We start from the raw sequence: 117,394 nt of genomic DNA on the forward strand, positions 1-117,394 counted from the left end.
ACTCGCATTTTTACATAGGAATTGCAGGCACGATCAAATTCGCACCACTAAAAGCCAACGTATATTTATATTCAATGGAGGTCTCTCCACTGCGCTAATAATATGGTAGAAACTATTCCAGAAAAATTCTTAACAGTGGTAGTGAAATTTAATTATAAATAAAACAGATGTACGTAGCATATAAAATTGCGCAGCTGCCTTGAAATCCACATTTCGAAAGAGTGAAATGGCTATATGATCGTTGAACGCTTGCTTATTCACGTATACATCGTGTAGAAAAGTTTTACGAAAGTCTGACTAATTATATTTATATATAAGTATGTATGCATACATTAAAAATGTAATTGGAAAAAAAAATAGTGGAAAATTACAAGTTCGCAATATTGCGTTGAAGCAAGAAGAAACAAGTTCAATATACATAATATATATGTACTAAATATATTAGATATCATATGTAAATGACGAAGAGTTATACGAACACAGAGACATCAATTGCTATTGAACAAATAAAAACACTTTTCACAGACTTATTATACGTAATATGCGCACGTTAAATAGAGAAATAAAGTTAAAACGTTTCAACTACGTAAAATATGCGTTGTAGGATACATGTATATACTATAACTTCGTATATCTAATATATGTATGTATATGTGAAAACATTACGATGTTAAATATATTTACTTAGGTATATGTATAATGTAAAAAAAAATCGAATCAACTTGATTTCTTTTTTGTACCTTACTCATTTTCCCAAATCCATTGGATTACTCATGTTCTAGACTTTACACAGACATTTTTCAACGCAGCTTTCTGCCCGATATTGTGTCTTATGCCTGCCTCTCAATTGTTCCCAACACATAAGTAAGTAGGTGCCCATGTTATAAGCCTGCCTGCCTGTCTGTTGAGCATAGATTCCTCACCGAATCAGCCTGCCTAATTGGTAACTAGGGTACGCGGTAACAGCTAATAGACAGCCAAGTGTGTTTGAAAAAAACATCCAAAAATCGGCTCTGTGCCTAGATTTCATTTGTTCTCATTGATTTCTTTCAAAGCTCATCTTTATGTACGTCGCCTCTGCTAGCCTCCCGGTTCTTCGCCTAACCGTATTTGCAATTTCCTCACTAAAGCCCAATTTCCGGCAGCCATTTCCACAGAACTATTTTCTTCTTCGTTCACACTATTAAAACACTTTTTCAGCTACCAATACACTTTTTCACAATTTGACTCTTTAATATTTTCAAACACTATGCTGTACGACTGAAACACAAATGATAGAATGCCGACTGGCATTGCTGTATTTATACACGTCGGCTGTGCAGCTCGGAAAAGTCGGGAAAATTCCACAGTCAAATCGCTTTTATTGATTTTCGTTTTAAGTCTTTTTGTCTCACTTCAACACATAGGAAGTTAATGTGTTACCTTTTCGGTGGAAGGTATCATTAAGCGAGAAGGTATACTGACTTTTTGGATCGTATTCAGCTGACATACATACATATGTACATATTAATGTATAAGTATCACCTGGATCAATACAAAAACAGTGAAGTCACCAAGTCGTTGTGAAATTTTAATGTTCATGCCAATTTTTACTGCAAATTTTATTTATTATAATTATTCATGTTCATTTATGATATTTTATAAATTTTAATTACTTAAAACATGTTGAAAATCGCTACAAAAGCAATAACAAATCATAAAAATCTCGCATGCAAGCTTGTGCTCTCAGGCTGCTTTGTTTTCATAACTATGTTTATATGTAAATATATATCATCATAAATAAAAAATAAATATATACTACATATAGTCATAAATATGTATTATATGTATGTATAATTTTTTATAAGTGCGTATCTACAATTTATTACAGCGGTACAGTCACCTCTTTCTTTCTAATGAAAAATACACACATTTATTTTTATGTATGTATATATTTTAAATCGCTTATTCTGACAAAGTGGAAGCCGTTTTTTCAGCTACGGGGTGCCAGCGAGTTCTAGAAACTTGTATAATGCTCTATATTCTTTCATGTACATATGTATGTAGTATGTACCTATGTATACGAAATATAACAATTTTATGTCCATTTATTTTAATAACTTTACTGATTCTTTATGTTTTGGAAATTATATGTACATATGTATGTATATTTGCGTTTTTTGTGCCTACGGTTTATACGTGCTTAAATGCATAACGCTATGACGTTTGAATAACTAGTTTGTATACACATACATACATATTTACATAGAGATAAACATGCTATGTGTGCATTTACGAAAGTCCGGATTATTCTCGTACAAGCATCCCAGCAAACATCAGCGAAAAGTTTCTCGAATCTTTCAAAAATTATAGGCTTTGGCTTAGTTATTATTTAAATATTACTTTCAAGAAAAGTAATGGTATTCAATCACTGCACTGCAATTTGCGCTTAAACCCCGTAGCTAATAAGTTCAATTCCAAATTCCAACTAATGAAAATGTGTTTCCACAACTCAACGAGGGCAATCCTCATACTCATAACTCACAAGCATCCTCTAAGGAAGCTTTAAAACACATACATACTTACATATGTAGCTTGACTCAAAATTTAACAAGATCAATTATTCTAAAAAATAAATCTCAAATGATATATTAATACACAGATATACATATCGTCACCTGAAATGCAAAATAACGTAACAACATTTTCGGAAATTTACAGTGTCGTGAATGAAACACGAAATAAAATGGAACATGAGTGAAAAAAAAATTAGGTGACGATATGTACATATGTAGTTCAAAATAAGGATTATTTGAGATATGATATTTTAAAGAACTAGCTTGTAGAAAACTCGAACTTGCCAAAATATAATCTATAATTCAATAGCAAATAAATACGTGTTTTTGCTCTGTTTTACTCAAAAGTGGAGTAACGTTACATTATAAGATTATATAATTACTAGTTTTGCAATCAAATATTCCAATTCTTCGAAAATTTTTAGAAATTATTTATATGCACTTCTTAACGTAGCAAACTTTGCATAGTAATATACATGCATATGTACATGCATAGAAAAAGTATAGTCCAGTGGTATATATGTGGGTATGTCCTAACAACAGCTAAATTTTTACAGCGAGTGTGAAATTAATATTGGATTGTTTGTTTGAAATTTTTTATCTCAACAGAGAGCAAAGGTTATAGTTGGCGAGTTCAGCGCTGGGTAATGCGCCCAAAGCAATATAATAAATACTGAACGATATACATATGTATGTACTAATATATTTATGTATATTTATGCACATATAACTTAAGTCTTAAGTGATTAGTAATTACTACACATTTATTAGATAACTCTATTATCATACTCTAAAGCACTTTGAAGCTATCATGATTAGTATTAATAAAAATAAATAAAAATTTGCAAAAATTGTTCAATAAATTTGGATTTCGAAATTACTCCCTAAAATCATGCTAAATGTACAGATACATCATATACACACATATGTATGTGTGTTCGGTATCGGAAACGGGATATACATATGCACGTCCTTGCACTCTTGTGCAATCTGCGAAAACAACCCCTAAAAGCAGTTTATGCACACCTTTATTTAGGGTGGGTTTAGACGTTCAATTTTTTATGTTCTCATGTTATCAAGAAATATACTATCCCTATGTTATCGTGCTTATTTAATCATACCATTAACAATAATAAAAATTAGTTCAAGAATGTTTGCTAAATCTGGAAAAGGGCTATAAGCATAGTCCCGCTTAGGAGGAAGCCGTAAATAATTTCTGTAAATTGCTCAAACATTCTGGAAATATGTTATATATTTATTATTATACGCATATACATGTATGTATGTATGTAAGTATGTATATGGAAATATCTGGTTTGAAGACTAAAAACGATCAATTAAAATCAAAGCGAAAACGAGTAAATACACTCAATAAATATATTTCATTTCTGTACTTAAAAAGGACACTCCGTTAGTAAGATGTATAGATTTTTTTGAAAAAATTGTTTTACGTTAACAATTGCTTGATGAATTGAGGAGCACTGACTCTGGCTTACTTTCAATGTTGTTATTGTTATTTTAAAATATGCTTTCATAACAATCATAAAGGACAGTTTCGAATTCAATGTAAAGCGTGATGAACTCTAAAAAAATTAAGAGCTTTCGGGACAATAAATTATGTTCGATACTATTTTTCTTTTAAGTTTCTACGACTTTCTAGCAACTTCTCTTAGCGCCGTTAAAGGTTTAACAATTATTGGATTTTAACTAATGCGAACTCGTGGCTGTTGATTATGTACCATATCAACAGATTTTATCGCTTCCTCTTGGTATTACAAATACTCTCGCTGTTGGTTTTAAATTAAATTAAGTACATTTTAAGTTCATTTAACAATTAGAAGTTTTCATAAATGGGAGCAAACTGTATATATTGGAAACAGAGTGTCTGTATGGGGTCGGGTATCAGAGAAATTTGTGCTGGCTGAATAAGTATTCGGAGACATATTAGAAAAAAAACTGCATTATCCCAAATGGAATGGCAAATTTTATTAGAAGTGGTTTAACTTCTTAGATATCATTCACAAGAAAATAGTTAATGCAGGATATTTGATCAAACGCTACATTTATTTTTTATGTTTTGAATCGGGTGATTTTATAGTAAATGGAAACCGTTTAGAAGGTATTCTATATTATACTCGTATACCTTATATAGAATCAACACAAATATGGTTTGAATATAGGCATGAGTCCTTTCAAGCAACGAGTATATTATATTACATCTCGGAATCGGGATAAATGCTGATAAATACTGGGTATGCTCTCGAAATTCAGTTGCGTTGTAACAACAACAACAAGGAAAAACCTTAACTTCAGTTGCGTCGAAGCTAAAATACCTTTGACAAATAAGAAAATGGAACTGGATTTTGAACGATCCAAATAACAGCTAAATGTAGTGATCCGATCTGAACTATTTGTTCCGCCATGGACAATAATTTATGTCAAATTTCATGAAGATATTAAAATGTTTCATACGAAATTTTAACCGTTCAGTTCAATAATCCAAGCCGAAATGGCAGATATCATTTCAAATAAAAAAGTTTTCTATATAAGAACTTAATTTGGATTATTCATATGCTATAGTCGACGGTTCCGGCAAATGTGCAGACTATACATGCTATACAGACGAACATTTATATTTGTTTTTACTGGATCTCTACAACAACATCTGCCGAGGAATAGCAGGGAGCAAGGAAACAATTTTCCACTTTCTCTGTGAATGCCCAGCCCTAGCACAGATCCGACAGAAAACACTTGGAATCCATCAAGCACCAAACCTTGTATGGATTTCTACTAAAAGCATATCAGACATAAGTAGTTTCATCGAAACCTCAAAATGGTTTGAGAGGGAAGGTGAAACGTGATAGCAGATACAGAAGGTGCTACGAATAGTGCATCAAAATCGCACATCAAGTGCTAATTGAGCCTGATAGACAACAGGGCTGCACTCCTACCTACCTACCTACGGGATCTCTAACGGTTTCTTATAGGTGTTACAAACTTCGTGGCAAAATTAATATATCCTGTTCAGAGTACAAAAATCATTATAGTACCAGATACACACATAAAAATATCTCAATTGAAAACGAACAGATCTAATCAGAAGTCACATTTCTGTAAAATTAATTTATTTTTACTTTTTAAGTGTTTGAGTTGCTTACAAAATGTTACGGATTTCAAAAAATCGAATCGAACACCTCTAGAATATTGTATTAAATTTTTGAAGTTTATTCGAGTAATAGTTTCGGAGATACAGCCTTGAGAACTTGTGCGCTCGAGGCTAGCTAGGGTAAGTGCATCGTCTTTAAACGCGTTTTTCTCGAAACTGTGTTTTTGAAGTCGTTTATCAAGATTTCTCAAGAACTACTCAACCGATCTTTATAAAATTTTGCACAGGTCTTTAAGATACAATTCTTAAAGATTTGGACGAAGGATTTTTTTCGATAAACACTATTTGAAATTTTTATTTTTTTATTAAAAATGTTTGCTAAAATCCAATTTTCAGTTTTTTTCCTTCGTCCAAGTTCTAAGTAAAGATTTTAACAGAAAACACGTATTTTTGTTCACTTTGATCCTGTCAGGAATTATCCAGCCAAAGCGGGCGCATCTTTTTTCCGAGGAGTCACCGAAAATGTCGTCGCAATGGCTGAATATTTTTTTCCAAACATTTCAGAATTTTATTGTTATTAGTGTATGTTTGTAACAATAAAAAATTCAAATAAAATATTTCATTTTTTATATGAGAAAAAAAGTTTTTGAAAAAGGCCGTTTTTTACCCGAGGAAACCAATGTAACTCCATAAGTCAGGATATTATACACACGCACACGCAATTGATATCGGAATTTATCTTCATCATGACTCATGATTGTTTACATTTAAAGAATTAACTTAGTGAGTTGACAACAGGTAATGCTGAATCGCTTTTATATCGATAAATCACTATTCCAAAAAGTTTTCTGATACGAGTGATAAAAAGGTAACTGAACTAAGGTGCGTTTAATGCACCGAACATTATTTCTCGAATTTACATCACAACGTACCCAATAATTCTAAAATCGGTGCGCATAATGGGAAGATAATTAAATATATTTAAGAAAAATTATAAAATTTTATTGGAGTCTTAAAAATATAATGGTAATAAAAAATAAGCATATTTAAAACAAATATGTACTTCTCAAATCTTTTCTCTCAGTGCAGTTCCGAACTATATATACATATATAAGTATGCTTGTATACATTTTGACTACCTCCAAGGTGTTTGAACTTTTGGCCGCATTTTTGTTATTGTTCTACAGCAAAAGTTAACTGTGTGTTTGCTTGTGAGAACCGAATGCAATAAGTGCAGAGAAGTGGGATACTCTCCGACAGCTGTGAGAGACAATTTATTAGAGTGTCGAGCTAAACAAGGACACAAACGCACGACATAAGGACATATTGGACTGATGTGATTTTGTGAGAGTAAAAACATACATGCAAACGTTTCATAGATTACATATATATGTACATGTTCAAATGTAGTTATGTACATACATACATATGTTCATGTATATATGCGTATAAGTATGTAGGTGACCACGTATTGATGTGTGGTGGGCATAACGAAATTGTTTGTTACACTATATTGTAAGCTTCACTGGCACTGGCTCTTTATAAGTGACGTCCGGATGAAAAGGACTGAGATAAACAACTTGTCAGCCAAAGTAATTTTCTACTATTTGACAAATTGCAAGAAAATATACTGCGAAATGACTTTATTTGTTGGCGTTTGTGACAAATGACCTACACGTTTATGTTGCTATGAGAGAGTCAAAGATTTGCTGCGGTTATTTTAATTTTTATTAGGTAATAAAGCTGTATGTTTTGGAAATATTGACGTGGTTGTGTATATAATCGCTTGCTGTGAATAACAAAATTGGTCCAGTAGGCAGAGAACAGGGCACAAAGTTGTTAACTGGCTAAAATTATGTGCGTAAAAGCTTACATTGATGTTAAGCACACGGATATGTGTGACTTATTATCTTAAAGGCACGATATGAATTTCATTGTAACGAGCGGAAATAGTTGCTTGTTTGAAAACAGTTTCCTTTTATTGCTATAAAGTAGGAAAAGATAAAAATACCAGCACGCATAATGGGAGAACATTATACCCAGTGGGAAAAACTGGATTGAGTGAGTTCAATTTTTAAAATGCATGATGTAGAAGTGGAATGCATTTATTTAAATTAATTTGATAAAAGTAAAATATAACATTAAATTATTATGCGATAATGATATTAAAAGTCAGTTAAACAATTTGTTAATTTCTTCAAACAATTTTCTTTTTATATGCTGAAAAATATAGAGTTTATATGGGTATAAATGATCAGCTTGGCGAGCTTGGTTGAACTAGTTTTTGAGATATCGATGTAGCTGCTCAGTCAACATCGTCGATATTGGGACAAATATAACATATAACTGCCATACAAACAGACCTATCTATATCAAGATCTTATATTGAAAACTTTTTATTTGACAATATATCTCTACAAAATTTGACATATGTCCAAGGCAAGGTTGCAATCTCCGAACATATTACTCAGAACCACTTCAGGACCACTCTTGCATATAGTTGCCGTCAAAACTGACCGATTAAAATCAAGATAAAAATACTCATACATTTTTATGTTATAAGAAGCGCACATATAAGGATGTCATAGCTTCGGATCAGCCGAAACCAACGAGTTATCTTGTTTTGTTTCTAAAATCCTTGATGCTGGTTAAATTCACTGAAATTATCATTTCTTCAAGGACCATGCATTTTTATATTTCCGATTTCAAGTTCATCGTGTGTGTATGTGTCGAAATGAAAAGTGTAAATCACAAATTTTAGTTTGAGATCAAACTACTTGAAATGTTCGAACTTGACTTAAAACATTAGGTTGATAAAGAATTTGCCTTCTGAAATGCAAACACTTAGTTGATTGATGTTTTCGCGAAAAATTTCTCAGGGAATTTCTTAATTAAATTGAAAATTATTAATGTTTGAGAAACGTATTCCGAATTGACTCAAATTATTGTACGAAGTATAAAGAAAGTAATGTAAATTGTAGTATATTATAATCATTGCATTAAACAGAAAACCCTTAGTTGTCAACCCATACCTACGGGGTAGATGAACTTGGGTCTACATGTGCGTTTGTGTGTATGAATGTGTATCTGTTTGAATTTTCGAACTCAATCCTCTACAGATTGTAAACATCTATATTCTTTTTAATGTAAAATTTATACTATTGAATAATAAATTAACTGTACCTATTTTAAATTTTTGGTTTGGATAGATAAATTATACATACATACACACACTGCTCAAACATGCATGTATGGACTAAACTAAAAATACTACTAGAAAAGTGGGGCAAGCAATTGGAAAACTAAATTTGAAAACAAATGTCCTTGAAGACACTTAATCAATGCATTGATTATTGACTGTGACAAATAAGTAATTTATATTTTGACGTGGATAAAAAATGTATTTATGGTAGATGACTCTTTGTAAAATAAAATAAAGTTGAATTTAAAAAAAAATTAGAGCCAAATTTTCTGAAAATAATAAAGAAAATGATTTATCAAAAAACAAGAAAAAATATCTATCATACTCGAGCCAATCTCTCAGTTGAGATATCGATTTGATATTTTGCTGATATCGGACCACAATAACATACATAGTATATGTAGCTGCCATACAAACTGAACAATCAAATCAAAATGCTTGCATTGAAAACTTTTCCATTTGACATGATATCCTCACCAAATTCTGCATGAGTCATTGTCTAAAATGCGAAGAAAGTATTCAGATCGAATAGCATATAGCTGTCATACAAACTGACCTATTAAAATCCAGTTTTTATAAGGAACATTTTGTATTCGTTGTAAATGCAACCGAAATTAGTGTTTTTGCTTGTTTTTATTTATTTCATACTTCTTTCTGTACCTCTTAAAAATTAAATTGTTGGAATTTTAATGAATTTCGGTCTACTATAAATACCTCGGTAATATAAGTAAACACATCTGCCATATATTTATGCAATGAAGAATTGGTCAAAATATTTTCATTTAACAATACATCCCTAATGTTTGTGTGTGAGCTCATCAATGCTCCTGCTAGGATATATACATACATATGTAAGTGTGTACTTATGTGTATTAGTATTAACATAAATCCCTATCAGTCAACACTGGAGCATCTTTTATAACTGGCGCATAACAAACTCCAAACAACAATAATAATAAAAACAAATTATTAATATCAGTTGGCAAAGAGATACATACGTCTGCAGTCGTCCAAAAGTTTGCGGACGTGTTGTCATGTGCATTAGTCAAGTTTAGGCTGCTCTGATTTGCTAAATAAATCCAATATAATTCTGGTATATATCTGTGTCAATTCACATGAAAGCATAAAGTATACATAGGCGCGAAAATTTCTATGTCGATGTGAGGGTAATTTGTTATTTTGCACCAAAAATAGGCTCTGCAAGTTTAAATTTAGATTGTAGGCTTAAGAGAAGAGTTAAGAAGAAAACAAATAAAAATTAAGCATTGAGCTATACAAAAACAAATTTCACAACAGTGAAGAAATACATTCATTTGCTTTCGTTGGTATTTGTCATTTTTATTTATATCGTAGTTAATTTAAATTCGTACTTTACTTCAAAAAACTCAACGCTTTTTTATGTTATTTTATGTAAAGTAACTTGTGTGTTTGTATGCATTTTATAAGCGCTTTCAACAGTGATGATGTGATTTCAAATATGTATATACAATGCTTAGAAAACCATAAAAATTGTTGACAGTCCCAAATTCATGTTTTTCCTCGAGCGGATAAGACATTACCCCACCTTACAGCTCATATAAAACAATAAAATTCTGAGCCCACCATTTTTTACTTCACAACTTTGAGGCAAATTTGTTATGTCTCTCCTTTGTATTTACATATAGTATGTACATACATGTATTTTTTAACTTGTGGTAGAATAGGTGACCAAACCCTTAGGGAGTAGGGCAAGACCTTGGTATGTGTAAGTACAAATATGCGAATCCATTACACACACATACGACTACTTTCACTTTTACTGACTTGCTTGGGACTACGAGTAAACGCATTAAAAGACGTTAGCCAATTGAAAGTGTGGGATCTTATGTTTGTGAATGGTTAACTGTCGATAATGGTTTATAAATTGAAAATACTTTTATGGCATTTTGGCAGAGCAAGTTTTGAGTTCAATGAATTGCTCTCTTCCTCGTCAAAGTCTGTACGCCCTTAGGTACACTTGCATTTACAAGCACATACGAGTTAAGGAGGAGTTAGGGATTTGTTTCGAAGAAACTTTGCTACTGAACTCAATTTTAAGGTGTCAGAAGTTCTTGGAAGTAAAGTACTTTCAGAAAGTTTATCATTACTGAAATTTCTGAAATTACTTTGCTGCTAAGAAATTTACTGCAAGTAAATGATTTCAGTACTATAAAGAACAATAATTTTAGTATAAAACTATGTAAATCAATATTGTATATCAGCAAAGTGCTTTCAGGAAGTCGATCAACACTTACTAGTACTTATAGAACTTTAGTTTACAAAGTATCAATATTAAAACCAATTGTTGAATGTAAAATGTTTCCAAGAAGTCACCAGTTAAATACTTCGAAAAATTGCCTTAAAATATTTCAAGTAAAGCGCTTTTAGAAAGTCATCATTTGTATGCAAAAGTGCATAAAAAGCAATTAATCAAATATACAAGGTGCCTTCCAAAGTAAACAGGACTTTAAAAAAAAATTAGAACAAATGGTGTTTTCGGCAAAATCAATTTATTTTATTCAAAATAGTCTCCTTCTGCTTCAATACAGCTTTTTGCACGGTTCAAAAGCATGTCGAACGAGTGTTTTAGCTCGTTGGCCGGTATGGCCGCCAGTATGCCGGTGCAAGCCTTTTGAGTGGCCTCTACGTCGGCATAACGCTTTCCTTTCGTGGGCAAATGCATTTTTCCGAAAAGGAAGAAGTCGCACGGTGTCATATCAGGTGAATACGTGGAGTGTTGGGTTAATGGTTAAAATGTGATTTTTGGTCAAATAATCGTCCTTCGAATGTTGGATTCTAACCAATTTTTGGCCGTCAGTCAATTTGTGCGAAACAAACCTTGCACACACCTTTCGTAAGCCCAAATGTTCGGCCAAAATGCGATAAATCGATGTTTGGGAGATGTTTAATTCCATTTCCATGAATTTCAATGATGATTTCGGTTGATTTCTGATGAAGTCACGCACAGTTTCGATGGAATTTTCGGTGATCACGGATTTTGATTGGCTCACATGTGGATCGTCATTTATCTCTTCACGACCACTTTGAAAACGTTGAAACCACTCGTGCACTCTGCTACGGGATAAGCAATCATCGCCATAAACTTGTTTCATCAATTGAAACGTTTCGGTAAAAGTTTTACAAATTTAAAAACAAAATTTAATGTTGGCTCTTTGATCGAATCTCATTTTCGCACCGAAAACATAAATATACTGACACTTAAAACGCAGTAACTTCACTTCCAATCAATGAAATGTCATGAAATTCTCACTGGACAATCGATAAAGATAGAAGACTCTAACGCACCAGTATAATACCAGGCGGCACCAGGGGCGCTAGATTCAAAAAGTCCTGTTTACTTTGGAATGCACCTTGTATATATCCTTTTTATTTTTATTAAAGTACTTATTTTAGTTTTAATATTAATATTTCAAGTTTGTTTTGCATTAGAAATTCTTTTAAAATTCATTTTTTATTTTTTCATTATACTTTCAGAAAGCACTTTACTTGGTGTACATATTTACAACTTTAACTACAAATACACCTTAGCAAAATACCATAAACAAGTAAGCGCCTAAAAGAGTGTGAAATATTATTTTGACATCTATTTATTCCACAAAAGTTTCACAACTCGGTTTGTAGCGATGGGGTGACTAAGAAGATATGTTTGGAATATTTTCCATTTATGTGAGATTCTTACAAAAAAATCATAACAATTTTCAAAATTAATTATTTCCAAATTATGCAGACAGTGTCGAAAAAGTATTAAAAATAGCTCTAAATATTCTTGCCTACGGGGCCTGATATCCTCCAACTGTCTAAATAGTATATTAGTCAGAAAGAAGGCATTTCCACCTCATACTTACACACCAAAAAACACAACTTTATATTCAATTTAGCACAAATATACAAACGTACATGCATTACGCAGTGTACTACTGTTTAGATTTGACAGACATCAACTTTGCTGTCGTTGAGGGTTTGGCTAATTTATGCTGAAAGGTTGCAGAGGAGAGTAATGAAGAAAATTATAGTGGATACTGTGTTGAGCGCAATGGTTGGTGTCTAAAGTCATTGTTGTTGAGGGCCATCAATGGTAGCGTATGTACTATTGTATGAGTGGAAATGAAATTACACTCAATTCAAGCGTTGCCAGGGTGGTAAGTTATGCAAGAACAGCAAAGCGATTGACTTTAATGATGCCTAGATATTTCTTTAAAGATTTAATACCAACATCTGTAAGCCGTTTAATTGCTCTTCGATGAATTTGTTATAAACAATTTCGAGAGCTTGAAAAAGCTTATTAATTTCAATATATTTTATTTAAATTAGCAAAAACTTCGTTAAGATGTTCCTACGGTACTTATGGAGTACTCCAATCTTAAAAGACGGTATCTCCACAAACTGTATTAGATATTTAGAAATCAGCCATCACAAAAAATGCTCTATTAAGCTTATTATGAGAACGATTAAATCTGATTGTCGTAAACTGAGTCCATATCTGACAAGATATTTGTCATACATTAAAAAATGTATAAGAAAGTCTCCAAAGACACAAATCGATATCAACCATGCTTATATTTTATAATAAGTAAGATAAGCTTATTATAAAATATAAGCATAATTCTCGAAATCAATGTAATTTTCGAAATCCAACAACAACTTGTATCACTAAGTACTTATTTAAACTAATTCGACAGTTAAAGTTCTTCTCGATGAACAAAACAACCCATCCTAACATACTTATACATTGTGACAAAAATCACCCGGAAATTGGAACTAAATTCCCCGATCTGTCCACTAGTTTGTTTACAGAAGCTCTTAAGCAGATTTTTACGATTTTTACAAAGAATAAAAATATCGAAAAACACAAGCCTATGAGTGGCACAAAGCCTTCGAAGATCAACAGAGGCATGTCTTCAACGTGCCTCATTTTGGACGACCTTCGACTTCTTCAAATGATCTAAATATTAAAAAGTAAAGGATATGGTGCTTTAAAATCGTCCAGCAAGTATTAGAGAGATAGCACGAGAGCTTGACATCCCTCGCGAGTCCGTTCGAATAATTTTTGATGGATATTTTGGGTATGAAACGCGTTCTTGCTTGATGTTTCCGATAAAGCTGAATTTTTACAAAAAGGGTATCGTAACAGGTATCTTTGGACATGCTTGATCATGCGAATTCCGATCCAACATTCATGGAGAGCAATAAAACTGCCGATGAGATATGGGTTTATGAATTTGATATGCAAACAAGTCAACAATCATCGGAATGGAACCCGTTTTCAGTCGATCGAAGAGATAAAACAACATTCGCTGAATGTGCTGAAGGCCATCACGAAACGAGCTAATGAAAGGTGGTGATTACTTTGAGGCGACAAAATAAATTTTGATAAATAATTAAATATTTTTCTTTTTATTTATACAATATTTTTTTTGCAGCTTAGCTTAGATACTATAATGCTTATACCAAATCAAGCATTAATATTGAACAAAAAAATATGCCACAGATCTGGCAAACCTACTAAATACTCAAATGCAATTGCATAAAATGTGCTAGCCATACTAACAAATATAACCATAACAGACACATACCAACAAAACGGAATACCAAACATGCAAGGACGAAAGTTGGGCGCTAACGTCTAGTCCAACACTCATAATTGCACTCAAACGAGTTGAGTGAACGCCGAGAGAGCGCGCAGCAAGGTAACAAGGACCTACATTCACAACTCAGCGCCAAGCAACAAACATCAACAAATGTCTGACAGCCAGAGAGTGTGGAGAGCCGCACAAAGTCGAAGTCTTGGGAGCAGTAACAGCAGCAACAACGTCGAGCAAACAGAGTATGCCAAGAGTAGTGGTAAATGGGGAGTAATAGCGCTAAAAGAGTAACCAAGCCATGGTGCTGCTGTTGTTGGCGGTGTTGTTGTGCGGGCTGTGGGCGGCTCGTAAAGTTTCGTATAGGCAACAACGAAGTGGATCGCTAAAAGCGAAACTGTGCCATACATTTTATCAAGTACACACACATACACACATGCCGATGTATACCGATGTTTGTGCGAATATATCCTGGTAAACGATGTATGTATGTACATATATACATATATGTGGATTTAGACAACGAAATGTGCTGGCATACAAAGTTTGACAACAGTATGGCTTTGAACACGAAACCGTTAACAACGACAGTGCGCCTAAGGAATTAAAAAAGACAAAAGACCAAAGCCACATCGACACATGACACACATATGAAAACAGGAAACACACACACACATGCAAATATCAAGCAGGCGAATGAACTAACTCGCGTTTAACAATAGTAAACAAAACAAAATCGCAGAGTTCGAGTGAAGGAAATACAACATTTTCGCACATATGCAAAGTGGCAAGCATAACACAAAATAGTAACATTTACCATTGCTGTGTGGGTGGGTGCCTGTATGTGTACATGTGGCTGAAGGCAACGCGTACGACGAGTACATTGTGCTGAACTCAACGCTACTCCAGTTTTGTGCTGTGCAGTTCACGGTAATACGAGATAAACCAGATAAACCAGTTGATTTTGAATTTGAATTGAGCTGCGTGCGTTTTGTGGGTGTTGGATTTAAGCGCTTACATAGCCAATTAAGCTTAGATGCTGTGTGGCTTAAGAAGTAATCAGCAGCGCACAATGTCGCATTCAAAGTTGCTGTGTTACTTAGTTAGCGTAATTTTTGTAATTTTGTCAAAATAGTGGGATCAAAGCTGTAGAGGCAAAAAAAGCAAACTGAAAAGTAATTTTGTAAAGCAAGAAAAAGTGTATTTGAGCCGAAAAGGTCGCTGGGCGAGGGTAATGAATATTTATTTGTGGCGCTATTGTGTTATTTTAGGCGCTCAGGCCTGTGTGTTTGAACTTTAGAATATGCTTTTGGCATATCAATTGGTATTAAGTGATATTTTGTTATTTTTCTTTCTTTCGTGCACTTAATTACGGTATAACCACATTTAGCAGCGCTTTTTAGCACTCGACTGTGACCCATTGCCCGAGAAAAAGTGTTTATTACACATACAAGAGTAACTGTGTGTATATTTTTGTGCATGTGTGTGTGTGAATGTGTGCGTGTATATACGCTAGTGTGTTATTAAATATTTTCAAAGTTATGCGACAATGGTCCCATGACCCTTTTTAGTTTAATGCCTCGTTTTCGTTTTTCTTAAATACCTATTCATATACATATACGTACATAACTGTGTATATGTGCACACATACATATGTTTATTTATAATTCACTAAGGCATCACAATTGTAGTCCTGTAATTCGGAACATTTGTGCCATTACATTTTATTGCTTGTACGCTGAACACATATGTATGTACGTGTGTGTGTGTTTGTTGCTGTTGTCATTCCTTCATTGAGTTTGTCTGGAGACAAAACTTGCGACGCCGTCATCCTTGTCGTTAAGAGAATAGAAAGAAATTAAAGTGTAATGGAAAAAAAGGCTCAACAAAACAAAAAAAAAAAACACACATGTGCACACATACAAACACACTTGCATAGCCAAAGGCATAAATTGAATGTTATAAATTTAGTCAGAAAGTTAGTAGCAGCAGCGACAGTATTTAGTGAGTGCCTACAACGCTTTTACATATCGGTGCGCAGCGGCACGCAGCGCGCATTCAAACGTAACGGTTGTCCGTACGCACTCTTTGTGTCAGATAAATATCCAAGTCATATATTGTCGCCTTGTTGTCTGCTACTGAACTTTTTATCGCTCCATCGGCTATCGTAAACGTTGCTGTTGTTATTGTTGCTGAACTCGGTGTGTCTCTGTGGGTGTGTGTGTGTGTGTGTTTGCGGCTGTTGTTGTATGTTTGTTAGCCTTTTTATAGTGTGGCAAGGTTGAGTTTGTCAAGCTGCTACTTAACGGTAACAATTACAACTGCGCTATTTGGGCATCGTAAATATTTGTTGTAAGTCTTGTGCATACAAAAACACATACAAACACCCACACAAATACGCAATATGTAGCTGTGTATTTGGCAACGTTGATAGCTTTGTGGCAAAGATAGCACTTAAGTAAGCGGATAATTTCGACACTGATTGCGGATTGTGTTTAATTGCAGTAATTGATTCTAATGTCGTGTATATAATAAAATGCATACTCGTACATACATATATACCAGTATGCTTGTATAAAGCGCTGTAGTGAAACTCTCACAAATACATACACAAACACATCACAAACAGCTGCAGCTGCAGTTGCATTAGTGCCTAGAAGTGTTTCATATACATACTTATGTATGTATGGTATAATTTCATAAACACACCTCCACAGACACCTACACGGCCAGCGGCGCCCGCAACCTTGCGAAATGTGAAATTTTCGAGTTGCAACCTTCAAAACAAAACCGAAATTGGTTTTCAAGCCCTTTGCCTCTTACATTTTTTTATGCGCATAGCCGCTTACATACACATACATATAGTATATCTCTATTTATATGGCATTTGTTGGTGGAATTGCAAAATTAGGCGATGCCATTTTACTTGGTTATACCAATACCGTATGTTGCACTACAATAAATACGCTTACATACATACATGTGTACATAGATATGTTATATGACTGTTGTACATATGTACTCATCTCGGCGGTGGCCTTAACGTGAATATCTGCACAAGGTCCTCAGGCAGAAAGTATAGCAGTGGACCTTGAGTTGTTTTACAGGCGCGAAAGGTTGTGCAATCTGCTCCGCTAGGCGGTAAATGCATTTCAATAACAACAATAATAATGAATTTCACAGATATCAAATCTTGGTAGCTCGCGTTATTTTAATAAATAAATAGCAGTTTATAAAATAAGATAAAAATTTGTTATAAAGAAATTTAAAATGTTTTCAAGCAAATCAAAAATAAATATCTATATAAATATTTTTTAAAAATATGTTGAAGTTTTTAAGCTGCAAATATTATCAATTATTCTATATTAAAGAATATATTATGAGTAAATTCATTTAAATTGAATTTATTATAGGAAATCTCATAGCTTCGCTCTAATTTATATTGCTACAAAATTTCGGCTGCGGTTTGAAAAAATATATAAACAACCAAAAACGTGTTCTTCAGTTGCGCCGAAGATATAAAACCCTTCACAAAAAAGAAAAACATGCGAAGCTTAAACGGAATTCAATAAGAAGGAAATAGTAATATGTAGTTCGAGAATTGAAGTGAGATACAGAGGCGTTTGATTAGATAAACAATTAAAAACACAAGTAAGAAAGTGCAAAGTTCGAGTGCAACTGAATATTATATCATAAGTATACCTCAGAGGAATCATGCAAGCATACAGCTGAACTTCCCTAACTCAAAATAACCTTAATTCTTATGGGAGTTGGGGTAGTATCGCCCTATTTTTGCTACTATTGATATACCACATAATAATAAAATGTGCCTGGATATTCATTAAGGTACCTCACATACCATACTCATATGGAGTAAAGGATGTTTTAAGTTTGTTATATGCAGCCTAGGTCAAGTTCTCTCCCAATTTTATTCATCTTAGGCATAACGGCACACTGTATCAGTAAAACACGCTCCCTCATTTTCATTGAGGTAACTCACATGTTGATCGATATATGCGGTATAAAATCACCTGGAAGTTCGAAAATCGTTGTATTAGGTATAGGGAAGCTAAGAAAAGTATTGACCCAATTAAACCAATTTTTGACACAGAGTCATACCATTGTCAGGAAAAGATTTTTTCTGAATTTCAATTACTGACTGACCGATATTTTCGGTTAAAAGTCAACTATACGTAGTGGGGTCCAAATGTTCGATACATAGAAGAGGCTGGCACAGTTTTTGTTGGATTCTGACAATTTTTGATTATAAGGTGGCATACGCTAAAGGCATTATGCGTGCAAAGTTTTTTTGTTATAATAATTGCTTCTTGATTTGTACACTGGAAAGAAAACAGTCTAAAGGAATTTAAAATTGTATTGTATGCGAAGTAGGCGTGGTTGGAGACCAATTTCGCTCATTTTCACACTGTAACATAAAAATGTTAGAAGATGTTATGTACCAAATTTGGTTGAAAGCAGTAAAGCAGGTTTTGAGATATGCGTTTTAACCTAAAATTGCGCTGAGCCAAGCCCATCGTCAAATTTTTACACCGGATGTATCTATCTGGATTAATTTTCATACATATCCAAATAACAAGGCGAAAGATTCAAATCATTTGAGAAAAAAATCAAAAGGGTTTACCGTTAATAGTGGAAAAAAACTCTGTAAGATCCGTTTTTCTGACTGAAATTTATTTCATTTAGATTTTTTAAAAATATATGGTATATATGTATGTGCATCGTAATCAATTATCTCCTTACCAGTTCATTATCTTTCTAATACATAGTTATATTTTTACTTTCCTCTCGCAGATCAGCCCAACTATGGTAGCATCGGCCGATCCACAAAATATTCTGAAGAAACTACAAAAGTACAAACATTTAAATGGTACGAATTTGTTGAAACCTTTCCGCAATAGAACGCCAGTTCCCACATCGAAATATGACAGCAGCAATCAGAAAGCAACAATCGGTGCGAGTCTACAACTCGTACGAGAGAACAATGCTATCGAGCCCACTGCAATACCGAATGCGACCGACTTAGTCGAGCAGCGCGTTAATATCACAAATAATTTTTTAGATTTACTACTAAATCCCGAATATGTTGAGCAATTTACCGAAATGAATAACGATCTATTGCACGCCTCCAATGAGACGGCGACCAATGACGTGAACATGTCGGTATCGCCACTCAATGCAAACATCATCATGTCACCTGCCGCGCTCACAACTCTTTACACAAAAAACGAAACAGTCTTACAACAAAATGCACCGCCCAGCAGTTTGGTGATGGATACATTGTTGGGTTCGGTTATGACGACCGCCACAGCCACGGTGACCGGTTCGCCGAATGCGTTTAGGACTGAAGACCTGCTGCTCGATCGTTTGCCAGCAGATGTGCAGAGTGGTGCAACTTTAACGAGCTTTTATGCCAATTTGTTGGCAGATATATCACCATCCTCCACTTTCACCGCCGCCGTCGAAACAATGTCGACGCCAACAGTATTGCTGCCGACTGCTGATAATGATACGGTCTATTGGGAGCATGGCGCGACCGACTTCGATGTGCTCTACCGACACTCGCTGACAATGACAATTGTCTATTGCTTTGCCTATATTATTGTCTTTCTGGTTGGCTTGGTTGGCAATAGCTTTGTAATTGCCGTTGTATTGCGGGCGCCACGAATGCGTACGGTCACCAATTATTTTATTGTCAACTTGGCGATTGCTGATATATTGGTAATTGTGTTTTGTTTGCCCGCCACGTTGATGAGCAACATTTTTGTGCGTGAGTATATTTCATATTTTTCTCATCTCATTATAAATTCAATTACTTCTTCCTATAATAAAAGCTAGTTTTCTTAAGAAGTTTCAAATAGTCGTAAATCAGAAATTTTGATTATGACTTGGAGCCAGTTATTCAATTGCAATAGTTTTATTACAACCTAGTAATTTTATAACAACCAGAGAAGCAATTAAATTCTTTTCTCACGGAAAACATAACTTTTATTGTATAGTAGCTTTTCCCGGGGCTTCGCTCGCATTAAATCCCTGAAACGAGTATGAAAGATCATTAACCAAAACAAATAATTTAATAAATATTATGTTAATTTTCGTGTTAGTGGTAAACAGGAAAACTCAATATGGTTTGATTTCTGCTCTCGATGCTTTTTAAACATCATATACATATATCACCTGATCAAGTGTGACCCGGACTAGTTTAGTACAGTCTTTTTTTTATGAAGTTTGATCTTCATATGTCAATCAGAATGCATTTGGACAGCTCTTTGTTTACAATGCGAAGAATAAAAAATTAACAATGAGTTTGCTTGATATGTTTCCAATTGAATTACGTTTACGGAAGGCAAATGGAAAGTCTACTTTATCAGAAATAAAATTATTTGAGTCGCACAAAGCGTTCAGTGAAGCTCGCGAAGTTATTGAAAATGTATTTCATGCCTAATGATAATTAGACGTGAATTTTTATATCACGTGGAAACTATCCAACAATATAGCGAATGGCGCTCCAATCGAAAAAACAAAATTCGCAGCGTAGGTTATTATACTCGTATGTATGTATAGAAAATTTAATAACATGTAATCATTGACGTGCTTGTACTAGCTCCAGAGGCTAGTGAAAATGTAGTTTTCTATTATCAGTTCGGCTGAAATATGATCAGATGGTATACACGGTCTATACGTACTCTAACCAAAAGTTACTCATACGCCATGTTGAGCACGAATTAATTATTTGTCAGGAGGGACTAATTTACAAACAATACAAAAGTCCACAAAATGATTTAAAACTGGTCTTCTATATATTAAGTGAGTCAAAATAGAGTTGAGTATGCGTGCGTCTACCTTTTCGTCTACCAAACTCGTCAAATATTTTTCAAACAGACGAGCTAGGCATTGGAGCACCCATAGTACTACACATTAAAATGATAACCAACTATTATCTTATAGAATTCATATACTGATATTCACACTTGTGTCAATGACTTTAAAGCTCTCCTCTACTAGATCAAAGAACTTTTACTTAACAATATTTGCTTACCCTTAAACGGTTTCAAGCAACAAAACTAAATTTTCGCAAGTAATGCTAGAGGTTGTGGCGTCTAAACTTCTTATAGGATGTTAAATATAAATAAAAACATGTTTATTTGTCCCCTCATAAAAAATAACAGAATGAAAGACAATTTGCTGTTTCACAATATAAAAAATGATTGATTCGCTTTATTTCGGTTAATGTATAAAAAGTTAACTACCTAAACATTAATGAGCTATAATGATTTTTGCAGATTATTTTCGACAACGTTATTTAATGGAAAGCTTTTTTTCTGATGTATAAAAATAGACATTAGCCATATATATACATATATGTATTTATAAATATATATAGCAGACATATAAAAAATTTAAGTTTAGATAATCGCCACGTAACACTTAATGCCAGTGATTTGCTTTATAATTGGAATTGCGGCAGGAAAAGTATCGCATTAAAATATACACACATAAATGATAAGTATATATGTACATATGTACGTACTTATGTATATGTATTTATACATATTTTCAGCAGTATTTACAAACACTTGATATCAATCCCATGTCCTTCAACAATAATGACAGGCAAAGTTATAAATAAGACTTACATAGCATTGCTTCTGTTCTAAAAGAAATAAGACAAAGTTGGTTGGCAAATACATACCCACACACATCCACAAACAACCGCTCATATATTCTAAGTATTACGTAGTCTTAATAAGATTATCGTCATGCAAACAGTTGAATTGCACACATCTGTGCTTAGTTAAGCATTAAAATTAAGTACTTATGTCTTTGCATATTTTTCAATTTTACGTTTCATTACACATTTTCGGGGCACTTCAAAGCCGCTTCATTTATATTTTGCTGCTTTCGTGATGCGAATTCCTTTTTTGAAACCAAAAATTTGAGTAATCTTTAACCACACATGCACATGGGCGTATAATCACACAATGCCACAGTTTTTGCTTTTAGATATAAGTTTGGTATATATACTTCGGCATAACCCGTTAGGAGATGCTCTAGCATTGAACTGGTCCATTTACATAGGATTAGGAACCATAATAAGACTATAGAAATTTCTATAAGCTGACATTAAGCTTCGAACATATTATTCAGATTGAAACGCTATGACATATATGTAGGTGTCATTTAAGGTAAAGGTCTTCACAAAATATCTCATTTCCTTATCAAATAAATTTAAGTCGTCTTGAAGGTTGTACACATCAAACCTTTTGGTTAGATGGTTAGAAAGGAGCTACAAAACTTTTCCGTTATACTTGTATGCAAACAGTTGGCCGGCTATAGCTTCGTAATAAAAAAAATAGTAAATTATTATACACTTTTTAATTGCGAGCAGCATTGCGAGTTCTTTGATGAAAAATTTTTGGTTTCAAAAAAAAAAAAATTTTTTTTTTTTAAATTTTGGTGTGAAAAAAAATTTCAATTTTGATCACGGTTTTTCTTATGAAATTCCAATGTTGAAATCAGAAATTGAAATTTTAATTTTTAATCTCAAAATCGAAGTAAAAATTTAAATTTGAATTTTTTATCCAAGATGTTTCGAATTAAAAATTAAGAAAATAATTTAAAAATTGGAGTAATAAATAATAAAAAAAAATTTTCAAGATAATAGTTGGTATGAAAAGGGATAAAAATTAAAGTTTTACATATAGACAAAAGTTCCTTGGTCCTATACAAAACATAACATTCACGTCCATCGAATGACTGAAGTAAAACTTTAATTTAATAAGATTTTTGAAATGATTTTTTTGTCATAACTATTTTCGCCCAAAAACTCTCCTAATTTTTCTGTATGTACTGACGATGTACTTTCTTTAATTGCTGCGATTACTGTATTATTTAATACTTCTACGTATAAAAATTCTTGGAATATAATAGTTTAATAAACCATTGTTTTAAAAACAGATTTGAACTTAAATTGAACCATTTGCCCATTTACTCACATAGTCTTTTCATTTTCGTGCGTTATGATAACTGTTCGGAGATTCTCTGCCGGGTGGGAGTGAGTGTGTGTATATGAGTGTACTTTCATATACATATTTTTATATATAACTATGTACATACATATATGCATGTGTAGGTACGCATAGTGAATAAGCTGTCGCCACAAACGGCGGGTTAATCAATGTTGGTGTGGCATTTGCCTAGACCGACTTTAAAATAAAGACGCTAATACACACTTGCAAATACATTAGTATAAAGAATATTTTGTGTCACTGATTGAGCTGTAATGTGCGTTGAATGGAGTTTTGCATGTACTGATTTCGTAATTTCACCGTTTGCCTACACAATTTGCTTGTTATTGAATTTCAAAGGCTCAGCACTAAAAGTCTTTGTCTTGCAGCATTTCAATAGTGATTGTAATGGCAGTAATATAATAATATACAATGTTTTATGTGTATGTGGCGCCTACATGTTTGTGAATATGTGTGTGTACAGCGCACATAACGCTCAAGTTTATTATTCATATCATAAATGCCAGCGTACCTTGGTTTTGTCTTTTATGCCGCACACACACATACACCTTTGTTTATTGTGGACAGTATTGGTCTACATGTCTGTATATTTTGGTGTTTGTTGTGGTAAGCTAAAGCTGGTAAAAACAAAAACAAAACAGCAAAAGCCGAGCGCCATTCAAAGGATCATCGACACAGTACTGACCTAATTTCACATGTTCCACCATGTACCACACACATACATATGTACATGTGTAAGTATGTATATGAGGCGAAAGTTTATTTGTTCTACACTACGCTTTATTTGCTTGGAAAAAGTTGTCGGGGTCTGTACTCACACAAACATATACACACACGTATCTGCAAAAGTGCCGTGGCACATTGTATACCCACTCATTCATGTACCGTTTCACAGCGCCTAGCAGGGGGCAGAAATTTGTGGCAATCTGTGAGTCTGAGTCTAATTTTTGTGGGTCAATTGGGTGAGCAGAATATATTCAACACTTTACCGAGTTCAAGTGTCGGCGCTATGTACATTCTTGCCACGTACATATGTTTCTTGTATGTATTTGAGGAATGGTGGGTATTTAGACGCCTGCAGCGCAAGAAGGTGTGGTGAGTAGTATAGAGGCAACGCAGAGCCATTGCTGGACAGTGTTGGGTCGATAGTTTTCAGGTGATGAGAAATAAGATTCCACTTATATGTGTATGTGTCTGCTCGTGTGTGTGTGTTGATATGAAAGTGCTCATTCACTAGCATATTGCCCATGATCCGTATACATACATACATATGTACGGAATGTTGACAGGGCAGCAGGCAGTCGAAGGCTAAGTCGCAGACGACGGTTGATTTGCATGAACCATGGGTGGTGGGTTAAATGAGGCAATCAGGCTCGGTCAAGAGTGTATCATATGCAGACTTATTTGTGCGCTTAATAGATTTCAACAACGATTCCAACAAATGTTTATTACCCTCTTTACAATTTTAACTAAATCATTTGCTTTCGAATTGATGTGCAATGTATGTATATATTATCTAATATGCTCGTAAATATGTTTATTCTAATCTAAGTATGTATAAAAGCTTATAAATTTTAAACAAAATTTTAAGCGCGCCAATCAGAGAAAAAAGATTCTTAAATAATTGAATTTCCTTCATACAAATTTGTTTCGTTTTAACTTTACTTTTTGCTAACGCCAATTTCGTTGTTGTTTAGGGAAAATACAGTTATAGTATATTTTTATTTCAAGCGATACAATTTCATTTAGTGCAAATTATTGTTATTTATTTTTTTAATAATTGCAGAATTTTTATATGCTAAAACTGTAATTGTTTTAAAATAAATCAGTTTGTAAAAAAATTGTTTACATCTTAAATGAAACTCAATCACTACAGTTTTCGGAATTTAATTCGAAGTCTGACTATATTTTTCAAATTTAAGAAATTAGATTTGATTATTGGGTCTCCTCGGGCAAAAAACAGCTTTTTTTCAACTTTTTTTTCTTAAAATATAAAAATGAAATATTTTATTAGAATTTTTTATTGTTACGAATATACACTATTAGCAAAGAAATTCTGAATTTTGTAAAAATTATTTTAAATTGGGCCATTGCGACGCCATTTCCAGTGACACCTCGGAAAAAAAGATGCGCTCGCGTTGGCAGAATAACTCCGTACAGGATCATCTAGATTAAAAAATAAAGAAATACGTTTTTTAATTAAAAACTTAGCCTATAACTTGGACGAAGGAAAAACTGAAAATTTGATTTTGTGCAGACATATTTACAAAAAAATTAAATTTTTGCGACATTTTATTTTTCAAATAGTTGCAATCGAAAAAAATCCTGTGTCCAAGTCTTTAAGAATTGTATCTCAAAGACCTGTGCAAAATTTCATGAGGATCGGTTGAGTAGTTCTCGAGAAATCTTGCCAACCGACTTCAAAAAGACATTTTCGAGAAAAACGCGTTTAAAGACGGCGCACTTAGCCTAGCTAGCCTCGAGTGCACAAGTTTCCAAGACTGTATCTCCGAAACTATTACTCGGATCAATTTGAATTCGATTTTTTTAAACCCGTAAACCCATGCAACCCCTTAAGAAATATTAGAACAACAGCAGCCAACTGAATTTCAGATAAAACATTAACTTATTTAAAACTTTATAATTACGTTACAATAATTATTTACTAATTATTGATGTGAACTCTTATTTTGACTGCAAACACCAACACATACATTAATGTAAGCTCTAACTTCGTTATAGAACTTGAAAAAATTATCTAGAAACTGTCTATTATTTTTAAACATTTTTCCAAAATTTCCTAACATACAAAATAAAATTCTCAACAAATAAAAAGTATCCTGGGGATCATAGTAACATCAACGCCTATTTTCTACAGTAAAATATTGGGTTGTTCCACCTTGATTTCCTTAAAAACGAATTTTAGCTTAAAACAAAATATCTTTCATCTTACGTAGCATAATCATATATGTATGTTTGTGCGCACACATATAAAAATATGTACAAATGGGTAATAGGGAGTCCTCAATAAATAAAAACCTAATTTTCTCAGATTGCTTCTACAAGATGTAACACCCGCCCCAATGTTACCAAAGATATACAAATTTTAATCGCAACCTATAAATTAAAATACTATAGTCTAAATCAAAACTGTAAATATTGGCTCGTATAGATTACTCAAACACAACTAAACCATCTCCAATCGAAATAAAATGTGTATGCTAGTACCTTAGGAAAGGCGCTTAAACTTTTTACGATGTTAAAAATGTTTAAAATAAAGTAAAATATTTTTTCTGGTTTGCAGCTTTTGTTTTAAACTCGAAAATAAGAATAAAAATATTAAATAAATTTAATTTACAACTTTCATGATTTCTCTTTTTTTCAAAAATCAATGCTATTTGAAATATTCTTCACATTTCTTCTTGTTCAAGAGTTTATAAAAAAATATTGTAAAAAAGTATATAATTGAAATACAAAATATTTTAGTTAAAAAAAATATTTCATTTTAATAATATATTTAAAAATAACAATATATTTACATTAAAAAAAAAACAAATGTTGTTCATATTTCAAGCACTAAAAACAGTCATGCCCCACATTTGGACTTCTAAAAATATACAAAGAAATTATAAATAAGAAATCAATGCTCTAGTTTTCTTTAGTAATACATTTGCACATACACACATCATTATTTGAATAATTTTACACACAAACAACTGGCGTTATGTGATTGAGGCTCGAAAACGTTTTAAAAATCATATAAGCAAGGGAGTTTGACAACCCATATTACTAGTTAACAACTAAGCGATTATGTTCTCCTCTCTCCGCTCACTTGCTTGTTAATGCACTGAGTTTGACAGCCCGCAAATGTAAAATAACTGTTAAACCGTCACAAACATGCATCCATACATACATACATATGTACATAGGCATTTAGGAATGTACTAGATGGTAAATGTTCGGAGGTCAAATGCACTGCAGGCAGGCAGTTGTTGATAGGAGCCGGTTTGACACCGAAGGTCTTATGGTAACGGCAAAAGTGATACGAACTTACTTTGCTGTTGCGCGGCGGCGTTGGTAAACCTCGTCTACCAGTATATAAGGGGTGTATACATACTTATATGTATATAGATATATCAGAGTATGTATGTACATATGCGTGAAAGTGGGTTGGCATTTACGAGCATTGAAAGCAATGAAAATCTACGCGAATGATAGCGTGCTCAATGAGAAATGAAATTAAGAAAGTGGGGGATCCTCCCTAAAAACACTTACTTCCCTGCAGTTATGCACACACGTTTCAACCGAGGGCGGTGTGAAAACAATGTTGCACCTCCATCAACTACCGCCCACCGAACGGAATCAGGTATATTTTTTTACCCACACTCGGCACATACAAGTGAAGAGCGTCCAACTTGCTGCTTCTGAGCGGCAGCTGTCTGCAAAGAGCCTCTTGGAATGCGCCACTCAAACCACAAAATCACTATCAGCACGTACACTAGTGTACCCAAGTGTGTCTGTGGTAAGCAACAAGAAGGCGTGTGCTGCAGCAATGTAGGTGGTACCGATATTTATGGTAGTTATATGCTACGGCATGACAGACGGTATGGCGGGCAGGTGAAAGGTTATATTGGTGAATCCAAGGCTATTTGCGGCTGGTTAAATTGACCTAAATATTTTGCTCAATGACCTAATCGTCAGGGTTATTCGCGTTGCAACTGCTATTGTCGATGCAACCCGGCAGTGCAATAGCAATCACTTTCATGTTTATGTCAACATTGACAGCAACGTCGGCGATTTTATGGACGCATTGCACACATAGACAGCCGCACAAACATACATATGTGCAAACAGATGTAGTCATATTGAAATGTCTGTTCTTAAGACAGAAGTTTACGTTTAAATCTATGCATAACTGCAGTACATAAAATAAACTTAACGGTATGTGTTTCACTTAAAATAACTCTTTTTGTTATATAGCAAGTAAACAAAAAGTGTATGTCTTTGCTTGTTTATCTGTCAAATTCATCAAACTCACAAACCGGCATTCACAATGGCCGCAGCTCTAATATTTTTTTTGCAAGTCTAAAATCATTCTTTAAGCTTGTTTTGAAATATGGTTTACTAGCGGTATGAGACGATTGTTATTAAAATTGTCTTGCGCCACAGCAATTCAATTTGCTGTGCTGCAGATAAGCTAAGTTCAATGAGGCCTATGACTTAAAAGAATATTAATGAAATACAGTACTGAGCATTATCTTCAAAAAATTCTTAACCTATTCTCTTTGTTTCAATTTGAGAGCGCAAAAAAAATTTAAACTCGCAGAATGTCTCTAAAATGTAATATTCATATATGGAGTGATTGTATCAAAATCTGTGAGGTGGCAATTTTCTACTGGGATTAACTTAAGCTCAAGGGAAAATTAAGGTGCGGAAGGTTTTTAAGGTAAAAAAACGACTTGTTTTTTGCGAATTTATTTCGAAAATACGGATTGATTAATTTTATTCGGACCTTTTGTACATTACTGACCACACCTTTGACAACCTAGAGTAATTTTTTCATGCAGTAATATTGAAGCATAAGCTGGTAACAGAGCTTCTCCCAGAACGTCTTGAGAAAAAAACACTTTGCGGTGTTCACCATAACTCGGCTGGAAATTATCCGAAAATAAAAAACCAAAAAAAAAATAGTTAAATTATAATTTCATCTTCCCCCCATCGTTATCTGGAAGAAGAACAGGAATTAAAGGCGCTTATATAGTAATGACATTCCCAACATATGTTGACTTTATATTCGCCCTAAATTGAGCTCATTTTTTCGCGCGGATATACGGATACTACACGTAATACGTTATCGATAAATTACATAAAAAATTATTGCTAATAAATTTATATTTGTAGTATATTGAAAGCTATGATCAAATTTGCTGTTATAACAATAATTGTAACACCGCTACAGGTATATAGACACAGTTACTTACCTATCCACAGATACAAATGTAGAAATGAAAGCAGATCCGTGTGCGTGGAGCACGTGTGCGAAAATGTTTAGGGGGGCGAATTTTCGGTTTCCGTTATAAAAATGCGAATTCGGAAGCTTTGCTCATGTGGGCAATGAGGAAAGTCAATTAGAGTGTTTACTGTATTGCTCGTAAAAGTAAAAGCAAAAATCTTCCTCATAACAGGGGAAACGGCAAAACGTCGAGTTAAATGTTCGTAAGCATTTTTATGCTTAATAACTTTTGTCAACGGCAATTATCACGTAGTCCCTGGTGCTGAAAGTCAAAGTGGCTTTTATGAATATGACTTTTTGGTTTTACTGTATTTAATAAAAATTAATTGCCAACGGAAATTGTAGTCTTTGGCTGCGGAATGTTTTCAGTTGGTAATCGGTTAATTTACACCGAAATTGCTTATCTCATTTGTGTAATCCACGTGTGAGATAATCAATTGCAGCAGAGCTGTATAATTTTTCTATGGTTTGAATTTTTTAAGCAAATAATTTTATCTCAAATTCTAACTAAAACTCTAACGCGTGAAGGGTAAAAATTATTTTAAATCTTGACATTTGCGAATTTTGCGCTAAAAAGTATATAAGGGTGGAAAATGTTGTCTACACTTCGGTGCTGTTTACTATTTTTATAAGTTGATTTGCTGTAAATAGATTGCTATTAGTTCTCCAGTTAAATATTCACGAAATTGTGATAAAACGCGAAAATGGACAGTAAAATTTTTTTCAAATATCTTATGCCTCACATTCGATACGTTGCTTTTTTTGTTAATTTTTATGTTAGTAATAATCTCTTTAGCACACGTGCCTTTTATTGCCCTTACAAGCATTAATTTAGATGCTGGTCAAATTATATAGCCGCACATATATCACAACGATTTAATAGGTATTACTTTGTTACCGTCCTGCGTCCTTAAGGACACATATTAACCTCAGGTGTAATTAAGTGTTAAGAATGTGATTTCATCTTTTTTTCTTTGCGCTCTTAACTCACTTTGGAGGTAATGACATTTTGTTCACCTGCACATATTTAAAATATATACCCCAACATATTCACACATACATGCGCAAATAATTTTATACTTATATTTATGTATGCATGGCTCATCAATGCCAATGCAATAGCATCTCTCGTCCTTCACGGCGTATACGCAACATTTGTTGAATGACATTTTAAAGCAGGCTTGAGAAAGCACCGTGCTGTACAAGTACATAATAAACATACGCACATACCGATATACAGGCAGATAAATGTACTCGACGCATCTACATAAGTAGGTGCAAAGTCAAGAGCACTTCATCTACTTTTCTGCTGATAAGGCATTTACGTGTACGAGATTCTTGCTTGATTTATATGCATCTGCAATTTATACAGTATGTGTATAATGAGATTGTGTGTGTAGGTATAGTAGACTGCTATGCAAGCAAGACACATGACTTTGAAACTGAGCTTTTCCCTTGGGATTCTCACACGTAGCTAGCGAAAAGTGGAACCAGCAATGATTTTTATAATCTATTCCATAAAATTTTTTTTGGTACTGTTTTCTGCGGCTACAACAACATCAAAAGTCAATAAATATTAGAATGTGGACGCTGTTTGCAAAAATAGAATTCATGAGCTGAAATTTGCATAGATTTGTCTATTAATTATTGGAAAATTTGTAAAAAATTTTCTGGTGGGTGTTACATGGTATAAAAGTTAATCGAAAGGTCTTAAACATGCTAAGAGGGTTAACAATATGCACAAAATTGCTTGAAAAGTTTTTAATGTAATTTTGAAAAACTAAATCCAAAATTTTGAAGAACTAAATCCAAAGATGCATCCAATATTTGTCAGATACAGATTCTATTATGTCACTTCTGGGTATGAAGGGTTTGAGGGAACGAAATATAAGACGGACTCATGGAGAGATTGAAAATTTTACCAAAATCATTGACTTGAAACGGAAAAAGAAAAGGCAGTTGCTTCTTTATATAACCGTTACAAAATTGAATACTTTAATAGTATTTTTTCATTAATTCAAAAAAACAAAACCAGACGAATCTGACATCTTGAGGATAAGTATCAAAATCAAATTCGTAACATTAAAGCCATAAATATGAAACCAAAAAATATATCGCTCTATATATATCGATATACACATAGTCATAGAATATATATACAGTTGTATGTGTTAATGTTCCCATTATGTTAATTGTCTGTCTCATTGCCAGTTACTCTAATTAATTGCCTTTGTTTTAATGCTCTTCTTTTAGCCTGGATGCTGGGCTGGCTGATGTGCAAGACAGTGCCATACATACAGGGCGTATCTGTGGCAGCATCCGTCTACAGTCTAATTGCCGTATCACTGGATAGGTAAGTAAAGCATTTACCCACACTACCCACTTGTCATAATAGTCCTTAATTTAACCGGCTCTTGTAACATGTAAATTAACATTGCCGCCTATCATGTCGACCAAGCGAAATACAAATCAGTTACAAAAACCAGAAAAAGAGATTTTGTATATTTAAACGCACAGAAAATGCTTCTAAACCATGGATAAATAAAATATATATATATTTGCTTAATGTATACTGATTACAAGGGGCGGTACTTAGCATCCCTGTGGGGAGTTTTGCTAATTAATTTCATTTGCATTGCGAAAAACATTAAAAGAAAGCATTATAGTCTTCGTCAAAACAAATTACAAAAATATATATCAAATTACAAAAATATATATGAACACAAAAATATAAATTTTCACTTAAATTTAATACATTTCATTATTTGAACTAATTCACGAATGTTAAAAAAACTCAAACAAAATTGTGGTCAAGTTATCTGCCGGTGCCATGGCACATGATAATATATGGAAGAAGACGAAGTTCCGTCTTTTGGGGCTCCAACATTTCGACCAGCGGGTTACAAAACTTCGTAGCATATTTAGTACTCGTATACCCTGTTTAGCGTGTAAAAATTATAAAGCGTGATCCATTTCGAGGTTCCCTACTTTTTTTAAAGAAAAAACACACTTATTGAGGAATGTTTTTATCATTCGAAAGAGCATTCTTTGGCATTTTTTTTTTTAAATTAACTCTTTCAAATGATGGCCGCTACGTCTCAGATGGTCTATCTGTTGAGTCCAATTTTGAAAGACTCGTTCGAGCATTTCTGCTGGTCACTGGCAAATGAAGCGCAAGATGTTTTGCTCAAAGGCCTGAATCGAAACAGGATTGTCCGCATAAACATTAGACTTTACATATCCCGTAAAAAGCCTAACAGTGTGATATCTCATGATCTTGGTGGCCAATTTACCGACCCTAAATCTTAAATTATCTGCTCACCGAAGTGTTCTCTCAATAAATCCATTGAATGATGCGATGTGTTGGAAGCGGCGCCGCCTTGTTGAAACCAAGTGTCGCCGAGATCACGAGCTTCTATTGCAGTCATCTTATATCGATAATGGTCACCATTGACGTTTACGTTCTCAGCGGCATAATTTTTGAGGAATTATGGACTGATGATTTTTTCTGTATAAAATACGGCAATTTTCTTCTTTACATACCCATTGAGCCAGAAATGGGTCTCACCGTTGAACAAAATTTATCTCGAAAACGTCGGATCTTCTGGGAACTTTTTAAGAGCCCATAGAGCGAAATGATGTCGCTTGGGAAGGTTGAGCGGCTTCAATTCTTGAACGAGCTGTATTTTGTATGCTTTTAATTTAAGATCTCGACGGAAAATGCGCCAAGTTGCTCCACACGTCAGTCCGAGTTGATGAGAACGGCGTCGAATCGACTCTTCACGGTCATCGTGTGCACTCACAGCTACGGCGTCTATATTTTCTCCACTGCGGGCTGGATGTGGTCTATTCGGTCGCATATTATCCAATAATGAATGTTGGGTCTTAAGATGAGTTATGGTGGTGCGAATATTACTCTCAGTAGGTCAATTATATTAACCACGAGCGAAGATCGCGAAACACATTCTTTCGAAAAAAAAATGCTATTGAAAAATGTATCTCTATGGATCACATGTTACAATTTTTTTTGGCTCTCTGTCAACGAAGTTGCGCTAATTGATATTGACGCCGAGTGGATTACTAACAAATTTTACCTACTGAAACACAAACTACTTTCATCTTTAGATAATCAAATTATCCGAAAGCTTTCGAAAGTTTGTTGGTGAATGACCTGGCACAAGCGCTCTGAAATACAAATGTATGTAAAAATATAATTAAATACTATATTTTTTTTCAAAACAAAGTACAAGTCACCGTCAGTAACAACGAAAACCAAATTTTCAAAAGTTAATGGAAAACTAAAGAGGTGAAACGCAACAAAATGTTTCAACCAACTTTTTGCACTTTCATGATTTTTTGCGAATATTTGCGCATATGTAATAATGTTCATAGTGTTCAAGAACTAACAACCTTCCGTTGCGCTGCCACGTTTCCAAAACACACATACAAACATACATACCTACATACAGACATACATCATGCATGCCATGATTGCCTTACACATAGCGTGCTAAGTGATTTTTACAAAATTTTATTGTTGTTTTGCTTGTTGTATTTAACTAATTTCAGGGATTTCATAGTACAGAATTAAAGTAAGAATGAAGGGGAAGTGGGATAGGAGTAGGGAGCTTGTAATCTACATATATTAACGCACTAAGCCATTGTTGCATTCGATTAACTTCGAGTCGTTCTTTCGTTGATCCTCATCAACGTTCCTGGTTGATTGCGGGTGCTGCGGAGAGAGTTGGCGTTGGTGTTGGGGCGCCTGCAGCTGCCATGCTGCCGGCGCTCAGTGATGCACAACAACGGCCGGATGGGCATGATGGACTGGAACTACAGGCACAACTGGCTTTACGACCGGCACAAGTGGCACCACTGGCTTGGCAATGACTGGTGTCACGACAGTCTTCACTGGCACGGGATGATGAATTACGTGACTGCAATAAAAAAGCGAAAATGCTTAATACTCGTAGTAAATGCGCCGAGTGCGTAAAACAAAAAAAAAGCAAATGACAAAAAAAGAGAAAAATCCGAAAAATGCAAAAAATATTCAAGATACAATGAATATTTTAGTATGGCTACAAAGAAGAATCCAATTTTCCAACTCAGTGCAAATGCTGACAGGCAGACTGCACATTGGCAACACTTGGAATGAATACTATTATTTATTTCGAAGACTTTCATCTACTTAAGTACATATAATTCTATATGCATATCAATATTCGATATTTTATCGATAATTCCAAAATTTCGCACTTTTCTTTAAATATGAATTGCGCCACCTTAACGGTAACTACTTACGAGTGCACAGCGTGTGCGCCGTGATGCACGATCGGCGCAACGGGTACGGCAGGAGCAACCACAACACCAGGCTCGGCGCAAGCGAAGGCGATGACGGAGAGTACAAGCACCTGGTTGAAAGAGCACCGGAGTGCAAAAAGAAATTGATAAATAAGCATTTCCCCAGATTTCCAAAAATACTTACGATTTTGAACATTTTTGGTTGTGTGTGGGGTTTTGAAAAGTGGAAACTATTTTAAACTACTGGAAGGTGTGTTGTTATTGCAACGGAGGGATTAATGTGACTGTTGTATTTCAGTGCGTTTCCAAATGCTTTTATACAATTTTGACGATTTTAGATTTTAGCCACTAGACTGAGTTAAATTGAAGTAAAACTGGACGACCGCGGTCAATGTTAACGCTGGAAAGTAAGTTACCGGCATACCAATGCGTATGTTATAGCGGTAGTGGAGGTGACAGCGCCGCGCTAAGCTTTAATCTAGTCTACTGTGGGCTCCAAGGAGATTGGCATTGCGGCTCTATTCAATGTAACTTTTCAAAAGTTGCATTTGACAACTGCGGCAAAATGCTTGTACATATGTACATGTGAAATATATTTGCAAGTATATACAGATGTACACATATAAATACATGTGGCAACAGCTGGCGCCAATTGCATGGGCAACCAGATCGCTCTGTCGCCAGTCGTATATACTTTCATATGTGTCTAACGTACGAATGGCCGCCCTGGCACTCACCCCGCGAATCAGCTGTTCCACTGGACGATGATCGATGCCGTAGCTGCTTTATGCGCTGATTTTTTGTTCAGTCACTGTTATTGATAGCTAATAAGATCAAGTTCAGTATTTTTCATAAATTTTGTTGCTTTCCATGGACAGTGAGTTTATTAGCTGTCAGAGCGCTTAGAATTTTGCCACTAACTTAATTAGTCACATGGTAGGAATTAGGTTATAGAATAAAATAAAATAAAAAAATAATTAATAAAATAAATAATATATGCATTTAGGTCATAAAGTGGAGTTATTGACTTGTGAATTCGTAAATACCTATTTCTAGTTCTAGTTTCCCGGGAACTAAGTTTCAATAAATGTGTTCAGAATATTTCAGATTGTGACCTATTAGATTTCAGACAAGGCTCCCTGTCGTGCAACTTTTTCAATCTGCTGCTAGAGAAAATAATTCGAGTTGCAGAACTTAATCGAGTTGGTAAAAGCTGGCGTTTATCGATGATATTGTAAAGTGCCGTTAGTTCTGCTTTCTGCAGACTAAATAAGAAAGCAAAACAAATTGGTCTGGCAGTCGCCGCACTCGTGACTTGGATCACACGTCACTGTTGACATTCATAACTTTGAAGTGGTAGATAACTTCGTCTATCTTGGAACCAGCATCAACGTCAACAACAATGTCAGCTTCGAAATTCAGCGCAGAATAACTCGAGCCAACAGGTGCTACTTCGGAACGCACTAAAATCAAACTTTATAAGTCACTCATTTTTCCCGTCTTGCTATATGGTGCAGAGACATGGTCGATGACAAAATCGGATGAGTCGACGTTACGAGTTTTCGAGAGAAAGATTCTACGAAAGTTTTGTGGTCCTTTCGCGTTGGCCACGGAGAATCGCAATCGATGGAATGATGAGCTGTATGAGATATAAGATAACATTGACATAGTTCAGCGAATTAAGAGACACCGGCTACGCTTGCTAGGTCATGTCGTGCGTATAAACGAAAACACACCAGCTTTGAAAGTATTCGACGCAGTACTTGCCGGGGAAAGCAGAGGAAGAGGAAGACCTCCACTCCGTTAGTAAGACCAGGTGGAGAAGGACCTGGCTTCGCGTTGCGAAAAGAAGAAATGACTGGAATGGAGTCTTCACTTTTTGTAGGCGTAATATCTTCTCAGTTATCCGCGAAGCTAATGTAAAACTAGCTCGCATTTAAGTAGACGAAGAATAATTATTAAAGGTTCTTCCCTAAAATGAACTAAATTCGTAGTTGCCTTCCTTCATATTTAATCCCCCTGTATATAGCTACATATATAATATTTCAGTGCAAACCAGTAAACCGTTGACATCAATGTGAAATGGAGTCATAAACGACAATAATTTCCCCTCCACTTTAATGATGCCCTCCCAATAGCAATATGCTAACTTTTCAGTGCTTTTTAATTGCATTTTTATGGCTACTAAATTGCATGCATAAATATTTTTGACATTTTCAGATTCATTGCAATCTGGTGGCCACTTAAGCAGATGACAAAGAGTCGCGCACGCTTCATGATACTATGCATCTGGCTGATTGCCTTGAGTTCGACAATACCCTGGCTTTTATATTTTGATCTCGTGCCGGCCGCTGACTCGTTTCCGGCAGCGCCGAACCTCTACCTCTGTCAGGAGGTGTGGCCACCCGGCTCAAATGGCAATCTATATTTCCTCCTAGCCCATTTAGTGGCCTGCTATCTACTGCCAATGTCTTTGATAACACTGTGCTATGTGTTGATTTGGATAAAGGTGTCGACGCGTTCGATTCCCGGTGACTCAAAGGATGCACAAATGGATCGCATGCAACAGAAGTCGAAGGTGAAGGTGATCAAAATGCTTGTAGCAGTTGTTATACTGTTCGTATTGTCTTGGCTGCCACTCTATGTGATCTTCGCACGTATTAAATTTGGTTAGTTCATATGGAAAAACTTTTTCTGGATTATTGAAATCTAATTGTTAATTTTTTCTACTTTTTTTCAGGTGGAGAACTTTCAAACGAAGAAAGCGAGGTGCTCTACAAGGTGACACCCTTCGCGCAGTGGCTGGGTTCTTCCAATTCCTGCATTAACCCCATTTTATATGCGTTTTTCAACAAAAAGTATCGACGTGGCTTTGCAGCTATTATACAATCCCGTTCATGCTGTGCCCGCATAAGGTCCTTTTTTTCTACGATTTATGCTTAAATAGATATGATACTTATAGCCTAACGAATTTTTACAGATATTATGATAACGTCGCCATTGCTTCGTCCACCACGAGCACTCGCAAGTCCTCGCATTATCACCAAAATAGCTCACGGAAGAGTCCCAGCAGCCCTGGCTTGCGTAAGACGAACGCTGTCTCCTATATTTATGAGCATCAATCGTTGCGTCGTCATCATCACAACGCCATGTTGAAGCAGGACAGCAATCTGTCACAGCAAATGTTACTGAAGCAAGACTCACATGGCTCACGACAGTTTTTGATCAAGCAAGAGAGCGCCTCTAGCGATGGATCACGTCGCATGCTCTGCCAGCAGGATAGTAATGGTTCGAAAGTGTCACTAACCAAACAGGATTCGATTGTTTCATATATGGATGCTAGACGCAATGGTTTGGATAAATGCCAGGACTCCTGCTCTACGCAAGACAACATGTCAATTGATTCACGACGTGGAACGAGCTTTAAATTGGATACACCACACAATTATGGTTCGCCCAGCACCAGCGCCGCCATGTTGGAATATAAAAGACAAAAGTTTGTCAAACAAGACTCAGTGATCTCATTTGTGGATCAAAGGCCTGGTGAGTGATCTAACATATTGTTCCACTATGTTTAGTATCTTAAATCTTACCACAGAGAAGTGTGTTTTTTCATGCCACATAAGTAAATCCTTCAATACTTATATGGTATTTATTTTCTTATAACGTAAAGATCTAGAATTACCTTCTCTAAGGCATCGTTCACGTGTTCGAGTGCCCCTTTCACAATTTTTTAGTTGAAAGCTTGAGGAAATAAAAATTTATGTTATTGATAGTGACTCGGAATTTTGATATTTTAGGCTACATGTCTCTTTAAATTTCATTTTTATTAGATTAAGTCATAGGAAGTTTTTTAAAAAAACGAGAACTAATTTTTGTTCCATTATCTCAGTAAGTTTCTGGAATGAATGTTTTAACTATCATGAATATTATGTGCTATAATTCGAGATTTCCCGAATTGTTCCAGTCGAACCATTTTTGTTTCGAAAACTATCAATAAACATTGCACTGGACCTATGTGAGTCTATCTGCTGAGAAGAGAGCACAAAAGACTTTAGATCGCAGTGAAAGCATCAATTTATTTCTATGAATCTATCTAGCCCTCAAACAATGAAACAATTACTACGTGAGAAGGAATCGCTTGTGATCTTATCCAAAGATAAAGATACGCTGAAAGCATTTGTAGTGTTTTTATAAACCTCATCTTTAAAGGTGTCTATAAAACATATAGACACACTTATATATATTTTCTGTTATTTTCCTGCTATTTATAGAGCCCAGACGCCATCAGCTGGTAAAGCAGGATTCTGTTATTTCTTTCGCCGATCAACGCCGCGGTGCTCTCAACAAACAGGACTCCATAATTGCGTGTCACACTCGCACGGGTGACGGCACTGGACATCATGTCTCGATCTTAAAGAAAACCGAGGCATCACTCGGCGGTGCGCTCGCATCGCCTCGACGGAATATAGAAATTTTTGAGTAATTCTTTTAAAGAAATTACAACAAAAATCTAAATAAATAAATACTATAAATTGCATTGCAAAGGAAAATTAGTCAACAACAATAACAACAAATCTAGTATAATAGCAGATAATTGAAAGATTAACAACGTAGCCATTTCATAAATGATTATTCGTATTAACATTGCTATATATTATATTATATGGAAATTAATAATAACAACAACACCAACAAAACACTACGATTTATACTAAAAATTTCATACAGCCACACATACTTACAAACAGAAAAACAAAAAAAAAAAAAAACAAAGCGCGCCACACACACACACACATAAAAGTGTACTATTGAGCGTTGTAACTTACATACATATCCTAAACGTAGTGTGTTAGTGTAACGGGAAGCAAATGCATACAAAGTGAAAAGCAAATTGTAATCAGAACGCACATTTCTTATATGTATGTATATGTATATGTTACGATTGTATGTATGCTAGGTGTTTAAGTCAGTGTTAAGAGCAGGTGCATACAAAAATACACACATACATGTTTACAGGTGTATTGGTGTATTGAATGTTTGTATGTCAGTGCGCAAGTGCTATAGTTAAGTCTAGCTTAGTTAGAGGTGCGTATAATCTTAAGTACAGTTTTTAATTGTGGGCGGGCAACAATGATGTTTATGATAATGATGATGATGATAATGATGATGATGATCATGATGATGATTATAATAATGATGACATTGAAGAAAACGGTGATGATTATGATTAATGTAATGATAATGATGGTAAAGGTTATGAACTTAATGATCATCATAATGATGATGATGATTGTGACAAATAAAATGTTGAAGATCGATGATGATTGTGACGAATATAATGATGAAGATTGATGATGATAATGATGACGAGAATAATGATGATTATGATAATGATGATTTTGGTGATTATAATGACGATTATAATATTGGTGATGCTGATTTTGATGATAATGATTATAAGTAATGTTGGGTGATATGCATTTTGTACGAGTTTCATATGATAGTTTCGGATATACAAACACACACACACAGTTTTAATGATTGTTATACTGTATACATACATAAATACATGCATATTTACGGCAATGAAATGTTTGATATTGAAGTATGCGATTTGAAATTTGTATTTTTATGAGTATTGAACGAATTTCAGAATACAACAACAGAAATAAAAACAAATACATATGTCAGAAAGAAAAAAGAATGCATACATACACACGCAGCCATACATATGTATATGATATATACTTATATATACGTACATACAAACATACTAAGTACTTGCAAAGCAGAGCAGAAGTATCTCAACTGTCCAATATGTGTATGTACTATATATAAAATTTAAATCACACCGAGTTCTAAATGCAATGTACCTACTAACAGCAACATTTATGATTAAGAACAACATTCTTACGATTTATATATTTATATTGAAAATGTTGATTTCGGTAAAGAGCAATAATTTTTGCTAACAATTTCATATACACTTACTTACAAACAAGCATAAAATATTTATATAAATGCAAGCATACATACATACACACATATATATGTGTGTAAGTGTGTAAATAAGTTGTTCTGCTTATTATTTTTTAACATTTTCGCATTTTAGAAAAATTATTGATTGAAAAAATTATTATTGAAAAAAAAATTATTGATCACATAAAATAAAAAAAAATATATATATACAATATTGTTAAATTAACATAAAATATGTATTTATTATTATATGTATATTAACTATCAATATAGTTACATGCGTATAATGTTGAAAATTAGACACACTTGACCGTCTCGCTGGCAGCGTGACTTATATAGACTCCAGCAAACACAAGTAAGGCGCCTAGAATTGTTTTGTTAACAACTTTTAGTACATAAATATTATATAGTTACATATATGTATACACTTATGTGTACATACTTATATATTATATGAGTGGATTAAATTCACAGCATCATGCACAGTTATGGATAAATAATTTTAGGAAATTGTTTGGATTCGCTTTAAGGGGTATATCCACTTGTAAGTTTTTTAATTTTTGTTTTGAAGAGGCATTTTATTTAAAAAATAAATAAAAGTGTACATTTACAGAATTTATAATTTTGGATTACCTTGATCACGTAGCCGGGCCTCCAGTTCATTTAAAAAAATTTCTTACAAATACGCTCATACATCTCCGAAACTATTTACAGAATCGGCTTCAAATTTTCGGAGAATATTCTCAAATATACATATGTACATACATATGTACTTTCATTAAACGTGGTTATATGCAAAATACATATTTATTTTTTTAGTTCACAAGTGGATATAACCTCTTTAATCTCACTTAACACTCAACGAACAATACAACAAAAAGTTCAAAGCAAAAACCAAATAGGCAGCAAAAGAAATTGAGGTTATGTATATAAATATTTTGTTATTCAATCACGTTATTAATGCGCTAATCAAATTAGTTCACATGCTTGTAAAATTTATAGATTATATTATTTATATTTAATATAAATAATAATGTATTGTAATAATAGTTATCAGCCAAAATTTTCTATTTTCGATTTGAATCGCATTTAGGGAAAGCCAGGATAGCGCGCTATGTCGCATAAATAAATTATATAATTGAATACACCACTTACATATATGTATATGCATGTTAATGTACCCTGGAGGAAAAATGGCTTTAAGTGTATTTTAAAAGTTTACAGATTCATCATATTATAAAAGATTGATTGAGTAAAACCAATGATACATTAAAGTGTAACATTCGTAGAATGTTCTACGATGTTTTCATTTCGAAAAAATATTATACGGCAACGGAGTAAAATATTTTATGAAATTATATATTCTCCATGAGCCAAGAGATTGATTCCGCGCACATAAAATGTTTGATCTTTTCAGGCAAAAAAACTGGTTCAAATGGTTTTTGAGATCCTGATTTGAGGTGAAGGTTTTCCTGACCAAACAATTTTTCGGAGAACGAAATAATTAAAGGATCGAAGATAGTAAAGCTAAGAGAATATGGTGGGCACATTCTATTCCAGCTGCAAGGCAAGTCATCAAACTTGTACATTGTTTCGTGTTATCTTTGTGGAACACCACACCTTTTCTATTGATCAATTCTGGTCTACTCTGTCAGAGTGTATCACTCAATTTTTCCAGCATATCGCATTGTACTTCAGAATTATTCGTAGTATTATCGGTATAAACCATCTTCTTGAAGTAGCACCAAATAGACAAGATAACCTTTTCTTGGTGACTAACAGCCTTCGAAGTGGTTTAGTGGTTTGAGTGGTTAGACCATGATCTTTTGCGCTTTACATTCTTATAAATAAACCACTTTTCGTCGCCAGTAAGCAAATCTCAGTCGTTAAACTGTCGAAATAAATCTCGCTCTATAAGAACATGAGGAACCATATGTCAAGCTTCGTAATTAATCCTAGTCGTTTTTCTAAAGTTGTTATTCGACGATTTGCATCTATCAACGACTATATATTATTCACATCGGCTTCAAGCGTCTTTCCAAGATATGGTGCATCGTCAAGATTGAAATTGCCGGAATTCGTCGTGATTGAACTGGATTTTTTACGCTTTTGATAGTAAAACAGTAAAATTTGCAAATGCTGTTTTTAAGCTTCCTTTAACCGATAAAGTATCAAAAATTAATTTTTTTTACAAACATAACATACTAGTATATCAGCTGTTCTAATATATAAGGGTAAAGCGGTTAAGTACGATGTTGGCTGCGAAAAATTCAAAGAATCAGCTGTTGTCATCAAACGAAATTACTTAATGATCAAATCTTGAAAATGATCGGCCTTGTAGTTTTGAAGTTATGAGGAAAACCAATTTTGAAAAAGTGAATCGTGCAGAAGAAAAACGCTCTAAAGTGAAAATCTGGTGGAAACCATTCATAAGAACAGTAAAAAAATATTTTTAACTTCGTCAGTTTTGTCCCAACGACTTGAAATTTTGACACAATATTATTGAAATTATTCCTTCAATTAAGGTGAGGTGGTTAGATAGTTAGATAAAGCATCAGTATCAGATAGAAGAAACAGAATCACAAATATGATCTTAAGTGCAGAAGAATAATGGAACAAAGAGCAAAACCAAATGAAGCATGGCATGGATATATTGAAAAAAAGTGATTAACTCGCAATATTCCATTTTAGAAAATTAAAAATGGGAAGATCTTTGCAACAATAGCAACAACGATTTGTGAGACTATTGGCATAAACTTGCTATGGAGAAACTAAGCAGTGAAGGTCAATAATATTTAAGAGTTCATTTACTATTTAATGCAATCCAACCTGGTTTACGATATTCTAATTTTGCCTGCAGGGTGCAAAAGCATCTATACAATAACCTATATGTAAAAATAACGCTTGAAAAAAGAAAATTAACTATTATATATGCTTAATAAATAAATAGTGAAGCTTGGATAAATTTGGTCACACATTTAGATAAAATATCATGGAAAAAACTATATTTTTGAAATTTTTAGCTTTATCCTACTTTTCCAACATGTTTGCCATATAAAACGGTAAACTTTGATACCATTGCGTAATGGATCGAAAGGTTTGAACTACACATTCAATTTATTACTACTACAGAATGAGCGCATCCGTTACTTTACTATGTTGATTATGTGGTATGTACAATATATATTAAAATGAAAACATTCCCCAAATGTGTGATCTAATTTACTCAAGCACACTCTTTTATTAATATAAGCTATTTAGATACATATTTATGTATGTAGTATATCAAATGCAGCAAACGCAATCGTCGTTGTCATTTGGCACAAAATAAAATAGAATAATCGACAAAATGGTTCAAAGTTTTATAAAAGTTACTTAACTACATTTTTATAAACACTTACAGATACGGAATATATGTAACTGCATTCATGGAACAAAGAGCGAAGTACATACTAAAACAAAATACAAGTACTTGAAATAAATACCAAAGATTTATTAGAGCATAAATAGTAAGTACATAGAGACACTAACTAATAGAGGTAATCGAAAAAACACACACACACAAACAAAGTCAAAAATTAAAATCAGAAGAAATACTCCAAATATACTAAAGACAACAAACACTTCATATACACATTTATATAGATAAATAGCAAAGCACATTAATACAAACGTATGAATGTGAAAAGAATTTGTACTTAGCCGCTTTTGTATGTTCATATTCAATATTAACTATTAGCTGTCAAAAAGTATACTAAATACATAGATTATATATACAAACAAATGAAATGAAATTAATTGAACTAAGAACAGTCGCAGAATTAAATAAAAATATATTCATTAGGGTGTGCGTTATTTTACAAGTTGAATTTTTTCAAGTGCCCACTGAAGTTTCAGTTTTTGAGATTATGTCACAAACAGGGTCCAACCGAAAAAACTGTTTTTTTTTTATTTAAACCGCGCTTAAATCATATTTATTTTCTTATAAGATTTTTTATCTTTTGATTTTTTGCATTAAATTACTGCAAATCCCTACCATAAAGATTTTGGTGATTTTTTCTATAAAACCAACTTTTTAAAGTTATACGCAATTAAAATTCTTTATCAAATGCAAACTGAAACAGGGAGCGCTTGTAAAACACGAACCTACTTGTGAAATAACGGACATCCTTATATTCATATCTGCGTGAGCTATGTGGGATAGCTAGCTAAAAAAAAACATACATACAGTTATATATATTGCATACTAGAAATATGAAATTGTTTTTAAATCACAAGTTTGATATAAAAGAAAAATGAAACCGTCACACATACCACGTATTCAAAAACAAAAGTATTACATTTTAAAAATGTACCTAACAAACTAACTCATACTTACATACTTATATACTAAAACAAAAAAAAAACATAGAAGAAATGAATTTCTCATTAATATTTACAGCATACTAAATTTAAGAAATATTTTATAAAATATTTTCCAAATGCACGCATGAGTCAATAGTACGCATATGATTTGAAAACAATAATTAAACATGAATACATAAATACTAAATTGTATTTACATATTATAATCAAGTAAGAATACAAAAAAATAACCAATTTCTTCACTGTTATGATTTACTTTGCCAACAACAATTTTAAGTTTATGATAATCAGCTGATTACAGTCAATGTAATTGAAGCAAATACAAATAATAAATGCATATATATACTTATGGCATATATCGTATATATGTTCTACAGAAGATTATGTCATAAACATTGTGTAAATGTTAAAGCAAATCCCAAAACAACCAAAAAAACAGATACACAATACATAAAATATAAGAAATATACGTACAATACTCAAAAAACCGATTTTATTGCCATGCTGTATTCAAGAAGTTATCATCGTTAGATATTCCAAAATACATATTGCATTAAATTAAATAGACAAATACTCAAATAAATTGAAAAGAAAAACTATTTGAAATGTTGAGAACTTGTGTTTTCCTTAATAGAATTGTGGAATATATACATATCGTCACCTGAAATGCAAAATAACGTATCATCAAAAAATTCGAAATTGAATGTCTTATTGATTACGCTTCACCACTTCAAATTACTTACATAATATTACATATGTTCAACTTCTCTGGTTCTCAACTCATTGAACCAAAAACTAGTAGAACACGAAATACCTAAATTTAAATTCGGGTCAAAATGTTTTTTTTACTTTGAAATTATTTCATTTTTGAAACCACTCTAAATTTCAAAATGTTGTTAACAAAATTAAAATATAAGTATATACATGTATAATTAATAATGAGTAAACAGTCATAGCTGGTTAACTGGATCCACTTCTCTGCCAACTCTATAACCAAAATAGTAGAACACGAAATACCTAAATTTAAATTCCAAAACAATTTTTTTACTTTTAAATTAATTTTTTTGTTTGCAATTCGGTATTTGGCATAACAAAATTAAAAATAAAATAAATTTTAAAATGAAATTTAAATATGATTAATTAACGATAAATACACATGAAAATATTCACACTTCAAATTAAATAAAATACATGTATACTCTATATTTTAACGGCTTATCTAAAAGTTTTCGCAAAGCGAATTCTACACTCAATAGCATTTCATCGTTATCCACTTTTTATTTGACTTCATTACATATTCACGCGTTTGAAATTATTTTCAGTTAATTATTATGTACATATATTATATTAGTCGTTTAGGCACACTGTGCTTTTAGGATTGCCCAACAATTGTAAAAACATACAAAGCGAAGTTGGCAATACTGTTCACTCTAGTATTTTACTAAATTTCTTGGCCGCCAGCTGCCAGCAGTCGTGATCAATTTCTATAACATTTTTAATTTAATTTTCCTACAAAACTAACGTTTTTAAGGTGCTTAATTTGCGTGTGATACTTTAAGTTTTACTGTAACTATTGTGTTATCGCGACAATAGCTTCCGTAAACGACATACGCCATTATTCTTCAAAGATATTCATCATAATTAATGTGCATATAAAACAATTTTCACTGTGTGCTGTTGTATTGTTATTTCGTCATATCTATTTTCGTCAATAGTCAACGTGCAAGCACCACTCGATTTACAGATAACACGATTAATCATTGAAGTTACTAGAAGTAATAAACAAAAACAAAAATAACAAAACCTCAACGATAATGGCACAATCTATAGCTGGCACAGCCTCCGCTGCTAATACTAGCACTGGTGCTGGTTTAAGCTTGGCAGGTAGCTTGGGTGTTGGTGTGGATTTAGATTTAGTGGATATGAAGCACTGCTTCGAAAATCTCATAGTGATTGATGCAGGCGCGAATTTAACAAACAAAAAATATAGCCGTGATCTGGAATCAGTTATACAGCGAGCAAAAGATGCAGGTATGTGGCATGCAGATATATACATACATAATTCTGGATGACGTATTTAACATATTATATTTCTTACTTATATACATATATATGTATGTATGTATGTATGTTTGTTCATACATATTTTGTCAATTAGCGCAGTCTGTTTTCTTGAAGATTTCGTTGCGATCTTCTTCGATAAGAACAAGGCGTTGCGTATTCGTATTCTCTTATGTACTTATATATGTATACGCACATAAATATTTACACACCCATTAATATGCGCATACAAATTAGAAATATTTATTTTTATATGAATGTGTATTCATTTTGACCTCAAAGGTCTTACGGGAAGTCTCCGTTTACGTCGTTTGCATATAATTAACGAAACTGCAAGTTTTCAGATAAAAAAAACTCACAAATTTTCTTACTCATTATATGGTATACTGAGTTTTTATTAAAATTGTTTTCTATATTTTTGTAGGTGTTCAAAAAATTATGGTTCCAGGTACATCGGTAAAATCTAGCAAAGAAGCGCTGCGTCTATCACGGATTTATCCCGATATAATCTATTCGACTGCTGGCATACATCCACACGACTCCAAGTCAATTATCGAAGAACCAAATACCTGGTTCGAGTTCGAACATATTGCGGCTTCGCAGGAATGCGTTGCGATTGGACCTTGCGGCTTAGACTATCAGCGCGATTTCTCCGAGCCCGAGGCACAAAAAGAGATATTTGAGAAGCAGATTCATTTGGCTTGCCAATTGAACAAATCATTGCTGATACACGAGCGTTCCGCACAACATGATGTACTCGATATACTGGATAAGTAAGTGATTATTATGCTTATATACTATATACTCTGAAGTTTGTAACTGCCATACGAACAGATCGATCAAAATAAAGTTCTTTACTTGAAAACTTTTGTTGTGAAGAGTATTCTAGTTTCGGTTCAACCGAAGTTAATTTTTTTATTATACTTTATTTACTATTTAATTTGCATTTGCAGATTTGAGAAATTACCGCCTGTGATCATAAGAGGATTCATGGGCACAGCGGACGAAGCAGTCGAATATCTGAATAGGAGATTCTATATTAGTTTAACTGGTTATTTATGCAAGGTAATAAATAGTATTTGTTAAATTTTAAACATGTATATATTGTAACGCAATGTATCACTAAAAATCTGCAGGACAAATCAGATAGTGGAGTGCGCAAACTCTTAGAAAATGGAACTTTGCCTATAGATAGACTACTTGTCGAAACGGACTCGCCGTTCATGTATCCAAATACAAGAGCTTCCAAGCTGCCGCAACATGTTAAGACTGGTATAACAGAACGTTCGCTATTATATTTACATAGGTTGGTTATAAAAGTTATATCTGCATATTTATTTTAATTTAACATTTTAATTTTTTTATTCAGGTACTGTACTTTTCAACGTAATGAACCTTGTAGTTTGCCCGCCATAGTTGAGATGATAGCTGCATTCATGAAGAAAACGCCAGATGAAGTAGCTTTAGCAACTGCATTTAATGCATTAAAGCTTTTTGGACTATCCTAAATGCCAATGGCTGTGATTTTACCTATGTAGACTGTCATAAAATTGCTTAGTGCGCAAAAAAGCAATTGAAGCATGCGCCGTTTTTCAACAATTACAAAACGAGTGAATGCATTAAAAGGAATTCAAAACGAAAGTGCCAAAATTTTATAAGTGGTAATATAGTTTTTTGCTTAAATTCCTACATAAACTAAGAACTACAAGACTTCGAAAGTGCCTTAAATGAAGTGCGAAGAAAGCCATTTGGCTGATAAAAAAAATAAAGAAACGACAAAATATGCTAAAAATATATATTAACGAAATCGATACCTATTTATTATACACATATACATACTTACTAACTACGACGTGTTTTAAAGCGCATGCAAACCCACAATATACTCATAAAACCAACTGAATGATTCGAATAAGATTATTTGAATCACTTTAGAGTTAGTTATCATTACAGAAAACATGAAATTCTAAAATATTTACATATGTATTTAAATGAAAAGCGAATAATACAACTTAAAGGAATTGACTGAAATTTGAATGTAGATTGTCGTCTTGGTTTTGGATAAACGCAGGGATAATGGGTGATAATCCAAATAATTTAGCTGCATACATTTGTACTTCACCGTCCCGTGATATGTATTCTTAGAAAAAAGCTTAAATACTATGTATATAAAACATATATTTATTAAAAAAGTTATACAAAACGTTTAGGACACGTTTAAATGTATCCATATATAAAAAAATATTGTATTCTACAATATGACAAATTCGCGTTCGCATCACACACATAAAATTATTTTAAGCTGTTGCAGCAACAAAAGTCGCGAAAAGAAAGTGCTTTGAGCCCTTCCTATATGTGTCAACAGAAAATTCAAAAACCAAGTCAAGCTGCAGCTTATTGACTACATTTTCATACATACATACATTTGTTTTACTATTATATAAGATTTTTTACGCCAAAACTTGTAAATATTTATTATTCATTTTGTTTGATATTTGTTGTTGTGCTACGGAATGTTTATTGTGCTACGCCAACTCAATAATATACATACATATGTACGTTGTGGCATACATACATATATATAAATAGTTGTAAGTCAAAAGCAATGCGCATGGTAACACAGTGGATAGATGAAAGTAACACGGTAAATGTGATCGTTTTACTAAACAATTGTACTTTATTGTTATTTACATAAATATACATAAACAAATACAAATTGTATATATACAAACATAAAATATAAAATAAAAACTGAAATGTGACTTATCGCTCTTTTTTATTCATTTTTCATAAAATCAAAAAAACCACACCCAACTAAACTCTTTTTATAAAAGCTCTTTGGTGTTACACCATTTGGGCGTTTGTCCTCTTTGGTATAACCATATGCATCTTAATCAATGACTATAACATCTTTTAATCAACCGTTAGTTGCCAGAAAAATTACGCACACATTGAAATATACAATGGTTGGGAACGATAGAGTTGAGTAAAATTATAACTCGCATAATATATACAATACACCCTTTAATTAACGGTGGAAAATTTCACAACAAAATTCGTTTAGAAGTACAAGCCAGTCTTCATAAATTCGAGCACACTTTTATGTGTTTTATATTACAGTATATATAACGTAAAGTATTTAAATGGCTCCCGTGACTAATGCTTTTACTTTAATTTTTTTTAAGTACTAAGATAACAAAACTAATTACCATAAACAAAAATATTTCATGTGAAATTTTTCCAATATGTAAATGCACAGTATAATTATTATTTATCTCGAAAAGCGGTGTATGGCATTTGTGTCCACATACTGATTCAAGTTATGCAAATTATCCCACCACTCTTTGAGTTTACTCCTTAAAATAAGTCTAAACCAAGGTGTGAGTGGAGCGTTGAATTTTGACACAGTTTCATCAATTTCAGTGCGTTTAATATAACGCACTTCACTGACTTCATTCTCATTTGGATTTAGGTCAACGTCTTTTTGCAAAAATAGTATATAATCGATTTCGTGTTCACCCCACACGCCATCTCCGCAATCCTTGTAATGTATTCTCGTTAAGTAACGAAAATATTCTGGTTGTATTTGTTCTTGTGGTATACCTAGTTCATAATTGAGACGTCGTTGGGCAGCTCTTCGTATGCCTATTGCATTCGATTCTTCCCGTTCTAAATCAATGTCATGCAGCGGATGACTACAGCAGGCGTTTGTATATGTATCGGGAAATGTGATCTAAAAAAAAATTATTGCTTGATAGAGATTTCCTAGAACACATCAAATGTATACAAATCAATTGTAAACGCGAAATGTACCTTATGTGTCGAACGCCGCTGAACCAACATCTCTCCCTTTGAATTAAATAAGAACACACTAAATGCACGATGCAATTTTATATCGCCAGTTTGCTTATTCACACGATGGCAGTCTTCTTTGCTACTGTAACCAATTGCCTTATCCTTATCGTCCACTAATATACAATTTTCCTTTAATGCTAATTCCTGTTGTGCGTCCACTGCTGCTGTATAACTTCTGGCCCACAACTTCTTACTCTGGCCACGAAGTATACACCGATTTAACATTAATAACATTATTGCTTATTTTAAAATTAATCGACTGTTTCCTTGAGCGTATCAAAGTTCTCTAAAATAAATAGCTAGTTGTATAAATACTTAAAAAAGATTAATGGTTATATTTTACATTGGTTAAGTATCAGTCAATTGTGCAGGCTGTAACCAATCATATGTTATTAGAGATGCTAAAGTATCGATAGAACTATTGATAACAATACAAATTGAGAAGTCACTCATTTATCACTAGTTATCAAATGTAACTAGAATAACCTTAAAAGTTTTAAAAGTTGTGACAAAATTATATACAATTAAAGACCGGTTTTTCTGAAAACATGGACTATTGATGTTTTTTTAGCAATAACGCCGTCACAGTTGATTTTTATTTATTCAAATTTTTTGTGTTTTGATAAAAATAACATGAAAAACCTCACAACAAAACAATTACGTAGAAATGTGTAAATGAATGATTGAAAGTCTCTTTTCAACATTAAAAAAAATTAAATGAATGACGGAAAGTATACGTTGAACACCGCGAAACATGGAATTTTTTCATTAAAAACAAAAAAAAATCCTTGTTTTAAAAGGATGCGCCATATATATTCGTAAAGCAGAATTAAAAACAAACATTTTAAGACATTTCCCGTGAAAATTGGTTCAGTTTTCAGAAAAGCCACAATTTATCTTAACACTGAATTCGATTGTCCATATTATTTGACTTTTTCGGAATGTAAAGAATTTCATATAAATAATAAAAATAATAGCATCACTGAAGTATTGCTCAGTTAGCAACCCTGAATTGGTGTAATGATACAAAAAAAATCAGTGAAATTCATTATCACAATTTTGTCCAATTTACTGACTTGCTGGAATAATAGATTAAAAAGCTAGAATCTTTGAAAAAGATGGTGAGCAATTAAGGGGCGTTGCAATAACTTTGTGGTTTTATTATTTAATATATATTTATTTGACAGATTCGATTTATTCTGATACAAAACCGTGCTGGCAAGACGCGTTTAGCTAAGTGGTATATGAATTTTGATGATGACGAAAAGCAAAAACTAATTGAAGAGGTTCATGCAGTGGTGACTGTGAGAGATGCAAAGCATACAAATTTTGTGGAGGTGTGTATTAATATTAATAAATTTTTTTGCAACGAAAGGGAGCATTATTTCTTTGTGGTAGTTAAAATATTCTCATATCAAGTAGCATAAATAAATACTTATTTTTTTCTACACTTGCAGTTCCGGAACTTTAAAATTGTGTACCGTCGTTACGCCGGTCTTTATTTCTGCATATGCGTTGATGTCAACGACAATAATTTATGCTATCTTGAAGCGATACACAATTTCGTAGAAGTTCTAAATGAATATTTCCACAACGTATGTGAATTGGACCTAGTCTTCAACTTCTATAAAGTATACACGGTAGTAGACGAAATGTTTTTGGCTGGAGAGATACGTGAAACATCCCAAACAAAGGTGCTCAAGCAGTTATTGACGCTAAATTCGTTGGAATAAAAACTTGCTGCCATCAATGCATTCCATTTATGTGTATATGTGTATTTCAAACCATTAATACGTTGCAAGAGCCATACCAATCTCATGGATGGTCTAGTAATGGATTTTGCGATGGTCGATCCATCAGTTTTCGAATCTTTCATTTTAATCCAATCCATTGTGTTAATATATTTCTCAGCTTAATACATATGACTATATAAGAGAAGTAATTAGTATTTGTTAAAGTGCTTGTAAAGTTATTGTAGAAATAAGTGAATGTGTATTACCTATTGTAATTACACTCAAAATCACAATGATATTCAAATAAATAATTATGTATATTTGCGCAAAAGGCGTATATTTCAAACTACGTTAATCTAATGACGTTTTTTATTTCGTTATCAAAAATAAATAAAATGAATAATTCAAGTTTAGGTAAGTCGTAAGTATATAATCCGAATGGACCTGCATTTATGACCCATTAAGACCAGCTCGACAGCAATCTTCCGAACTTTATGATAACGTTTTAAATTCCTATGATAACCCCATTTCATGCCCAGAGTAAATGTCGTATCAATAACGAAATTATATCAATTATTTTCATGTAATAAATTCGAACCTACATACATACGTGCTATAATACAAGGATATGAAAATATTCAATGATGGTAATGCAGTTCTTTAATTAATGCAGACAACGTATATATCATGCAGAGAACGTCTATCCAGAGAACATAAAACAGTATTAAAAAGAGAACATAAAACATTATTAAAAAGATTTATGTTCTCTGTATCAACGTTCTCTGTAGACGAAATACGATCTTTGTAATTACTGCAACAAAATTTTTTCTAAAAATATAATTATTTTATTTGAATTAAATGCATTCATTAATACATTATATGTATATGTTTGCTGTATCGCATTTTTATCGATTTTATTTCTTTCAGAAAATACAGAATTATTTTTGAAAATTGAATTTCAAGAACAATGGCAATCACCTATTAATCTCTTATCGATATACAACTGATGTGTCAGAAACTTGCACTACTTTTTATGTGCGAGAAAGACAAGACTATGCAAATGACTGCGTGGAAGTGAGATATACAAGTGAATTTTCATCATCGTCATTTGTTCGTCGCCATTGTTCTTTCGTCGTCGTTACCGTCGTTGAAAATTGTCGAGCGAAAAATAAAAGTTGTAGCATTCATTTGCAATATATCTCATAGAAAACAAGTTGTTTTTAAAGTAAATACAAAAGTCTAAATATCAAGATTTTAGGTTAAATATTTGCTGGGGTGTGAATCTTTGAAAAAGTATATATAACACCGTCCACTGAAGTAAAAAACAGCAGTGGAAAGTGTGGCTCAGCTGAAGAAAGAAAAAATCATTTGATTAGCAATAGAAGACAAAAAACAATAGTTCAAATTCGTGTACGGGAGCAGAAAATTTGAAAACGTTTTAAGTTTTCCGAAAGCGAAGTCTTAAGTGTTCAATACAAAAATGTCAGCAATGAATCCAGAATAGTAAGTGCAAAGAATGTATATGAATTTATCTAATATTTCTATATTATTCCATGAAGGTTACAAATTTGCGACGTCATTTTTATTACAATTAAAATAATGATGTCTATCCACGCCGTCATATTCACCGTCAACGTCGCAGTTATGCATAGAAATACTCTTCGTGGCAAACAGTGCTCATACATATGTAGGGAGTGTTTACACTCGTAGAAAAAGTTACATTGGAGGTTGATTCCATGTTATCATTTTTTTATATTCAGTTTATTAAAAATATATATAATTAATTGTTATTAACAATACGAAATGGGAGTTATATAGTGTGGAATTATGGGGCGGATGAGTCACTTGTAAAGAGAGATACATTGCCGCTCTCATGCTCATTGTGAGCCATTCCCTCAATCATAGACTCTACCCCAGCAACATTGCGAGTATTACCTTATTACTGACTGCCACCTTGCTTCATTTTCTCTGTTTTGTGTATTGCATTTTTCGTTTTGATCTCCACAACTTCATACCCTGATGTATTGTTTTGTGTATATAAGAGTTAGAAATGTTACAGGCAAATTTTCGTATACTATGTCCGGCTACATGCATTTAGGTAGGCATATGATGTGATTAGCAGTAAATTTCATTTAGGTAAAACAATATCCTCAATCAAGCATTCCATAAGTCATATATGGCAGGTAGACAATAGTGTCCTTGTGGTAGCACTAGGATATTTTGCCACGTTGAGAATTACGATAATTTTTTGCTTTTGTTATTTACTTTAGCTCAGTTTGGTAGTGTTATTTGATTTCATAGGGCATTTTAAAAAATATTATTTTTTAATGGTATTTTAGTATGCATTTTCTTACTTAATTGTAATATTTTATTTTTTTAGTATTTGTACACATTTATGTATGTAGGCAATTTGCTATGCATATTTACCCTGGCAAATAGTGTTCTTTAACAGGTAGAAAACTGGTTGAATTTTTCCAAACATTACAAAAGTCAAATATGTCATGCGTAAATGGCCAAGGTTTCGCGATAGTATTGAAAGTAACAGATACATTATGAAGAATAATTAAAAGAACAAGTAGGGAAAAGCTAATTCTGGGTATAACCAGACATTTCATACTCTTACAACTTGCTGGGATTAAAACCAGGAAGTACCCTCAGGGACATAAGGCTTTTTAGTTATATGGGGGAGTTTTCACACCATTTTATTGATTCTAAGCACAAATGTGCAGCGTTATAAAAAAACGCTTTCTCAATTTTATTAACTTTTATTAACTCACATCGCTAAAGGAAATATTGATCCCATTCAACTAATTTGAAGCACAAAGACATGCTATTATCAGGAAAGGATTCTCTTTGAATTGCAATTATAAATGTGACACCTTGCTATGGCGATCGCCTGTGACAAATTAAAGTTCTATATCTTAATTTAGTGATTAGTTATGGTACTTTATAGGTTTTCGGTTAATGGCGCAGTTTCATATAGTATATCAACTTTTACGGACAGTCGAACGGACGTACGGACAGACACACGGTCACCGGGATTTCAACTTGTCTCGACATCCTGATCATTTATATACATATGTGTATACATATGTATATAATCGTATATCTATCTCGCTTAATTTTAGGTGATAAGTACAAAAGTTAGCTGAAGAAAACTATTATGCTCTGTAGCAAAGTATACCAAGAGCATAAAAATAGTGTCTACTACATATATGTACGTAACCAGTAATTTTATCAGATTAGGCATACGTAAAACTTATAGTTTGAATATACATATGTATGTATGTAGATGCATTTTTCAGAACCTTTATTGAAATATATACATATATATTTTATATTTATTGGTTTATAAATATTTATATTTTTTATTTATAGTGATTACTTGTTCAAATTACTGCTTATCGGTGACTCGGGCGTAGGTAAATCGTGCCTTTTGTTGCGATTCGCTGATGATACATACACAGAAAGCTATATTAGCACAATTGGTGTAGATTTCGTAAGTATATAATGAATTCAATTAAAACTCCATAAGCAAAAATATTAATTATTTTTTCAAAAATTGTTTTACAGAAAATTAGAACCATTGAGTTGGACGGCAAGACTATAAAGTTGCAAATTGTAAGTTTAAGTTTATATTTGTTCAATAAAACCAAAATTATATGTAGGAATATTTTTTGTCCTCATAACAGTGGGATACCGCTGGACAAGAGCGCTTCCGTACAATTACATCTTCGTATTATCGTGGCGCACACGGTATTATTGTTGTTTATGATTGCACAGACCAGGAGTCGTTTAACAATGTAAAGCAATGGTTAGAGGAAATCGAGCGATATGCTTGCGAAAATGTAAACAAGTTGCTCGTGGGCAACAAATGTGATTTGACTACCAAGAAAGTTGTTGACACAAATACAGCAGCGGTGAGTATCATCTTTCATTTACTTGTACATATATTTCAAGTGCATAAATAAAACTGTTTGCTTTTCTTTGAATGAATCAGGAATACGCAAGTCAGTTGGGTATTCCATTTCTGGAGACTTCAGCTAAAAACGCAACGAATGTTGAACAGGCTTTCCTGACGATGGCTGCCGAGATAAAGAATCGTGTTGGGCCGCCTTCAAGTGCCACTGAGAACGCCAGTAAAGTTAAAATTGATCAGGGACGTCCGGTGGAGAACACCAAATCAGGTTGCTGCTGAATAACTCCGATTGTGAACTCATATACACACTTTATTTTATTATACTAAAAAAAAAACAATTAAAATAAAAAAGAAATCACAACAAAGATGGTGATGATAAAGAAACAAATGATTATGCTGCTTAAGCTATAATACATTTGCAATGAAATGGAAGATAATGATAAACGATGGTAACGAAATGGATCGGATGATAATGGGGACACAACTTAAAATGTTTACAACAACAAAGAAACGTAAGAAGTAAACAAAACACACGTTTTTTAAGTACATAGCAACAAAAATTAATGTTATGACAGCGAAAATATAAAATTAAAACCACAAAAAAATGCGCGAAAAAAACTTTAAGTAAGATACTTATAACTAATGTTTAAATAAAACCTAAATGTAAACAAATGCGTAAATAACGATGGTATGAGAAGTAATGTGGGGAATTAGCTAAAGTGTGAGCGTATCGTAGTAATGGAGGATGATGTAGTGTCTTTTTCGGGCGTCTGAAAATTCCCCTATCATTTTATAATTATTAAAAATCCATAGTATATAAAAATTTTGTGTTTATTAGGTAATTTAGATGTCCAGTCAACCTCTATTGGTTCACTGGCCAACTGAATTGCTGCAAATATTAGTTTATTACCTTAATAAATAAAAAGTACATACGACATACGCAATTTAAATGAAATTAGTAAAACAAAATTGTGTTTTCATATATTAATATATCTTGTAGGGACAGCTTTTTCAACTACACAAGCAAATAGTTGCTTACCAGTTTGTTAAATTATAGCCAATGGGCTTGTGATCTTCCACTATTGAGATGAATATGGATAACGACCACTTAAATAACACTATATTTTATTATTTTCGTTTACTCTGAAGTTATACTTTTATTATATACTTAAGAATGTACATATGTACGTTATTCCTAAAAATATCTTATAATCGTATCTTTGCGGAAGATTGAAAAATTCAACATTGGATGTGCTTAAGTACTTAATTGGACCACAGATAACTCCCTTCTTACCAAAAGCATTTTAATTGAAAGCATTCATTATTGACTTCGAGGTTTATCAGTCTTACTTATAGAGTAAATTTTGCAATGGGCATATAGGGAAATACAGTCAACTGCAATTTTTCCACATTCAAGTGATAAGATCTCCCTCTTTGTCGTTTTCATCACTTTCCAAAGGGCATGCACTTGATACAGTACTTCTGGTTATATCTACTATTGCCGCACCCACCACCGATCGTGGTGCCATAACTGATCGACTTGCTACTATTGTAACGCTAGTGCTCCGTTCCGTGCCTGAAGATGTAGAAATGGACGAGCTCACTGCAAATGTTGATTCGCGTTTGAATCTTAAACGACGTTGTTCGTAAGTTCGTGGTGGCTTTGCCTCTGTTTGCTGTCGGCTGGTTGTTGTTGTCGTTGCAGTCGTGCGCCTATTGCCACGTCCGATCTGATGTTTTCTATGTTTGTTGCAACAGGAAATAATCAAACGCCAAAATCCAGTGCGGAATTTCGATGACATAAGATTATAGAGTATCGGATTTAGAGCCGAATTCAAATAGAGCATTATGCGACAAAAGTACAAAACCCCATAATAACCGTCAATACCAAGTGCGGCGATATCCTCTGTCGATGCAGCGATAACCCACAAGGTGAAAGCACGGAATGGTAAAAGACAAAGAAAGAAACTGGCGACAACCGCAACTAACATGAAAATCACCTGCTTGCGATGCTTCCGCATACCTGTACGTAGCTGTTGAGCGCTTGCGCCAATATTTAAAGCGCTGCTGCGGTTATTATCAGTGTCACTGCGTGTCATCTGTAGCGGTAGTTTGTTTAATGATTGTTGGCGCAAGATAACCGAGCTCAGGCTAGTGGTGGAGCGTACATGCGCAGCGGCTGTGGTAGGTCGATGAAAGTCAATGTTGCGACGTAAAAGTTTGTAAGCAATGGCTACATAGAGCAACACCAACACGATGAAGGGCAACAAAAAGAATATGGCAATGCAAGCGACGAAAAAGAATGCCGACCAGAATGTTTCCGCTGATGTGAAGCACACAGCCACCACTGTGTCGTCGTAGTAACGTTCCATGCGGAAGGTAGCAATTAGTACGATGGGACTAACGAAAAGTAAGAAAATTAAGATCAAAGTAAATAGTTGATGTGTGACACCACATTGTCGTATATATGTATATATGTATGTACATATATATGTACAGGGGAATAAATACTTTCTATTAAGGATCTGTTAAGTTTTCAAGACCTGTCAGGTTATGCATGCAAACGCGTAAAACTTACATTGATTACACTAGAATGCAAAGCCATTTTTAAAGCAGAATGAAGAAACAACGAGATAGTTTGAAGTTATAACAAATGTAATAAACATTTTTTTTTCAAATTAGATATCAAAAGACATCGAATAATATGTTATGAATTTAAAATTAGATCTACAGAAATTACATACCATACATATTTATTTAGAGCTCCACTAACCTGTCTATATGTTTTCTGTCAGAATTGGTTTTATGTATAAATCCTGTTCGTTTAATGCTTTTTATGTAAATGATTTTTTTTTTACTATAGCACAATCACTTTCACACTTACAAGGTACATAAAATACATAAATTTTATACTTTTGTTATCACGCTTTCAAGCAACTGCCACGTACAAAATTATTTAACTTTATTTGGAATGATTATTTAACTTTAGCACTGCTTTCGCCTACCAAAGCTATTGAAGAATTTAAATTAGAATTTCTTCACTCGAATTAACACAATTTCTTTTCTTTATATAATCAGATTTTTTAAGAGCTTCATAAATGAACACGTACATTATGGCATTTGGTAAACTTAATCCCAATATTTTTATTACAAAACTTTTAAATTCATTTTTATGCTATAAACTTTAATATTCGCGCTAAAAGGATACTGACGCATAACGGTAGTTGTGTCTGTAGTGGTGCTAAACGTCAATTATAAATATAAAGGGTTGCAAAAGCCATTAATAAAAAGTTTGCATTCTTTTTCGCAAACATATATTCGGTATATTACATAATTATATTAAATGTTATTAAATAAATTCGACGAATGAATACAAAAAACCGATGTATGCGTGAAATAAATAATTTTAAACGCTCCATATTATATTTTATACATAACTGCATTGACGTTAAGAAATGATATCATTAAATAATCCTGTTTTTGCAACCCTGTGTGTAATTGAAGTTTTCGCTTCGAAAGGCTTGGTATCGGATTTCCGCTTGATTTTGTGTCAAGTTATTAAAAATTTCTCTAGAAGCGAGTAATAAAACTAAATTTCCGTGATACTGTTAAAATTGTGTAAGTGTGTAATTCATTAGAAACTAATGAATATTACTGGCAATAATTTCTAAGTATTAAAATGTTAATTAATGGATTCTGTGAAATGTTGGTCAGTAGTTGCTGCTTTTACTTCACACCACCAATGATTACAAATGGATTGGGAGATTTAGTTTTACAAAAATACGATTAAGGTAAGCTTTATTTGAAAAACTGTGATTATGATATGACAATTTGGAGCGATTCCCCAACTACACTTAAGAATTTATTGAAAATACCTTGTTATTATTAAAGCAATACATTGAATGTGTTCCCGTACATCAGAAGAACGTCTTTTCCTTGCAGAAATGGTTTTCGTTTGTTTCCTAAGTACCCATCCGGTCCGGATTTTATAGAAAATGACATTGCGATTATTGAAAGTATTATTATTGAGGTTATGATTTATAAATGCTTAATGGTCATATAGGAGGGAATTTTTTTGTGGCGCCAGAAAATTTACAGAATTTAATGCACTTTAATAATTCCGTAATTCCGTAGCCAATCTTCAAGAGGATCTCGAATAAAAGGGATCTTACAGTGAAACAGATTTTTCTGCTTAAATATGTAACTATCTGAAGTGATAATCCCAAACATACTTATTTCTATACGTGAATACTGCAATCATTTTTTGTGAAAGAGCTTACACTTCAGAGTGGTTTCAAAAATGTTAAATTATTATAAAATAATCGTATTCTTTCGATTATTACCTGACAAATATACATGTCTAAGAAGGTCGTGCGATTATTTCATGTGGACCCGACCAGTCATTTCGAAAAACTTTTTTGACCGATACTGAAAACAGCGTTTCGAGAAATATGTATCAGCTTAAAGTTTTGAGCTTCGTTTATCTTGAGTTAAAAAAATTAACAAACGCGCCTTATCTCCAAAACTATTTGCCGCATAAACTTAACGGAGAATATTTTCAAATAACTGTATGTGCAAAACTTGATTTTTTTGAAATTCACAAGTAGATATAACCCTTTAAAGTAAATATAATATTTCTTTATTTAAAATCGTTTTCTTGCCAAAGTCTTTAAAAACCAATTTCCAATTTCAGTTATAAAATGCTATGTATGTATGTCTATAAAACTTTTTCGGTTCAATCAACTCCCTTGTCTTTTCGCCACTAACTTTACATAAGTGTTGCAAGTAGTAAACATACTCATTACTCATTATTGAATTTTTTTCGCTTTTTGTGCCTTGTAAAAATATTTCGCATACATACATATGCATGTGTGTATTGCTTTAGTATAAGTATGGGTTACTATGTCGGTATGCTATTGACGTCACATGACCGAAAGTAAACGGCGATTATAGCTACGCTAGAGTATGAGAAAAACTAATCAAATTCAAGTCATCCATATTATGTGGATTTCGACAAAATTCCCAACAATAAGAATAAAGCTGTGGTTATCTGGATTTCACGTTAGATTTTGAGCGGTGCTTGGCTGGTTGTAAGTGGTGGCATAATAACAAATAAACTACTATATGTACATATGTATATATTGGTATGCATACATATATAGTATATGGATGTCAATATGTGGGTAAGCATGTAAACTGCGAACGGAAGTCCTGCGGTAAAAACTGATTGACACATTTAAAAATTGGTTGTCAGTAATCAATAAGAACGTGTCTACATACATACATATATATGTATATATTTTAACGACTAAAATAAAAAATAAAAATATAATTTGTGAAATTCAGAGTTCTATCGCCATGCTAGCTACCCAATAAACAGTCGTTTACATTAATCAATTATTAAGGCTTTCAATCATTGTAACGGAAATTGCATCAATATCTAGTAGAAGCGGTCGTGAACTGTTAGACGAAATAATAGGTGTTCTAAACGACGAGGTGGCACTTTTAAATACTTACTGCGCCACATAAAACGTACAAACGCATACTATTGTATGTAAGTATGGTATGTTTGTTGTATGGATTGTATGTACATTTGTTTGCGCGCATTTATATTTTTATACATATACATAAGACCATGTACGTATGTCGCAAATAAAACCCCATTGGTCATTCATACAACCGCAAGCTTACGACTCTGCTTGCGAAAGTGGGTTTCTATGCGTATTTAAGCTGTCCGAATGGCATAATAAATAATGCAATTTAATGGGATAATAAAGTGAACGTAACAGACATACATAGCTACGAAAAAATAGCCAAATATCCTCTAATATACTCAAAATGTGTATGAAATGTTTAAATGAATATACCCAATTACAGCTAATGCTACAAGCTTGTCCAAATGGTATTTATAAATATATTTGAGAGGGGATTGCAAATATGGGGTTTTGAAACCCTAATGGGTCGGCGAAAATAACCAAAATGTTGCAACTCTGGTTTCTAGATATACTATGACGAGAGAATTTTCGATTGAAAATTATAGTCCTCTTCCGATATTAAGGGGTTACATGGGTTTCCACGGCCTTTTTCAACAATTTTTTTTTTATATAAAAATGAAGTATTTCATTAGAATTTTTTACTGTTACAAACATACTCTCTTAACAAAGAAATTCTGATTCGACCATTGCGATGCTATTTCCGGTGAGTCCTCGGAAAAAAGATGTGCCCGCGTTGGCAGAATAACTCCTTACAAGATCCTCTTGAGTGAAAAAATACGTGCTTTAGTTAAAACCTTAACTTAGAACTTTGACGAAGGGAAAAAAATTGAAAATTGGATATTTGGCAGACGTTTTTACAAAATAAAGAAAATGAGGTACGGATACCCTTATATTAGGTATGTATATATGTATGTATGAATCTGTAGAAGACATGAACCGATTTCGTCTATTCTTATTAGAATAACTTCCATTTTTTTTAAATCTTACCATGTTATGCAAATACATAAAATAGACATAAATATACCAAATTACATACCAAGTATAAAGTCAATCAGGGGAAGCAAATCTTAAGAAAGTATCAGTATAAGAAGAAAGGGTACCTCATCACCAAAATCGCGTTCCCCCAATGTACTGACTAAGATAAGTATATACATATGTAAGAATATAACTTTGCAAGTTCATAAGTCTGTACATACACACATACATATGAACATATATTAAATAAAACGCTTTCCTTTTCAACGCTAAAGTCAAGTTTCATGCTCCGTCGCGATTTCTTCTTACCACCCAAGGAGTAATGGAGCAACTGCGTCTCTGATATGGTCAACATACTGGTAGTTAAATGAAAGTGCCAACAACAAAGACAACAGCCAAATCTCAACAAGAATGCAAACAGCGAATCCCCATAAATAAAGGAGGAAAATCTGTGCGAGGGTGTGTAGGTGTGCACACACATAGTATGTTCATATGTATATACAACATACTTACAGGCATAAATTGGTACAATGTATAAATTTCGGTTTATTTTGTAAATGCCACATTATAATAGCAACAAACACGTTGTTAAATGGCGAAATCATTTTGGCGACAACAACAATCACTGCGGATCGGAGTGGCGAAATTAACAGCAACAATATCATAAAATTCCATTTCGAATGTTTGATGACTACAGCAGCAGCAATAGCAGCAATAACAACGATAAAAACAATCAACATGTAGCACTATTAACAGCAAGTGTCGAAACATATGTACATATACATATGTATTTATACATATACATACATACGTGTGTGTGTATGCCCATGATTACTCTCGATCAGCCACCTAAATCATGTTTGGGGAAATGCCGTCAAATACCCACACACGCAACAATGCCAAGCAAAGTGTGCGGTCTCCGGCTGGTGTCCGCTATGCGAACAGCATTCTATTTGGGTTCTATGAATTGCACTGGCTTACAATTTTTGCATGGAAATTTTCGATTTCTTAACTGTGATATTTCGGTTTCAATTTCTTTTGGCATTTTGGGATGTTCATAGATTCCTTTGTTGTTGGGATCCGTTTCTGGCTCTTATTTAAATACATTTGTATGCGAGAGCGTGTGGGTGTAAACCTTCAGATTTTTGTGCGCTATTGAGGTATAAATGTAGATATGTAGAGATGTCTTGTTGTGGTTGCTGTTGTTGTTGTACTTGTATCTTATGGAGCAACATTCATGCACTCATTTCAGTTTAATAGCCTGAAAAATTGATTGTTTTCCTAAGGAAATTGTGAAAGGGTGTTTATTTAGATATTTGTTTGACGTTGTTGTTATTGTTGTTTTGTTCATGTGTAAACGGATTTATAGCTGCTACCAAAGATTGCATGTCGATTGGCGTATAAGCAGAGATACGTAGGACTTTGTGGGCAAATACGCTTTTTAACTTGACTAGATTTTCTCCTGTCAAACTCCTTATGTGTGGATTTAAATACATACTTATGTACATAAATATGTATGTATGTGCATATGTAAATATTAATAGTATTGGTAAAAAATTGGCATAGAGCCTTGCGATTTTTACAATGGATAAAAAGATCAAACAAAGAAATTGTCTAAAATTTTTTATTTCTATCCAAATTTCGTGTGTGGAATCATTGCGAATGTTTGAAAAGGCTTACGGTGATTCAGTACGAGTATTATCAAAAACACAAGCCTACGAGTGGCACAAAGTTTTCTAAGACTGGCGAGAGATCGTTGAAAACATGCCTCGTTCTGGACGACCTTCGACTCCATCAACTGATGAAAGTATTAAAAAAAAAATTATGTTGGTATGAACCGCGTTCTTGCTCGACTCGTCACGATAAAGCCGAGTTTTTCCAAAAATAGTACCGTAAATAGATCTCTATGGACATGCTTGATCGTGCGAACTCCGATTTCACATTAAGGAAGAGCATTATAACTGCCGATGAAGCATGAGTTTATGAGTTTGACATGCAGCCAAGTCAACAGTCATCGGAATAAAGGGCAAAAACCTACTCGAAATCAAAAAAATCACACCAAAACCACTCAAGATTCAAGGTGATGCTGATTGTTTGTTTTTTCAGTATTCGCGATTTGGTGCATAACGAATTTGTTCTGGTGGGTCAGACGATCAATAAGGAGTTCTATTTGGCCGTATTGAGGCGTTTGTGTGAGAACATCCGTGGAAAACGGTTGGAATTGGAAGGACAATTCATAGATTTTACACGATGATAATGCACCATCGTATCGATCCAACCGAATTTATAGTCAAAAACGTATGGAATAGCATCGTATTCACCAGATTTTCGAGTAAAATCGGTCAACATAATCAATCTTCTAACGCCCTTATACCTAACGGGATTTTCAATAGGGACTTTACAAAAGTAGACCGATATTTTTTCCCGTTCTTGTTTGATCACCAGAATCGTCGTTTGTTCGTAAATTGGGCTGAGCAACAACTTAAAAATTACCCGGATTTTCATCGAAAAATAATATTCAGCGATGAGACTCATATCTGGTTGAATGGCTTCGTCAATAAGCAAAATATGCGTTATTGGTCAGACAGCAACCCACACGTACTTCATGAGTCACCATTGCATCTAGAAAAAATGACGGCTTGGTGTCGTTTATGGGCCGGCGGCGTAATTGGGCCGTGCTTCTTCCTTGATGATCAAAGCCGACACGTTACTGTGAATGGGAATCGCTACCGCTCAGTGATAACCGAATATTTTTGGCCCGAATGGATGATACGAACTGGGCAATATGTGGTTCCAACAGGACGGCGCCACAAGCCACACAACGAATCTGAGTATCAACTTTTTGAAAACCAAGTTTGGTGAACGTGTTATCTCACGAAATGGTCAATTGGCCGTCTCGGTCTTGCGATTTGATACATTTAGACTATTTCCTATGGAGCTACGTCAAGTTTATGGTCTATGCTAACAAGTCAACGGAGATTGATAAACTTCGTACGAATATCGAACGTGAAATTGAAAATTGGGTTCAACGTCTGGACTTATGCAAAATTTCATTGATATCCCAAACCATTTTTGTTTTATTTAAAAAAACTTTTTGAAAACCCCGTTAATATAAGAATAAAAAATTTCGGTTGGCTTTTTACCGTATATTTCGATGAATACGAAAGTTATCGCAGCAAAATTAATTGAACGAATAATATTGAATATAAAATAGAAAATGGTCGAAAATGGGTACAATCGGTCCATATATTACCGCAGCTAAAATTTCCCATATATACATAAATAGTATACGTTAATAATAAAATTACGAGAAACTGAAAAATTTGTAAAAAAAAAACTTGCGATTATTTCACCCCAGAAATCGCAAGATTATCAAATATTCGGTTGCACATGAAATTAGCTGTATGAAAAATAGCACAATTACTATATGAGACAATTAGCTTTTCATGGTGTTAAATAATATCTATACATAGCTATTTTAAGAGTTTTTCCTTCGCAAAAAATTATATATCTCAAAAATATGATTTTGAGAGCTGGTGGCGACTACCTGCTGGACGTTTCTGTACAATTTCTGATGTTATTCGAATTGATGTTGATGTTTCTTCCTTTAATGACTCGGAATGGCATATATGTATGTGCGCGGCCAAATAAAACTACTTAAATTATTTGATTGAAATTGTATTGATATTTATTTTCTATTAACATTTTGCTCAGCGACATAACAGTTTAGTATAAATTACTGTTCTATATGTATGGCAAAGAAGCAAGCAAATGCGTACTTACTATTTCGAAAGATGACCGTTATCCTGTGTCCAGTTGGTGAAGGCATTTCCTAATATCTCCATGTCAATTGGCTATTTGCCATTTCCTCAATTTCGTTTTGGTTAGTCTCTTTATTTCTTTGTTGTAACATGGCCGGTGAAGGCGCAAATTCTTGTTTAGCCAAGCAAAAGTGTAAACGGGTTAGGAAACATGCAAAATGCGCAACTTTGTCGGCTTTCCTCTACATCGACGCGTCTAATGCGTTCATAATGCGAACATAATGATATTTTATATGAAAGCAGGCGGTGTTGGGAAAAAGTAGCTAAGCGTGCAGGAAGTAAAAAAGTAAAAGTTACAAGGCATGCACAAAATAGTATATACAAAGATACCTGAGCTTTATGAGATGGATGGCGTGGTAATGGATTAGACGTAAATGGAAACAAATGAAATGAGGAAATTGGCGCATAGAATTTTTGGGAACACAAATCGATTAACCCTAAAGACCAAATTGAGAAATATAGATAAATATGGTAGAGAGTAGTCATAATTATTTAATAATATATGTATGTAGGTTTGTTCATTTGAGGAGGAAACATAGAAAAAGGGGCCGAAAAGAGAGAGAGCATAGAACAACAATAGAACATTAACTGACTTAATGTAGCGAAAGGCTACAATTTTTTCCACATACTCATCTACCAGTTGAGGAATATGCACGTTCTGCTCAGGCTGACTTTCACATCTTTATTTTTTTAATAAATAATTTTCGTATAAATATTAATCACATGTATGTATATATTTATGTATTTCAGAATATGCACACTAACATAAATTATTTTATTTTTATATTTTTGTTTCAATATTTATTTGACTAATTGTTTTAAGTATCTAGACATAGCTGTACAACTATAATATTTCTAACTTGCAACGGAATACTACTTAATGTACTGTTACACGGAAATGATGGTTATGTTTTGATTACCTTTTAATTGATTTTTGATTATCGACACACATAGATATTGTAAATATGTATTTCTTAATTAGTTAATATTTTTAGCGAAGAGGCATTTTCGTTTATACGATTTGTGTGAACAAGTGGATCATATTTGATATATGTACATATATATTTAATAGAAATATTTAATTGAACATTTTAAAGTACTTATCGAAAAATATTTCAGACTATTGATGAGTTCGCGGTTTGAGCAATCTGTTAAGAGACTATCTCTTCGATATTTTTGATGGATAAATGGAATATAAAATCGGTTTATTTTGTAAAAAGTTTTTTTCATAAGCATTCAAGAATTCCAAATCTCTAATAAACAACTTCAATACCAACAAATTTTTCGAAAGGAAGCATTTCTTCATTAAAAATTTAAGACGCCTGTGTTATTGTGCTTGAGCGATATTAATTACCAATAGTATACTGGGAGCAAGTAACATCAGAACATCAAATTTCTGAACGGTTACATGTTGTGCTATCTTCATTTATGTTGTTTTGAAATATTTTTACATATGTTATATAATGTTCTTAAATACAAAATGTATGGACTGAAATAATTTTAAGGTTATACAAATATTAATATGTCAGTACATTAGGGTGTGTTAAGAAACGGAAAATTTTTTTTCGCTTGGTACTCTGAAAACTAGCTACTTATACATCTCTAAGAAAGTGTCTCCTACTATGAACTCTTTATTTATTATTATGAGATAGTTAATATTTTTTAAAGGGTTGGATTTACAAAAACAACTTTCGAGACCTTTTTGAAGAGCATTAAATTTTCTAATAAATCTAGGAAAGAAGATATTTTTTCATGTAGTTGGTATCTCGCTTCCAACTTTTTTTATCTGGTAATAAAAAAACTGTAAGGTGTAAGACTTTCCCGTTACAATTAAGAGTTCATACTTGGAGGCACTTTCTTAGAGATGTCTAAGTGCTTATTTTTCAGAGTACCAAGTGAAACAAATACTCGTACGTTAAACACTCAGCTTAATATTATATACGATAGTTTATGTACTCATGATTTATATGAGTTTACACTAAGTTTTGTTCACGCATATAACACAAACAAGATTATTTTTTATTTAAATATATTTTAAATTATACTAACACATGTATACATATTATTAGATTCGTTAAATTATATTTTTTTTTCCTTTTTTTTCATTAACATATATCACGGTATTTTATATTTATTTGGTACATACATAAATATATATTATTTGTATACTATTTGTAGCATTTTGTGATTTATTAAAGCTTTTTTTTGGAGATAGTGCATAAACTATCAGTTATTATATCACTAATATTTTTTTGTTTGTGGTTCATTTTATATACCAATGTACGTTTGTATATATTATTTCTTTTCGGATTTAACTGTTTGAGCTTGTATTTAGAATTTTTTATTTGTATATTTAAAATTAATTATTTTATAAAATAAAAATTACAGATATACATATAACCAAAAATATTAAAAATTCTTTTTTCTTAGTTTCAAATTTATTTAATTTTTTATTTCATTACGAAATGGTTAATCGTACAAACATCAACCAAAAGCTAAAAAATAAAATGTTTTATATTGAATAAATCAAAATAATGTAATATTAAATAAAAGTAGTTAATTTATTTCATATAAAACCTCAAAATCACATTTTTCATTAAAAAAAAGCAACATCTATTTCTCTAATCGCTTTTATTAGCTGCTCTAACTTTGTATTATTACCCTTCAAGTTTATAAAAAAATGTATAAATCACTCAAGTCGTATTAAAGTTACTTAATTAGCAAAAATATATTTTATGAGGATCTTCATCTTGATTTTGATCGACAGGTTTGTATAACAGCTATATCCTATAGTGGTCCGATGTAGACATATTCTTTGGGAGAAAAGGACGTGTGCAAATTTCAGATCGATACTAGTTAAATCATTGCATTGGTTAAATCGACTCAGCTTGTCATGCAGATCATTTATACTTGTATATGTATATTGGGTAGTCGAAAAAGTCATTTCGTATTTTATCAATAGATGAATGTTGCAGTCGTATATCTCCAGTGATACCAATCACATTGCGTCACACCATATAGTGTTGAAAAGGTGAGATCTTAAGCTTTATTTAACCAAAAATTCGGGGAAGTTGAAAAAAGTTACAGCTGTTCAAAATTAGTGAAAAAAATAATAATGAAATTCAATATATTTTGAAGTTTTGTATAAAAAAGTGAAAAATGCCACGGAAGCCACCAATGATACTCGTATTTGTGAAGCTTGCCGTATCAGTTCGTGTAGCACCACAATGGTTCGCTCGCTTTCGTTCTGGAATTTCGAAATTTCGATTCACACTGATTTAATAGTGTCTCTAGCGGAAAAACGACAAAAAGTGGCCGACCAAAATGATATTTGTTTATTTATTTATTATTATAAATATGAAAAAAATAAGTTGAAGTTTGATTTGACATACGAAAAGATTTTTTCGACTATATACCCTTGTTCAGTTTCCCGATTCAAATGCATAACAAATTTGGTCATTCGTTTTGAATTTTGTATAAAAAAGAGCCTATTTTTTTAAAGTTATTTTTTTATAAAAACTCTAACCATTACAATTTAATTATATTTTGCATCCCTCACTTTAACAAGAAAATAATACAGTCAGCAAAAGTTGCATTCAACTGTGCTTAAACTAACTGCTTATGCTAGAAATTGGCTAATACAAAATTTCTACCATATAAAATAACTTTATTACTCTTATTATTGGTCACTTTTCAATTTCCTTAAGAAGATGCAGAAATATGTTATTTAAATACACAATACCACAGCCAACTACACACCACTTGCAACCATTCGGATGCCTACAAATAACTGCTAATAATATATTACTGTAATAAGTACTTGCTCGCAACTGTGCGTTCTGAATTAGCCTCTTCTTTTGTTTTCAACCGCATTACGTTAGAGTAGCAGCCTCTTCCGGAGCTTGAGCCTCTTCGTCATCGAAACTGACATGCACCGAACGTCTACTAGCGCCGGTCGGCGCCGACTCGCCCCGAGCACGCATTGCGGACTGCATTTTCTGACACTTCGTTGTGGACTTTCGTCGTCCGCTCGCACACACATTACTATCATTGCGTTGCACTTCGTTCCCTAGCTTGGCTCTTACACTGCTCTGCAACATCGCCAACATCTCATTGTCCGGGCCGCACGGTATGTGCATTTGTATTTGTATTTGTGTCTTTGTAACGGTGCGCGTACTAGAATTAGTGTTGACCATATCGTCACTATAACGGCGATTAGATTGACGTGAGAGTATACTGGACGTGGTCGCATGGCTGCTGGCGGTATTCGAGGTGTTCGTGTTGGTGTTGGTCGCCAAACCAGTTATGGTGCCGGTACGTGCACGTATGCGTTTATAGCGGCCGCAGGTTATTGATGAGACGGCGCTTTGCCACGTGCTTAAAATGAGTCGCAAAAATCCTTTACGAAACTTGGTCGACATCAGATTGTAGAGAATTGGATTGATGCCCGAGTTCAAGTAGAACATGATGCGACAGAAATACAATAGACTGTAGTAACGTTCGACGCCAATCTCGAAGAAGGTCTGCTCCGAACTAAGTATGATCCACATGGTGAGCAGGCGAAAGGGCAGCAGGCAAAGGAAAAATGATAAAACGACAGCGCCCAGCATGAGTACGACTTGTTTGCGCGCCTTTAAGCTCAATTCTGGTTTCGACGGTCTCACACGCAACATTGGACCATTGCTAGATATTAGATTCTTTGCTATAATGGCGTACAGTACCATAAGGATCAGTAGGGGTAGTATAAAGAATACGATTATTGTCATCAAAAAGTATCCGACAGTCCAATTGGTGGTCGCTTGCGTCAAACAGACCGCCACCGATGATCCATCAATGTACTCGACGAATTTGTACTCGGCAACCCAAATAATTGGACTAAAAAATATAGCATATTTGCATGTAGTTTCATTGTAGGGTTCAAGGCTAGGCATAAAGTTACGTATGATTAAGTGCCAATACGAAGCGTATTTCTTTACGGTTTTTTATTACTTACTATAACCTATGACACTAACATATCGGAATTTTCTTCTAAGGATTTAGTATACCGACAATGGCTTAACCGCATTCTCTCTCTGATAATGATTACTCGTCGTCGAATAACTATGAGGAGCTACACGCTCCAAGCTAGCTTTATTCTGATTCAACATCTACCTGTCGGGAAATTTTGCTTCTGATATCGTTTCTGATAGATCAAAATGAGTTTAAATTTATGGCCAACGAGATTGATTGTCTTGATAGTCATTATCGACGAAGTATAAAGTTCGACCTTCAGAAAATTTTCTTAGATTTATGTTTTTGAAGGAAACGATGAAATCTATAAAATTTAAAAAAAAATTAAAAATCTCTTTTCATTACAGAAGATAAGAGAGAGATTCGATATATTTAAACACTTCTCGAAGATTTACTATCAAAACTTATTATTGAATCTAGAAGGTTTTCTGAACCATCAGTAAAGAAAGCGGGAGGAAAACTAATCCACCAAAAAGTTATGTAAAGATACTTTGCCTATGTAACTCATTTCTTCTCAATAATTGATTTAGGAAACAGCTAAAGAGAACCAAATATTTGTACAAGTTCTTTTTCTGACAGTCACAGAGCCGGTAAACCGGACGCGGAAGTGTGCAATTATAGGCCACGTGATAACAACGCCTATTAGAATGGTGATGTGAAGTCAATGGCGACAACAACAGTGGGTGGCAGGAAAGGTCACTGCTCGTAAGCCCTTAATAGCATGCGATTACCTCATTTCCATTGTTTGGGTATGTTTAAGAGCGCGGTCTAACGGCGACAAGCGGCCGCATAAATAATACAAATATAATTTAACTACAAATAAAAAGGGTCGCGGTGATAAAAGTGAAGCAAAAAAACAAAAAATAGAAAACAAAAAACTAAAACATAACCTCAACGCCGGCAAAATGATAAAGGACTAAATTGTCTCTTTACTCTTTTTTTGTTCTTGTACAAAGTTGTCTCTACATTTTTTCAATTTTTGTTCCTCGGTGACTGTAATGGGCACGCGTTGACAGCCGACGGTGATTATGAAAATGGTGACGACTAAAATAATGACAATAGTAAGGGCGATCGGCCGACTTTGACGTGCAAACACAATTTCCATTCAAATATTTTTAAATAGCTACACACATACAAACTTTATTTAGGCACCTTATTTACGCGCTGCTTTGGCTTTGTTGCTTTTTACAAATACATATATACATGTCGGTGTGCGTCTTTAAGACTACGCTTTGATGGCTTTTGCTGGGCATGCTAAATGTATGGACGCATAATAATAAAATCTATATAACCAACAATGGCTGCAAAAATCTTGACAAAGGCATGAAATTAATATTCAAATTACGAGCAATATCAACAAGAATGAATGTAAAATAATTTACAATAAAATCTGCATAAAATTTTACAAGCGCGAAACTAGCAAATACATGTAAATTAATATATATACTTGTATGTAAATATATACATACATATATAGAAGCTAAATTGTTCAGTAAGAATTGCATAAAATTGCAAATTTAAACTATTTATGTATAAATGTAAGATATTTAGTATTTGGCAACTACAAAAAGGAGGCTACAGCTGTTACTACGTTCTTATATATAATTGTACATATGTACAAACTTATATTACTAGTTTATTAATACTAGACTTAGCTATACCACAATAATTGAACTTAATTTGGGGGTAATTCATTTAAGAAATCCGTTGTAATTGAGAACTCGAGGGCACGGAGTGCTATCCAAGTCCGCAATTAATAAGGGAAATAATATGTCAGGTTGGGGTGAAACAGTTACCTTGCCGTAGTATTCATTAATAATATTATAATTAATATAATTAGTGCTTACACGGTTACTAAATGTTTTACTGAACTTTACTCCTTATTTCTGACGAGCGTTCTTAAAGGGTTATATATACTTGGGATATTCAAAAAATATAATTACTTTCTGCATATAATAGGTAGTCGAAAAAGTCTTATCGCATTATCTCATTAGATGTCGTTGCAGTCGTATCTCTCCAGTGCAACCAATCAGATTCTGTCATACCATATTGTGTTGGAAAGATGAGATTTTAAGCTTCATTTAACCAAAAAAAAATTAAAAATTCGGGGAATTTGAAAAAAATTTAAAACTGTTCAAAAATGAGTGAAAATAATGAAGAAATCCGCTATATTTTGAAATTTTCTGTATACAAAAGGAAAGAATGCTACACAAGCCAACAATGAAATTTGTGAACTTTACGGAGACGATGCCGTATCAGTTCGTATATCACAACAATGGTTCGCTCGCTTCCATTCTGGAAATTTCGATGTGAAAGATGCACATCGCTCTGGTCATCCTATCGTTGAATAAGTCGATGAAATTATAGAAAAGATTGACCAGGACCGTCACATAAGCAGCGAAGACATCGCTAAGCAACTTAACATTCATTATCAAACGGTTTTGAACTATTTAAAATAGGCTGGCTACAAAAAAGAGCTCAATGTTTGGGTACCACATAAATTGTCTGTGAAATATTTAATGAACCGAATTAACATCTGCGATTCTTTGCTGAAACGAAATGAAATCGAATCATTTCTGAAGCGAATGGTAACAGAAGACGAAAAGTGGATCAAATACGACAATAATATGCGAAAAAGATCATGGTCCAAGCGTGGTGAAGCTCAACAAATGGTCGCAAAGCCAGGATTGACGCCTCGAAAGGCTATGCTGAGTATTTGGTGGGATTGGAAAGGAATCATCCACTATGAGCTGCTCCAGCCTGTCGAACGCTTGATTCACCATTTTACTGTCAACAACTGATGAGATTGAAGCAAGCAATCGAAAAACAACGGCCAGAACTGATCAACAGAAAGGAAATTTTTTCCATCAGGGCAACGTTAGACCACACAAATCTTTGATGACTCGGCAAAAACTGGGAGAGCTTGGCTGGTAAGTTTTAATGCACCCACCATACAGCCCTGATCTTGCACCATCGGAGTACCATTTGTTTCGGTCAATGCAAAACTCCCTTAATGGAGTAAAGTTCTCTTCAAGAGAACCCTGTGAAAATTACTTGTTGCAGTTTTTCGCCGAGAAACTAGAAAATTTTTACACTGATTGAATAATGTCTCTAGCGGAAAAATGGCAAAAAGTGGGCGACCAAAATGGTACATATTTGGTTCAATAAAGTTCAAAAAAAAAAAAGTTGAAGTTTGGTTAAACCTACGAAAAGACTTTTTCGACTACCAATACATATCGAATATATGTACAATTAAAGAAAATTCTCCGGAAACTTAAATTTGATTCGGAAAATAGTTTCGGAGTTATGACCGTAGATTTTATTTTTTTTTCCTTTTTTTCTCGAATTTTTCGCAGTCGGTGAAGTAACTTTCACTGAAATTTTTGAGCTTTGAATTGAATTGAAAATTTCACACGACATTCTTAGATACGTTTTTCTGTAATTATGGAAGGAATATGATGTTTGGGTTAATTTCTATTATTTAAACAAACGATATTTAAAAAAAAAACAATATTTTTAGAAGCCGCCATTTTGTCTAGAACCAAAATGTTGACTAGTTCTTCGATTGGTATCGTTACTTATCTATAGAAAACAATTTTTCCAATTTCTAGATTTGAGATAATTTTAAGCAATGATACACATTGAATTTTCACGTCAGTTCAATTATTGTGGAAAGGCTTACATGATTTTTCATATTAAAAAAACTCTTACCTGGTAAATACGGCCGCAATTCCCCACGCCAATATGCAAATAAGTATGGCACGCGCCTTGGTGCACACATAACCGGCTTTCAGCGGCTCACATATGGCATAGTAGCGTTCGAATGAAATGGCCAAAATTGTCAGCACGCTGGCGTGTGCGACTGTTAGCTCAACAAATGGCACTGCTTTGCCTGGCGAAGCGGAGGAAGGAGTGTAAATAAACATTTAATTGTAGTAAAACGGTGCATATATACACAAATTATATATCCTCTACATATGTACAAGTGAAATTTAAATTAATTTACATACACATTTCATGGCCCAGCACCCAGGTCTCCGGTGGCGTATTTACCTCGACCAATACGGTTGGCGTGCACACCAGCAGCACCAATAGATCGGCAATGCTGAGATTTGTAAGGAATATATTGGTGGAGTTGCGCATATCTTTGGTTTTCACAATAACAATTGGCACCTAAACGACGTGTGAAGTGACAAGCAAAACGAAAAAGAGCGTGAGTCAAGTCAACTTAACGATTCCGCACTAGATTACTCATACGCAGCGTACAACCCATGTGGGTGCTCGATATTTGAGTAATATTAATGCATACATTTAATTATACATTAGTTTGGGCCACGAAAATAATTTAAAAATTTGACTTAGCTTGAAAGTTTGTATTGGTAAAGTATTTTTGGTTAAAATTTTATAGTTGGTGAGTCCTGAAAGCTGTCAAAATCGGATTTCTTCATAAATTTCTTGCTTCAAGCTAGATTGAATAGTGTTATAAATCATTGAAATGGTAATTTTCATTACTGTAAGCATCTATATTCTAAAGAAGGTATACTAAGTTTGCCAAGAAATTTGTACCACCCAGAAGGAAACATTGATGACTCTATAAAGTATACCATATATAAATGATCGGTGTGACGAGCTGAGTCAATTTAGCTATGTTAGATTAGTCATATTTATCTGAAATTTTGCACAAATCCTTTCCTCTCCAAGATATTGCTCATTTGTCGGAACCGCCGAAAACGGACCACTATAAGATGTAGCTGCTATCTAAAGGAATTGATTAAGGGCGTAGTAAGGTTTTTTTTTGCATTTTTATTTTTTTTTATTTCATACTAATGTACAATATCTTAAGATTATTCTGTGAAAATTTGAGAGCAATTAAAGCAAAATTGACGGAGATATACACTTGTAAGTCTCCGCCCTCCGGTTTGATTGTGAGCGGCTGTGAAACTTTAAACGTGTTTTTCTCACACTTCACTTTTTCTGAGCCGGTGAACTCTGTAGCTCAAAATCTACTGAACCGATCCTTTTGAAATTTTGCACAGTCTTTCTTTACATAAATTGTGAGGTAACGCTGTTGATGTTTTTTTTTTAATTTTAACTTATTTTTAAACAACAAAATTTCTGATTTTTTTGGTGAAAAATCAGTATTTTGAGTTCCGAGCGTTGTAAAAGATTGAAAAATAATTAATTAAAAAAAACTCGGCAGCGTTACCTGAGGAAACTTATCAACTAATCAAATCAACTTGGTTTTTTAATTTCAAATGGTCCAGTCATGAGTTATGCGGTTCACCGCGAATCAATTTTTTTTTGGAAGGTCTGCGAAGATGCTCTGTCAACGGCTCATTTTTTAATATTTTTCTATAAAACTTTCACAGAATATTCTTTAAATATCATATAATTATGCTATAATTATACAAATAAATAAATATTGACTGTATCTTTAAAAAAAATTATTGAAAATATGCTTTTTTCGCTCGAATTAACCTTACTACCCCCTTAAAAACAAATCCTTGTAAGCAAACTTTTTTATTTGACGAGATAATTTTACGAAATTTGGCACAGATTATTATAAAAGAGAATCCTACAATCTGCGAACGAATTGTTCAGGTCGGAGCAATGTGGCAGATCGCTGTTATATAAACAAAATGAAGTACTCATGTGGAAACCTATTTATTTGACAAAATTTATTCACGAAATTCGGTATAAATTATTGTACAAGAGAATACTACAATCTACGAACGAATTGTTCAGTTCGGACGAATATCAACTTTAAAAGGCATTAAGAAAATCTGATTCACCATTTAATATGCAGTACAAATTAAAGAGTTAGGAAGATAATCCGATTCTGACTTAAAATCATATCAAAAAACCATCTCAAACTACTTGAAGTGGGTTGGGGGATTATTACTGAGTATTTGTCATCACATGAAAACCGACCAACACTAATACTCAAACATGCATATACTTTTGGTGCGGTAAATGCTCACCATAATGTTGCCAATAACACCCAGCGTCATGATTGCTATGCAAAAGCACATGGCTGTGTTGCGTATGTAAGCGGGAATCTGTGGCACTTCGACAATCTCCTGCACGGCGGACACATTGGCAGTGGTGCTGGCGCCATCGAAGAGCAGTGGAGCGGTGGTGTCGCTCGCCACGGTTTCACTGTTTTCACTGGCGGTGGCAACAGATTTAACGGTAGTTGTGGTGTCGAAAAGCGTTGCAGTTGGTATGAGCTGAAGCGCGACTGTAGTTTCGATAATGGGTTGTTGTACATGATAAGCATTGCCATTGATATTGTAGTCATCGCTGTGGGGAAGCGTTGCGTGGCAGTCAACATTTCGTTGTGTCTTAAGAGCGCAGGGGTCCACGCTGTTGTTGGTGTTCGCACCCGCTTTCCGGTTAGCTAAACCATTAACGACACCGATACCACCGACGGCAACAGCGACTCGCACGTCATTGCCACTTGCAGTGGAAACCTTCGGCAATGCCGCTGCTGCTACGAAACTATTTGACGCAAAACAGCAGAGGAGCAGCACAGCACTGACAAACGCGTGGGTGAAATTAAAAGTTTCACGATTACAGTTTTGGGATTGATTTCGTTTCGCTTTACAACCGCCCAAATGAAATGTATTGACGTAATGGCAGGTTGTTGTTGTTGTTATTGTTTTCGTTGTTGTTGCCGCTGCAGTTGCTGCTTCCACCACCGCTCCTGCTACTGGACCGCGAAACGGTTTCTTTGCTTGAACCGAAATGCTCGTGTCACGTGTCTTCACCCGAATTGATCTCGTCTTTGTTGTTTGCTTAAATGTTGTTGTCACCTCTGCAGCCACCGCTGCGTGTGTTGCCAGCGATGCGTGTCCCGTAAAATTCCAATGTGCTGATATGTAAGCCCGTTTGCTCTTGCTGTGTAACCTCGTTGTTGCTGCCGTTGTTGTTATTGTTTTTTGTTGTTGCTGTTAAAAGAGCGCATTGGTAATTAAATACAACGCAACATTATCACATTCACACGACGCAACGTGTGTCTAATGCATTCGCACTTGCGGCCGGAAGCACTTGACTACACACACACACGCATGGTGCTGTAGATCGGCGTTTGTGTGTGTGTGTGTGAACTCCCGCTGTTTGTCCGAATACTATGCAAGTTTTCTGTGGAAAAAATTATGTGCTGTCATTCGCTTCGAATTATCGGGAAAGCGTGCAATAATTTCCTCTCATTTCTAATTCATTTGTATTTATTTATGATGAGGTAGAAATGGTGACATTAATGCTCTCCGGCGGTAGGTCTGTTGTGCAGCTAATCAGATTACGCTTACGCATATGTTTTCTGTGGCAATGAATGAATTAATTTATGTCATTCTCTTTGTAGAACTTAATTAGTAGTTCAACCTTCCAAAGAACTCAGCGGCCTGCAAGGAGTCAGCAGTTTCCTCGTTAGCTGGAAAGTTGAGTAAACGGAAAGTAATTTTTATTAGAGTACATACTAAATTACACATATGTATAGCAAAAAATAATTTTTATTTTCACATAAAATGAAATATGAGTACATATGTATACACCAGGCAATGGTAGGTATACTATATATGTATGGTATTGATATTGTTAAGTGACTTTTTATCGTTTTGGAGTATTTGTTATTAACCAATTTATAATGGAATTTCGCGTCGATTGCATCCAAGAGAAACACGCTTACTATTTTGTTTTAGGATATATCACTTTAGCGAGCAATAAAAGAACAGAAAAGTCGTATGTTCTTTCTTTATATAAATAGCTGGGTTTCACTGAACTATCAATGGTTCATGCGCTGTCGATAGTTTCTTCTGGATGAATATCGATCGTAAGAGATTCAGTGAGCTCTTTGCTCTCAGTAAGGCCAGCCTCTCCTTGATTGTGGGGGTTTTAACACTGCTCTATGGGCGGTAAGTTGTAGAATCTTACCAGATGCCAACTGCAAAAGCGGTCTATAAGAAGAGGAGGTGGAATCATCTCAGAACTTCCTTTTTGATTGTCCAGCGTCTGTGAGATCAAGCTTAAGGCATGTGGGAGCTCACACTTTCAGATGGTCCACCGAACTGTTGACTTACATATATGTTCGAATTGCAGAGTCCTATTTTCATGGCACAACAAAGGATAGCATATAGTAGACAAAGTGCAATCTTTAGATCACCCATTAAACCTAACATAACCTAATTTCTGTATATTAATATTCGGCGCGTAGAAACTTAGGTTCATATTACATTCCGACTTTATCTTTAATTTCTTAATACCTAAATCATCTATTATAAGGTTAATAGAAAGAAGGCATAATTTTGGTCTGATTCTACGCATTATCAAAGTGTATTGAGGAGAAATTTTATATTCAAAGTTTTGTAAAAGGTCTCCGAAACTTTATAAAATTTTTAAATTTGTGAATTTAAGCAAAAATTGTCATATATTTTAGTGAACTTGATCCGGCAAACAGTTTCGCCGATTTGAGTGATTTGTTAAAATTTAATTCTTTAAACTATTTTTTCTCAAAACGCTGTGTTTCGCATGACCTGCTTAGAATATTTGTCATATAATTACCGAAGGAATAAAATTTTTAATAATAATTTGTCAGAGGGCCTTAACAAATTATTTTAAGAGAAATAGAGTTTTTTGCAAAGCCGCCATTTTGTCTAAAATAGAAATTTAAACTAGCCCCTCGAACATTACTTCTATTCATCTAAAGTAATAATCATATTTTTGTGCTTTGGATTTGGGATACTTTAAATATAAAAATATTTCTTACACTATTTCTCGAAAGTCCAACTGAATATCGGCATGGTATCACTAAAAATGAATCGTCATTTTTGAAGTTTATAAAATTTTTAAAAATTAAAAAAACGCGTTTTCCTCACATGCAACTGCTTATAATCCCTTAAAGTGACCGTTGCCACATTTATTGCCCAACTTTTCTATTTTATTCAAATTCCAATAATTTTTATTGTGTTTTAACTTGTGCCATATCTGGCTTAAATATTTAAAATAGTTTGCTTCACTTTTCGTGTTAATTTAGTCTCGCCAGCCAATAAGATATCCTCTTACGCTGCATCTAAGTAGATGTGTTTATATATATTTATATATTCTTAAACAACATACATTTATACATAAGTCTAGCAAAGCTTAATTACTATTATTTCGCATTCATGTCCCATGAGTTATATACCAATTATCCTGATTTTTGGATAGTTTATCTCGGCCAGTAATCGTTAATTACCACTGGTTTTGTAATAAACAAAGTCACAACCGCAACAGAATTACTGAATTAAAGTTGCGGTGAAATCAAACGTATTAGGGTGTGATGAATATATTAACGATGAACTTTTCGGAATCCAATTTCTATTTAGAGTTAAGGTATTTTTTGCTTATAAATATAAAACTCTTAATAATAAAATATAAAATAAATTAAAATAAAAATAGAGGTAACCAAAAATATACAGAGAGATAATAATAATTTTATGAAAACTTATCTTACTAAATTTTATTTTAAATAAAAGCTAGAGATAATTTTTTCGAAAAGTTCTAGAAGTATATTTTTTAACGTATATGGTACCACCTTAATTATTTGTGTCTCTCTTATGTGCCCATAAAGAAATCGCCGTACTATAATACTTACGTTTCACATACATATCCAAATACCCTTATCATTACACATATGTACATACACATGCACACATAACAATATGTATGCATTACATACTTGCTCGGGTGAACAAACAACTCGTACACGCTTATATGGACTTAAATACTTATTTTATATATGACAAACACTTGAGCATATCTGCTGCTTCTTCTGCCCGGCACTTGAAGAAATGTATTACAGTTTTTGGAGGAAAAAAGATTTTTATGGCACGATAGTGACAGCGGTAAAGATTGGAGGGAATTTATAGACGACACCCTATAATAAAATTAACATTGCAATTGCTGGAAGTAGACATATGGGCAAATGTATCCACACGCCACTTTACTCCAAGCACTCGCATGTACACTTGCATCTACAAATATATTTTCACATCCAATCAAACATATCTAATCAATTTATCGCTCCATAATAGTCCCATCAGGATTTTATTTTCACGCATTCACACGTTCATTGACAATTGGGATCTCTGAAATTTCACACTAGTAAACAAAGACAGAGTTTTTTGGTTATTTTTTGTTCTTTTTTTGCATTTAAAGCAATTTAGCATATTAAAGTTATTCATAGAATTTTTTTTAGTAATAATATCAGCCTAAAAACATTGATTAATGATAGCTGCAGCGAAGCTAGATAGCCGAGTATATTTCAAACATCAATTTTAATAGTTGATTTTTCAAAAAAATTGTTTGCACATATAATTTTTTAATATGTAAAATATTGTAGCCTTGACATTTATAATAAAATTACATACCATAAATCAATTTGCAGTGTGTTTTCATGCTATAAATGTCTGTGCAAGATTTCATCACCTCTTAATGGCGTATAGATTTATAAATAAAAAAGTCATTAATGTCAAATAAAAATCTCTATAAATTTTACCAAAATTTAGAACTCAACTATTAGGTGGTGAACAAAGCACCTAACACTGCATTTTGTTTTATATAAACATGTATAAATATTCATATACATATAGTAATGTAGTAGAATGAGCGACGAGCGCTGCGTATGAGTAACTTTTTACTCAAATTATCATTTAGTTATTTGTGTATTTGTGTTAGTATTCTTAGTAAAGTATTCCGCCAGTTGTCTCGTATTGAGATTTATATAATTTTATCCGAGAATTTTTTCTAATTAAAAATAAAATGGTGCGCTCAAATTGGAAAGCAGATAAAATTAAGACATATTGGTAGTCGAAAAAGTCTTTTCGCATTTCTAATCAAACTTCAACTTAAATATTTTTTTATTTATAATAATAAATAAATAAATAAATTTGCACAATTTTGGTCGACCACTTTTAGCCATTTTTCCGTTAGAGACATTATTTCATCAGTGTAAATCGAAATTTCAAAATTTCCAGAACGGAAGCGGTGAACCAATGTTGTGCTACACGAACTGAAACATCATCGTCTTCGTAAACTTCACAAATTTGGCTTGCGTGGCATTCTTCCCATTTTTACACAAAATTTCAAAATATAACGAATTTCTTCATTTTTTTCACTAATTTTTGAACAGCTGTAACTATTTTCGACTTCCCCGAATTTAATTTCTGGTTAAATGAAGCTAAGAATCCCACTTTTCCGACACTATATGGTATGACACAATGTGATTGGTAGCAATGGAGATATACGACTGCAACGACATCTATTAACAAAATACGAAAAGACTTTTTCGACTACCCAATATTATGGATATATTTACTACCTTAGCAATCTCTAATTAAAATAAACGGTAATAAATGATAACATTATTTGACAAATATTAAAATTTATTCTACGATCGCTAAATTTTAAACTTTTTATAATCGAGTTCTTGGAAATTTTCGAATGATTGCATGTCTTGCAAGTAGTCAGCATTTTTTGGCGACTTTTTATTGAAATCCAGTTACCAAACTAATTTTAGGTTAAATTTACTACATTACAAAATAATAATAAAAAATTGGTTGTTAGACAGTTCAAAAAATTTCTCCCCAAGTATGAGTATCTAATATCAAGAGGTGAGACCTTCGCTTTCCAATTTCCTCTTTTTTCCTAATTATTGCAAAACAATTCATATCTCGTTATGAGCTATTTGAAAAAATATCTAGTATTTTTATATTAAAAAAAAAATGAATTATCTACAAAAATGGTCTCCCTCAACTTTTTCGTAAACATCACTGTTAGAAAATTATTGAAACAACCAAACCATCTAAGTTAATTGTCGCTTCATTTGTGGTAACCGCAGCTTTAACTGTCACTCAAGCATAATCCACTGGTCCAACGAATAATACACATCCTCGCAGCTGCTCTCGGACAGCTGAGGTTTGTGTACCTCAATTAAAGTGAAAGCAATTGAGCGCATAAGGTTTTTGGTGTAAGAACACCCATTTGAATGCAAAAACTCGATTGCAGACACTTAAGGAGAAGAAATAAATGCAAAGAGAACGCAGAACTCCTGCATTGATCATTGTCACATTTGCTGCTTAATTAAATCAATTGGAAACTATTATTCTTTGCCACTTTGTGCTCCTCAAGGCGACAACCACAAACACACACACATACAGACACACTTTAGCAAATAAATATATGCATGCGAAGCAATAAAAAATGAAATTCGTTTATGCTCACCGCCCCTCCAGTTCACCTTAAAACGAATATAAAACGCAGAGGCACAACTGAGGGTGCTGAGGTCATTTAAGGCGCTGGGTTCGCCGTCATTGTTCAATGATGGATGAAATTGTAGCCGCATTGCTAATGTATGTATGTATGCGTGTAGGAAACGCAGTGCTTTAGAAAGCAAGAAAGCAAACCGCAAAGGCGGCAACTAATATATCTATTGAGGCACAAATGAGCGCTGGGTGTGCTTCTCAAGGACGCTGGCAGACGCATAGCCTTGAGTGCGTTGGTAGGCCTTTGGAGTGTGCGGCGTTTTCCCGCACAAGCGCCGAAATTTATGTACATATATATATTTTTAACTAAATACAAATATAAGCGGAAAGATGTCGGTGTGCTCTCACATTAGCTCTGTTCTGTTGTGATGCGATAAGTGTTTCAGCGTTCATTGAAATGATAACATTTACGCAACTTTGCCACACTTTCTTCTTAGCTTACATACTTTCGTATTTATATATTTGTAGGCGTGTACGAATTTCGCTCAGCTTGCTTTATCAAGACAAGCTTTTGGGATAAGAGATTTACCGTTCATGTGCTTGCGGTTAGCTGGAGCGTTAAACTAAGCGCGTTCTCTTTACTTGCTTGGATGATAGTTCTCGTATGAAAAGTTTGCCTATCTGGGTCTTTACGAATAATACCACATGGTTACTAACATTATCAGTGAGCTTATTTTGGCAACTGTTATTGAAGAATTTTTATTGCCTCTTTGAAATGGTCTAAAAAATATGCGCGAATATAAAAACTATTGACACTTGGGTGTTATAGTGAAGTCGGAAGGCAGCTGTTTTCGTTGGTATTTGGTGTTGGTGAATTTCATTTTGAGACATAGAAACAAGAGTCACTGCGGTTTTCTATGAATTGAATGCTTTTTCACTCCTTTTCATTTTCTCAACTAAACGCTTTTCCTGAATAAACACTACTATATTTCTTTACTTTCTTGATTAAAATCAACAATCTTGAAAATTTCACAACGTTCAATTAGAGCAGTAAAAAGTCTAATATTTCTAGGAAGTCAAATAAATCGAAGTCTAAGTCCAGATCCCGTCCACGTTATTAAGCTGAATCGATCTTTTTAAGGTTTGTTCAGATTCTAAATCGAATCGAAGAAAATGGCACAATAACTATGACCATAGCAAGTTATCATTGAGGTCCGACCAATACATACACAAGTGAAGTGTGATACAATGCTTAAGACCAGACAGCTCGTGATTTTATAAATATATTTTTTCCCCGTAGTTCCTAGGTGGAACATAAAGCCTCAATAAACAAGTTATAATTAATTTTATTTAAAGCTATGCATTTAATTTCTCTCCAAGAATAACCACTTCTCTTGCTTCTGCTTCGACTTCCCGTCTCCAGGTGCTGGCTAGTCTCCCGCGTCTTCGGCTTCCTTGCGGATTCCAATCTTTTCGCTGTATGAACTTTCGCATAATGAACTTTGGCAAAATTGGCAATACAACCGAGAAAGGGAGACCCATGAGGAAGTAAACACAACGGTTTTATTCACCTATATAGAAAAGTGCACCAATAGTTCTGTGATCGACTTGACGCGCCTACCCAGTTTCAACCATACCAACCATTACCACAGCATAACTCATAACAATAATTCTTGAATCGCTTCCGTCATGATGATGAATCTCACCTTATTTGGCGACGAAAAAGTACTCTTCCACCATGACAGCGAACGTACTATGATGAGAAATAAGTCGTCATTATTGCAAAATTTTGTATTTCATAAAAAAATCTTCGTAGTTAATTATCTGCAATCTGTAGCGCCCACCGAGATGTAAATGTAAATTTGTTTGAAGATTGGTCAATCATAATACAAACTCGGATGTTTAATATTGGCTGCCCCAGGCGATCACGTAAAACTGCTTCTATTATTTTAGAGCTTTTCCGCGGTCGCAATTTGAATTGACTATAAATAGCGTGACATTAAACACCCTCACCATTGGGTGGTTGTCCACTTCCAGCGACGAATTCGCGCCCTGAGTTTAAATATGGATTATGAATGAAGCATAGTTCCCATACTCTGCATTTCCGATTTCCGCAAAATATTAGCGCGTTGACCATTCGGGTTGACTTTTCCAGAACGCCAAGGGGTGGTTAATATGATGAATATGATAACAAGTAGATTTGTTTGCTAGCGTGTATTTGAACTTCACTGCGTAATAATCATCGATTGCACATGAACTACATACATACATATATTTGTATTCCCAGCGCGTGGGTGTGTTTGATAACAGAGCTCTCGAGTGAAACACAGAATACATATTCTGCAGCAGGATATGTTCGTTCGTTGCAATGACCGCAATTGGTTGCAACTATAAAATTAGAAATAACCGTTGTAGCTTCTGGCTGACAAGTTAAGCTGTTGGATGTGTTACGAAGTTCAGCGGGAAACGGGGGTGCAAAAATGGCGAACAATTTAAAATTATTGAACGACAAATTTATAACCAATTGGAAACGTGTGCAGGGGATAAAAACGAACGAAGTCAAGTGTAGAGCAAACAAGCTTAGCAGCGAAACAAAAAGTAAAGAAAAAACTCAATAAAAGTCAAAACAAAAGCAAAAGTCACAAATTGCAGCAGCAATTGTTTGCACTCAGTGCTTAAGCACTTCAAATGCACATACACACATATATGTATTATAGTACAGCAGATGTACTTGTATATAGTTGCAGTAGTTAGTGACATGTGGCATGTGGCAGTGTGCAATACAAGTCGTGCAGTGTTTAAATAATTGCGGTTTTGTCTCGCCCACAATGGTGTTTTAATGTTGCCACCCTTCCTCGTTGGTCAACTGCAATCGAATCGTTGTCGTTCCAATGTTTTACTGGCTTGGAGGTTCTGCATTGAACTTTGTGTGTTGTGGCACGGCGTGTGGAGCTGATGACAATGTACACAGATGTGGTGAATTGAATTTTATATTGAATTTTTAACTTTGAAGAGCTTAAAGAACAGAAAACTGCATTGAGCTTAAAATAGAATAACAATAAGAGTAATAATGAAAGCAATAAGGCTTTGAATAAGTACAAGTCACACTTGCAAATAAGCAAGTAACATGACATAATGATGTGACATTTTTAATTATCTTAGGAGCTATTTTATGTAATGTCATTTTCACAGTATTCACAATTGGATATTATTTGTATGCTGTGGTGTAATAGGTACATATGTATATCCCAATAGTAATCCCTTTATAAGCACATACGATATCCTGGATGGGCTAAAGAAAAAGTTCAGCCGAGTGGAAGTCTACTTCAGTTGAGCTACTTTAGCTGAAAATAATTATATATGCTGTTCCAAAATAAAATTATGAATTAAGTTAAAACTGCTGAACTTCTGAATTTAATGACAGTTTGAATGGCAGCTACATGCTTTAGTCATCCAATTTTAACAATTTGTTCGAATATTATAGCATTGTCTTGAAAAATAATTTGTATCGAGTTTCGTGAAGAAATCCTGTCAAATGAAAAAGTTTTCCGTACAAGGATTCGATTTTGATCGGTTAGTTTATATGATAGTAATGCGCTATAGTGGTTCGATCTAAATAATATGCTTAGGGATTATATTATTTCCTTGGACAATAATCGATGCCAAATTTTGATATAAGATATCTTGTCAAAGAAAAACGTTTTGCTTATAAGAACTTGCTAAAGATTAGTCAGTTTGTAAGGCAGCTAAATACTACAGTGATCCGTTATAGGCGATTCTAATAAATGAGCAATAATGTGATGTAGAGAAAAGGTTATGTGCAAAATTTCAGATCGATATCTCCAAAATTAAGGGACTCTTTCGCGTAAATGAAGTGTCAGACAAGGTGACTCCCTTTCGTGTGACTTCTTCAACGTACTTTTGAAGAAAATAATTCGAGCTGCAGAACTAAACAGAGAAGATACCATCTTCTACAAGAGTTTACAACTGTTGGTGTATGTCGATGATATTTGATATCAACTTTTAGACTTCACCCTTTAAAATTATAATTGCGTTTTCAACCAAACCTTACCTAATTTAATCGAACCCAACATAATCTCGGCACTCCTTATAATTTTAGCTAAATTAACTAAAGTCAGTTTACAAAATTCTTGTTAAAATAAAAATTAACTATTATCTAGACTGGTAATATAATGGTATGATCTATTTCAAAATCTAAGGTTCCCTAACCAAAATATTTTATTGACTCTCGATGTAAACATGATATAATTTAAGGCAGTTTCATTATCTTCAGCATAAAAAGCTGACTATTTGTAAATAAAGATAAATTAAATTAAATAAATCCTTGAAAATTTATAGAATACTGTAAAATTGTTGCTGCTTTTTATACTTTTATGATAAAATGCAGAATATCATCACATTTCTGATTAGATTTTTTCTCTCTCCCTCTCAAATTTTACCATCAATAACCAAAAGAAATTGCTGATGTCCTATACAACCCTGCCTGAATGACGGTTATCCGCCTCAGCATATCACAATTTGCATTTTCCTTTCAACTAGGATAAGAAAAATTGCAAGAACTTTATCTTTAAATATTGTTCATGTTGATTATTAAGTAAATCAAGCATAATAAACAACTCGCAATTACTTAAAAAGTCTAAGCTACACAGTACAAGTGTTTTATGTTTTAGATATCAAGACTCTCCCCTTGTTTCTTTGCTGCAAACACACTATGTGAGCATTGCGTTTAAGTACGTTGGCATATAAATATACTTAGGCACTCACTCAAACTCAATAACTCAGCTGCATTTGCGCCGGTAATTGCCCTCGTAAATTTTATTATTACATCATTAACACACGCCCGATCGTGGACTGGAGGCCGGTGCAGTGTTGATAGCAGCTGTTGAAATGAAATTTTTTAAACACGCCACGGTCCGGCAATTGTCATTGGAATGTGCTTTAGCCGCTTGAGCACTTACAGCCGGACAAGTGAGCGCTCAATGCACCACCGCACCACCCCCCTCGTAAACACTCTCTAAAAGATACGCGTTTTTATGTACGAGTACTTCCGTTGTTTTCATTTACCACATCGTCATCTCTGACTTCGTCACTACTTCAAAGTCAGGCAGACGCTGCACACACTCACACACCGGTATGCATACGTATTTGTATATAGGCGAGTTTGTTTTGACTTTAGAGCAAGTGTGCGAGCAGAAAAAAAACTTGCGAAAAACAAAAACTCGTAATTACGCCTTGGCAATGGTCCAAATGCATTGTGAGCATATAAAAATAAAAAAAATAAATCCAATAAAATTGCCATTAAAAGCTTTCTGCGAATTTTTTGTATATTTTTTTGATTTCCTTTCAGGTTTGGTTGCAATACAGGTTTTCGAATTGCAGTTACGCACAGATCTTATTGATAAAGTTGAGTATTTTTTTTATGACTCGATGGAATTTCAGTAAAATGTTTATGCTAATAATTGCATAGTTAAGACTGATAGGTGTGTGTTTGCATGCTAGTGAACGATCAGCACTTAAGACAGACGCAAATCAGTTTTGTATTTACGTTATAGAGGAGAAAGAGGATGAAAAGGGAGAATGTCGTCCAATGTTGTCCATTTCAACTCCCACTGTTGCTAAGTGAAGAAAACGCGTTGCCACAGTGTTCGAAAGAAAACAACAAATCTTCCCGATTTTTTTCGATTATTTTCTGCAAAGAGCCCAACTCTCTCCACTACTAAATCTAAAAAATGCTTCCTATTCATGAACTGGACGAAAGAAATAGGACAAAATATTAATATTATGGTCGATGCCATTCAAATGTGTACTGTTAGCAACAACAGAGCAACAAAAAACTACATTCGGTACAATAACAGGATACCTCTTGATGTCTGCCATCGAACACTTACACAGTTAGGGCAGTATGCTTCCGGTTACGAAACACAACGAACTCTTTTCAAGCAGTTCTTCAAGGTAACTGTCCTTTATTACGTCGACGACATTAGCACACATTACCGACTAGACTACAGGGTTTGTTCGGAAGGTAATTGGACTGATTTTCTTTCGCTACGGAGTTCCTAGCTAACGAACGAGCGACTGGTCAGTTGTCTCCGAACAGCTTGAGAGTTAGGACAAACATTTTTGCACGTCGTGTTTTTGTGAGTGGTGCAAGCCGAAAATGCAGCGTTCGTTAGAGGAGAGGTACGCGATTAAATTCTATGTGAAACTCGGTAAATCTGCGACAGAGACGTTTGATATGATCAAGCAGGTTTAACCAAATCTTGCTCTAGCAAGATGTGGTGTGTTTCGGTGGCACCAGGTATTTTTGGAGGACCGGGAAGGGGTCGCTGATGAATGAGCAAATCCAAAGTGAAAACGACGCTTATTGTATTTTTTGACATCAAAGGCATCGTCCACCATGAATTTGTTCCTCTTGGACAAACCGTCATCGCCAAGGTTTACGTGGAAGTCCTCAAGAGACGAAAACGAATGGTCAATCGGGTCCGACAAAACATCGCAGCCAATTGGAAGTTGCGCCACGGCAACGCCCCGGCTCACACCGCCTTCCTTTTGAACAGCTACCTAACAAAGGACGACATCCCAACGCTTCCGCAGCCGTCCTACAGCTCAGATGAGGCACCCTCGGAATTTTTATACTCTCGCAAAAAAGTTGCTAAGGAGAGTAATATAGTTTTGTTCACATAACGGTTGTTTGTAAGTCCTAAAACTAAAAGAGTCAGATATAGGGTTATATACACAAGTGATCAGGGTGACGAGTAGAGTTGAAATCCGGATGTCTGTCTGTCCGTCCGTCCGTGCAAGCTGTAACTTGAGTAAAAATTGAGATATCATGATGAAGCTTGGTACACGTATTTATTGGCTCCATATGAAGGTTAAGTTCGAAGATGGGCAAAATCGGCGCACTGCCACGCCCACAAAATGGCGGAAACCGAAAACCTATAAAGTGTCATAACTAAGCCATAAATAAAGATATTAGGGAAGGGTATATTTGGACGTAATTTTTTTGGAAAAGTGGGCGTGGCCCCGCCCCTACTAAGTTTTTTGTACATATCTCGGAAACTACTATAGCTATGTTAACCAAACCCTATTGAGTCGTCTCCTTCAGGCATTTCCATACACAGTTCAAAAATGGAAGAAATCGGATAATAACCACGCCCACCTCCCATACAAAGGTTATGTTGAAAATGACTAAAAAGTGCGTTAACCGACTAACAAAAAACGTTAGAAACACACCCAGGCTTTTTTTAAAAATTGAAAATGGGCGTGGCGTCGCCCACTTATGGACCAAAAACCATATCTCAGGAACTACTATACCGATTTCAATCAAATTCGGTATATAACATTTTCTTAACACCCTGATGACGTGTACGAAATATGGGTGAAATCGGTTAACAACCACGCCTTCTTCCAATATAACGCTATTTTTATTTTTAATTATTAAGGTATCATACTTATCTATTTTGTTTTACTCTGTATGTAGGCTAATTCTTTCGAAATTTGACAATAGAATTTCATGGCATATAATTCTACGAAAATATTCTGGAACAAAGGCGAGAAATTGTACATAATAATACTGCTATATAATACATCAGAGGGAAGCGCCAAAAAAGCATTTTGTTTGTTTTTTCACTTAAATATGCCCGCCAGTTTGTATAATAATAAAAGTATTGATTTAAGAAGCATAATTCTGAACTGTCTGCGGTTTCAGTATTTGGTTTTCAATAAAATAAATGGGCATAGTTCGTCTCTTATGTGTAAACAAGCTCGGCAGGTGGTATTGGCTGGCGCCCACTTTGGCGTTTCTATGTTTGTGTGTATGTATGCGTACAAAGAGTATATATAGTATGTATAGTATGGTGTTTTATGTATAGTTAATGCTAATTTGTACTTTACATTAAGCAAATTACTTTATTTATTTCTCTTATGACGTACATATGTATGTATGTATATGTGCGTTTACATATATTTTGAGTCAATTACTTTGTTGGTTTCAGTAATTATCCTCCGTTTAAATACTCATAAGCCTAATTAAGAAATTAATTTGTGGCAAACTTTGATCATTAAGCAGAAAGCCGTGGAAATTATAAAATGTTAAACAATTTAATTTAAGTCATTTTGTTTGTTTATATTTTACAAGTCAGTTTGTTGTGCTTTTACGGCCACCTCGTTAACGCCCACGAAACATTTGGCGCATGTACGCGATTGCATAGTGGCATACACATAGAAATATACATACGTACTTATGTACATGCATGTGTGCATATGTGTATGTACTTTGATTGGGGTGTGCAAGTAATGTTGTTTGTACAGGATAGATGATGATAATTATCTTAATGACCTAAAATAATCTACTAACGCATATTTAAATACATTTAAGGCATAAAAATAGACGGAAATCAAAGGAAGATACTTGCACACACATATATGTACATATATTTGTGAGTATACTTATGTACATATATGTAAACTAATTAATGTCAACAACAGCTTGAGCATAGTGTTCCAATGGAAATACCACTGGGAATGGCTTTAATCATTAAGACTTTACCCTAATTACTGCGAAGAGTTAGAAAATAGATTTAAATCGTTAATCAAGACTTCGTTCGTTTATTTGGTTGTGTCGTTGCCGAAAATTTTTAATTCGGTAGGAGTGAAATTTAGCAGTTTAACCAAATTTAATCTATGTAATCCCTAAAGCGTCCCGAAAATATTATTATTTTAAAAATTGCTTCAGAGATATAGAATATTTTCCAAAAAATGAAATTAGAATCTAAGAGTATTTAGAAAAAGTTTAACACAAACTGGGCTCAATGTTCGGTTCGCGAATGGTTTGGAACAGTACTTCTGCTGAGAAGTTTATAGTACATAACTGAGCGAATATAGCTTTGTTGTAAAAGAGGTTTTCCTGAAGCGATGTTATTGTCAAGTGGCATTAACTATGTTTGAAAGCGATACCTGAAAATAAAAGAAATAATTTAACTCTACAAATACTAATTTGGGGACTTTGTTTCATTTATCGTTTTGAATAAACCAAATTGGCCATTGCATCGAAGAAATTACTCCGACCAGGGCAACATGTAGATTTCGACTTAAATCGCTAAGGATTGCAAAGCATACTTCTTCTGCCATATATTTAAGAGTTTTTTTTAATATCCTGTATTATATCTAAATATTTTTTTGTATAAAAAATATACTTGGATTATACATGATCATAATATCCTTCATAATATTAGAAAGCTTGTTGATTACATCAGAGAAGGTATATGTTCAACGAACATATTGCGCAACTGCCAAAAAAGTTTTCTCTTAATGTTTTCAATTCCTGTTTTCTTATTTTTTTAATTATTTTTTTCCTGTGAGACTGCAAGATCCTTCTGGTCTTTTGCAAAACGCAGAAAATCCTTTGAACTAATTGCTCTCAGTAAGGTTCATCTTACCGCAATCGTAGGAATCCAATAAGTGTACATGCTGAAAATATTGTTGAATGCTAGCTGTCTAAGTTTTATGGTAGACGAAGGAAGAAAACTTTCTCTCACCAACTTTCGCAAGACGGTAATATCAGCCGCTTCTTCGAATTTGGCAGTTTTCAGTTGAAAGTAGAAATCGTTTTTGGATCTAAAAGTTCTAACCCAACCTTGCATCTAAAAGCCATTAGAAATTGACAACTTTGAATTCAACATAAGAGAAATTGTGGATGTCTCATAAGAGAGATAAATCGGATTGTCAACCTATCTACAGCTCTCATCTACGACATTTCACCACTCGCTCTTTTAGCGCTGCTCTTTTGACAAAACGTGACATGCAAAAGGAACAATAAATTTATGAAGTACACTTGCTACAAGAAAGGGTGCGGATACCTTACAGATTTGAGATGAGTTTTACCATTGCGAGACTTTGGACTAAAAGGTTAGTGAAATGTCTTTTGTTCATCAAAGAAAAAAGCGCATTACACTGCGCAGTCATGAGATAACTTGGATTGCTAAGCAAGTTCTGTCAGCTTATTTCAACAAGTGGTATGAAATTTTCGGTTCCCCACTCTCTAATGCTAGGCGAATCGAAGACAACTTATACGAATATGTGCTTTGCCAGCTTAGAATTGCAGATTTAATTCTTCAAGGGGTGAAACAATCTGATACATTGATAATATTAATTAATTTCATAAGGCTAGTAAATTGCTTTTTAACAGTTTAATAAAAGAATCATAATAAAGAAGCCAGAAACAATTCTCTTATATAAGGATCAATCAGCCCACGACTTAGACTAAGTATCCTCTGGGTAGTCAAAAACATCCGTTTAAAGGCGATCTAAGGTGAAGAGGCGAATCATCCGTCCACAGGATTGTGCGCTGGGTTTGGGACCCGCAACGTAAAAAAATACCCTCGTAAAAAATTCCCCTAATAAAGAGGACACGATTGACTTCGCTGTTTTAAACTCGGCTATAACGAAGTTGATTTGTTATATTTTGTATGTCGATATTATTCGAAAATAAATTTCTTGAACTTAGACATAGAGTTCGGACACGAAAATTAAGCGAAGAATACCTAAATATTAAAAAAAAATTGAAAATACATATTTAATCCAAGTAAGTGTCTTATGAGTACTTTTCAAAAGAGAAATAAAATTACATGCCGACAGAAAGACCAGCAGACATAGACAACAAAGGAAAACCTATTGGTTTCGGTCGGAAAATAGAGTACATTGATGATACATCAAACAAGCATTCTCTTCGTGCCTCTGCTCTTCACGTTAAACAATAAAAATATAAGGAACGAACTCCTAACCAAAGAGGCGGTCTGATTTTTCATTAATTAAAAAGCGAAATATGCCTATCTAGTACACACACAAGGAAAGTCTGTTTGTAAAATTTTCCACTAATAATTATTTCTGGTTCTTTCAAATTGCTGACATGCTGAATTTCGCACAATCGACATTTCTCACTTTTCACTTCTTTACAAACTCACACACGCACGCACACACTTAGAGGCAACCGCGTAGTTCTCGCCTGCAATTAAAGCTATTAGGTATAATTTTATTGACAATTAACCCCAACACAATTCCGCACAATGATTTTACTTCATCAGCATTTTGCAATTAATTGTGCCAACAATGTTGAAGACAACAAGAAAAATTAAGTGCGCAAAAAGCCTGCAGCAAACCGAAGCGAATTGGCCATGGCCAACTGTGTGCTGATGATGACTCCTGTGACGGCAGCAAAGAGATTTGATTTTGTTTTGGCTGGCGAAATTGCGAAAACAGAAATTTCTGGCCAGCTGGTCCTTCCAGCAGTGGACTTGTTATAATAATAGCAATACAATTGTCTCTGTACATATGTACATAGTATGTACTACATACATATGTATGCTTGTTTGTGATGCACGGCATTCGACAAAAGCATGTTGGCAGTCCATAATCGTAAAAGTCTAGCAGCTTCTCCAGGCGCTCAATGGAGATTAAACTGACAGAGTGAAACCATAAGACACTTTTAACGCGCAATTGTTTAGATTCGTCTATGTTTTTGTGCTTTCACTTTGCTGTTTTTGTTGATGCGGCGGTTTAAGAAAATATTTGCGATTTTTAACATTTCCACTAAAACTCGTAAAAAGTAGAAAACATAAATTAACGACTAGCATTCGCTTTGATATATATTTTTTTAGGTCAATTGTGTGTGTAAATAAAACATAAATGCGCCACCCATTGCAATTAACCACCTTTCCTCCAACTTTCCACAATGCCAGTGCGTCAGCGCTTCACCCGGCCTCCCCGCAGTCTGGCATGCCTTATTATCAATAGCAAAATTTAATGTCTTTTTAACATTGAAAGTGGCACATTTTTTCAGTGAGTCACATAATTGCTGTAAGTACGAAATATTTATACCAAGCTTTGTGTGTGTGTGCGTGTGTATTGAATATGTGTATATTCTTTTTAAAAAGGCGTAACACGTATCAATCGGCCAATTTGAGGCCCCACGCGCTACTCCCATAAAATACAACGAATTGGAACAACAAACAAAGGCATGCAAAAATACATACATAGATATGTAGGCCGAAGTACAAGCATTGTACCTACGTACATATTTACGTTCACCAAATTTAAGCTAAACCAAATTTTAATTGCGTCTTACTAAAAATTTTGCAAAACCCCATTGAAATCCATAAAGAGCACACCATACCAAATTAGCCAACCACATACACTCATACATATGTATGGAGATAGAAAAGTATGACAAAGGATGCCTCTTATGTATCAAGGACTTGTTTCGCAGACATAAATCTTTGTCAACGTTTGAACACAATAGTTTAAGGATTGAATGTACAAAGGCATACAGAACTTTTGTCAATTAAAGGACAACTTTATACTCTCATACACAAACATATGTATATACGATTGTACCCATATATATTATATACTATGTGGCTAACTATGTTGCTCATTCTTAATCGGATGCTTCCCAATTAAATAATGGCTACATTTAATATACAAAATGACCGGTTCTATGATTCAGCCGCCGCTGCTAATGCCATCTCCGCCATCGCACGGTGTATTGCGGTGTATTGGCGAGAAAATCTGAAGTTTTTAGATATTCCCAACTTCAAAAATGAAAATATGAAAAATGAAATGTGGACGCGATTATTTCAATGCCAGCCGGAGTTATCTAAGAGACTTGACTTCAAAACTACTGAAACAATTTCTGTTCATTAAGCGATTAAATAAGTCGTCATTTAGTGGAGTTTTTTTTGGAGAATTTGACTTAATTGTTTCAAATTTTTATAACTCTTCGTGTTGAGCAGGACTCCGAGCACATGGTCACTGCGACTAGGTCGTATGAGGCACGTTATCTATATCCAATTTTTGACAAAAACTGTTTTAAACACAATCTTGCCAATATTGCATCTAATATTGTTTTCCATCCGGTCTGTCAGAGCTGGTTTATCAGCAAATGCCGTTGAAAAAATGCAGTGAAAAAATTCTAAATGTTAGGAGAAAAATTTCCAATTTGTTAGAGTAAAATAATTACCAAAAATTACCCTCTAGCCATTAGCAAAACTATTTTGTAACTTTGAAATTTGGCATTTTTGACGATACTCTTGACACTGTGCGCCGCCGAAGTAGCCGACATTGTCTCCCAAGTAAACATAAAAAGGCTGCTGACCCGCTCGATTTTCGTTTCCTCTCGCCAACTACTCGGACAAATAAAAGTGAAATGGACGCACTAAAAGACAAGCAAAATACTCGAACAACTCAAATTTATTACATCGTTGTAGAGACTTTTATGACACTTGTTTGCACAACGCATCACTGCCGGAATGAAAATCTCCAAAATACCCACCCATCTGCAAGGTTCAGCTTAGGATATGCGAGTACGAGTATATGGGTATACGTTCAAATGAAGACATCATCGGCCAATTGACTTTTGGCTAGTCACAACAGTTTTTATGCTTTAACTCGATTATACGCGAACTCGTAATTGCCAGTGGAGACGAAGTAAACAAAAATCTTTCAAAATAAATATATACAAAATATGCATAACAAAATTTTTCGCTTCCAAGCCATAATACTACACGAGTGCTATGCATAATTAAGTAGCAGCTCCCTCATTTCAAACGCCGCTACAATTACCGTTTTGAGTTCGGTATCGTGTGTGTAACAAATATTCAAATAAGCGGTCACTTGAGTCAGAAGATGGCTATTGAAAAGTTTCAAGTGTGTGAGGTTTTTTTATTAGTTTTAGTTTTTGGTAACTGTTATAATGAGAAAATCTCGAGAAACTATAAAGACGTTAAATACGAAATTTCACTGTAATAAGTGGGTCCGGTTAATAAAATTCTTTAAAGAATTAATCTTAGCTCATGTTGCTGATTGCCTCCAGATATTTTATATATTTTTAAAATCTATGAGCCAACTATTAAAGAAAAACAAATTAGGAAGGGCTAAGTTCTGGTGCAACCGAACATTTTATGCTCTTGCAACTTTCAAGAATTAAATATACCTTAAGTTGCAAAACGTCCACCAGAGGACCGGACTGACATATACATAATTATGACAAAAGGTTTGTTAGTAAAACGAAAATCGTTATACATACATACATGTGTAGTATATGGGAGTTGGGGATAGAACTGACCCGATTTTATCTATTTTTGTCAATACCATATACAACTAATATGCCACATATTAATAAAATATTCTCTGAGATTCGTTAAGGAACTTCACATACCATCACCAATCATATGGAGTAAAGTCACCCGGATGCTATATGTTTGTTATATGGGGGCTAGATCAAGTTTTCGCCAAATTTTATCCATTCTAGGTACAAAGAAGCACTGTTATCAATAAAACACGCTTTTTCATTTTCATTTTGAGATAACTCACATGTTGGCCGATAAAGTCACCTGGAAGTTCTAAAATCTTTATATTAGGTATTCCCGTATTGACCCGATTCAATGCATTTTTGACACACAGATATACCATTATCAGAAAAAGACCGATATTAACTATACGTAGTGGGGTCCAAATGTTCGGTACAAATAGGCTTGAAGAGTTTATGTTCGATTTGAACAGTTTTTGGCCAAAGGTGGATTTTAAAGGATTTAATCGTGCAAAGCTTTATCTCGTTATATTAACTGCGTCTTTATTTATATACTAGATAGTGGAGGAATCAAAAGTAATTTAAAATTGTGTTGTATGGTAAGTAGGCGTGGTTGTACGAGCCAAGTCCTGAGATAAGAGATTATACCTAAAAGTGGGCGGTGCCACACCAATCGTCCAATTTTTACAAATGGTGGCATAAAGGCCTCTCATACCATCTTGGGAGTAAATTTTAATTTCTCTGGAGTGTTTCTTTATCTTGCCGTTATATGGGGAGTAAGCGGGATTATAATTTGATTTCATCCATTTTCACAATTTCGGTAGAAGTTTTTATAATATTTGTGCTCTGTGAATTTGGTTGTTGTAACTTTGGTGGGTTAGGATATACATACTATGTACTTAAGTTTATTAAAATATTTTCGTCCACAGTGGCTTCTTGCTACTGCAATCGAACCGAACTTCTTGAAATTCAACTTGAATCATTTCTAATAGAGTAGAAAGTGCTGAAGTAAATTCTTTTCCTGGCGAAGAATGCTAACACTTAAAAAAACATTTCATCAAGTAGGATGGGAGAAGAACTTTCAATTGGTATTTCGGATTAGGGTAATTTTTCCTAAAATTAATTGACTGGCGATTATGTATTCGTCAAATTTCACGGCGTTTAAATAACCATTTAATAAAAAGAAAAATATTTACATTTGTCTATTGTGGCTCTTTTATCTTAATTAATGCACAGCAAAATTTTCATATCAGCCCCATGGACAACAAACAAGCGTAGCAAATTAGTAGTTTTATTAACACAAATTATACAAGCATTATAGTGAGGTGTCACTTAAAAGCATACCCAGCTCATAATTAAGCATCCTTAATGCCGCAAGACTGTTTAAAGTCACGCCTCATTTAGCCAGCCAAAGTACGGGTTAAACACAAGGAGAAGTGGTGAGTGAGACAGAAAGTGTATGAGAACCATAAGTGCCTTAATGAAGCACACTTGAAATGCTGCATGCAATGTGATTGTTGCTATTGGTTGATACATCCTCACCAAAAATGTACGCACATATGCAAATATTCACTCATACTAACGCACAAATTTAGAATTGCAATGATGGCAGTCAAAACAAAAGCTTGTTTACAAAATATGACTGTTAATAAATCGGATATACCGCAGTCAAAAAGACAAACAAAGAGATAGGCGCTCCTACATTTGACCTATTTCGGCAGTCGACATTTATTATCATGTTCTTTATTTATATCGTCTTTGCATAGATAGATACGTACAAACAAATGCGGAACGTAAGTTAGTCCACATTTTATGATATTTTTTTACTAAACAAATATGGATTACGCGCAAATAGAATTTTTGAGCTAATCATTTTTGACGCACGTACTCATTTAGTACAACTTGTAAATTTATAGGTACACGCGTATGTCTGCGCATAAAACGCGTAGGCGTGAGATACTACATATCTTTGTGGTATGGTACTTTTATTTTCTTCATCCTTTTGGATTATTCGAACATTCCATTGACATCACTAAAGCCCATAAAATAGCGCCTGTCATATTGTTGAATCACTTTGTGCAAAATATATAGCCATTCATAGAAGTAGAAATTTCTCATCTACATACATATGTACATTAGGGTGTGCCAAATAAATATTTTAAATATTTTTTCAACGCTTATTAACTCAAATGGCAATGGCTCAGGCAATTACCCTGTCTAATTAAATTAAATGAATTATATACATTTTTAATATTTTTTCAACGCTTACTCATTCAAATATTTTTATTTGATGTAAAAAAATTGTCACCGAACATGATCCCAATTGCTTAACTCTAAGCAGTCGCTATTTTTATTTAAGCTCGCATTTAAATAACATGAAAAAAATATTTTTTATTGAATTACCCACAATTAACACAATTTTTTACAAATAAAAAAACATTTTATATTCTAAAAGTTAAGTATTTTCGCTTTACTAAGCCCCCAGTCAAAGTAATTATGTATGTATAGTACATTTATTTTCACAAGAAGAGTATTTACACCCATTTTAAAATTACGAAATTTTGAATTTTGTATGGAAAGTTGAAAAAACTTTAAACTTTGTTTTGAAGCACCCTTATGTATACACCACTACATATGTATGTATGTATGTATGTATGTATATTGCTTTCTAGCGATATTGCTTTACTGGGGATGTTTTAGCGTTTTATGGCATCCTGAATAGAGAACTCGATAAAAATGTTGTCTAAATAATTTATGTGAATAAAAAATTTGCCTGCCATATACAAATTATAAATATGTAAACAAAACGTTTTTGTTTATAATTAACAGGTAAAGCGTTGGCGAAAGGTGTTCAGCACATTTTGATAGTAATTAAATAATGAAAATTATGCTATGCGCATAGAATAAAGAAAATATTGATAATATAATTATCAAAGAGGTTAAAAAAATGGCTATAAACTAAAATTTCAAGCCTTTGTAGAAAATTATTAATAATATTTTTTATTACAGAATACAATATTTTTATTCGAGTTCTTACAGAGATGTGTTTTTTTCATTCAAGGTTATTTGCCACTTTATATTAAAATATCTCGCGCTTAGCTAAATCCCAATTAATTGATTAACAATACACTATGTTAAGAGTCTTCGACAATTTACTGCCTGACTCTTGCAAAGAAAAGAAGAATATTTTAAGTAAAAAGCAATGTTGATAATGAAATCCATCTGTTGAGTTGTAGCGTCAAAAAATTAGAAGTATTATCATCGAAATATAAAACATTCTCACAAATATTCCTTTAAAGCTAACTTCAGAAATAAAACATCGACGTCAAAGAACTTTTAAAAATACCTAAACACCTCTTCGAAAATATTTTGAAATGAAAACTTCACTTTTCAAAATGATACCTCATTCGGCAGTTTGGAATAAAAAACAGCATATTGCTTTAAGCAGATCCTGAGCATATGCAAAGTATTATAAATATCAACTGACACAATATAAGTGCTGATTATCGTCTTCAATACAGGCCCTTTTGAGACAATACAAGCTGTCACAGCGTTTAATCCAATTTTCAATATACTTGTAATAACCTCGGCTGGGATTCAGAGATCTATAGCGAATTTTGATATAATGAATGTACGTTGTCAAATATCGCTTTTGCGATCTCTACTCGATGCCGTTTTTATAAGATTCGAGTTTATCATTGACACACTTCATACCCAAAACTTTAATTAAAATGTGTTGAGTCAATCCATAAGGGATGTTGAGATCCTCTGATTAGCAGGCAAAACCATGATTTTCAAACACTGTTTCCTGAACTCTTTCGATGTTATATTCAATAACACAGATAGCCTTGCATGAAGCAAGTTTTTTATGATTTCACATCCTTCACTGAATACCTTGTGCCATTCTAATACTTGTGTTTGTAACAGAGTAGACTCTCCAAAACACCTCTGCAATATTTTCAACGATTCTGTAGCCGTGATTGCACTGAAAAAAACTAAATATCAATCAAATTCGTTGTTAAATTTTTTTCATGGTAAAACTCACCAGACACTTTTCGCGCTATAATAAAACAAAGGCTAAACACTCGAATAATTGATAAATGGAAATCAAAATTCCCACGAACATAAAAACGGTTTTACCAATATAGGAATACAAATTTTGTATCGATTGGGCTTGCACCCGCAGTATATGGATTAGCCTGAGTACAATTTGATATCATCCACAGAACTCTTTCTTCTTTAGTCGGATTGGTTCATGTGTTCGATGTGTACCCAAGTAGAAAAAATAAAGTCGAAGTTCTCTATAGAATGGTGCGGTCGAAACAACTCAGTGGTTTTTTACTGATATTTAGCCTTTCAGGGAAACTTTTGGTAAAAAATTAGTCGCTTTTTAATAGACTCTGAATGCTTCGCTGATATACAAAGATTTATTTTATCTTGAAGAATATTGGCTCCACGAAAAACGTGATTGAAATTGTGCGAATGTGGTCTTCCTGGATTAAGCCAAAAAACTTTACCTAACCTAAAAATCGTATGAAAATTAGAAAAGCTAAGAGTTGAAAAAGGGAAGTTGCTTAAAACATAATTAAACAACAAACAGATATAAAAAGTAGTTTAGAAAGCTATATACATACATTAGGGTAGGTTAAAAACGAATGTTTATTTTTCGTGTGGTTGATAGACACTCCTAAGAAAGGCTTTCCAAGTATGAGCTCTTTATTGTAACGGGCTTAGCTTAGAAAATTCAGCTTAGAAATTTGTATATCGCTTCCAACTTCTTGAAAAAATATTTCGTTTTACAGGTTTTATGGGAAATTGAATACTCTTCAAAATGTCCTTAACTGTTTCAAAGATATTAACGGTTGAAGTTAGACTATTTTAAGACAAATTGTTTTTCTTAGAAAACCGTTAGGCTGGGGAGCCTTCCTTAGAGGTGTTTATCAGCCAAATTTCACAGTACGAAGCTAGAAAAAATATTCGTTTTTACCCTTTATAATATAACTGCATACTTTTATAGCTAAATGTTATAAATGGTATTTTCGTGTTCACATTTTTTTTTTTTTTGAAAAGTATATAAGTATTATAAACCTTAAATATGCATTTAGCAAAAAAAACTTGCTAACACTTTGCAGTCGGATCACTTTTATTTAATAAATGAATTAAAATGGTGCTTAAAATGATCTCAAATACAAATCCAAAATCAAAAAAAAAATAATTTTGTTACTATAAATGAATACTGGTAATGATCGAAGGACTAAACAAAATTATGATTTTTTTTTTCTCAAACGGTGGCTTCCTAAAAAAGTTGCTTAGGAAAAAATTACACCTCACACTTAAAAATTGAAATTATTTTCAAAAATTGATTATCTTCGATTATTATCTCGACAAATATATCTAAGAAGGTCGTGTAAAATTTTCAAGTCAATATGTAGGTCCAGCCGTTTCAGAGAAATTTTCTTACGACTCTGAAAACAGCGTTTCGAGAAAAACTCGTTAAACGTTTTGACATAAAGTTAAAAATTCTTACAATTCGCTCTTATTTTCGAAAATATATGACGATCCATATATATGCGAAAAAATTTTAATTTTTTCAAACTCACAAGTGAATATACATACATACATAACTCCTTAATAAGCATATTTTATCACTTCTATTAACCTTCAAGCCGTCGCGCTACGTCTATTCGACCGCATTCAGTACATTTTCGCTGATAATATTTATAATTCTCATCGCATCGCATGCATGTCCTAAGTAGCTTGTTTTGGTTTCACTATCCACCAAATAAACAGTTTATACTTACTCCCCGCGCCCCTCTTACTGGACGGAGTACAATTGTTTCATTCACGGGGCAATGAATGTTATCTCGGTAAAGACACTGATTTTGAAGAAATCTAATTCAAAGATGATGTTATTTTAATTATTTGATTTCATGAAGCCAACTGATTTTATAATTTTATTTTTTGATATTAGTTACTAGATATTCATAGCTAATTTCTAGCACCTGTGAGGAATTTTTGCTTCTACACTTGGGTTTTTAATCCAAAAAGAAATAAAGCTCTTTATTTCATATTATAACTTAGCTTTAATACAAATTTAATTTTTTTCGACAAAATTATGTTTTATAAAAGTAAAAAAAAAATCTTAATTACACACACATAATGAATTAAGAGTGCAATAAAAAATATACTCATCCAATAAAATAAATAATGTTCTGCCGAACAATCAATAGTAATAATTTATGTAAATTAAACCAAAAAATCTTGTCATCCGACGCACACACAAACAAGGCCGAATTTCCGACTGCTTATCTGAGCTGGTATTGCAGCATGTAATAATACATTTATCGCTGAGAAAAATCTAAGTTTTACATGTTGCATTCCATGTAGCTCGTCATAGTTATTGAATGTTTTTGCAATAATATCAAGTTCATATTTCATTACATTGACGTCATTTGCTCACTCACTCAATCATTAACACCATTGGTTTTGCGGTTGTGTTGATTTAAGGCCTAATGATTGCCGCCACCAACTTTTGGCAGCTAAAAATTACACATCATTTTTCATCTAAGCAAATTACGTGCAACAAAAATATCAACTAGACACAAACACTCATGGAAGACATACATATTTTATGGAGGCAATGCATGCAGCTGTATGTTTGTGTAGCAACCACACAAGTGGCTTGCACTTGCGCAGCCTCGAGGCTTTCCGAAAGGCTATCGCACAATAGACACTCAACTGCCTGTCAGCGAGCATAATTTCAAGTGCCATCAGCTGGTGTAATCATTAACATGCAACGTGTCACGCCGCCAAACACTTATTCTTCACAATATTTTGCACCAACTTGCAGCGCTGCGCCGCTGGTTCACCAGCACCCGCCTGTCACTGGGTGAGCATAAGTCATGTCGCCTTCGTGGTAAGCGGAGCATAGCCGCCACACAAATGCGACTTAATTTTCACTTAACAATTTTTTTTGTTGTTATCTCATAACCGCCAAACAAAATGCCAACAATTTACACAAAATCAACCGGTTGCAATGGGGCATACACATATATACATACATACATATGGTAAATTCTAACTTATTTTATTTACTTGACTTTTTGAATTCACTTAACTAACCGCTTGCTAATTTGTGTATATTTTTCTATGTTTGAATGCGCGTTGATTATTTTAAATTTGGCGTATCAGTCAAAATGTGGTTTTCCCGCGTTACTCGCTTTCCACTACCGGCAACTCGACTAACGCACACAACTAAATGCGCTTACTTGCACACATACATGCTTATGCGTGTGTGCGTTTATTTCGTATTTCAATCTTTCCGTTTCGCCGAGTTTCGTTAACAACTCGGAATTTTTGCGCTTTACCGTTAATGGCAACCGTATTGCTTCGATTTTCCCAATAGACTGACAAGCGTTTGCCACCAAAGCATATCAGTGGCCGCCGGCAGCCGTCGCCAACAAATGCGAATTCGCTAGCTGCGGCAACAACAACCGCCAGCAGCTGACAACTTGAAGTCAACGTTGGTAGGCAAGTAAGCGAGCGATTGTTGTTGGCCGGAATACAGTGGCACAGGAAAATTTATTTTTTTATCTTTAGTTAGTTATTTATTATTTCTTACAATATTTTTTTAGTTAGATACTTATTATTTCTTTGTATTAGTACTGCCATCACAATTGCTTATGTAAAAAATTTTAATTTTAAGGATTTTAGTTTTATGAAATTATTTAAAGTCCAAATAATTTATTATGCATATATAATACGCTATTTACCAATTAACTTAACAATTTATTAAAATGTTAAATTAAAAAAAAAAATAATTTTTTAATATTATTTAAATTATTATTGGCTGAATTCTGCACAAGTCACTGCATTTGGCAACCCGAACTAATGAAGCTTTTATAGCTTAGTGTTATAGCTGAAAAAAATTGAAGCTTTTAAGTTCGCCAAACAACTTGTAAAGCTCTGTAAATGTCGTTATTCCGATTTCAAAGCTTGCAAATACACACATACATACATATATACATTATATGTATGTATGTATATCTTCACTCTTGATAAAAAGCCTTGTTTCTACTTTACATACATACATACATATTAATATCTACTGAATAATTTTATGAATGAAATACGTGCTTGCGATTATTCCGCGTAAAAAAAGCTAAAAGCACAAAAAAACACCAATTCATTAAGCTTTCGGTGGCTGTGTGCTCATACATATATACATACTACATATTTATTTTGTTTACGTTTTCTGTGATGATTATAAAAATTGTCATTAACACACTTCTGGGAAGCACGTATCATCATTGAATTTGAAAAAAATAGTGAGAACTTATTTGGATCTACAGATTCGTCATCTTAGATGATTCGATAGCCCTACGTTAATTATAGTTCTTGCTAGAGATAAGAATTAATTGCATTCGTTGAATATTTATGGGGAAAACTAGTGATTATTCTTTACTTCTTTAGGAATTCAGTATGGTTGTTTTCCAAATGAGTTTAAGAAAATATTTTATTGGCACACAGACAAAAATACATTGAACATAAATTGTCTTATTATTCATCACCGTAACATCATTTTCCATTCTTCATTCATTGAAAACAAATACATATTTATATGTACATATATTAAATATGCTTCGAAACTTCGTATAATTACATAAATTAGAAGTCATATCACTTCGCTGTCAAAGTTAAAAATGATACATCAAAGTTTTACTACATGGGAAGAGAGAGCCACATACATATACAAAAATCAATGATACTTCATTCAATTGTTCTTAAGTTATAAGACTCAAAGGAACACATAGGCCTTATCATTCACGAATTTTTACAAATGAAAAGCAAAGCTTTTAACGGCTTGCTGCGTTTTTTGACTTCTATCAAAGAGTCAAACGTTCATAGGACAATGTGGCACTAGAATATACACAAAGGTTCAAAATTTCAACGGAAAACCTCTGTGAAATATGTTACGTACGCCGCTGAACACACAACCATTGTTCAACAACTATCTCGAACAATTGGTATTGTGAAAAATTGTGAATGAAATACGTGCTCGTGTTATTGGATCGATGGAATGTTAGACCAAATTCTAATGACGAATAGTTTTCAGTGAGAGTTTTGGATGTACAAGGTGCGTTCCAAAGTAAACAGGACTTTAAAAAGCAACAGAACAAATGGTTTTTCGGCAAAATCAATTTATTGTATACAAATTAGTCTCCCTCTGCTTCAATACAGCTTTTTGCACGGTCCAAAAGCAAAGGCCGGTATGGCCGCCAGTATGTAGGTTCAAGCCTTTTGAATGGCCTCTACGTCTGCATAACGTTTTCCTTTCATGGGCAAATGCATTTTTCCGAAAAGAAAAAAGTCTCACGGGGCCGGCCATATCAGGTGAATAAGGGGAGTGGTTAATGGTTAAAATGTGATTTTGGTCAAATAATCGTCCTTCGAATGTTGGATTCAGAGCAATTTTTGGTCGTCAGTCAATTTGTGCGGAACATACATACCTTTCGTAAGCCCAAATGTTCAGTCAAAATGCGATAAATCGATGTTTTGGAGATGTTCAATTCCATTTCCATGAATTTCCATGATGATTTCGGCTGATTTTTGATGAATTCACTCACAGTTTCAATGGAATTTGCGGTGATCACGGATTTTGATTGGCCCACATGTTGATCGTCATTTATGTCCTCACGACCACTTTGAAAACGTTGAAACCACTCGTGCACTCTGCTATGGGATAGGCAATCATCGCCAAAAACTTGTTTCATCAATTGAAACGTTTCGGTAAAAGTTATACCAATTTTAAAACAAAATTTAATGTTGGCTCTTTGTTCGAAGCTCATTTTCGCACCGATAACACAAACATACTGACACTTAAAACGCAATAACTTCACCTCCAATTGATGAAATGTCATGAAATTCTCACTGGACAATCGATAAAGATATCAGATTCTACATATAGATGGCACCAACAGGGGGTCCAAAAAGTCTTGTTTACTTTGGAACACACCTTGTATAGTTTTTAATTATATGTATAAGCTTTAGTGGTAAGAAATTTGGTTTCAGTATTCCTTTTTTTCATTTCTTTATTTTATATTGGAACTAAAAGAAAATTCGCCGATTTTGTCAATATGTTTTATTAAATGTATCAGTTTATACTTTCGCAACATGTTCCAACAGCGTATTATTATAAATGTGTCATTGTGACAAAAAAGTACTCGGAAATTGTAAATAAAACCCATAATATTTAATTATTCTTCGATATTTATTCTGCCGGCTTCAAAGTAATCCCCACCAGATACGTAACGATTTTTATAGTCCTCGAGCCACTTTTCATAAGCACTTTTTGGGATGGTCTTCAGCTCTGTGCAGAGAACTTTGTGTTACCTTTTCGATTGACTGAAAACGGATTCCACGGAGCGGCAATATCAGTTTGGGGAACAAGAAAAATCACACGGAGCCAAACCTGGTGAAAATGGTAGTTGATCGATGGGATTCATTGGGTTTTGGCTTTAAATTCGGTCACAAAATATGTCCAGCTCTCTTTCCATCTCTCTAACGCTTGCCTTTCAAGCACCATATTGTTTACGTTTTTGATATTTTCATTAGTTGAAAAGGCCGAAGGTCGTTCAGAACGAGGCATGCTTTCAACAATCTCTCGACCGTCTTCGTAGGCTTTGTTACACTCTCGTGTTTTGGATAAGTCTTTTCCAATATTCGCAACGATTGTTTGCGGGCACGAATATTTTCCATAAAATTAATAAATATAATAATTTTACAGTTTCGTTTAAAGTTCAAAAATTAATTTTATTTGCAATAATCAATAGTTATGATATTTTAAGTAATTTTATAATGGTAAGTCGATCTCTTATTACTTAATCATCAAGTCTTCAAAATAATTCCCTTTTTTTTGGACTCTTTGTAAAATTTCTATGTGGTTTTTAATACTTTAAATACTATATCATATACTTCGGTTTTTTTTATCCTTATTTGTTTTTTTTTTGTGCGACTTTAAATCCTTAAGTGCCGATCCGAACGACTTTACTATAATTCTTTTTCAAAAAACTATCGGAATTGGGTCAAGGCTTTTCGACGCGATGCAAGATGCCAAATATGTGAATCCCAGTACTTACGGTTGAGCTTTCGCAAAAATGTGTGATATGATTGAATTTGTTTACATATGTACATGAAAAAGCAAACGTAAGCACCTAATTTTCTGTTGTTCACCAAATATTTTATCTTGCTTGATTTATTTAATAGATTTTATATACGGATGTCTTTCTTTGATCTATATTTCGTAAAGAAAGATTGTCGCAAACAGACTTAGACTTTGAGTCTCAATAATTTGCGTCCCGACTTGTGTATTTTTTGTACAATGTACACTCAAGATCAAATTTGAGCCTTAGTGGGCCATTTAAACTATGCGCCCAAAACGAATAGATAAATATTTTTTCGGTGCAATCCTTTTTATATTTGTGTGAAGTTTGTTCTTTAGTATTCACACACTATTAGTGTGTGTTTGGCCGCTACTGCTCGCATTTGATCTTGAGTCAACAGCCTACAGTCAATATACCATATACAAGGTGTGCTCCAAAGTAAACAGGGCTTAAAAAAACAGAACAAATGGTTTTTTTCGGCAAAATCAATTTATTTTATTCAAAATGGTCTCCTACTGCTTCAATATAGCATTTTGCACGGTCCAAAAGCATGTCGAACGGGTGCTCTAGCTCGTTGGCCGGTATGGCCGCCAGTATGCCGGTTCAAGCCTTTTGAATGGCCTCTACGTCTGCATAACGCTTTCCTTTCATGGGCAAATGCATTTTTCCGAAAAGAAAAAAGTCGCACGGTGCTATATCAGATGAATACGGGGAGTAGTTAATGGTTAAAATGTGATTTTTGGTCAAATAATTGTCCTTCGAATGTTGGATTCTGAGCAATTTTTGGTCGTCAGTCAATTTGTGCGGAACAAACCGTGCACACACCTTTCGTAAGCCCAAATGTTTGGTCAAAATGCGATAAATCGATGTTTTGGAGATGTTTAATTAAATTTCCATGAATTTCAATGATGATTTCGGCTGATTTTTGATGAATTCACTCACAGTTTCAATGGAATTTGCGGTGATCACGGATTTTGATTTTAGCCCACATGTTGATCGTAATTTATGTCCTCACGACCACTTTGAAAACGTTGAAACCAATCGTGCACTATGCTACGGGATAGGCAATCAGCCGCAATCATCAATTGAAACGTTTCGGTAAAAGTTTTACCAATTTTAAAACAAAAGTCCTGTTTACTTTGGAAAACACCTTGTATTATTGAAAAATATTCGATATTTTTAGTTTTGCGGCAGTTTGATCAGCAAAAAAATTGCAACATATTTAAATTAATTACTACATGGTTTGCCAAACACTATTTGAAAAATAAATTTAATTAGTAGGAAATACATATATTGTAATATTTATTGAGTCATGCCATCTAATATGAATCGTAATGCTCTGGTATGTAATTAGTAGCACTCATTTATACTGCTACTGGAATTAATAAGAAATCACCAACGAGGTTAAGTCAAACATAATAAATTATTTACTGAACTGAGGAAAAAACGAAATCTACAACATTCTTTTCTTTTTTTAATTCTCCTTGTTTGCTTATAATTATGTAAATAGTAATATAATATGCATTTACTTTTCAATAATTATGGAACATTAGTACCAGGCGAAGTAAAAAGCTGAGACAACCTGTCGGTATGTATGAATGTAAACGAAGTGGCCGTACGCAACGTTCGTTTAAGTCAGTTTTTTTTGCTTACGCTAGTTAGATTGCGAACATTTTGTTGCATTGCATATTTTTATATTTTTTTCTTTGACATTCACCATTTTCTCCGCTTTTTGCACACATGTCAAAACACCAACTTTAATGCTGGCTTAATCATTTAATTAGCTGTGCAATAATAATAAATTGACATTAAAATTTAGAAAAATGTATTTTTCACACTTCAGTACACACCAAAGCCAACGCTTAATGTCAACTCCAGATAGTTCTCAGCTAACCAACACTTAATATATTGTTTATACAGCGTTTACCAATATGGATGACAGCTCTTGGCGGATATGTTTATGTACGGATTTGTGTAAAGTTTTGTCTATGTATTTAGGAAGTTTTGCTATTTCAACATGCCACGTTTCACTTTGGTACAACGCTTGTGATTTTTCTAAGACTATTGCGCAAATTTCCATTCATCGAAAAATCATCTTCTTTTCCTCTTCTATTATACGCATGGACACATTGCGTATAAAATTTGGCGATTCGTTAATTTCGAGAAATGGCCCAGTCTAATGGACGCCATTATCATATGATTGAACACCTCTAGATTATTTGCATCTGGGAGTATATTAAATAAAAGGATTACGCCAATCAACCAGCAACGCTCGAAGAGCTTGAAGACAACATTCAGCACTATAGCCGAAATGCAGCATCGGAAATTAACGTAAATTGGTGGAGATATGCAAACAGAGATATGGTGATCATTTGGCCAACATTTTTTTTTTCAAAAAAAAAACCACAGAACCAATTTTGATCCAATTTGAGTGTTTTATTTCATTTTAACATCACGTCGCTCTTATTGGTAGACCCTTTACAAAAGCCTGTGTGTATTTTTAGTATATTTTATTTATAATGCTCAAATCAAGGTAAAATAAAAACTAATCAGCGATCTAAACTGAGGAGTGATCTATACCAATAAATTAAATTTACATACAAAGGCAATCTATTCAGTTATTCTATTTTCCTCAAAAAAAAAAAAAAACCAGGCGGGATATAGACACACATACCATATACATTCAAGTGTATGATTACCTTATTTATATACATTAAAATCAAGTGAATGAAGTGTTTATATTAAAATGGCAATAACCACAACAAGTCCAAGTTCAAGCCTCGTCAAGTGGATTGGGCGATGACAATTTTGATATAAATAAAGAAGTCAAAAGTAGGTTCATACACATACAATACTATGTGATATGATTAACAGTAATTAGTGTAAATTGATTGAGATTTGAGACGCAAATGTGGGCTTGAAAATACACTGTATGTAGTATGTGACATTAATAAATGAAATATCTATTTAAAAGGACAGTAATGTATAACTTTTGATTATATTATAAACAAGCGTATGTGTATTGATGAAGTTTTAATGGAATGACATTAACATATCTTAATTTTTTAATTGGCTGTTATCTTGTTCACAGTTGTTAATTAGCAAGTAGTAATATATGAACAGTGACTGTCGAAATAGACAGAAGAATAGTAGTTTACAAGCGCAGTATCTGAAGCATTGAGCAACATTAGTAGCTAATTTAAACAGGAAATCAAACCGATAGTTCTTTTGCTATTTATCGATGGCAACTGTATATCGTATAATGTCTTTATTCCAAGGCACTGATAGATCTCCTTTCTCTAAATTGAGTAAAAAGCAAAAAAAGCGTATGGATCCGGTGGTGATTAGCAAAAATACAAACGAAAGCTCATAAAAATTTTAACGAACCTGTCACTGTGTATTGACTGTCGTAGCCTTGGCACCTCTATTGCGAAAGGCTACTGGATTATAGTTGCCGGTACACCAGCATTGAATACTTTAACACGATTTTTTTCGTAAAATTACTAAATTGCTATGCGTTGATTCAGATTTACAAATTGATGTTAAAGAATTTGAAAAACTGTTTACAAACTATCAATTTCTATAAATGCAATGTTGCGACACAATCCACTTTTAATTAGCATTTGGTATACTGTTATCGAATGGCAACTATTCTTGCTTTATGAAGGGAGCAACATACAGGCGTCTAAATCGATACAATCTTTAAAGTACTGAAAGTACAAAATTATTGAATACTCCACAATTATAGGCCGCTATTATAAACACATACTATTACATACTATAATTGAAATTATAAAGTATATAAAAATCAAGAAAGAAAACGTTAACTTCGTTTAAGGGGTTAGGTGAGTTTCAGAAGTAAAAAAAGGTATTTTTATGATTTTTTTAATATAAACAATCATATATTTCAAAAATATAATATGGCATATCAAAGGTTCATATTTGAACAATGTCGCCTGAAATTTTTATATAAAAATGTAGAGAATTTAGCCGTTGAGTCCTCATCTCCCTGGGTGTCTCACCAAAAAGGTGCTCTCGCCGTGGACACTATTACTTATTATTGGTTCATCTAAAATTAAAAAACCAAAAATGTTATGTTAGTAAATATTTAATATAAATCTACTATTTGAACGAAGGAAAGGAAGGAAAAAAAATTAAAATTTTTATTCTTTCTCAGATTTTGAACAAAAAATATAATAAAAAATATTTTGCCGTTAAAATTAAAATTTTTAGAATGATATTACTTTTATATACAATACTGAAAAGAAACGTATTACAAAATAAACCCCGTCAGAAAAATTCATGAGTTTTATTTAAGTTATTTATTTGTAAATGTGTACATACATATGTATGTGTGAACTATTTTCACGTGCTGCAAGCGAATAAACAAAAGCGGCTCTGCATGAACTCTCCCATATACAGGTTTTATTTTAGCTGTCAATAACGTTGTGCCGGGGATTTCCAAATAGTGTCTGTCAGCACTGAAAAGTGAATAGCGTTTAGTGAAACGTGTTGGTCACATTTCTTCAACAGCAGGTGCGGTGCGCCGACGCCGACGCAGACGTAGCCAAAAGCACCAACTCATACATATTTATTAATATTAAAATACTTATTTCGTGTGTATATGTATTGTATTTAATTTTAAAATATTTTAGAAGACGAAAAATTGCGGTTATGTACCATATGTACCTGTGATGCATATATGAAAGATGAAAATATAAATGCATAAGATGCTAATGAAGGAACAACAAAATAAACATGTGAATAAGAAGTAATTACGTAAACATTTTACACAAAGGCAGGTTTGTTGAACTTTATTGAACCTTTTGTTTTGTGTAAGTGGTTTCCATATGGCCCCAATTTAATAAAGAAAGGATGCCTGCGAATCAATTAAATAATTTTGCGACTTAATAAAAAAGGAAAAAGCGATTTCAGGTGAAAGCCGGGAAGTAATTTCTGAAATTATACAGAAATATGCATTTGTATGTATTTATACATAACAAACATTAAATATTTGCATTATACATAGTGATATTTTTAAGATTAATTGTTTGGTTGTCATATTCATTTTGTTTAAAGAGTAATTTATGTATTGTAACAGAGAGTTTTGGGTATATGATGCCGGCCAAAAATCACCAAAATTTTAGTAAAATTCCCAATTTTTTTAAAAGCTACCTATTTGTAGGTTTTTGAAGTTTTTTACTGTAAGCACGACAATATCTTCTGGTAGAACATTTTGGAGAAGACCGAAATCTCTGTCGCAGTGGGCCTTTATTAACGTTATCGGCGATGCCGTGTTATTCGAAAAATATCTCATATTTTTCTTCAAAAATTTACAACAATTGGTGAATATTTTTCTTTTGTTATCTTATTTAATTATATAAAATTTTTAGAATATTGTTATAAACGCTCAACTTGTTGCGCGATCGAAGTCAACTGAATAACTGAAATTTTACTCAGGACACATTGATTACATCTTTCCAGAAATGACGTCGGTGGTCGAGTTTTGAATATTTTCCTTAAAAAATCGCAACATCTTAGTAAAATATGTATCTTTGGAATAATGAAAATATTTAATTTTTTATGTGAAAAATAAATTGAAATAGGCCGTTTTTTGCTCGAGTAAATCCATGTAACACCTTTGTTTTAATAGATTTTGCATGCAACAAGATTATAAAAAAAAATATGTAAGTGCTTATACTGTCTGCGATTGCAATTGCGTTCAAATTGCACAGTTGTCCAAATTAATAACATGTCTTCATTACAATAACGACGTCGTATGTACATAATTGTAACCTGCCACAATCTCGCTCCACCATACATGCAATAAAAAAATTTGCTTAATTCGAATTGCTTCCATCAAAAAGTCATTAAGTTACTATTAATAAATTGAACATACTTGTATGTATATATCGTCACCTAAAGTGCAAAATAACGTAACAACATTTTGGAAAATTCACAGGGTAAGGAGTGAAACACGTTATAAAATGGAACATGAGTGAAACAAGGTTTAAATATTGGTTAAAACTGGGTTATACCTAATAATATAAAATGTTGGACTATGTACTTATATGTATGAAATTGGAATTAGTGGATCGTAATCAATGACACACTCAATTTCGAATTTTTTGATGATACGTTATTTTGCATTTTATGTAGGTGACGATGTGTAGTTATGATTGAAAACTCAATGAACATAAGCGATTTATGCATTCGAGTGCTGCTACAATGATATTATTGTGTTGTTAATGCTACATATGGGGTGTGGTAGAATAGTATGTATGTACATTACTAATAAACAGATTTAATGCAACTGTTCATTTGTTCAATTTGTATCATATAAATGTGTAATTTAAATTGCCAACTTGATGTAGGAACCTTATATATGTATGTATATTTATAGATTATGTACACAGATTTTTAAAAATATAACAAACATTATCATTAAGCCCTCTTCTTACTCGCAAGCTTCTTCTCACTCTTCTCAAAAAATTTAAATTTAAATAACAAACATTATCATTAAGCCCTCTTCTTACTCGCAAGTTTCTTCTCACTCTTCTCAAAAAATTTAAATTTAAATTATTTTATTACAAGATTTAAATTCTTTTTCTTCTTTTTTCGTTCCAAAATAAACAGGACATAAAAAGCAGAGCAAATGGTTTTTTCGGCAAAATCAATTTAGTTTATTCAAAATAGTCTCCTTCTGCTTGAATACAGCTTTTTGCACGGTCCAAAAGCATGTCGAGCGAGTGTTTTAGCTCGTTGGCCGGTATGGCCGCCAGTATGTCGGTTCAAGCCTTTTGAATGGCCTCTACGTCTGCATAATGCTTTCCTTTCATGGGCAAATGAATTTTTCCGAAAAGGAAGAAGTCGCACGGTGCCATATCTGGTAAATACGTGGAGTGGTTAATGGTTAAAATGTGATTTTTGGTCAAATAATCGTCCTTCGAATGTTGGATTATGAGCAATTTTTGGTCGTCAGTCAATTTGTGCGGAGCAAACCTTGCACACACCTTTCGTAAGCCCAAATGTTCGGTCCAAATGCGATAAATCGATGTTTTGGAGATGTTCAATTCCATTTCCATGAATTTCAATGATGATTTCGGCTGATTTTTGATGAATTCACGCACAGTTTCGATGGAATTTGTGGTGATCACGGATTTTGATTTTCCCACATGTTGATCGTCATTTATGTCCTCACGACCACTTTGAAAACGTTGAAACCAATCCTGCATTCTGCCATGGGATAGGCAATAATGGCCATAAACTTTGGAACGCTTGTATACCTTTATTGCTATTTCTTTTCGATTATGCCAGTCTCTTTTACACCAGCAATGTTATCGTTTCGCTATTATCCAAAGTTGAGCGTACTGTAAACGTCTTATATTAGATCCAACACTCCCAAAAAAATTTACTTAATTTATCTACCCGTTAGATCTACATTCAGCTCTGCACAACACCAGCCATTCCTTACATGTATGCTATACTTTTTTAACCATGAAAGCGTGTGTGCTTTTTGACACTTTAAACTACTTGTAATAATGTTGTTAAACACATTTATAAGAAAAAAGCACGCCAATGTTTTGAAAAATTATCAAAATAAAGTAATATGATAGTTTACAACGATAGTCTACCCGCCCAACCAGTTTTGGATTTTTCTTGTATCAAGAGCTGGCAAAAAAAGAATAATAATAATTTGTTTAACAGATTAAATTGGTGACCGCACTTCTACTCACCTAAATTTTAGTTTGACATTTTAAATATTACAATTAATATGCGGAGATTTTGAATTAACAAGTCGTTATGGCAGCTATTACACCGTGTAACTGCA

At 33.7% G+C, this 117,394-nt stretch overlaps 7 protein-coding genes and 2 long non-coding RNA genes across 10 annotated transcripts in view; 5 read left to right on the forward strand and 4 right to left on the reverse strand.

The window, feature by feature from the left end:
* The window catches only part of LOC120766931, a 13,060-nt gene extending 11,768 nt beyond the window's left edge, over window positions 1-1,292 (reverse strand). The window contains exon 1 of the long non-coding RNA XR_005704631.1: window positions 741-1,292. This is a non-coding gene — a long non-coding RNA (uncharacterized LOC120766931). The remainder of the gene's footprint in view (window positions 1-740) is intronic.
* Window positions 1,293-15,157: 13,865 nt separating this feature from the next.
* LOC120781508 (neuropeptide SIFamide receptor) lies at window positions 15,158-39,537 on the forward strand. Its single transcript, XM_040113732.1, has 7 exons — window positions 15,158-15,411; window positions 19,294-20,269; window positions 31,795-31,894; window positions 37,063-37,511; window positions 37,583-37,757; window positions 37,823-38,385; window positions 39,117-39,537. Exons 2-7 carry the CDS (start codon window positions 19,306-19,308, stop codon window positions 39,326-39,328), a joined length of 2,463 nt encoding a protein of 820 aa, XP_039969666.1. The 5' UTR covers window positions 15,158-15,411; window positions 19,294-19,305; the 3' UTR covers window positions 39,329-39,537.
* On the reverse strand, window positions 34,098-35,174 carry LOC120781514 (A-kinase anchor protein 14). The gene is made up of 3 exons (XM_040113738.1): window positions 35,027-35,174; window positions 34,843-34,952; window positions 34,098-34,478 (listed from the first exon to the last, which is right to left on the reverse strand). The coding sequence occupies exons 1-3, from the start codon at window positions 35,036-35,038 to the stop codon at window positions 34,331-34,333; spliced, it is 270 nt and encodes an 89-aa protein (XP_039969672.1). The 5' UTR covers window positions 35,039-35,174; the 3' UTR covers window positions 34,098-34,330.
* Window positions 39,538-41,590: 2,053 nt separating the features above from the next.
* Window positions 41,591-45,043, forward strand: LOC120766807. The gene is made up of 2 exons (XR_005704621.1): window positions 41,591-43,608; window positions 44,228-45,043. It is a non-coding gene; the product is annotated as an uncharacterized LOC120766807 (long non-coding RNA).
* A 1,590-nt stretch (window positions 45,044-46,633) lies between these two features.
* Window positions 46,634-49,281, forward strand: LOC120774800 (3'-5' ssDNA/RNA exonuclease TatD). Its single transcript, XM_040104596.1, has 5 exons — window positions 46,634-47,220; window positions 47,675-48,023; window positions 48,204-48,315; window positions 48,387-48,556; window positions 48,620-49,281. The coding sequence occupies exons 1-5, from the start codon at window positions 47,004-47,006 to the stop codon at window positions 48,756-48,758; spliced, it is 987 nt and encodes a 328-aa protein (XP_039960530.1). The 5' UTR covers window positions 46,634-47,003; the 3' UTR covers window positions 48,759-49,281.
* A 622-nt stretch (window positions 49,282-49,903) lies between these two features.
* Window positions 49,904-51,512, reverse strand: LOC120774807 (isopentenyl-diphosphate Delta-isomerase 1). Of its 2 annotated transcripts, XM_040104617.1 has the most exons (3): window positions 51,449-51,512; window positions 51,064-51,391; window positions 49,904-50,983 (listed from the first exon to the last, which is right to left on the reverse strand). In XM_040104617.1, exons 2-3 carry the CDS (start codon window positions 51,337-51,339, stop codon window positions 50,522-50,524), a joined length of 738 nt encoding a protein of 245 aa, XP_039960551.1. In that variant the 5' UTR covers window positions 51,340-51,391; window positions 51,449-51,512; the 3' UTR covers window positions 49,904-50,521. The 2 variants fall into 2 exon arrangements, with proteins under 2 accessions (XP_039960551.1, XP_039960542.1); XM_040104608.1 differs by having other exon boundaries at window positions 51,064-51,480.
* Window positions 51,513-52,114: 602 nt separating this feature from the next.
* Window positions 52,115-53,193, forward strand: LOC120775853 (AP-2 complex subunit sigma). The gene is made up of 3 exons (XM_040106226.1): window positions 52,115-52,226; window positions 52,293-52,442; window positions 52,563-53,193. Exons 1-3 carry the CDS (start codon window positions 52,224-52,226, stop codon window positions 52,836-52,838), a joined length of 429 nt encoding a protein of 142 aa, XP_039962160.1. The 5' UTR covers window positions 52,115-52,223; the 3' UTR covers window positions 52,839-53,193.
* Window positions 53,194-53,942: 749 nt separating this feature from the next.
* On the forward strand, window positions 53,943-57,707 carry LOC120772951 (ras-related protein Rab-1A). Its single transcript, XM_040101857.1, has 5 exons — window positions 53,943-54,341; window positions 56,217-56,337; window positions 56,412-56,459; window positions 56,531-56,758; window positions 56,839-57,707. The coding sequence occupies exons 1-5, from the start codon at window positions 54,319-54,321 to the stop codon at window positions 57,034-57,036; spliced, it is 618 nt and encodes a 205-aa protein (XP_039957791.1). The 5' UTR covers window positions 53,943-54,318; the 3' UTR covers window positions 57,037-57,707.
* A 95-nt stretch (window positions 57,708-57,802) lies between these two features.
* LOC120775783 lies at window positions 57,803-79,130 on the reverse strand. Its single transcript, XM_040106158.1, has 7 exons — window positions 79,125-79,130; window positions 78,040-79,008; window positions 76,069-76,231; window positions 75,770-75,950; window positions 70,925-71,923; window positions 59,336-59,345; window positions 57,803-59,282 (listed from the first exon to the last, which is right to left on the reverse strand). Exons 1-7 carry the CDS (start codon window positions 79,128-79,130, stop codon window positions 58,170-58,172), a joined length of 3,441 nt encoding a protein of 1,146 aa, XP_039962092.1. The 3' UTR covers window positions 57,803-58,169.
* Window positions 79,131-117,394: the final 38,264 nt, after the last annotated feature.

The sequence above is a fragment of the Bactrocera tryoni genome, chromosome 1 (assembly GCF_016617805.1).
Source record: "Bactrocera tryoni isolate S06 chromosome 1, CSIRO_BtryS06_freeze2, whole genome shotgun sequence".
In the NCBI taxonomy this organism is placed as follows: domain Eukaryota; kingdom Metazoa; phylum Arthropoda; class Insecta; order Diptera; family Tephritidae; genus Bactrocera; species Bactrocera tryoni.

Coding starts and splice junctions, on each gene's coding strand:
- LOC120781514 (XM_040113738.1), bottom strand. Junction 34,479..34,842: donor GGCGCACACGCTGTGCACTC/GTAAGTAGTTAC, acceptor TTTTTATTGCAG/TCACGTAATTCATCATCCCG.
- LOC120781508 (XM_040113732.1), top strand. CDS start 19,306: ATGGTAGCATCGGCCGATCCACAAAATATTCTGAAGAAACTACAAAAG. Junction 20,270..31,794: donor GATGAGCAACATTTTTGTGC/GTGAGTATATTT, acceptor CTCTTCTTTTAG/CCTGGATGCTGGGCTGGCTG. Junction 31,895..37,062: donor ATTGCCGTATCACTGGATAG/GTAAGTAAAGCA, acceptor TGACATTTTCAG/ATTCATTGCAATCTGGTGGC.
- LOC120774800 (XM_040104596.1), top strand. CDS start 47,004: ATGGCACAATCTATAGCTGGCACAGCCTCCGCTGCTAATACTAGCACT. Junction 47,221..47,674: donor ACAGCGAGCAAAAGATGCAG/GTATGTGGCATG, acceptor ATATTTTTGTAG/GTGTTCAAAAAATTATGGTT. Junction 48,557..48,619: donor TCGCTATTATATTTACATAG/GTTGGTTATAAA, acceptor TTTTTTATTCAG/GTACTGTACTTTTCAACGTA.
- LOC120772951 (XM_040101857.1), top strand. CDS start 54,319: ATGTCAGCAATGAATCCAGAATA. Junction 54,342..56,216: donor TCAGCAATGAATCCAGAATA/GTAAGTGCAAAG, acceptor TTTTATTTATAG/TGATTACTTGTTCAAATTAC. Junction 56,460..56,530: donor AGACTATAAAGTTGCAAATT/GTAAGTTTAAGT, acceptor TCCTCATAACAG/TGGGATACCGCTGGACAAGA.
- LOC120774807 (XM_040104617.1), bottom strand. CDS start 51,339: ATGTTATTAATGTTAAATCGGTGTATACTTCGTGGCCAGAGTAAGAAG. Junction 50,984..51,063: donor AGCGGCGTTCGACACATAAG/GTACATTTCGCG, acceptor ATTTTTTTTTAG/ATCACATTTCCCGATACATA.
- LOC120775853 (XM_040106226.1), top strand. Junction 52,443..52,562: donor AGCATACAAATTTTGTGGAG/GTGTGTATTAAT, acceptor CTACACTTGCAG/TTCCGGAACTTTAAAATTGT.
- LOC120775783 (XM_040106158.1), bottom strand. Junction 76,232..78,039: donor GTGTTATTGGCAACATTATG/GTGAGCATTTAC, acceptor CACGTCGTTTAG/GTGCCAATTGTTATTGTGAA. Junction 71,924..75,769: donor ATTGCGGCCGTATTTACCAG/GTAAGAGTTTTT, acceptor TATATTTTTTAG/TCCAATTATTTGGGTTGCCG.